A 140,583-nucleotide genomic window follows, 5' to 3' on the forward strand; every position below is an offset into this window, starting at 1 on the left:
TGTTAAGAGGATCTTTATTGACTTGGCTAAATGAGAAGATTTATTAAAATTTAGATAATTTATACTAAAAAGACTCTACATTAGATTGGTCATCTCTAAAATAATTTAAATTTCTACTGCAGTGATTAGTCAAATATAAATAAACACAACTGATTCACTAAACATTAAAATAATAATTTCTCACTCCAATTAAATTTAATCTCAATTTTTTTTATTAGCACTAAATGACATTTGAAAATATGATTTTTTAATATTAATTTAATTAGAATATAATTATTATTAATATTAAATTAGTAGAATTATAAAATATGATACAAATAAATTAAATAAAAAAAGTATTAATTTAATAATATTTTATTATTATATAGAGAGTGAATGGCTAATCCAATATGGAGATTAAATTTAAATGGAATAGATAAATATAAAAAAGTGTGATTTTGACTAAATTTTGAAGATGAATTTGACCAATCCAATAAGAATGCTCTAATTGGATTGAGCTTGTCTTTCCGTGAATTCTCTGCGTGATCTAATCAGCTCAATGGCATGACCTTTTTATCTCAAGACCTGCAAGGATTCTTCTCTTCTCGGCCTTTACATAAACCAAGCTGCACGATTTGCACAAAAGCAAAAATTTTAATCAACCATACAATCTTATATAAATTTGAAGCATTGTCACATAAATTTATAGTTTTCAATTTTTCATCGGTGCAAATGGAAGTTAATGATACAAGTATCACTTTCTGGGAATTTTTCGGTGGGAATGAGAGAGAGAAAAAAAAAATTCTAAAATTTTTCGGTGGGAAGCACTGCCTGTTCAGCTCACATTTGCTTTCTTGAAATACAAATTAAAAAAGTTTTTAGTTAGTGAATTGAAGAAGTAAAAGAGACAGAAAGAGTAGTGGGCTTTGATAGAATCAAGAGAAAGAGAGAGGATGGAGAAGGGGATGGGTTTCGACATAGCAGTAATCCATTTATTTTTCCTCTGCATCACATCTTACTAATGAGAAGATGTGTATCCCACATGTCCCACTATGATTGGTTTCCGTTATTTGAAGAACAACAAAAACATCTGTATGAAATTATTCTCATAAAATATACTATTTTTATAGACTATAGTACTGGCATTTCATTTTTATTCTATTACGGTAAACTAACATTATTAATTAATTTATATATATATTTTTTTAGAAGTAATAAAAATACTACATTTTAGATAGTAAAATTAAAGTGCGGTATTATAACATTACTCTTATTTATTTAATTGCACATACGAGACAAGATCGAGAGCCAGCGGGTGATGTCCAGCATGTTGCACTTGGTGGGCCAATGGTAATTAAAACTCATCTCAATTTATTTTACATTAATTATTGATGAAATTTATTATTTTAATTTTCAATTTTTTATAAAAAAAATTAAATTTATCTTAACTTATTTTATATATTTTAAACTAATTAAAAAATTAAATTCATTTTAATTTAAAAAATTAAACACATTTCAACAAAATTCATAAAATAATATTTTTATTAATTGCAATTCAATTTAATCCATCTCAATATCTAAAGTAAGTGGGTAGGTAATGCCACCTGACGAGGGACCCGACCCGATCATTTCTCATGCTGCCATGCATCTTGATTGGACAACTTATTTTCGATCGCCGGGCCCAGAATAGTGTAGTTCTCTTTTTCTTAACTTCCGACAGAAATTTCTAGGTTGCAAGCATTTATCAATATATAATAAACTAGATCAAGTCGAGATTAACGTAAAGGCGACCATGCATGAATTCGTTGCAAATTAAGTTACAAAACAGAATAATACTCCAGTAGTCCAGATCGAACATTAATATAAGAAATTAAATATCCCGGCTGGCCTGTCGCGTCTTTCAATAATTGAGTAGATCTATTTTATATATATATACTAGTAAAGGACAAGCACGTGTGTCCAATTGCATAAATATGAAAATATTTTTAAAAATAAGAATTTTCTGTAAAAATATGTAATAATAAAAAATAGATTATTATATACAATTATGAAATGTAATTGTTTTATTTATATTTTAATATTTTTTGATTGATCATAAAAAATATCACACATACTATTTGAAGAATATCTATGATTGCAGATTCAAAAGTGACTATTAGAGTTGATGTGTTATCATCATATGTTTCTAAATAAACTCGATATCTAATAATAGTAAATAAATTATTATTTATTGATATTAACAATTAACATATTCTAATTATAATGTAAAAATTTTACACTCCAGAATATGAGAAAAAATGTTTACCTTAATTGTGAAGTCTATATTTTTTTGCAACTATAGCATAAAACATTCTCATTTTTTTCATATTCAGTTGTTTTGTTACAATTTTTAAATGACATGTAATAAAATGATTGATGTAATAAAATTAAGTATATGCACAATCTAAAATCTAAAACACAAACACAAGATTTATCAAAATATTGTTCTTCAAAAAGTAAATTACGACAAAATATCTTAAGTTTTGGGCTTCACTCTTTTCTCTAGATTCTAATTTTTATCTCGATTGTGATGATGTTTGAAATCCTCTATATTGTCAAGTATCTCTGTGATAGCTTTGATCAATTATCTCAAGGCATTCCAAGATGGAGGACTTGGGCGAGCTAATAATCATTTTAGGCACAATCATTTTTAGAGGAGTTGCTCTCATTTTATAATTTTCCATCCAAATTTTCTAATCATGTTATAACTTTTACCATTCAGGACTGGGAATGGTAGTGAAAACCACCATAGTGAGATTTCGAAAAATCTTAATAAGTAAACAAACAACATACTACAGATATCATAAGCATATAAAAGTAAACACAAATAAATGTATGGACATGTATGCATGACATAAAACTTTGAGTGTATGTATCATAGACTTTTCTTATAAAAATAATATTTATCATCTTATTTTTAAACCACTTTTTTTTTCTTCTATTTTTCTTTTTGCAACTATAAATGGACAGATTTTTGTTTATATTTTTAGAATTTTTTTATTGTTTACAATACATATTGTACACATGATCTGCATAATATTTATAACTATAATACGATGACTTATAAGAACCAAGTCATAACTTTGAGATGTATGCGGCCGATTTTTATAATCGTCGAGCATCCTAACCTAACTATCAAAGTAGCTGAATGTGTTTTGTTCCTGGTCTTCGTTGTGCCTATTCACACCAGAGTTCGACATGTTGGTTGAATGAATAGCCACATACATTTTAGATGTAAAGTGTATTTTGAAGTGTATGATATGACTATATAGCTATTCATTCAATCAACCTGTTGAGCTTTGGTGTGAATAGGCTTAGTTCTTGTAAGTTATTATTATTATTTTTTTGATAATAAAGGGTCACATTCCATTCATAAAAAGGACATACAACTTTGACTTTAAAAGTCAGTTACAAACGTTAATAGCTCCTCAGCACACTTTCGTGACTGACATGGTCAAGCCCAGACGACAGAACTCTAAAGACCGAAGTCTAAGAGATTCGTCGTACACATCTCTGTCCCCGACAGAGTAAACCAATAACTTGATGACAAAACCCATACCCCGACTACGCGAGGTAGGGTGCACCAACCCCATACACCGCTAAAGCGGAGATGGGGACATACCACCAGTTCGGACCACTGTCCGTAGGGACTAAATTTTTTGATTTTTTTTTTTAATTAATAAACAGGACACAAGAAAATACAATGGAACACAACTAAAAACAACAGCAGAAGAAAAAGCTCCGAACGGCTGCGGAGGCGCGTGCAGAACACGCGCCACCCTGGGAGAAAACCATCGACCGATCTTGGAAGTTCCGGACTCACAGACCCCAGCGGCGCCGCGCGTGGCGATGGTAGAGGGCCTCTCGGCGTCGTGAGAAGGCCACTCGCCGAACGCCTCCGAGTTTTTTGGCCGCGCGTGCGAGCAACTCGCCACTCCGAATGGCATCGCCTTCGGTAGACTTGAAGATCGGCGGCTGGGCAACACCGTGGAGAGGCGCGTGCTGATCTATTGTCGCCGGAAAGACCAGAGCCGCTGTTCCCCCTTATTTAGCCTACAAAACAAAACAACACAAAAACGGAGCGGCTGTGTGCACAGAGCGGAAGGAGGTGGGGAGAAGGGGGAGGAGCCGAAGCTCCCACCCCCTCGAGCCCTCGAACCAAAGCTGTATCAAGCGCTGAGGGAGACGGGTTCGAGAGAGACGGGGTTATAAGACGCCGTTCTTGTAAGTTATTGTATTATAATTATAAACATTATGCAGATCATATGTATAATATGTATTGTAAACAATAAAAAAAATTCTAAAAATATAGAAATAAATCTGTCCATTTATGGTTAAAATTTCTATGTTATGGTTATCAAGTAGCCAATCTGAATCCTAAGTTAAATTCTGGGATGTTAATATGATTTCTTTCTGAGATGTGGAGATTTATTTGTTTGTGACATATATGTCTAATGTCTTAAACCTTTTGTGACATATTCAAATTCAATTTCTAAGATGTTTGAAGTCTGAAATGTTAATATTATTTCTATGTGAGATGTGGAGATTTATTTTTTTGTGACATATATGTTATGATCTTAAATTTGAAATCTTAGATGTTTTGAGATAATAACAAATGTAATAAGTAAAACAACAGATCTACAGATTTACAAAAATACAAGAAAAATCAAAATTGTTCCAAAAAAATCAAAACTGAATGTAACAAACAATCAACATTCTAAATTTAACAACATTTACTGTTCCAAAGCCACAACACAATTTAGAAATTCTTATCCTTCATCTCCATTTTATTCCAACCAACCTCCAATCTCCATATTTTAAGAGAAGATAAGAAAACGATAGTGTGAAAAAGATAATTATTTATAAAAAATAGGAAATATGATTTTAAACAATAAAATTGTACCGTCATTGTTATATAGATTTCAAGCCTTCGGCAATTTCAAATATTTTTATTAATGGATCAGCAGAATTGCCTAAAATTGACGCGCTTGGCCTATTAAAATTGTTTGCAATTATTTCTTCAACCAATGTATTTTCTATTGCCCTGAAAATCTGAATTAATAATTTAAACAAAACATTGAAATAAGAAGAAATACATGTTAGATATATATGGTAATACATCGAAAGATTTTAGAATTATTTGTAATAAGATGTAATGTTCAATTTTTTTTTAATCTTTAAATTGCATTTTCTTTTCTTACATGCAAACATACAAAGCACAAAAACAAGATTTTAAAAAATAAACAATATGGATTAAATCTAGAATATTCGGACTTCTGCTAATCTTTTGCTTTTGGGTCTTAACTGGAAGCTTCCCTTTGATACAAGCAACACAAATTTCAAAATCAGAAAAATTTAAATCAACTAGAATGTCATCTTTAATCAACCTCTTCATTCTTTCTCTAGAAATATGACTAAACCTTTTGTGCCATAACATGAAAGAGTTTTCATTGGATCTATTACGTTTAAAATCAATTACAATATTCACAATAGAGGCATTAGAAGAAGTAGGATCTAAAGCAGGAAGTAAGTCAATTTTATACAAACCATCATATAAAGTAGCAATACCAACCACAATTGAGTCATAAAAGATTATAGCATTTCCATTTCCAAAATGAAAAACATATCCACATTTGTCCAAAATAGAAATAGAGATAAGATTTCTTCTTATCGAAGGTATAAAAGTAGTATTAGACAAGTTCAAAACATACTTAGAAGCCAAAATAAGTATGATTGTACCAATATGCTCAACTTTAACCTTCACCCTATTGTCCATATTTACTACTAACTCTGTATCAATTGGTCTTCTACAGTTCCTTAATTCTTGCAAATGATTTATAGTATGAATGGTTGTACCAGTATCTAGCCACCAAGTATCAAAAGGCACATCGACTAGATTAGACTCAAAGCACACTCGTAGCAAACGTGTACCTTTCTTGTCTAATCAAGCCTTAAATTTCCTACAATCAACCTTCTTGTGCCCAATCAAATGACAAAAGTTGCACCTTTTCTTAAAACCTTCATTCTTAGGCCCATTTGGAACACTCACACTAGCTTGCTGAGGAGGTCTCCCATATTTCTTCATCTTGCGGGAGTTGCTACTATTACCCTTGAAGAGCTTCTTATTCTTTTCTTTATCAACAGTTACCATGAAAGCAGCATGAGACTTGACCCTTTTTATCATCTCCTCTTCTTGAGTTACAATAACAGTCATTTCACTCAGGCTCCATTCATCTTTCTGAGTATTATAAGTAGTCTTGAGTGCATCAAACTGAGGAGACAAAGATTCAAGCACTAGCCATACAAGAAAGCTATATGCTAATTCAACTTTCATTCCTTTGAGCTTGTTAAATAAATGAATAAGGTTCATGATGTGCTCTCGGACTCCACTAACCCCATCATAGGTTGTGGTAGTAAGAAGTTTCATTAGAGCTCAATTTTCTGCCTTATCAAACTTAATAAATTTCTTCCCAACCGCATCAAGATATTCTTTAGCACTATCTGTATCAGCTATGCTTTGCCTGATAGACTTGTCAATAGTATATTTCATAATCATGAGACAAATCCTATTAGAATACACCCACTGCTTATAACGAGTCTTTTCATCTATAGAATTTTCACTAGTTGGCTCAATAAGCGCATCGACCCTCAAGGCGAAATCCAAATTCATGATAGCCAAATTAATAGTGAGAGACAAATACCAATCCTCATAATTGGTTCCCATTAGACTCTTGATGGAAGACAGAAAGATAGGCAGAGCTGCATTGCCATAAGCTGAGCAAAATATAACAAAATTTATTATGCATGTGGAACAAGAAACATGCACCCATAAATGTTTCCATTAGGCAATCTTATATCCATACTAGAGTCTTATTCAAACTAGACTCTTACGCACTATACTAGAGTCCAAGATACATAAAAGGCTCTTACGCATGATAAATCAAAATAATTAAATATAAGGATCGAAAATGACCCACTATCGAGAGGATTTGACTAGGCCACCAAGTGCCAAGCACTTAACTATTATCTTTATCGTCCTAAGCATCCTACCAAATAATGGTTTGCTGATGGAAAAATTTACTATCCGTATGGATCTTAGTATAATGTCATTAAGTGGAAGCATGATCAATATGACAACTCCGATAATTTATAATGAGTAGTCCCATGAGAGGTGGGTACATAGCCACTCTAAACCATCGATATTACAACAAAAGGACATAACCCACATGAACAAAATATCTATTTATCTCAAAATGGATTATTTATTCCTTTTCTCCATTAACAAATATAGAGCAATATCACAAAATTCATAAACACATAAAAGGAGGAATTTTGCAATACAAGATTATATCAAAACAACCAATCATTAATGAAAACCACAAACTCTGGTCAATGCTCAAAGTTTAAACAATTACCCAATATGAAAAAGCGCCTCATGTGAAATAGAATAAGGACAAAATCGCCTCATGTGAAATAGAATAAGGACAAAATCTGAAATAGAATAAAGACAAAATCACCTCATAAGAAATAGAAAGCAGTGATTTACAAAATGACCTTAAGAAATCTCCACCCAAATGCCGACAAAGATCCAAATAGAAAAACGGAAGCTTTTCAATAACAGAGACAAGCATGGACTATTGAAAATTCACGCATTTCTCCTCAAAACAGCAAATCACAAATAGCAATAGCGAACAAAAAATAAAAAATAAAAGAACACAACTATGAAAAATAAAAAGGTAGCTCTGATACCAATTGTTAGAATCACAAGATGTGATAATCTCTTCTCATAATCAAAGCATGCGTTCAATAAAATTGAGAGTTCATACCTCTAATAGCTTGTGATGGATTTTCCATGGAGATTTAGGGTTCATGCAAAAGAGAGGAAAAATTTCTTGCTATGGAGAGAACTATTTTCTACTTCTTTTATTTTATTTTACTTCTTACCCTAAGAGAGATGAAAGAAAGAGTAAGATGACAATAGAACTCAATAGGCTAGTTCTATTTTAAGTGGGGTGATAGTAGGGGCCTCCATATGTGTCTATTAAAATGATACATCTCATCATGGGCTCAATGACTAAATTTTAATGCTAGTCCACCATTTACAAATAAATACAACATCGAGTCCATACAGAGGCCCTCCACTCGTCAACCCCCTTTGCGCCCCCTCCCTGGGCTGCCTAAAAGATAAGAGGCCTTGGGCCCAGGCAAGAAGAAGCCCAAGGCCTGAGCCTGGAGAGAGACATATCTAAGGTAAAGGGGCGATGACATTCCTAACGCCACCCTATACACGCGTGTAATGATAGGGTCATGATGTCAAAAGGCAAGCGCACACACTAGTAGAGGTTGCTGTAAGGCAACTTGTCCCCCAATAGTGTGCGTAACGCGACCCCTTGCCATTGACAGAAGCACACTGGAAGCAACCATGCCCACTAACTCGCCCCGAGAAAGTAACCCTTGTCTCTCTAACATGGGATATGAGAGGCCACCTCGACTAACAGTATAAAAGCCAACCATCAGGTCAGGACTACGATTATGCTCTCTTGTTTATTGAAATTCTCTAGAAAATTAGAAGAACACAATATTGACTTCGGCATCAAAGGTTATCCATAACCCCGAGTCACCACTCTATTTGTGTTGCTTGTTGTTGAGCCTAGTCCGAGAAATCAATATCATCTGTTTTCTATTTTTTTGGGTGAGTTCCATTAAACAAATTAGACAATAGTCCGAGAATATAATAAAGCTCCATGAGGCGGCCAAAAAGTGATATGATCATGTACCTACGTACATACTTTTGTTATGTGTAGCATATTATATATACTTCAACATAATTTTAAGAAAGTCCCATAGACGTTGAATTTCACACGGGTTAATTATTTTTACGTACACAAATTAATTAACACGACCGCACTTTGAGGAGATTAATTATGACATATTTATATGATATATAGACCAATGATCAGATGCAAGTCGAAAAATGATTTGTATAAACTAAATAAGGATGTACAAGCTGTCCCTTTTAAAAAATGTAGAACCTTACTAATAAAAAACTACTTTTACTTATATCTAACAGTACTAGTTTTGGTCCTACTTAAAAAGTATAATTAATTATATGTATGCAACCACAAGGCCGCCGTTGATTTAGACCGACCACCTTTGTACAACTCAAACGTACTCAATCAAAGGAGCCATGCATTGGATTCAAAATACGAACATGCACGCGCTGCCTATCTAATTCAGAAACCAAGAAGTTCTGACCGGATGTCCCGATCGATCAAAATCTTGATCTTTGTGACAGGTAGTTTTTTAGAGGATCCAAATATATATATAACGCATATGATTACCACGTACTCATGCATGTCACTAGCTAGCTAGCTAGCTATATGTAATACATATTATTAATACAATAATAATGCAGCAACACGTACAAAGACATGATTACACAAACAAGATTAACAGTACAGCTCTGAAGCACATCGATCTAGTAGTACTACAGCATCAAATTAACACCCTCATTTTCAAAACAGCATAGCTGAGAGAAATCCATGTTGAGAAAATCCGAAAGGAAGATTTCATCCATCTCAAAATCCATCATGAAGTTGGGCGGATTATTTTCCTCCAAAATGAATCTTGAAAACTCAACTGGTTCATGAAGACGGCCTAAAGATTCAACCACTGGCTTACTGTCAAGTTGATCCTCTTCATGAAGTTCTTCTTGCCCCGAGGTTGGGACAACTTTGGTGCACCTAGTTCCCTCGGTACAGATCACATGATCTGAGCCTGTATTTGCTTCAGTTGCTTTTCCAGCTGACCCTAATTCTGGACCCAGATTTGACTCTTCTTGTGCTTGTTTTGATGGCCGTGTCCGTTCAGAGGCAGGGTACTTAGGGTGATCTTGGACTTTCTTTCCATTATTGATGTACTTGGTGTTCCAGTAGTTCTTGATTTCATTGCCTGTTCGGCCTGGAAGTCGCCCTGCTATCAGACTCCATCTGCAATCAGCAACACATGATGATTCTCATCAACATCCTGCTGTAAAGATTTGTTGAACTTAAGTTGTACTGACGTGTGCTAATTGATCACGAATTTGCAATTCTCTGAAATATTGGATCAACTCGATCGGTAAAAAAAATAAATAAATAAACGAGGTAAGTAAAAGGACGGACCTATTCCCCAAGAGATTGTGAAGCCTAATAATGAGCTCCTCTTCGTCACTGGTTATGTTGCCTTTCTTAATATCAGGTCGAAGATAATTTATCCATCTTAGTCGGCAACTCTTCCCACATCTCTTAAGCCCTGAAAACCCCATTAAAAAAATATTTGGTTTTCTTTCTTGCATGAGTGTACCACTATAATGGAAAAGAAAAAGAAAACACTCATAATTTATATAATATATATATATATTTATATATATATATATATATATTGTTCTCATGACATATAATTCATAGAAATTAAGCTAGCTGTCTAAATAATAACCTGCTCTTTTGGGAAGATCTCTCCATTTTCCTTGACCATGCATTGTGATATATCCTGTGAGTATGTTGTCTTCCGTAGCTGTCCATGCTCCCCTATTCAAGCCCTCCTTTGAACAAGCAGCTGGATTCCTTCCCATCTGAGACTAGTCCCAGCCCCAAAAATCCCCGCCCTGATTTCTTTCTTAATTTATCTCCAGTGGTTTACTCTGGTCGGTGACTCAGTGAGCGAGAGAGTACTCATGAGCTCTATGCTTGAAGATGGGGATTCATGTTGATGTTCTTATTTATAATAGCGCTACGCAGAAGGCCGGTTGAGACGTTAGAGCATTAGCTCTGACCTAACCATTCTTTGGCAAATTTTAATTAGAAAATTCATTTTTATAAATTTAGTTAGCAATAACAATAAATAACAAACTCACTAAATCTATCTCTATTTTATTAAAATATTAATTTTTTTCTTTTTATTTATTTTAATTCTAACTATAATTATAATATTTATTCATTATAATTGAAGTACATATTAATTTTCTACGTTGATAGTATTTTTATATGATTCTCAAAACACACAATCATACCTATGAATCTATGATATTTGCGACATCAATGCATTGATCTCAACGGTGGCCAGTGAAAAAAAAGCATCTGGATTATGCTCCAGATCAGATGTACTGTTTAGTGTTTTGTGATTTGGTGTGCTTCTCGCGTTTCTGAAGAGACTATAAAAAAGGATAATAGGAAGCCAGATTTATAAGTCCATCGATGGCTGCACGTTAATTAGGGGACCATCCTTTTGGAGTTTTGCCTACGATTTGTACTTTATATTATCCTTAACACAAATCTCCAAAAAATAAGTGTGGGGGGTGTAGCTCTGCTTTCGTACTATATATTCATGTGTGATGATGATACCTCCAAATACCTTTTAACCTTTACCGAGCTAACTTTCTGATCACACAGTACTCTTGAAAGTTTGTTGAATTAAATCCAAGGAAAAAAGTACTAATGTAATGCCCCCACAAAAATGTTTGGATCGATCGATCGGCCGGCTATATATATTGATCCTAATAATTATAGCGTATATCTAAGTCACGTGGTGTGCCATTGAACTTTGAGGCAATTGATCATTTTAAATTAGACTAACGATATCTATTTCGTAACATATTTCACAATATATTTTACAGTGCATATTTAAAAGTAAGGATATTTTTATAAAATGATGTTATTTTTATAAAAATATTTTATTAAACTATCATTGATCATTTTAAAATATAATTGTTTAATGTATTGTGAAAAGTGACATTTTTTTATTATTATTTTTTTAAAATTAATATTCTGACTTGACTAAGGAGAAGATTCTTTAAAAATTTACGGTCCTTTTTCCAAGGATCCAGATCATAGATCTTAATTTGCCATTAACATGGGAGGACATGCATCACGCAAGCTAGCTAGGAGCAAGTTTCGTGGTCAGATCTCATCGATCAAAGAGATATATATATATATATATATATATATATATATATATATAAATGTGTGTGTGTGGGGCTGTGGGTTTATGTATTTTTTGTTCTCATTTTTCTTTTATGTACGTGGAAAATGTATATTTATAAATGGATTACATAAACATAAACTAATTAAATGATGTGACTTGATAATGTACGTTAGATTATAAAATTATTTTTATTATAAAGTAAATCTAATATATTATATAAAATCATGTTTGTTAATTTACTTTTACGAGTGTAACACTTCTCATATATGTGTGTATATATATATATATATACTCCCCATTGTTTTGTTGTTCACGGATTGATCTCTCTGCTCTAGGATTCAGTTGTCAAGAACACGTTTTAATTAATTGGGTTTTGTTAAACATTTTTGGATCGATTTTTGGAAAATTGATAAAAAGAAATCAAACTCCAAAACATTTTTGCATGCCCCAAGTTTTCTAGACTTGAAAGCCGACAGCTCTGAAAGCCAAAAGGGATCGATCAATAATATATATGACAGGTGCCTTCTGATGGTTAAAAGTTGTTCGAGTCAGTAAAAGAACCAAACGCAAACATTTATCCGTAAGAACACAAAAACCCATCTAACCACTGTCCTCTTTTCTTTCTTTTTTTTTTCTTTAGGAAAAACAAAAACAAAACAAAGCCCTTCTAACCACGACTCTGTTGCAACTTGCAAATTCAGCTACAAAATAGATTCGAGTCCAAAACATAAGAAAATCCCGTCTCTAATAATCAATCAATGGCGTAGAAGACGACCAAGCAAACCCAAGTCCCCCCTCCCATCTCTTTAATGCCGTTGGTAATCGAGCTTCATGGAGGAGGGCACTGCCCCATCGTATGGGCGATGATTTGTCATCTCAACACTATAATCGTAAATATAGAAGATGGTCACTGCTGCGATCCATCTCTTCCACCTAACGTTCATGTTTTTTTGTAGTTGCTAAGTAATTACAGTTATTTGCTATCGGCAATCTGTATTCTTCCAACCTGTGAGACAGCAGCAATTAAAATAGTAAATTTAGCTGGACAGGAATGGATTGTAAAATGCATACTAGAAAAATAAAAAAACCATCAAAGTTTCAAACACAAGATGGTAGTTTAACACTAATCAAGAAAAATACTCGCTCGGAAGCATTCTTGTGGCCATGTAGCACCATACCCCCATCCTGACTTCTCGACAATGCATCATCTTAACAAATAACATAAATCATGCAACAAATTACGATATGGGTCCCTTTAACGTACATGCACAACGTGCAACCTCAGGTCCTATATAAAAATGTCATGCAACCTTAGGCAATATGTTCAGTGTCTGAAGGCTGAGGAACACTTACCAACGGTGTTCATGAAGTCATCCTCAGCCAGCATGAAGATCAAATAAGAATTCAGAGTGCATGTGTTAAAACCGTGTCATCTGCTGTAGCATTTGGGGACCAGTAGATTGGGAAACCAACTGCTCTGGACTAATGGAAGGTCGTACCAAGTAGTTGGCACCAACTGGATTAGTCAGTCCCTGTCTTATCATCTCTTTAGCATTACTTGTATTTGTTTCAGGGTGCGGGGATTCCATTAATGTGCGAATCTGACAAAGTTGTTATCGTAAAAAGACAAGGGATTATTGCCAAATAGAAGAATAATTCAGATCCAACATAGGTACAGATACTAAGGAACTTACAACATCAAGACGCTTCTTGTGGAGATCAGTTGACAGCTGCAAGATTTAAGCTCAAGGAATCAAAAAATGTTTTTGAATTGTTAATTATTTCAAGAATAATGGAGCAGAATTAGATTGGGTGAAGATGGTATTCTAGTTAGATTGGATATGGAAAAGACATATGATCATGTCAACTGGAAGTTTCTATTATACTTGGGAGATATGGTTTTGGGGAGAAGTGGTGTTTGTGGATCAACCATTGTATTTCGACGGTTAGATTCTCTATTTTGGTGAATGGTATCCCGGCTGGTTTTTTTAATAGTTCCCATGGCTTGAGACAAGGGGATGCTTTGTCCCTTTTCTTTTTATTCTTGTTATGGATCCTTGAGTATAATGATATAAGCTGCGGTGGAAGGTAGATTCTTATCGGGATTTTCGGTGGGAGATGAGACTCGGGGCAGTATAAAAGTATCATTCCTTTTGCAGACGACACTTTAATTTTCAGCGAGACCGATCAAGATCATCCTTGGTCTTTGAGAGCCCTTCGGCTTTGTTTTCAAGCTGTTTCTGGCCTTAGAATTAATTTATCTAAGTCTGAAATTATTCTAGTGGGCTCTGTTCTATATATTTTGGATTTGGCTAACATCTTGGGTGTAAGGTATCTTCTTTACCTTTGAAATATCTAGGTCTTTCATTTGGTGCTCCTCACAAATCTTTAATGATTTGGGATGGTGTGATTGAGAAGATTGAGAGGTTAGCTGATTGGAAAAAGCTATATTTATCTAAAGATATGGAGTAAATTGTCTAGTCTTCATACATATTTCCTCTCTCTTTTTCCTATGCCAGCAGGGGTGGCAAATAGAATTGGGAGGATCTTTCGGAATTTTCTGTGGGGAAGTAATGGGGAGGAAAGAAAGTTTCACTTGGTTAGTTGGAAGAAGGTGTGTTCACCGGTTTCTTGTGTGGAGGAGGATTGGGGGGTGGAAATTTGATGTTCTTTAACAAAGCTCTTCTTGGAAAATGGCTTTGGAGGTATCATCTTGAGAGGCATGCGCTATGGAGAAATATTGATGATGTTAAATATGGTAGGATGTAGGGGGTTGGTGTTCTAACGAAGTTAGAGAAGCGTATGGGGTGGGGTTGTGGAAGTCTATCTACATGGGTTGGGGGGAATTTGTTAATCATGTTAAATATAAGGTAGGAGATGGGACAAGGATTAGTTTTTGGCATGATATATGGTGTGGGGATTCAGCTCTTAAGAATGTTTATCCCTCCCTATTTAGGATTGCTTGAGATCAAGACGCTGCAGTGGCTGATTCCTTTATTCTTTTTAAATATTAATTTTCAGTGGAATGTCAATTTTATTAGATCTGTGCATGATTGGGAAGTGAATGTAGTTTCTAATTTTTTTGGAAGATTACACGATAAGAAGATTGTTCAAGGAGGGGAGAATAGTCTGTGGTGGATTCATGCTGGAAATTCCAGATTTGCGGTTAGCTCCTTATATAAGGCATTAACCTGTCATTGTGTCAATAAATACCCCTGGAAATGCATTTGGAGATCTAAGGTACCTAGTAAGGTGGCATTTTTCTGCCGGTTGGTGTCTCTTTGAAAAATTTTGACCACGTATAATTTGAGAAAGCACGAATTATTTGTCGTGGATTGGAGCTACATGTGTAAGAAAGAGGGTGAATCTGTTGACCATTTATTTCTTCATTGTGAGGTGGCTAAGATTTTGGGGGATGAGATTTTTGGCAGGACGGTTATTTCTTTGGTGATGCCTAAGCAAGTAGTGGATCTTTTTGCATGTTGCAAGGTTTTAAGGGGAGACATCGTATTGTTGCCATGCGGAAGATGATCCCTTTGTGTTTGATGTGGTGCTTATGGTTGGAAAGGAATGGGCGGTGCTTTGAAGATAGAGAATACTCGATGGGTGAACTTAGGGAGTTTTTCTTTAGTACTTTGTGTGTTTGGGCTAAGGCTCTTGTATTGAATGGAGATAATCTTCATGATTTCCTTTTAGCCTTTTCTAGTTCCTAGCTTGTATTTAGGTACTTTCTCTTGTATACTTCATGTGTACTTGGGCTATGCCTATTTGCTTGGCAATAAAATTTTCTATTTACTTATTAAAAAAAAAAGAATAATGAAGACGTAAGTGTACAATGACATGCTTCTAAGGCGAATCTGCAATGAACATTCATTTTGGCAAGAGAGTTCTTATTAAAAGATCATGGGTTTTATCTTTAAATAGTTCTTTAATACAATTACACCCAATTTGTCACACCAAGTTGTGCATAACATCTTTTTTTGAGCAAGAAGACGCTATGCGAGTACACATGGTATATACAGTAGACACTTTTGTTTTTATATGTAAGTATATACAGTAGATACACCTAGTTAGAAAGAGCAAAAAGATCAATAAAGTCTTGAAAACTAAAGCTGGAAGAACATATGTATGCTGTCATCCAATGAGAAGAGAACTAAAAAAGGCATCCTTTAACTCCCCCATCATCTTATCACAATCTGACAAAAACAAAAACAAATGTAATATGCTTACAGGTTTGCTTTGGTACTTCCGCTCTTCACTTGAATATCCTGGTACGTTCAAATGCCAATTCTTCTCTGCACAATATTTCCGTCAGTTAAAGTTATTAAGGTCCTATTTTCTCCACTAAAAAGGATATAAAGAAAACAGTGAATCAATGCTATTTTGTTTTATAAGTATGAATCAGTGCAGTTTAAGTGCAAACCCGTAAAATCAATAATTAAGTCCCATGTGGATATGCTATACTTTCAATCCATGCATTTTGTGTTTGTTTGAAGTTTGCTCCCATAGATATTGCAAACATACCCCTGAGATCAATCTCAGAAGCCCCCCATTTAGTCTTTGTTAATCACACTATAGACCAGGTGAAAAAATAAAACTTATATAAGCCGCATCTCCCTTTGCACTATATGTTAACTCAACACAAATGAAAAGACAAACAGGTATACAGATGGTGCAAAAGGTGGAGAGAGTCATTCACCATCCATCTTCGTCTGCGGTGCTGACATACCAAAGGCTTTGAAAACTGAGAAATTGTTATCTGTTGTGTATTCAAGTAGGAGTTTTCTTTTGATAAGTAAGAAGGTATTTTCTATGTAATTTTTTTCAACAAAAGCAGTATTCAACAACAAAGTTTAAATCGGTTCAACCCAAAATCACAGTAGTAAACGAATGTGGAATTTGACAACAGTAGTAAAAAAAATCAATTTCCAGAATCAGGAACTTTCCAGACGAGCTTTTGCAAATCATATGAGGTTTTTATTTTTGCGAAAATTTAGCCAGTCAGAGAAACTAACAAAATCAGTGATGAAATTGTTGCGATACTCAACCATTATGTTATACGTATTATTATAAATCAGCTGATGACATATGTTGTAGTTCAGTACAAACCTAGGTGTAGTAATAAATCCTTGGACTCTAAAGTTGATGATTTCCGATGTTTTGCCAAACTGCACGCGAATGTAGTCACCTGCAAATAGATACAACTTGCTTTCTGTAAGACCACCATAATCTCACCTAAAGCACAAAAATAATTAACCACAACTGTCATTACAGAGTAAAGGATACAAGGTATATGGATGAGAGTGGCAAAACTTCAAACACAGTTCTATAGGTTAATCCCAACTCCAGATGATTTCCTTAAAGCAGAAAACAAAAAGATCTCAAATATCCTACTGTAATATTAAGACAATTAAATCAATCCAACCGGATAATTTCAAACTTGAGATACAAATGAAGGAGCTAGACTTATTTCTGTATTTTGTGGTTCATTGTGAGATGTTGGACGTTTTTTATACATCACAATTACCTTAATTCCAACTACATCCATGGTAAGTGGTAACCATTCAAACTCAAACATGAAGTTCAAACTAGGAATTTTAGGTTTGTAAGTACAGAATATGTGCTCTAACTTCTAAGATAAGTATTTCTTTTGATAAGGAGGTGATAAAAAAATTTTGATTACCAACTTATAAAAAAAATTATCTTAGAGCACAGAATCTGGCAGACATTTTTTTTATAAGTAGAATCTGGCAGAGACTTAAAGGGCGATCTGGCAGAAATTTGAAGAAAAATTAGTTTGAGAAGGGGGGGGGTCTGTTTGGACTTGTAGACAGACATGCACGTGCATCTTAAAAAATTATATTTGATAAATAGCAGCAGTAGAGAGCCTCACAGAATCAATGAAGTCATCAGCAATCTCTAAAAGAAGATCTTGAACTTCAGGATCCAGCTTTCCCTGTGAATCCACCTGAGCACAATCCCAGGCGAAAAATATATCATTAGTGATGAAAAGCAAGAAAGAAAAACTGACATCTTAGGATATGAACAGGATAAACAGAGTGGACATGCAGTAAGGACCTGTGAAACCAAATCCTGTATTTTTCTTTTCCCAAGAAGTTGATTGGTCGCTTCTGTTCCTTGGCTGGAACTCCCCCCTGGTGTTGTTGTACCAGATGCAGTAGCATCTGGTTGTGATCCTGTCAAACTAAGTGATTTCTGGCCTGTGGGTCCAGGCACCCTGGGAGAATACTGCTGCTGCTGATGCAAAGGCAGTTGTTGCAATTGTTGTTGTACAGGTGGTTGTAGTTGCTGTTGTTGTTGCTGCTGCTGCTGCTGCTGCTGCTGCTGATGTAGCTGCGAATGCCCCATTGGTTGCTGCTGCTGTACCAGCTGGGATAGTTGCTGTTGATTCAAGGCCATCGAGTTTTGCTGCAACTGCTGCTGAATGAGGACCTGCTGCCTCTGATGTTGAAGACGGAGTGAAGCTGAACCAGTGCCAGAGATTGGTGGCATTGACTTCAACCACTGTTGCTGTGATAAAGAGTTTTGTATCATGGCTGGCTGTCCATTCTGAGACAAACCAGATAACTGAGAGCTCATAAATGCCAGCGATGCCGTCCTGGGTAAGCTTTGAATCTGCAAGTTTGTAAAGTTAAAGTGAATGTCATGATCATGGATAAAATTTTATATGCAAAACATGCAAATAGAACCCAGCAAAACAGCATCGCATAAGATTGTGAAGCCTGAGAAATATTCTATACAGCTGTGTCCATCAATTATAACAATGACGTCAATGACAATTTAAAAAAAATAAAAAATGACTAACTGAAAAAGGTACATAATACAATGACTTGTCTGCAAGGGGCTTCCAAATCGAGTGGAGGATTGGGAGTGCGCAATTTGAGGACTTTCAATAAAGCGCTACTAGGAAAATGGCTATGGAGGTATCACGTGGAAGGAAGTTGTAAATTCTAGACATGGTGGTGCTTTTGGGGGGTGGGTTGTTGTATGGTGTGGGTTTGTGGAGATATATAAGGGGGGGATGGCAATGCTTTGAAAACAATATTCGATTTGTGGTTGGACAGGGTACTCGCATTAGGTTTTGGCATGATGTCTGATGTGGAGAGCGTTCTCTGGAGAGGGCCTTCCCAACTCTCTATAACATTGCGGCTAATAGGGAGGCTTCGGTGGCAGATCTGCTTGTGGTTGCCCAAGACTCTTATCAGTGGAATATTTTATTCACTCGGGATAACCATGATTGGGAATTGTCTACCGTTTCAGAATTGTTTAGTTTGATGTACTCATCAGGAAGACTAACGGCACATGGTGATAGGTTACAATGGAGGTGCAGGGGCAGCAAGAAGTTCTCAGTCAAGACATTATAAAATTCTGGCATCAATAGGTAATGTACATTTCCCATGGAAAAGCATATGGAGGTCTCGCGCACCTTCCAAAGTGGCTTTTTTTTCTGTGGACTACGGCACTTGAAAAAATTCTAACCATGGATAATGTAAGGAAGAGGGGCCTCATTGTGATGAATTGGTGTTGTTTGTGCAAAAAACATGGAGAATCAGTGGACCATCTATTATTGCATTGTGAGGTGACGAGAGAGCTGTGGAACAGGATATTTAGTAGAGTGGATGTCACGTGGGTTATGTCGGCAAAGGTGGCTGACCTGCTTGCTTGTTGAAAGGGTTTACAAGGTTGTTCTCAGGTAGCAGTAGCTTGGAAGATGATTCCGTTATGCATTATGTGGTGTACTTGGATGAAAATGAAAGCACGGTGTTTTGAAGATAGGAAGCGCACAATGGCGGAGCTTCAGAATTTTTTCATACACACTTTACTCCTATGGTTTTCAGCCATTGTTCTTAATGGAAATAGTGTACATGAGTTCTTGCCTCTAATTTAGCGTTTTGAGAATGTATTTAGGTGTTTTCTATTGTATACTCCCTGTGTACACGGGTTATGCCTATACTCATTCATATTAATGAAACTTACTTATTACTGATTAAAAAAAAAAGGGGACTTCCAAATACTGCCAAGGTGTTTACTCAATTAACATCGCTCATGAGATTATATTTAGGGAATGTTTGGAAATAATTTCCATCTCACCCCATCTAATCCCATCTCATTCCATCTTATTTCATTCCCAAATATCATTCAAACACAGACTTTCAAACTAATCATTACAACTTTTTCAAACTAATAATTACAATTTTTCCAAGCTTTCAAACAAAAAATAAAAAACAATTCAACTTTTCAAATCTTAAAATAAAAATAATATTAGAAAAATTATATTCTAACAATATTTTAACTTTATAATATTTTTTATTCAACTTTTTCTCTCTCCTTTCACAAAACTCAATAAATACTTAACTCAAACAATTTCACTACTATTCACAAACTACCTTACTACTATTCACAAAATTCTCATCCCATCTCATTCTCCAAGCATCCCCTTAGTATCAAGGGGACCAAAAGCAAATTTCCCAATTAAAGAGTTAGTGATTCAGAACTTATAAAAAAAAAAAGAGCTAGTGATTCAGTTCCCAATTCCACTCTTGGAAAATCTCCAGAATGTTGTTGAATTTGGAGCCACTAAGGAGAAAGTCAACCACAACATGATGCTTGACCCCAACTATTGCAGAAACCCTCAAAGTGTATCCAAGAAGTGTTGGATTGTGTTCTTTAGTTTAATTTTCAAACTATGATGCTGTCTCGCTTCTGAAGTTCAGATTACAAATAATTCCAAATATCTCTCAGGTTCAATAAAGTATGTGCCTTTAGAGTTAGAAAAAAACTATAACATCTATATCCCACAAAGGAAACTTAATTTTTTTTTCAGTAAAAATAAACTTTATTAATGAGAAGAGGCATAGCCCAAGTACACGAGACATATACAAGAGCAACACCCATGTGTGATTGTCTAAAGACATAGGAAACTTAAATTTATAACATGAGAAAAATGGACAACTACATATAACAACATATAGATGATGAGAAAAAAAATTGAAAGTGTATAACCATCACTAGTTAACCTAATTTGGCAACTGAATATACATTAGGCAACAGTATACCTGTGCAGAGTTGAGAGAACTTTGCTGCTGCAACTGTTGCCTCATCTGACCCTGGTTAATTCGCTGGGCATAACTGGGGGCCCCACTCGCTCTTATTTGCGAGCTCAAATTAAGTGGGCCCATCATCCCCATTGCTTGCATTCCTTGTAAAGCTTGACCAGCTGGGTTACCTTGATGAAATTGAGTCCCTTGGACCAGTCCAGCTTTCTGCCTTGGCTGCATCCAATATTCCACATTTTTTCTTAAACAGAAATGATTTTCAATTGAAAAATGCAAGGGGTTCAATTGCCATGTACCGTATGCTTGAAACTAACCAAGCAGGATATTAATACAAAGTTTAATATTGTAACATATATATTTTTAATTGTGTTCCTAACATAATTGAGTCTAATTCACTATACGATTAGGTTACATTTCGTCGGAAGTGCTTGGTGTCCAGGGAATTCCAATTCATTGGATAATCATAAACATTTCTAATAGTTCACTGTTAAGCGCAAGAATAACATAGTTGTGCAAAAAGGCGTTTTCCCCGCTTCGCTCAAATGGACTATTTGCTAAGGTGCCATCCATGATCAATTCCAAATCTCCTTTACCAGCTTCTAAAGACTAAAACCGATTCAAAGAAGTGCTTGGTGTCCAGGGAATTCCAATTCATTGGATAATCATAAACATTTCTAATAGTTCACTGTTAAGCGCAAGAATAACATAGCTGTGCAAAAAGGCATTTTCCCCGCTTCGCTCAAATGGACCATTTGCTAAGGTGCCATCCATGAACAATTCCAAATCTCCTTTACCAGCTTCTAAAGATTAAAACCGACTCAAATTTTTACCTTCCAAGACAAGCAAAAAGCACGTAAAAATGCTATGTAGACGACAATAGAGTTAAACGAGAATCCAATTTCTTACCGATGCTAGCAACTGGGATTGCAGATTGAACTGCGCAGCAGCCATGGCGGCGGCTGCGCCTGACAACATGGGCAGGTGACCGCTCTGCCCGATCAGCGCTGAACGGGATAAGTTCCCACCAGTACCCATTGGCTGCTGATTTTGCTGCTGAATCCCACCAGACCCACCAAAATTCACATTCCCATAAATCCCCTGCTGTTGCTGTTGCTGTTGCTGTTGTTGCTGCTGCTGCTGCTGCTGCCTCATAACCCCCAACTGTTGAATTTGATTCAACCGCGACATGGACGATGAGCGTTGCATGCTTTGCTGGATTTGATAATTCGACATGGCGGTGACATTCTGGGTCAAACTCTGCTGTTGCTGAGATTGCTGCTGTTGGAATTGTTGCTGCTGCTGCTGCTGCTGCTGTTGTTGCAGCTTCGGTTGTTGGTAATCTAATCCAACGGCTGGGGTGAGCTGCTGATGTTGTTGCGGTTGTGGTTGTGGTTGGGGGAGAGGGATTTGTGGAGGGGAGGAGATATGGTCAAGGGAAGGGGAGTGGGAGTGTGAAAGGGGAGAAGGTGAAGGGATTGGTGGTGGATTCGATGAAGAATTTGATGGATTTTGAGCAATTCCGGAATTTGTGGGCGTGGGCGTAGGCGCTTGTGTTGCTATTGTCGTTAGTGCTGGTGGTGTCGCTGTTGTTGGGTCGATGGGGATTGCGGGTTGGAGGGGTTTTGGAGACGATGCTGCTGCGGCCGCACTTTCTGCCATTTTTCTGAGAAATTGGGTTAATGGGTCTCTGTACTTTTCTTCTGCCTAATTCATATTTCAGGTTCTGAAATCTGATATCTGAGAGGGGCGGAGGGGAAAAGGATCGAAGCCGAAGAAAACTGAGAAGGACGGGAGAGGGGGTTGAATCTAGGCCGTACACGTCAGAACATGGAAGGCCGGAGGATGATTCACACGTGTACTTCTTGGCTACGAAAGCTGTAAACGTCAACATAAATTTGGGTGGACTGGATCGAGTAGTGATACGGTGAGAGCGGCCCGTTTTACTTTTCGTGAGCTTTTACTTTATCCATTTTATTGAATTTAATATTTTTCCTTTCCTCTTTTTCCATTTTATTTTTCTTTGTTCTTTTATTCGTTCCACTTGTATTAGAAAAAGAGATTATTATATATTTTATTTTCGAACCTTATTTTTAAAAAAAGGCCAAACATGTAAACAAATAAAATAAAAGTAATAACTAATAGAAATGTATAATATCAACAAAAAAATATACATAATATTTCATACTGATTGATAAGAGTAAATGGTGTATAAGATTCTATATTGTTTGAGAATGAAAAGTTTTTATTTTTTATAACAGTTTCAATTACTCCAATTATATAATTGACTAATTATTTTATAGTACATGCTAGATGTGCTAGGGCTAGGACATGACAAATAGTATCCCAACATTTTTCCAACTTTTTTTTTCTAAGCAAGCAAGTATATTTCAATAGAAAAGATGATATAAGAGAATGGGGTGGGATTCCCTAACAAACATCTTAGAATAATAACAACATTGCAAAGTGGTGGATAAAAAAGAAAAAAAAAAGGTTTTTAAGACCAATTTCTTGGTCTTCACCCATATTAATTGTTCGAAAAAAATTACGAACAATGGAACCACCACTGGAAACGGTGGAACGTTTGCTGAAAGCGTTGAGAGTGGCGGGTGCATTGTTGCTTGTTGTCTTGAGATGATTTTTGGAGAGATCAACAGTCCTTTATTCGAGATCACGGTTTAGGGAAAGCGATAATATAGTGAAAAATCTGGCATCGGGTGGACTGATTTGCAGCCAGTGATCATCTGCATTCCTATGCGCCTGTGATGGAGCATGGGAGCCACGCGCCAGTGGGATGGAGATAGGGTGACCTAGATCTGGAATATATTGGTGAGACGAAGCTACGCGTGAGGGCCACACGCCGAGCTTTTTGGCACGACTCTGCTCTGTCCCAGTAGATCGATGGTTGTAGGATGGGGTGGTGGGGTGCGTGTAGGTAGATGGTGACCGGAGAACAACATATCTGACCAAAACCGAACTGAATGAGGGAAAAAACACTACCTTGAAAGTGTATACACAATGTAGAAATGGAAATGAGAATGAGAGAAGGGTGAGAGTCTGCGAGGCACAACTTCACCTTCCTCTCCGACGGCGGCTCTCACGGAAATGGAGTTGTCTAGAGAGAAGGCATAGGTTCTCTCTTTAAGTTTTCAAACGGCACTCCCCTTCAAACTCTCCATTTCACTTTTAATGAAATTTCAATTGTACATAGTTCTAGTGAGATTTTAATTGTACCATTCACTAGTATGTTTTTGAGTACTGGCCCATAAGTGATTTATGTTGCGTTTGGATAGTGAGATGATCTAAGATATTTTATGAATAGTAGTAAAAAAGTAATGATAGATATTGAATAGTAGTTAATAGTAATAAATAGTAATGAAAGTAGGTGAAAAGTAATAATAAAATAATAAATAGTATTTGAATATTCTCATAATAGTCCACTACCTAAGCTAGCCCTTAGATTCTTTTGAGGGTTACAATATAGGTTATGTGAAAGAAATAATTGCTTACAAAAAAATATATATTATTTATTAGTCATTACGAATTTATCTATATTGATATTGACTTAAAAATCTTGTTTTTGTTCTAAACTTGTTATCTCTAATTGGGTTATTTATTTATTTATTTATCAAAATACATGAAAATGATCATTATATATTATTTGTTTGTAGTTAATCTCACATATTTGACACATTATACATAATCACCGTAAACATGCACGATGTGCACGAATAGATAAGTTTGTTAAATAAATAAATACAAGAAGTTAGCAAGAAAAAAAACAAAATCTTTAGAAGAGTGTTAATGTTGACATTTTTATCTTCAAAATTTTAGTTGAGTTTCCCATCTTTACTCTCTGTTTTTTTTTTTTTAAGATGAACGTATTTCTCATTGATAAAAAAACGCAGTTACATTTGTCATGCAACACTGCACTTAATACATGAATGAGACAATCCTCCATCCAAACATATTCTCCCTCGAGGGATAGTGCATGCCTAGCCAACAAGTGTGCTACAAAATTAGTTTCTCTGTAATTGAAATGTATCTGCCATCCGACCCAATTAGATAAGAACAGTTTGATATCGTAGATCACTGCATAGGCTTCTGAGTAGTCTGAATTATTAGTAGAGATTGCAGTAATTAAATCCAGACAATCTCCCTCAAAGATCACATAAGAAAAGCTCATGTCCATGCATAAAATCATTGCTCTCCTCAAAGATGTAGCTTCCACAATTAAAGTTTTGAGAGAAGCTTCCACTTTTGCACAAAGAGATACACGTACTTTCCCATTTAAATCTCTGATGATGATGCCTAATCCAGATGTCTTTGTTGTTGAGTCCACAGCTCCATCCCAATTCACTTTTAGCTTGTTCAAAGCAGGTCTCCTCCATCGAGCAAGACTTCTATGAGTTGCAGAAATAGGTAACAGCTAGCATTTTAATTGAGCTTCTTTGTAGTTTTCAACAGTTTTAAGAGCCTTATATAATACCTGATCTGGTTTATCGAACTTGCCCCCAAAGATAGAAGCATGTCTTCTAATCCAAATACCTCCTAAGATAACTGCTACATATTCAATCACTTCAATCTGTAACTTACTGGTCAGCTGCTTCCATAATTCCGAAAAATCATTAGAATGTGAAGGTCATTTTCTTAATGGACTCTGATTTTCCCCCCCATACATCAGAAGCTCCTGGACAAGCCCACAGTGCATGTATGGTTGTTTCTTGATCTCTTTAACATATAGGACACAATGGATTCTCAACTACCTTTCTAAGAAATAAGTTTGATTTAGTAGGTAGTGATTCATGACATGCTCTCCAAATGAAATGCTGCACATTACCAGGGATCTTGAGCTTCCATATCTGTTTCCAAATCTGCTCATCATCAACCATAATTGAGGTTTCACCATTCAGCTTGTAGTTTCTCTTCATTTCCAAGTGATAAGCAGATTTAACATTAAAATTCCCATCATTTGTGTCCTTCCAAGCCATTGAATCCTCAGCTCCATACTGACTAACAGGTATACTACAGATTATCCTAGTTTCTTGCTCATTAAAAATCTGATAAAGTAATCTTGGATTCCATGAGCCAGTAACTACATCCAGTAGTTGTTTTACAGTGGCTTCTTCCTCGAGTATAGAAATAGGAGATGTGACTAAGTTAGAAGCATTTGAAGGGATCTATCTATCTTTCCAAATTCTGATTAAAGAACCATAACCTACTCTCCATATTACACCTTCCCTTAATAATTCCGAAGTGGAAACCAGACTTCTCCAAATGTAAGATGGTCTGGGACCAACTTGAGCATCTTTTACTCTCTTTTGTTTTTTTGTTAGTGATAAGAAAACTCACAAACTTTGTTTTAGCGAAGAGATGCATAAAAACTATATATATATATATATATATATAAATTATCCCAAAATAAAAGGACATAATTTAAAGGAAAAAAACAGGGTAATAGAAAAACTAAAGGTTACTGATTTATATAAGAATTATTAATTTAATTGAAAATATTAGATTTTATTGCATAAATTAAATTAGTTAAATAAAGTATCCCAGATTTATTATTATATTTGTTTGTCTGGTTATAGTCAGGATATGGTTGGGGTGAAGGACTTTTAGCCTTTTAGGGAAGATGGCGGCAGCGGGGGTTCACTAATTTGTTTTATTGTTGTGGTTATATCATGTTATTGTGTTATTAATAAGGAGAGCAGTGTCGACATGATAAACTTCTTCGGCATGTTTTTTTAATAACTTCGATGCAACTTAACGAATAACGAAAACGGAAAACGTCTAAAAACAACCATTTAAAGTCGATGAACTTCGCTGCAACAGGTTGAATAAATATTCATTACTTTTCTCAAACTCTTATGAGTTATTGCAGTAGCCAGCTCTCCTTTTCAGCCTGTTGTAGCGACGTGACAGAGAGATATATCTTTCCTTTACATTGGTCCGAATTTTCTCACATTCTATAAAAATAGAAATCCCAGGAAACAGGAGCGCAAAATCGAAAAGCTATTATACATCCTAACAAAAAGAAAGCCGCATTTCATCTTCAATAGCTCTATTCTACAATCACACACTGTACAGGAAATCTACACTTTTTAAGTGCTACCCTTATCCCTAAATCAGGAAATCTACACTTCTAAGTGCACAAAAAACCAACTTTGGAATGCTGAAGTAGTTCCAAGCACCGTACCAAAGCGAGCCCAGCCGGAAACTTTCTGATTAATATCATATTAACAAGCTAAAGCTTCTCTATAGCAAGGATGTGCTCATGGGATTTGCGAAGAAATGTTCACGAAAATATAAGTTTGTGATGCCGAGGTTTCGTCCAAGAATGGCAGGAGGCGCATTGGATGCAGTTTGATGCATCTTCTTCACATAGAGGTGTTTATCCAGGATCATCAAATCCAATAATTTTCTACAGCTCTGTAAGGAATTTAGAGCTCTTGCATTAGCTTCTATTCACAAAGAATGTGCAAGTAGCAGTCCATAGATATGCATCATGGTCATGAAATGACAAGCATAATTGATAATCCCCACATGATGAGCGAAGAAAATTATTCAGAAAACAAAACTTATAATTTCGACTGATAAAAGGGACAAAGTTTCCCAAATAACATTTTTTTCAAGGCAGAATAACTCAAGATTTCTAGACTTCATACTTCCAATATAATGTCCAGAGGAGTTAAAAAGTCTACCTGGGGATTCAATATATCCATCTCACGGATAATGTCACCCTAACAAAAGATGGAAAAAGAAAAGTGAGAAAACATAAAAAACAATGTCTAATGCCTCCCAAACTGCCGACTCAAGCTGACAAGACTGATCAGCCCAAAAGCAGATTTCAAATTTCGCAATGGGAGAAGGAACTATAACGGATTTTTGTAAAACAAAAGCACAAATGAAAAAAGCACGTACCTCCAATATCCCGGGATTTTGCATTACAATTCCAAGAATACGGCGTTGAAGTCCCTTGTAAACAATCTTGTTAATGGTCCCGTCTCCATTTATCCATGGCAATATTGGCATACACACTTCATCAGAAGACATTGCAAAGATCCCATCCTCGTTATCTCCTCCTGGTAAAACAGCTTGACCCTGCATGTTGTTTGTTTGACTTTCGTTTGAGGGAGTGGCATCCTCTTCAGGAAGATTAAGAATAGTCACTTTATGCAAACTGTCAGCACTCAAGTTAACTTCTCTTTGTGAATTAGCATCACCAAAAACACTATTTTCTGGCAGGAGGATCGAATGGTCATTGCCAGTTCTTCCCGAGGACTTCATCGATAAGGGTGATTTAAGATCTTGACAAAAATCAGATATTGAGGTCAAAAAGTACTTGGATCGATACAGAGAATCAACAACACGAACAGAGTCATAAGCATTGACCTGTATAAAAAGCCAAAACACAACGAGTTACAATTGCATATAATTTTCACATCCAACTATGAGTGAACTTCCAATCCTAACAACATTAAACAGGATGATAGGAAAATATATAGCACATATGGGACAACATGACATTCAAGATGCTTTAGGAGTGATCTAACCTTTAAGGCTCGGTGGAATGCTTGTAGCACGTCAATGATTAATTCAGGCATTTTTTTTCCTAAAAAGGGACAACAGGAAATAATCAATCCACTGAAACATACACATTACCTATCCTTTTTCCTGAAATTGAAAGCAGATACATGCAAACTCATGAAAACAAAAAAGGTATAGCATTGACACCTGGTATATTTATGACTTGGGAAACTTCTTCAATGCTCAAACCTTGATCACCGGCCTTCTTAATGGCAGCATAAACAGTCCTAAAAACTTCAGGATAGATGGGACTTGCTTGTTCCTGATCAGAAGGCAATGGCATCAAATGTTCAGCAAAGCCTGCCATTGCTTCCCAAGGTGATTCATTATGACTCCCAGATACAGGGATAAAGGCATCTGAATTAAACACTTCCTTCATATGGTCAGCATGAGGTGAACTACTGCTCTGACCCAAAGTAATGTTCGACTGATGAATTGCATCAAGAAAAAGCTGCTCACAAGTACAGCTGTTCTCATCTCTGAACAATTCTACAGCATTGGCTATTGAAATTGTAGCACGGCGTATAGATACCATGATGCCAGGAAAACCTTTTTCTCGGCGAGAAACAATTTCACCCTCGCTTGCTACCGAGGTTTTCGGTTTCTTAGCCTTATCACCAACACAAGATTCATTGTTTTCGCTTTTACGTTTCAAGGTTCTCAAGTCTTCAGCCTCTCCAACACCTTCATCTGGCAAGTGTGGAGAAATGGACAGCTCACCTGAAGAAACTAGAGCAAACAAATGGAAAATTTCCCCGCACTGTAAATCTTCACCAAGATTTATCCCACCCTCCATAAGATCTTTTTCTTTTTCACGGAGCCAACTGGTAAATTTAGCAGCTCTCTTTCCAGTATTAACCGGAAATTTTGACTTAGAAACACCATGCAAGAACTGTAGTGAAAGTTCAAAAGGTTGAGTACCATTACCCCCGACCTGCCACAACGTCAAAGTTTCAGATAAGAAGGCAATGTAAGCAGAAACTTCATATTAGATTACTAGAAATGCAAACAGTATATAGCAGCTACTTATATATTAAAAACAATAAAACATTAAGAGAACCACTGATAAAGTCGAGGCATTTAAGAAAGAAAATTATTTTTTATGACTGGGAACTCCGGACACCGTACAAACGCAACATGTCTTTTATCCGGTTATACCCCAAACCCATGTAACATGCCCACATCACCTAGATAAAGTAAATCATCGACTTTTCACTGATGGGACATGGCCACTAGAATTTTTTTGCATCCAAGGTTCAAACCTTAGACCAAGGGGAACATACCCCCAAGACCAAGGCCCTTAGCTTGAAAGCCATCTTTTTTAGCTCCACACCAGACCCTGAAGGCATCAGAAATGGGCTTTCTCAGAAGCCAATCTTTTAAATATGAAAAAGATATATGAAAACTGGAACTGCAGATCTTGCAGATGGAAAGTCAGGAGAGTGTAAAGCATCAAACTATTTTGAGTCGAAAACATGGTCTCTGCTCTATTTCTTTTGCAAGCAAAAACCTTGTACAGGGAAGAAATGTGGAAAGAGGTTTGAGAATGCAGAATTTGTTGTCAATCCAAGAATGAGAAACTCCCTTGGACAGTTCAAGGTCCAATAGAGGTTTGGTAACCTTCTTTTATGACATGGAACCTCACCAAGGCAGGCCCTTTGGACCCACCCCTGGAGAAAAAACTCTGCATACGTGACCCCTGTCATAACTTTGTAAAAGGCCATCCAAGGCGGAACCAAACCCAGGATGTCTCAATCTACAGCTCATCCCAAGCCCACTGACCACTTGGCTGCACCCTAACAGGTGAGGTTTGATAAATATGCACGCTGCATGAAGCCTGATTAGAGAAACATGTAAGATATGAACACAGTGGCTCAGCTACAGTGCATATTTTGGCCATATAGATGACAATCAAATTAATCATCAAAAAAACCCAAACTAGGACCTGAATTCACTAGGATAGCCCATGCATGCTGCCCCTCGTCCTTTATCTCTCGGTTAAACATAGAATGTGTATAATCAAAGAAATAATAAACAGAACTAACCATGATTTTATTCTCTCTAAGGTAGTTAAAAGCTGCAAAAAGATCATGCTGTGAGTAACGCCTTAATATTTCTGCCAGCAGATTCGGTACTGCCGGTGCTGTTGAGGTACTCAAAAAGACAAGCTTAAATAGCTCTACAGCATTGGAAACAGCCAATGATTCATATACTCGTCTACTAACATTTGCCCCTTCATTCAAAAGATTAATAAACTTCTGTTGAAGGCGATGACGTGATTTGCGGACAACAGCTTTCTGTAGCATCCCACCGTGGTTCTGAACATCCTGACAAGGAGTATTTGATACATCTAATTCAGATTCTTGAGAATACTGCAATAAGAAAAGATATATTGTAGCCAGTTAGCTTCAAAAGTTACTCAAAAGCATGAATATGAAGATGAAGAAGATATTGGTATTTATACTCAGCAAGGGGTGCTGATGTAACTGGCAGATGACACAATAACAGTGCACATGGACATCAATGAGAGAGAGGTGGGGGGGGGGGGAGAGAGAGAGAGAGAGAGAAAAGGAAACCAGGATGGCATCTTCAAGACATTAAAGTTAACTAAATTAGTCTTCTTTCAGATAAACTTACCTTTTTCACAAATTAATACTAAAAAGAAGCTCCAAGGGCTCACAATCCAAGTAGATAGGCTGTACTTTCAAGCCTCAAATTAAATATTTTTGAAGTAATTGACACAGAAGATTAATAAAAGAGAACAAAGAACTTTTTTTGAAGTAATTGACACAGAAGATTAATAAAAGAGAATGAAGAACTTGGGGCATTACATATGTTTCAGAAATCTTGTTGAGATCCGACCACTCCTCATATGTAGAACCAACTCTTTTGGAGGCCTCCAGTTTAGCCATCCTCTTATACCGGATAACCTCATCAAGGGCTATCTTTATGTTTTTGTCATTGATATCATCCCATGATTTTTCCTCACAACCTGCCCCTCCAGCATGTTCATCACCATTGGCAAAAATTTGGTTAAGACCTTCCATTGGTGAACTTCGCAGTAGTAGTCTGCAATCATCTTTATTTAGGGAGCTGTTTTGAGTTTTTTCCAGGTGTTTAGCATACCGTTCACCGAGCATATTACAGAGCCTCATTATAGCTTTTCTAAAATTTTTGTTCCTGTTCAGTGATGCCATTCTTTTCTTACAGGTACTTGGAGGTGCTGGAAGGTCAGGAAGTGAAGCCCAATCTGTTCGATGATATTTTGCCCCATGAGCTGCACGGTGTCTTACATATTGGATCACCAATTGCCTGAAAAGGAAGATACTGATTTAGGAAAAAATCACAAAGGTAAAAACCTTAACACTTTTAAGTAGTGAATCTAATTCTCACTTTTATTGTTGAGGAATTAATTCTATCACCCGATAGATCAAATAGACAATTGGGTAGAAGTACATATATGGCATATATGCTTAATATGATGCCCCATATTGAATGTGTATAGGTGGTGAATGAAATTCTACATTGCTTGGGAGGTAGAAGTTCTTGCTCTTTATAACGATTTCAAGGGGCACCAATTGTACCACTAACTAGTTCTTTTGGAGTATAAGCCTAGATGTGGTTTGGGCCTCCCTTGGGATTTAGGTGCTTTTAAAAATCAATTCCTATAATTATCATGTTCTTTATCATCACAACAGCAATAATGATTGGCCAACTTGGCATGGAATTTTATACACAAATTCTTTATCGAATGATCCCTATGATTTCCATGCCTTTTTTATGTAATCGACTAATCCGCTATGCTTTGGGGAAATTGTTCTCATGGTCAGCCACGGTATTTTTTACATCTTTATTTCTTTACCTGTCATCTTCATCTGTCCATGAAAACCTTCTTTGACGGGTTGGATTATTCTTTGAGAAGGCACATCGACTGATAAAGGAATAACACTCGTTTTCGTTTGGTCCTGGATCCCCAGTTTCTAGGTGATCATCCTCCTTAATTGTTTGTAAATGAAAGTCATGTTCTTCTGAATGAGTGTCCAAAAGATTTTTTTCTTCCACAAATTGGTTATCAGCATCAGGTAATGTATTCAATCTCTGCTGGTCCAACTGTCCATTTTCTGTATCAACTCTGGTGCGCTTTCTTGACCTTGCTTCTGGAGATCTTTCCCTTCTCCGAGAAGAAGAACTGCGTTTCCTTCTTATTGGTTGGAACTCATTGCCTTTATCCTGAAATCTATTAAGCCGTTGTTGGCGCTTATCATAATAAACACGAAGCACCTGCAGTGACATTTAAAGAGACAAATAGACATCATGTCAAAAGGAGTGCAAATAATAATAATAATAAATAAATGAACAGAAAAATCCAGCTATGTTTTGTAAATGGATGATTAAGAAAGTGAAGTAACAATCCTGATACTAACAAGTAAATAGGACTTGAAAGAAAACTGAGAAAGAACATTTTCCAACATCAAAACTGAACTTGCTATATACATACATATATACATACTAGTAAAGATACCATGTGCAAGGCATGTATGCCCGGTTGAAGATGGCGTAATCGAGTAGTATGTCTGTCGGACTGGTCTTGCTCAGATGATTCCGAGCAAGAGTTATTTTCTTGCGATGCTCGGGATTTCCGAACAGTGTGTCCGTCGGACTTAATTTGCTCTGTGATTTCAAGCAAGGATTATTTTCTTGTGATGCTCGAAATTTTCAAGTAATGTGTCAATCAGACTTGCCTTGCTCATTGATCCCAAGCAATGGTTAAATTCTTGTGATGCTCGAAATTACTGAGCAATGTGTCTGTTGGAATGGTCTTGCTCGGTTATTCCGAGTAAGGTTTATTTCTTGTGACGCTTGAAATTACGAAGCAATATGTTCGTTGGACTAGACTTGCCTGGTGATTCCGAGCAAGGTTTATTTTCTTGCGATGCTCGGGATTTCTGAGCAATGTGTCAGTTGGACTAGCCTTGCTTGATGAGTGCAAACAAAGGCTAGATTCTTGCGCAATGTATTGGTCAGACTATTCAAGAAGTTGCTTGCTTCAAGTAAAATAGTTATTCAATTGCTTCCCCAAGGTTCCAATAGTGGGTCAGGGTGGTGGGAAAGGGAAAGAGGTGGGTGGGCAACCCAGGTCCTAAGTTGAGGCTGCTGGTGGCGGTAAAATAGGCAATAGGGTGATGGTGCATGGCAGTACGTGTCAGACGATGGCTTCACAAAATGGACAAAAGGACAAAGAGAGGCAGTTTGAAGAAGGCTATTGAAGCTCTTATAGGTAATGTGGACTTGGGCTTGGGTCATTCTAGGTCTGGGTCAAGGCTGAAAGCTAAGGTGGGCCTGGGCCTAGGCCGGACACGCCAAGCCCAACCCAAGATGAGGTGGCGCCTCAAAAGGGTTGGGCCTTCCTCTGAGAAGGGCTCCACAGCTGCTAGGATGAGTGAGTTGCTAGCCTAACAACGGCTACACAACAACAGCTTGTGAGGGACTATGCCGTCGCCGGCAAAGGTTCATCATCCAGCGGCAATAGCCCAACATCGATGGTTCGGCGGCGTCATCTTCAAGGGCTACTTCCAGTAACTTTTGTATCGGAAACCTTGCGACGAGAGAGTGTTTGCAATCTGAGGAGGCTAAGCAGCTGGAGGGTGTGTCATCGGGAGGGTCTATGACCAGTGGAAAGGCACAAAAGGGTGCGACGTACATTTCTGGGTTGCCTCCAACCATCACTCTTGCAACAACGACGTCGCCAGCGCCGAAGGTTGCTATGATACTGCAAGAGATTACAGAGGAGAGGATGGGTGAGCTGTTGGGTGGGTTGGATCACTGCGAGAAGCCACAAAACTTGCCAGCAGTGACTTTTGGGCCATCTATGCAGTCCTCAGCTGCACAGAAACCGTGTACGGCACTAGAATCATATTTAGCTGCTGTAAAACCCAATTTTGATGACCATGACAGTGCAAGAAGGCTAGGTAACTCAGAAGAAGGTGTAATGGAAGGGACTTTGGTAGTATGTGAGTCTACAAGTTGAGTGGAGATGATGGTCGGAGGGGGGGGGAGGAAGCAGTGAGGGGCAGGTGCCTTGTTGAGGGGACAAAACCTACTCAATTGAACTTTTTTCATCCGAGGGTGTCAGATTGGGTAATTCAAAAAGCCATGGAGATCAAACATTTTGTTGGGATTACATGCAAGGGTTTTGAAGATGAATTTTTGGCATTACTCACAACAATTGAAGCTGGACATGCACAAGCTAAAGTTGTCCCCTCACTTATCTTGGACAAAAAAAAAGAGAGAACTCAAGAGGCTTACGTGAGCTATAAACGACGAGAGAGGGAAGCGAAGCTCTTGCCGGGGGCGTGTTAAGTGAAGGGCAACGATGGTTCCAATATGAAGCCAAAAATTCTATCTTGGAATGTAAGGGGACTAAACGAGCTGGCCAAACGGCTCCAAGTCAGAAACTTACTCCGACAATAGCAGGGTGATATCATTTGTTTGCAAGAGACCAAGCTAGAATTAATCACAAGGCGAGTGCATCGTGTTGGGTGGTCGTATCTACCTTCTAAAGGTGCATCGGGTGATGTTCTTATCATGTTCGATAAAAAGGTGGTGGAAAGAGTAGAGGGATGTGTGGGCAAATTCACTGTGGCGTGCTCCTTTGTAAATATAGAAGATGGGTTCACTTCAATGTATCTCATTTCCCGAGTGAACGGTCAGGTACACCCCACATCACTTCTGCTATGAGGAATTCTCTAACTTTATTTCAGAATAGGCACTTATGGATATCCCACTAACGGGAGGCTCGTATACTTGGTCCAACACTCAAAAACTCCCATCTTGGTCGAGAATTAATAGATTGTTGTTAACTCCAGAATGGGAATTACATTTTCCTGATGTAACTCAAAGACAACTACCTAGAGTGTGTTCTGACCATTTCCCTATCCTTTTGGATAGTGGAGGCATCCAAGGAGGTAGAAGGTATTCTAAATTCGAAAATATGTGGCTTAAATCTATCGGTTTTGTAGACAGGGTCAGGTAATGGTGGTCCTCGTATGAGTTCCAAGGATCTCCAATCTTCATTTTGGCAGGAAAGATAAAAGCGTTGAAAGAAAACTTGAATTTATGGAATGAACAAGTGTTCGGCAACATACTACTACAACGACGTTCCCTTATGGAGGAGTTACAGGGTTTGGAGGGTGAGGAGGAGGCAAGAATTCTCACTGAATCTGAAAAAGCTCGCAAGAGTCAGGTAGTTACAGATTTTGAACGAGTATTATTGATGGAAGAGATCTCTTGGAGAGAAAAATCTAAAGCTTTATGGCTCAAGGAAGGAGATACATGCACAAAGTTTTTTCACAGGGTGGCTAGTTCGCGTCGGAGGAACAACGCTATAGAAACATTAATGGTTGATGGAGCAGTTTTTTCGGATCAACCAAGTATTAAGGATCACATTGTACAGTACTACGAACATCTCCTATCCGAACAACAACCATGGAGACTGTTAGTAGATGGGTTGACTTTATCAGCTTTAGATCAACAATGTCCAGGGTGGCTGGAAAGGCCCTTTGAAGAAGAAGAAGTATGCAAAGTCGTTCCTGGCATGGCAAATGATAAGGCCCCAGGTCCTGATGGTTTTAGCATGGGCTTCTTCCAAACCTATTGGGAAGTGATCAAGGGTGACCTTATGTGGGTATTTCAAGAGTTCCATTATTATGCTAGCTTTGAAAAAAGTCTTAATGCCACCTTTTTAGCACTCATACCAAAAAATGTGGGGTTAGTGGATGTTCGAGACTATCGCCCTATTAGCCTTGTGACTGAGGCCTATAAGATTCTTTCTAAAGTGCTAGCAAACCAACTAAGTGCAGTGATGGAGAAGTTAGTCTCAAAGCCACAAAGCGCATTTGTCAAAGGTAGACAAATCCTAGACTTGGTTCTAATTGCAAAAGAAGTGCTGGATGGACGTCTCAAATCTCGGGAACCTGGGTTAATTTGCAAACTAGACATGGAAAAAGCCTATGATAATGTTAATTGGAAATTTCTGCTTTATTTACTTGCAAGATGCGGTTTTGGAGAGAGATGGATGAAATGGATAGAGTTTTATATCTCAACAGTCCACTTCTCTATCTTGGTGAATGGTTCACCGGCTGGCTTTTTTTACTCCTCTCGTGGATTGAGACAGGGAGATCCGTTCTCTCCCTTACTCTACCTATTTGTCATGGAAGCCCTCATCAAGATGATTGTCGGCCTTGTAGAAGGAAGTTTTCTCTACGGTTTCTTGGTGGGGGATGGCAACTTCGATTCTCTTAATATTTCTCATTTGTTATTTGCTGATGACACTCTCATATTCTGTGGAGCAAATCTCGGGCATATCCAATCTTTGAGGGCCCAAATTCTTTGTTTTGAAGCCGTCTCGTGTTTGAAAGTTAATCTTTCAAAGTCTGAAATGGTGCCCATGGGGGGAATGTTCCCGAAGCGGCGGCTCTAGCCTTTCTCTTGGGATGTAAAGTATCTTCTTTACCTCTTCAGTATCTTGAATTACCATTGGGTGCTTCCTTCAAATCAAAGCAGATTTGGAATCCTGTGATTGAAAAGGTGGAGCGTAGGTTGGCATCTTGGAAGATGTTGTATTTATCGAAAGGTGGTAGGCTCACATTGATTAAAAGTACTTTTCTAACCTCCCCACCTATTTTTTGTCTCTGTTCCCGCTCCCAGCAAAGATTGTCAACCATATTGAGAAGCTACAAGGAGGTTTCTTGTGGAGTGGTTTGGGGGATGAGTTCAAGTTTCATCTGGTCAATTGGACCATGGTGTGCACTCCATTTTCTAGGGGTGGATTGGGTATTCGTAACTTGACGAAGTTTAACCAAGCCTTATTGGGTAAATGGTTGTGGCGGTACCAACAAGAAAGGGGGGCCTAGTGGAAGTCTGTCATTGATGCACAGGTTGGGGAAGCATGGGGTGGTTGGTGCTCAAATGAGGTATGCAGCTCACATGGGGTGAGTTTGTAGAAAAACATTAGAAAGGGTTGGGAGACTTTCAGGAGAAATACATATATCATTGTGGGCGATGGCTCTCGCGTCAGATTTTGGCATAATAAATGGTGTGGTGAACGTTGTCTCAAAAACACCTTCCCCGCCATATTTGAGTTAGCACGAGTAAAGGATGCATCGATAGCGAACCTTTTGACTCTTTCTAGTGGCTCCTCTCAATGGAATGTGGACTTCACTAGGGCAGCCCAAGATTGGGAGTTGGAGATTATTTCAGACTTCTATGCGGCACTGTATTCCGTACGTATGACCGAGGACACTATGGATAGGATGTTTTGGAGCCCTTCCAAGAAAGGTAAATTTATGGTCAAATCATTTCACAAAGTTTTATCGAACCCAAGTCGGCTCACATTCCCATGGAAGAGCACCTGGCAGGCCAAAGCTCCTTTAAAAGCAGTTTTTTTTGTTTCGACAACAACTTTGGACAAAATTCTCATCACAAATAATCTAAGGAGACGTCGATTAATGGTATTGGACTAGTGTTACATGTGTAAGAAATATGGTGAATCAGTTGATCATCTGTTTCTACATTGTGAGGTGGCCAGGACCATGTGGGCTGATTTTTTTACAAGGCTTGGTTTATCATAGGTTATGCCCGGCAGATTGGTGGACTTTCTAGTATGCTGGAGAGGCCTTCGAGGAATTTCACAAGTTGCAGCAATATGGAAAATGGTCCCCATATGTATGTGTTGGTGTATTTGGAGGGAGCGAAATGATAGAAGCTTCGAAAACCAAGAGAGAACAATGGAGGAGCTGAAAGTTTTTTTCTTTTAAACATTGTTTTCTTGGGTGGGGGCTATTGTTTGTAATGGACTTAATGTCCATGACTTTCTTCTTTAGTTCTTTCAATTGTAAATTATAGCTAGGTACTTCTCATGTATACTCCATGTGTACTTGAGCTTTGCCTATTATTATGAATAAAACTTCTTGATTACTTATAAAATAAAATAAAAAATAGTTATTCAACAGTCTGTTCAGGGAAAGCAAAGGGAGAAAAATTTAATGGGAAAAGACATTCCTTGTGTATGTACTGTTTGGATTCTTGCATGTGTGTCTAATAACTTTATGTTAAAGAGATTACATAAAGTTATAAAATGATAAAATGTAGGTTCTGATGGTGAAACCATGGGTGAAAAGCTTGTTTAAATTTGGTCAGATTCTGATTTGGACACAAAGCCAGAATAATTGAACAAAGATTCTAATGGAAGCATCGTGCCTCGTGGCCCTCTTGTGTAAAATGGAGTAGCAAAAAAGGAAAAGGGGAAAATCCTAGAACTTTGCATCTTAGATGTTTCTTCCCAAATCATTATAAATTTTGGGCTTACATATTTATTTTAAAAAACAATTGTATAATTTAAAGCTACAGCATTTGAGCTACATTAGCTAACACTATTTTATGCTTTTTCGTCTAAATCATAATTTCTACAACTACCCTTCACCCTTTTTTTGTTCTGTTTTCCTTTTAAAACAATAATTTTCAAGTCTTTACTGGGATGCCACAACTATAAGGGACAGATCAAGAGACTCCACTGCTTTGTGTGAAGACGAGGAAAAAATAGGAAGAAAATCTCGAGAGCAGGAGTGCTAATTTCCCGTAGTTACACTCAGCCTACTGGCCAAAATAAAATGGAGAAAAGAAAAATCCCCTCTTCCCCATGTAGTTAAAGTGCTGTCCAGACTCCAAAGTCCAAAGCCCACATCTCTCTCTCTCTCTCTCTCTCTCTCTCTCTCTCTCTCTCTCTCTCTCTCACACACACACACATATCAGTCTCTCTCTCTGAGCACGGTTCTCTTTTTGGAGGCCTAAATCACAAGTTTTTTAAGTACTCCAACAACAAAAGTCTTGGTAATGATGTAAAGCCTGAAGTACCACCACAACTTTCACTTCTGTCCAAACCCCTCATTCTGAAACTGCACTGCCAAGACTTTAGAAGAACCACGTAAACATGGGGAAACCCTGCTAGAGTTGGGAGTTGAGAAGAAAAAATCAAAAAAAGAGAAAAAGAAGTAAGGAAATGGTGGAACAAGGCTATGCATGGGCACCAATAGGGGCTCCTTTGAACAATGTGCAGAGAAAGGAGCATTGGAGGCACTTCAACAATTCGGTCAATGTTGTGTCGTTTGTCTTCGTTGCTACCACCATTCTCATCTCCATGTTCTTGGTCATGGCCATCTTTGAGAGATTCCTCAAACCCACCTCGATGGCTCTCTCTCTGTCTGGTGGCCACAGCTACCGCGACCTCGAGGCCTAAATGGGCTTCAACGCCAAGGTCGATCACTCATCTCCTAAAGTAAGCTCAACCCATACGCATTGGTCAATACACAGTGGGATTGTTGCCCCGCCACGGGAGTGGCGAGCTACGGTGGGCAAGCCCGGTGCTTGCCCACTGTCTTCCTTTGGTGGAGGGCTCGTTGCTCGCCATGGCGAGGCCTTCTCGGTTGGTGGGATCATTGCCCGCCACGGCGGTGGCAAGCTAAGGTGGGCCACGGAGCTTGCCCGCCATTTCCTTTTCATTTCCCACCACAATGAGTGGCGAGCTAAGCAGCGCTTGCCCACAGTCTTCTTTGGGTGGTGGTGGACCTACTGGCGGGGTCCTCTTGCCAGCTCTTGTCGCATGCAGAGATGAGGGAGGGACAGCGGGAAAGGTCCCGCCATCTCTACCACTACCTGGCCATCTGCCGGGGTGGCAAGCTTGCATGCCCGCCCCCGCAAGCCACCCAGTGCACATTGCCGTGCACCCTTTACGTACGTGCATAGTGCCATCAACACACCAACCAAAGGGAAAAGGGTGAGATGTAATTCTCTACGTCAAACGAAATTTACTGTTCATACTGTTCATTGAGAATAGGCACTTTTATTGTTAGAATAGATATAGTTATATACCCGACATGCACACATGGATGTACTATATGTATAAGTATAAATATGCATATACATATGTGTGTGTGTGTGTGTGTGTGTGTGTCATCTGAATAATTAAAGGTAGCAGAATATCATTAATGTCATATGAATACCTAGTATGTGCTCGAAATGTAAACCAAAAAAGATTATGGCCTCTCCATCTAACTTAAAGTTATCAGGCAGGTGTGACTGCATTAGATCCCCCTTGACAAATACCCATCATTGACCAAAACAGCATATCCTACGCTATCAAAAATCCAGATTAAAGAACAAATTTCATTGAATGATAACAGATGGAAGATAGAGCCACATTTTGCTTCAGTTAGCTAGCACAACAGAAAGGGAATTCAAATGGAGGGAGTAGGTCTCTGGTCAAAATCTTATAATCGATGGCATCAATCAACTCAAACTATGAAAAAAAATATATTATGCATTTTTTTACAAGTAAATGTGATCTTATCCAATTTACAAAGTTTTATGCATTGAAATCAAACAACTAAATCTTATGCTCTCCCTCTACCTTCTTTTTTTTAATTTTGGAAATGATATAGGGAAGAAAATGTTTGGAGTCATTCGAGCAAACTAGAAGATAAACTAACCTGCTCTAAGGTTAGATTAAGATCCTTTGCAATCTTCTCACACTCTTTATAAGAAAGTTTTTCACTTAGGTCATCCTGTACCACCCGCCTTATGAGCTCAGCACGCTGTTCAGCTGTCATAACCCGAACTGAGGCCCAAGACCGAAAAAGGAAAACCTGTGAAATAAAGTTTAAAACAATTAGAACCATCTTGACCCTGAACCGATATGACAGCAGTCCATTTGATAGGCAATATATACCATACCTTGCAAATTCCTAAAAACTACAAACACAAGCAGGCTGAACAAATTGAAAGATATAATCATATATTACTAAACCAGTCAGCGACATATTTTAGCTCAAAGATGATAGCATGCATTTCAAAGTTTACAGTAAAGAAAGTTTGAAATCACTCTATGTAGACAATTTATTTTTGATAGGTAAAACACACTACTCTATGTAGACAACTTTTTTTTTACAAGTAATATAAAATTTAATTGAAACAAGTAAATAAGCAGAGCCCAAGTACACGGGAAGTATACATCAGAGAACACCTAGTTACAAGTTAGGAGCTAGAAAGTGATACTACAGAGAAATGGCTAAAAACACTACCCTAGGTGCACAACGCATACCTCAGGAACAGCAGATCCAGGGAATGCAAGTAAAGCAGATCTAAGATCAGCAGCAGCATAGCAATACTCCAAAGTTTGCCAATACTCATCAACAGCTGCTCTACTCGACAGGATAAAGTCATGTCTCATTCGTGGGCGAAGATCAAGAGCTCTAAAACTTAAAGAAGTTGCATATTTTGAAAGTGGTTCCTCGATGTAAGGCTTAAGCTCCATTGCATGCGTAAAACTGGCTTGTGGAATCCCAACTCCCTTTAAATGTCCATCAGTTATCATCCGAATCAACTGCATCAAAAAAAATAAGCTGTTACACAAGATGGCATAATCGCCCTACAATACAGGAGCTTAAAAATATTGTTTTACAAAGGAAACTCTAATCCACAAGTGGGAATGTGGAAGAAGTTGTTCAAAACTACATCTATGGCAACTAGAGCTGAAAAATTGGAAATTATTTGGATTCAACCAGACTTTTTTTTTTATATAAGTAAAACAAGACTTTATTAAATCACCAAGTGTCAAGATACAAAGAAAAATGCCCTAATTATGTAGGCATATTAGAAACTTGGAATTCATGAAGGTCCATGCCATTTAAGTCTACAGCAATGGCCCAAGTACAAAGAGTCCTAAAAAATAACAATTTTAGCTCCTCCAAAGATCTCTCTTTGTCTTCAAAAGTCATCTCATTGCGTTCCTGCCATAAACACCACATAATACAGATAGGGATCATCTTCCACACTGCTTTGATCTGTCTCACCCCACGGATAGAAGCCCAGCACGCCAATACATCCAAAACTGTTTCCGGCATAACCCACGCCATATCCATTCTTTTAAACACCTCGTCCCAAATAGTCTTGGCTATCTCACAGTGTAAAAGTAAATGATTTACCAACTTACCCCCGCTTTTACACAATTATCTGGATTCAACCAGACTGAAAGTTTATTTTTGAATATTTAATTGAATCCAAATCCAGATACTCATTTAAATATTTGGATCTTGCTAAATCAGCATTCTACCTCTTTATAACCCTAAATAGTCACATAAACTGCAGAGATAATTACTACAATAGTCCTTATACGCCTAACTAAGATAACTACTGACCACAGACAAATGAATGATGCTATGTAAAAATTTCATAATGATCAGCTTGCAACATCATTCACCTAATATTTAAAAACAAATACAAATGGGTGAGAGTGTTTGCCAAACAGGAATCCCAATCAAACAAAGATTCCACACAACATGACACTAATATGTCAGTTGCAGGATTTGCAGGGAACATATCCCAACTTCTTAGTTTCTATAGCATTACCATAGCAAGAAATTCGAAATCAAGCATATAATGGTGGTTCAATTTAAAGGATAAATGCAGCAGACATTTTGAAAGGATGGGTATAAATTACATGAAGAAACTATATTAAAAACAGTCAAGATATATACCTTCAACCGTCGTAAAATGTCAATAATTAATGAAAGCCTTCCAGTAGCATGTGTATCCATTAGATTTTTATACTCCTGATTAGGAAGATCAGAGAGAAGCAATCCCCTCTTACACTTCTCAATCATATCATCAAACTTTTGAGTAGACCCCACAACTTGTAAGAACAGCTCAACTGGAATGTCCTTAATTGATGCTTCTAGTGAAAACAATTTGCTACTACTTTGAGGGCTAATCAGCTCATAGACACGTTTCTCATATGATAAAGCATCAGTAGAACCATCTGAACCATTCTGGTAATCCCACAGAAAGCAATGGAGTAGCTTTGCACGAACCATTTTTGCCAATATAAATCCATTAGCACGCATGGCTTCTGATCTAATAGCTTGGACATCAGAACCTACATGATTCTGAGTCCTCTGAACACCCTTCAATATGGGAACTGGTCCCTCGTGCTTTCCTCGAGAAGAACCCTGGCCACGACTTTGCATTTCAAAGGACCTATATCTATCATGAATTTCGCCAAGTAGTTCGGGAGATAAATTTTGAATAGATGGGTGCAGAACCACCTGAGTGATACGGCTACGGCCAAAATTTGTGACAACAGGGGCGTTAATGTGCATGCATTTGCAGTGCCCTTGTTGCTGAAGTTTGTTTAGAATTCGGTCAATGGTCTTCCTATCTGCTGTTGTGCACTTGTCCTTCTCAAGACTCACAAGCCACTTATACAGCTCACCTCTCAAAATGAACTTCTCATCCTGAACAAGAACAATGACACCTTGGTTATAGGTATTAAAATGTAGAAAGTAAATAACAAATAAAAATAAGTCACCCACTCCATCCCTCCCCTCAAAAAGAAAGCCTTAAGAAGTGGATGGTGATAAAAACCTGTAACCGCTCAAGTATTCTTTGCTCTCTTCGAGCGCCATCCACGGTCAAAGTCAGGCATGGATATCTCTGATATGATCCAGAATTAAGAGGCTTCCCGACAGAGGGAGGTGGTGTTTCTAATGAAGCAACACTCGTTTCCATCCCTGTGCTCACCATCTTAAGTTCTGCATTGGAAACTGTTCTTGGTTCATCAAGCGGGTTGCCAAGACAGAGAAGCATTTGGTCAACATCAACATCCCTCGGGGATTGCTGAGAGAGTTCGGTATCAACTTCTATATTTATCATTTTTCCAGGACAAGCAACATCACCTTCTGGACAAGCAACACTTTCTGAAGTTGATGGATCATACTCTGAAAAGGTATGAGCAGATCTCTTAGAAGCATCTAGATCACCAACATGGAGATTGGACACTTTATTTTCATCAAAAACATTTGTTGATTTATTCAAAAAAGCATTAGCAGGTCCAGAACTGAAATTCCCCGACGTCCAAACCCGATATACCACACATTTTTTGTGATTTTCTGCCTGTAGCTCCATTCCAAATCTAGAGAACATATTAACCAGCCGGTTGTAGTTCTTTTTGTTGTCAATCCCAAGCCTCTTGCATAGCTGAGTGAACAAATATGAATATGCAAGAGAATTAATAGTTGAAGTGCAACATTTATTTGTAAGAATGCATCGCATGCAACAAGCTCTATAAAAGCACCATTAAAAGAGGAGCTTTGAAAGCAAACCAAAAGAAGTATATATACTCCAACAGGATTAGTTTACAAAATTCACTCATGCCACTACTAATAGCAAACAGACATTAAAATTATGAATGCAGTTTTAAACTTGCAACTTAACATCGTGGGACAATGAGGTATAACTGGAATAACTGGAGTATGGGGTATGGTATATGTATCAAGCAAGTATCCACGGATTTGGGTGGTTGTTTATGTGTCATATTCATCGAATCCCAAAACTAGGAGACCTGTATCTAAAATATCACTAACCAACTTTTCTTGATCACCACAATAGAAGTAATTGTCTCTATGTACCCTAGCAAATAAGGAATAAGCATCTCATTCCAGTTATTCTCTACAAAACCTCTTAGCAAACAAGCAATCCGTACAAAAATCAAAGCAATACACGATTTTAACTGCAAGGCAGGATTAGAAAATTACAGCCTAGGAAAATGTCAAAAAAAAAAAAAATCGAAGAGATATTATGAAAAAGAAAGCTCATATAAACGTAGAAGCAACACCAACAGGAACCAAGTGAAGACAAGAAATTAATGCACACACCTCCATCACAGTCAGGCCCTCTGATCCAGCTGCATCGATCATATCATAAATTTGATGCTCAATTGGAAGCTCTACAAGTTGATCAGTGATTTGATGTTTCTTTCCAAAGTTCAGTTGTTCTTCCTCAAAATCATCATCTCCATGTCCAAGAGTTTTTGGCTCAAAATTCTTAGGAGAAAACCTTTTCAGCAAACGCAAGCAAGACTCAACCTGACAAACAAAAAAACATTGAGTATATTCAAACCAGAGCATAACAGTCTGAAGTCCAATAGTTAAATACGAAGATTTTGCACCTAAACACAACAATGACTGTTATAAAAAAGGGGAGAGAGAGAGAGAGAGAGACACCCAAATTAATTTTAATCAGCAAAGGATGCATAAACTACTTTCACAGATAGTTTAAAAGCAAGAAAAAAGGCCAAGGTAAATTCAAGGTAAGACTATTTGAACAGGAAATCAAGTAGGTACAATATTTGCAAAGAAAATTTTAAGCCTACCTTTCCATTCACTTTGGCGTCAAACTGCTCCACAATATGGGCATCTTTCAACCTGACACAAATCTGGTAGCACATTGTGCAGGATACAATATGGTAAAAACAATCACAGGTCCAAAATAAAATAGAAATAATACTTAGGTTTTATACTAGTTTAGTTCAACTTTACTTTTCTCCAATCTTTATGCCCTGAAGGAGATCCACAGTAGCCAAGATCCTTTTTTACATCTGAGACAACAAGAACCTTCAATAAAAGAATAGCATGAGACAAAATCAGCATTAAGTGGAATAACGTGAATGGAGAAGACAACCAAATTTGAATACAATTGACCTTGTCATTGGATTCTTCAAGTTTATCACAAACAGCTTTCATTGCTGGAAGATAATCCTTTACATACACATCCTCTTTTACACATTTTCCCGAAGAACCATCTCCATTTGCAGCACTTTCATCCACATTACCAAGACTCTCTATTGCCCGTTCTTCCTTAGTAATCTCAATTTTTTGTTCGGACCCCAATGTTTTTGCATAGCGATACAAGTACATTAAATTGGTAGTCACACTTGGACAGTTTTTTTGCTCCCCTTCATTGCAAGCCTCTTTCGTCCTCACAACTGCAGATTGCCTCACAATCAACCCTTGACATTCAAGGTTCCTCACTACATAAAACAAGTTCTTCCCTTCAATGCCAAATTCCTTGCCAAGTTGACTTTGGGTAATTCCATTTGTTCTGCAGGTACCCAAGTTGTTAATGTCCGTTCTTCAACCTAATTAACCAACCAACGTTTTCCTCCCTATCCTCCCTTTTAATAAAAACAAATGAAAAATCAACTACAACCACGGGTCTCAAAGTTTTTCATTTTAAGGAAAAAGGAACAGGCTAGCACACAGAGTCTTGGTTATACTTCAACTCGATCCTATGCAAAACTCTGATAATTGAAACGTGGTATTTTCAGGAAGATTCGCCACAAATTTGGCACCGGAACCACACCAGAAAAACTAATTTCCATTCAAGTCAATTAGCAAAGGGGAACAAAACAGCTGTTTCATTACAAACACGCATTGTCTAATATATCGACATCCAGAAAACTCACTTCATAGTACATACACAAGCATAAATACAACAAAGTGACCATCTTTACTCGTATACACACCCAAAGGTTTAGGGAACTAGACCTTACCTAGCGATGGCGAGACGTTCAAGGGCGCGTCTTTGGGGGGAAGACATGTTGGCATTGGCAGACTGGACATTGTAGAGCCCAACAAAGTTGTCCCTCAAAAGCTCTTTGGCAACTATTTTCAAGTTCAGATTCTGGGCATCCTCCAGAGACTGAATTGAAAGGTCAGAGGGACTGTATGAGGCATTCGGGGCTTGGAATTGGAGGGACGGGACGCTTAATAGTCCGGCCCAGATGGCCTTCTTGACGCCCGGGGAAAGGTCTAGGTTCGAGGACGAGAGGAGAGGTTGAAGGCGGGTCCAGAGGATCGGTAAAACGATGCCGTTTTGGCCCTGTGAACATATTTCCTCGAGCGCTGAGTTGATGATCGAGTCCATGGAAAAGCATAGTAAGAAGATGGATTTTATTCGAAAGTAGATTATGTATTCAAGATGCTTGTTTTTGTGTGCGCGCGCGAGTGTTTCTATATGGGACATATATGTTGAGAATTAAGGTTGATTCTTGGGTGTGGCCATGGCAGGACAGGGGCTTGTTCAGGCTGAGCAGAGGAAGAAGAGAGAGGAAGAGCGGGGGTGTTTGTGGGTGAGACGAGCTTGGGCTCGTCTTTTGGTGGGGATGGTTTCGGAATTGGGCCTTTCTTTGGCAAAGCTGTTTCAGAGTTTGTAGTCACGAAGTCACGTGGTTATGGTTGTGATTTCAACGAATTCGAGTCCTTTCTTCACTCTCCTTTATTTTTTGAACCGATAATTCAATCGAAAATTACAATTGATAAGTGTAAATATATTTTTTTTATTTTTTTAATATTTTTTTATATATCTTTAAATATTTTTAAAAAATAAAAAAAATCAATTCATTAATATTTACTTTCTTAACCATTAAAGGGTTGTTTGAATTTAAAATTCACATCAACTCATCACATCTTCATCATTATAATTTTTTTAAATTTTCACACAAATATAATAAAAAATTTAATTTTTTTAAATCTCAAAACAATAATAATATTAAAAAATAATATTCTAAAAATATTTTATTCTACCATTCACAAACCATCTCAACTCATATTTGAATCCAAATCACTCTGTAAAAAAAAATTAAAAATAAAAAATAGTAAAGTCAATTGATCATTTTTATCGATTATTTTTATAAGTTCAACTAGCATTTTTCTTATTTTTTTTAACAGTGTCACATATTCACAATATTATGTTTATAATTTTATTTATGCAATCGTCAATTATTGAAAATAATAAAAAAGATTGATAAAAAAAACTTTTAAAAAACTTCAATTTGAAAATAATAATAGAAAAAATTAAAAAATTGATAAAAAAAACTTTTAAAAAACTTCAATTTACTAAAAAAATACATATGATACTAAAAAACTTCAATTTACTAAAAAATACATATGATACAATTTATATAAATGCATTAAATACTTAAATTTATTTTGAAGCATCTACCTCTCTTTTCATCTAAATTATAAGATTCAAACAAGAATTCCCACGAATGTAGCACATTTTCTTTACAGATCAACTGATCAAGCAAAGTTTGTAGCCCACCTGACATAGCTATAATTTAAGTTCTAAATCTCTGGAAAATAAATACACTAGGGTTAATTTGGTAATACCATGTCCACTTACCAAGTACGGACTCCGGATCCAACGCTTCTAGTATGACAAATAACTGCACATGAACAGCCAGGATCATCTCCAAATACTTATAACTGGGCCCTCCCATGTATGTATGCATCATCATATACAGTACACAAGAAAACGTGTTCTGTTCTGCACAACATACAAATCTTCTCCTCATTCAGACAATGAATGAACCGCAAGTACTGCATCTGTGAAGCAAACGAGGACGTAGAAATATCTGATTATCTACTCCTCTAAGCTTGGGAGGGAGGGAGGGAGAGGGAGAGAGAGACGTTATTGGCGTGCAGTGCCTGCGTCGTGTACTGTCAATAAAATCTCGGCACAGACTCTCTTATGTTTCTTCCATGATTTCAGGACCTCCTTCGAGCGGCACCAGAACGGGATTTGATTCCTTTCCCATCTATACTTTTCTCGAGAGAAAAAGAGCCGTTTTCTTGAGAAAATCTTTTATCTGTCTCTCCCTCCTTAAACGTTACATGCTTTCAAGGTAAGAGGAAGAGAATGCTTATGATGTTGTTTTTTTCTTTTCAATGTGGAATTTTTTTTGATGTAGATTTATGCTTGCGCTTCTGTCTACCTGGGTTAAGAAAGACCTCCCTTTTTTCTTCTGTGAATTCCAAAGCTTTTGGTGTGTTTTTATTTTACAATTTAGATTTCTATGGAGATATCTTCCTTATCTGCCTCAAATCAAAACACTGGCTTTTTTGCCTCTTACCGAGAGAAAAGGACACGACTTTAAAAATCTCTCTATTTAAAAAAAATGCTTGTTTTGCAGTGTACGATTTGCAATTCTGGGTATCAATTTCGTCCCTTTTTAACGTTGTTTTCTGCAGAAAACAGGAAGTTTTTCTGCAACATTTTGTTTTTTCCGTAGTTTTGACATAATTTAATCCCTTTAAAAAATTCTTTGAGAGGACTTCTCTTCTAAGCTGTGTGGCATTGACTTGGTATTTGGGGTCGTTCAAATTCTTTTCCACTTTAAAATCATAGCATGGGAATTTTTTTCTGGAGAAACAAAAGAAAAGGCTGCTTTTTGTGGAAAAAGAGGTCTGCTTTTACTTACCAAACTAATGCCCATGTCTGATTTTCTACTTTTTACATGATCTCTTGTGCTTCACTTTTCTAAGCTACTGTTTGGTTGCGGAGAAAACGGAGGAAATTAAGTTTAGAAATAAATTTTGAATGTTATGGTTTCTGTAGGTTTCCCTGGTATTACATATTACACAGATGAGATAAAGCCACATTCTTCCTAGGCATAACTGGGTTTGGGATTTAATTTCAATGGGATTCTGAGTAGCGGAAATTTTATTTTATTTTTTTCCAACCAATGAGAGGCTAAACAATTATCCCACGTTTGCTTTTTACTTCTTTTCTCACCCCTTAAAATTATGCAGAAACCAAATACAAATATGGTAATCCATTAAATTTCAAAGTCGTTTAAGCTTGTCTCTTGCTTCATTCTTTTTCTGTTTTCACTTGGCTGTTGTTTCTGATGCAGGCCCGGGGCTGGTTTCGATTGAATTAAAGTGTAATTGAAATGGAAGGTGATATATCTTCAGGCATAGGAAATGGAACCCAAGTAGATAGCAAGGTTTTGCAGGCATTTCAGAAGAACTTTGTGCAAGTCCAGGACATTTTGGACCAGAACAGGTTGCTAATCAATGAAATCAACCAAAACCATGAGTCAAAGATCCCTGATAACTTGAGCCGAAACGTGGGCTTGATTAGAGAGCTAAATAACAATATCAGAAGGGTTGTGGATCTCTATGCCGATCTTTCGAGCTCTTTTACCAAGTCAGTTGATGCTTCATCAGAAGGAGAATCAGGTGGGAGTTTTAAATCCAATGGAAAAGCCAGTCAGAAGAGAATTAGGTCCGGATAATTGTTTTTGTTGAGCTTTTTGTGTCAGTGCTTCACGCTTTCATTGCGGAACAAGAATGAGTATTTCAGTACCAGAAGGAAAGGATATGATGAACCTATCAAAAAAAAAGGAAAAGGATATGATGAGATTGTCTTACTCTTCTATAGTTCTATGTGAGTTAAAATGTGTTTGAGACTTTATGCTTCAGTTTAATTCTCACAATTTTCTTTGAAATTACATTTTCTGTAGTTTTGATAGAAGGATCACTTCAATAAGAACGTGCCAAATTTGCAACTAATATTCTGTGTAACATCTTTAATTCATTGGATTAAACCAGTATTCTGTTATTAAATCTTCAAGTTTGATGCCTATACGGAATCACTGATTATTTGGGTATGATATGCTGGGTAGTTTTAATATTTCTTTCTTCACTAGCTCCATTTTTTAATTGTTTATTGTTAGGTTAATTGGATCTGTACCGTGTGACATCAATCATTGATCAGTAGAACCTAGTTTGATTGCTAAAAAGTGGCTAATTTTGGGGCATAAAGCTTCCACTTATCTTTTAGATTATCTGAATGAATGGCTGCCTTCTGATTTTGGTATTAGTAAATTGTTTTCATCATCATCTTCTGATCCATGATCTGCTTTTAATGGAGACTTTGAATGGCCCACTTTATTCTTTTCCCATGTTTGTCAAAAGGAACTCCTTTTAGTGCCCTTACCTGGTTGAGGATTGTGATGGAGGGTTGGTATATACTTTTACTTTTACCCCCCAAAATGGCAAGATCTCAGTAATTAGAACTAATAGCATGCAATTCTGCAGTGATGATGAGAATTTTTAGATTTTGGGTTGAAGAGGCAATTGAAGAAATAAATTTGGATGATATGTATTTGTTTGTATCCAAATGTCTTTAGTTTGGAATCTCATGTGGTGGATTGGTATTTTCTTGACTAATATTTTGTCCTACTTAATGGCATTTTCTTGGGATATTCTTAATGTGAAAACGATGGATTAAGGAATTGAAATATTACAAAGGAAAGTGGTAGCTTGGTTAGTTTAAAAGAAAGCAAGGCCCAGTGATTTTTTGAAGAGATTGAATTGGTAGAACTTGCTTGTCTTTTATTTAGATTCTTTGCTTCCTTCTTACACACTGATTTGATATCCTCCCAAGTTTTTAATGTTGTGAAAATGCCTTTAACATTGCATTTTCTCCCCCAACACGCTTATCTCCACACAGAATTTGATTCTGCTTTTTGTTGGTGGACCCAGAAACTTCAAATCACTCCCCTTCTTGTTTTTGTTTTTATTTTTATTTTTTTTTTTTTTTTTCTTTCTTTTAGAGAGATGCTTCGGGCCGGTCGGGTGTCCAAGGATATTTTATACCAACAAATGAAAAATTGACACGTTTGAATTTCAATAGAATTGAAAAATAAGCCGCATGTAGCAGATTCAATTTATCCTCATGTGCATATCACTCTGCTCCCACCCAAAACATTTGTGCCCCCCACCTTCGTTGGCCTCCACCCATCATTTTGAAAAAAATTGATCGTCGAAACAATGTCACCCACCCTTACCTCGGCAACTTGGATTCCTGGCTGTCGAAACACTCTCTCTCTCTCTCTCTCTCTCTCTCTCTCTCTCTCTCTCTCTCTCGCTTCTGTGTGCAAAAAGAATGAAGAACGTCACTGAAATATGAAGAAAATCGACTCGGCCTAGAAATATGAAGAATTTGATATTCACTTCATTGAAATATGAAGAAAATCAACCTAGCCTAAATAAATCATAAATCGACCCAACTGTAATCCAGATTGCTAAACCAAAAAACTTATGGGTTCGTTGCTTATTGCCGTTCCAAATCACTCGGTGGGAGGCGGGGAGAGAGAAAGAGAAAATGGGAGAGGGAGAATCACTGTGGGGGAAAGGAGAGGAGAGGAAAATGGGAAATTGGGGAGAGGGAAGGAAAAGGAAAAATCGGAGAGAGGATAAGGGCAGAAGGATAATCTGTTTAAGAAAAAACCTCAAAAACAGTCGGGTGAGTATCTCATTTTGACACTGGCCAATAGGACTTCAACATCTGTGAAATGTATTTGTCTTACAATACAATACAATGCATTGAATCAATTCCTAAAATGAGACCGATTCTCACACTCTTGATTTATCTAAAACATTTTTTAATAACTTATAGATAAACTTAAAATAATTATAGATAAAATCAAAGTATTTTACATTCATCCAAATTACAAAATCAAAAATAAGATGAAGTCTATCATCTTAATTAGCTAATCTTATCCAAACTTATCAACTTAGTTGCCTAATCATAGCCAAACTTTTGCATCTACAAAGTTAAAAATAAAATTAGTTCCCATAGTTTGTCTTAAAATCAAATTCGTGTGATTTTTAATGTTTGTGTCTTTACTCATTGTGATTCTAGGATCGATCAAATTGATCCATTTGTCAGACATTTGTTAATAAACTATTACATACACTAACATAACATGCCACATGCAAGAAAACTTTAGAAAAATATTTTGAAAGTTAAAAACACATTAAAACAATTAAAATAAAAGAAAAAGAAAAAAGAAAAAATGACATAAAAACTTATAACTTGAAAAATAAAAATAAATATAAACGATTTAAAAATATTAAATAAAAAACAGATTGGAAAGAGATAAAGGAAACCCTAGTGGGAGGTGATCGGGTAGAGAGAAAATGCTGTATTATTTGAGACTCGAGGACTATTGAACAAGATTTCCGTTTTAATTTCTAAAAGAAGTATTTGGATTTTTTATTAACCGAAATTGATTTTTGTTGACATACTTTTCAACAAATCCAACATTTAAGGACACATAAATCATTTTACTTCATTTCATCATTAGAAATTTATTAAATTTTTATACAAAATATAATAAATAATTTAACTTTTTAAAATCTCAAAATAATAATAATATTAATAAATAATATTCTAACAATATTTTATTCAATTCATTTAAAATCATTTCATCTCATATCATAATAATCCAAACGAGGTCTAGACCATGAAAATTATTTACAAAATTCGTTTTTAAAGCAAAACAGACAAAGCCTAACATTGAAATGCAGTTCAACTCGACAGATCGCATGCAGAAGCACGAAGGTTTGATGAATTGTTGGCTTAATGAGTATGCTTTGGTTAATGTAATCTCTGAAGTTTGAAAATTTGTTGGGGTGCTAGAGAATGGGGAAAAGAGATAAATCTTTTTAATTCGCCACTTGCTCTCCCAACAATAGTATATATAGATAGTATAGCAATAGCATCACATGTGCTTAAATCCGTTTTACTTTACAACTTTGCGACAAAATTAGTAAGGAAAGATCGTTTTATTTGGAAAGAATAAGATATTGGAAGTGACAGAAATCTGGGGAATCTCAACTCTTGTTGATAAGGATGGGAAAGAAGATGTAGTTTCATATTGTCACCACACGAAGTGCTGGAATCCGACAAGAAATGTAACTCTTGTTTCCGGACACATTTTTTCTTCCATGTTTCTTTTCCCTTCTACACTGTTGATTATTGGAAGAGCATGTGGGTGCCTCCATCCAAAGTTCCTCATCCACATTTCTGAGAAAATGCTGGAAATTCTGGGGACGTCAATCTTACCCACATTGGAGCTACTTCTTATCACTACTCAACGTTAGTTATTTACGATTAAAATTTTCAGAAACCAAGTATTGTATAAATCATCGCAAAAGAAGAAGAAGAAGAAGAAGCAGCAGCAGAAGAAAGAAAGAAAGAAGGCATCAGAATTCAGACATAATTATAGTTGCAACTTATATATACAACTTATAGTTGCAAGAGATTACCTCTCAAGTCTCGTGCTTTCGTTTTTAGGACTGTCATGTGATGATGATAAAGAACGTAAAGAAACTCGATAACAAGATCATGATTCATGATTTCTCAGATACAAGAGGGACGCATTTAAGTTTAAATAAGAAAAAGAAAAGGTTGACGTAGCCTGCTAGATCTTGTGCGGTGGGCTTTGACAGCTACTTGAAACCAGAAACTTAGCACAAGTCCTTGTGGTGTTTTCTGAATCGTCACTCTTACCTATCGTGAATGAATGGGTATGCAGCTCTGTTCAAAACAAACTCGCTTTTACACCCTTTTATTCTCATCACATGTATACCACTCCACGAGAGCATTACCAGAGAAGTCAAAATAAACGAGTGGCACCTCTTTGTACGTTGTTTGGGTGTGATTACTGAAGCTTCTGGTCTGCTTTCTCGATCAATTTAGCCAAACGATTTTGCCAATCTGAAACCTTCTCGTCTCCATTGACCACCTATTGCCACAAGAATCAGAGAACAGTACTTGTAAACTAATCACAGAGAAATGACCAAGAAAATGACATGCTTAAAATAAACTAATATGGGGTTGTTTACAAATGGGTCAATCTCGTATTCTGCAGTTTATATCTTGTTTTATATGCCAACTTGGTGGTGGTTTTTTTTTATTCCATGGCTATGACTCCATTTTTTTTGTTTCTCAGTGTACTTCTAAAGTCAGCGTGCGTTAGGCAGGAACCTAGGACGAAACTGTTGGTTCACTTCATGCAACATGGTAGGCAGGATTAATTCAACTAGTTCATATGCCAAAAGAAAATCGCCAACAAATCAACTTCGCTGAATGGAGTTGCAATGTGTATATGTTTACCAACCTCAAACATGAATCCTCTTTGTGGGACTGCCTCAACAGCTTCCACACAAATAAAGGCAGCATCCTCCTTGCTAAGATTTCCCCTTGCAGCACTACCCTGTCATGAAGAGTAGTAAATGAAGTTTGGTACTAAAGAAATCAAACAGACCTTATTATTGTTATCTTTGTAGGGTAATTTTGTTTCTATCCTTCAATGCTTGTCAATTCCGTAAAACTCTGTCAGAATTAAAACTTCGCGGGCCCATGAGATAATATTGAACAAACAGGCTTGATAAGAAGAATCATCGTTTAAGAATTTGTTTCCATGCATCAAAATGAGACTATATTCAAACCAGAAAAAGAAGAACACGCTGTATAATTCGTTATCTTTGCATCTAATATGAGAATGTTTTGCCCGCTTGCTTATGGACGAGCTAAAATACTTTTGGACGTTGATACTAAATTACTTTGACACATACAATCAATTTTTTGTTTAGAAACTAGACGCTCTCATGAATCTTAACATTCATCATTTGAGCACAAAAAGTAAATATAATGCCGTCCTAAAACAAGAAACAGCATGGTAAGAAGTATTAAGTTTGCATGAGACTGGAAATGTGCAGCCCCATCCTGCCTACAATATGCAAGCTTTCCTCCTGAATCAGTCATATTATTTATTTTCCAATCAATTGGTCAGTTTAAGTACTCTGAAGCTGAGTACCACAGGTTTGATTCTATCTTGTAAATTGAGAAAGGAGAGGCGTAATAATACCTCTTCAAAGCTAAAACCTTGCTGTCCACCTGGAGTGCTTTGTAAGGACCCGGCCCTAATGATGGTGTAAGGGATTCCTGAGGTCCTCAGCATCGATTCATCTTGCTCAGCCAATTTCCGTGCATTGCTTTTCATGAGAGCTTGAACGCCACCAACACCTCCATAAGCAGACAACTGCAACCTTGTGAAACCACGATAATAAACAAGCATTTACTTGAATGGTGACCCTTTCTTATTTACACAAGCACACCTGAGACATAGAGAGATACCTGAGATAAGAGAATTACATGTTGAACCCCTTTCAAGCCCCCAACATTTGATAAGAAACCTTCCTGAAAAAACATGGAAAAATAATACTTGAGAAGATGTAGATAGGCAATATCACCTTAGATAACTAGGAATGCCCCAAAACAAATTAATTTAGAAGCAAATAGCTATGCATAATCAAACTGTTGAAGATACAATCGAGATATGCATACATTCGGGCATATTATTGCTCGAACTCCTCTTAGAGCTCTCTTTAGAAATGGTCTGTCACTTGCATCTCCAGACATTGACTGCACACAACACCAAAAACGAGAACCGGTATTCTTCATAGGAAAAATAAAAGAAAGATTAAGAAAAGTGACTGCCAAATTACCAAAAAAGAATCCACCCACCTCAACATAAGTTCCAAAGGCTTCAAGGGCAGCCCGCTTATCCTTCACTAGTGCTTTAACCCGAGTTCTTTTGACAATCAAGGACAATATTACCATCTATAGAAGCTAGATAGCACAAGGCTCAGAATTCATTTACTGTAAGCCTATCAAGAGCTCTGTACACTACCAAGCAAGAAACTACTCCTATGATGGCATTTCCTAAAAACGAAAATTAAAATGCAGATAAGATGGCATTTTTCAAGTGGTATTTTGAACCTCCTAAATTCTTCCAAATAGATAACGTTCTTTATACCATTCATAGCAAAACACACCTGGCCTATTTCGCTATCTCCATCAGTAACCAAAACCGCATCTCTAACTTCTTCTTCTTCTTCTGTCTTTCAAATAAATAATTGAGTTTTCTTTCAAATCACAGAGACAAAAACTCAAAAACTACTATTTATAGACTACCTGATTGATCATCGTCTTCAACAATGGATGCATCTTTTGGGAGAATCTCGGGTGCTCCATACCATTTCCTTAACTTGGGACCCCCTATACAAACACACAGGCAGGCATCACAAAGGTGAGTGTTAACCATGTTTTTTGATTCGTAAGATAGATAGGAGCTCATAGAAAGAGTACCTTCGATGTAATCAAGAATTTGATCCATAAAACCGAGTTTCTTCTTGGCCGAGCAACGACCGAGAGCACGCTTTTCGATGTCGAATTTGAAAGAAGAACATGAGCTTTGATAATGGTGAAATAGAGACCTGGTTTTGAGAAAGAGAGAGGAAGGAATAATGACAGTAGTAGTAGTCGTGCTCGCCATTGATAGACCCTTCCGTTGATCTCATCCAACCACCTCGTTCCCGCAATAACCAGAATAACTACAAGATAACTTTTAGCTCATTTCCTTTTTCGCACTAAAAAGACTAGATATTTACATATAATGCCATTTAAAGCGGCAAAAATCACGCTTTTAATAACTTTTAATCGAAACCGTTAAAAAAACTAACCCTCGGCCATTGACCGTAGGATCAATGCTCTCCTTGATTACTAATTACTCTCTTCCTCTCTCACTTTCTTCCTAGGGTTTTTCAGACCGAAGAAAACCGCAGAGGAAAGAGAAGGCGCGGCAGTTCAGTACTTTTTTCGACCCGATTCGCTTGAAAACAAAATGGCGACTCAAATCAGCAAAAAGCGAAAGGTAGCTCCGTTATTTTTCTTTCCCCGCTATTTCTCGGCAACCATACAGACTATTATTTATTTTGACGTTTTCTCGGGATTGAATTATGTTGTTATTTTTGGTTTTCCATAGTTTGTCGCTGACGGAGTGTTCTATGCGGAGTTGAATGAGGTCTTGACGAGAGAGCTCGCGGAGGATGGGTACTCCGGCGTCGAAGTTAGGGTTACACCGATGCGAACCGAGATTATTATTAGGGCCACTCGGACTCAGAACGTTCTTGGTAATGCAATGTTTTTACTCTGTATATGTTTGGCTTCCGAGAAGGTGTCGGAAAATAACACAACTTATTTTTTGAAGTTTGGTTATATTGTACTTGAGGTTATAAGACAGCGCATCGTTAGATTGTCATGGTTCTGTATGGGCTAGAAAAGGTACTACTTTTTTCTTTGGTTTAGTTAAAGATTCTGGGAATGTTGAAGGAGTGTGATTGATCGAGCTTCATGTTTGGCCAAAATTTTTCCCGCAACTCTTTTGAGGGGCTGTATTTGTTGACATATCAGAAAAAACCGTAGATCCATATCCCACTCTGTTGGTTGATAAGTCATTGTGTTGATAGCACTTATCAGAAAAAATGTCTTGATAGCGAAGTAATCAAACGTTTGTGTAACAAACCAATGAATTTTATGTGATTGAGGGAGCTGATCTGTTTTAGTTGGCGATAAGCTACATTTTTGGAAATGTAAAAATGTGTGCGCTGATAAGCTGCATGTGGTTGCTGAAAATAGTTGAGAGGAAAAGATTGTACTTCGTCTAGTTTGCTACATAGGGTTAATTTCAATTTAGAGGTTAAGCTCTCTGATTATGCTTTTAATTGGTGGTTTAGGTAAGAAGGAACGAATAATTAGGGAACTCACATCTATCGTTCAGAAGCGTTTCAAGTTTCCCGAGAACAGTGTTGAGCTTTAAGCTGAGAAAGTGAACAACAGAGGGCTCTGTGCCATTGCTCAGGCAGAGTCTCTGCGTTACAAGCTTCTTGGAGGGCCTGCTGTTCAGAGGTATATCTTAAACATACCGAAGTTGTGTCTTCATTTTTCAGAGTGTTTTGTCTCCAAACTATGGATGAGTTCCAGTGTCATATTTGTGCAGATAGATTTTGTGTTGAAAATAACTTGAAATTTGAATTGAACAATAAACATCTGTTTTTCTGGTCTGTTGTTGATCCCGGTTGTGTATTTCTGGAACTGTGGCAATATTTTTATCTCCTTTCTGTAATTGATGAAGTGTGGTTGGGCAGTTAATCTGTGTACCACAAAGTTGAACTTTTCTTTTACAAGTACAAAGTTGAAGTTTTATCACCTTTAGGAATTCAGACTTGACGAAATCACCACTTTTTGATAAACTAATTTAGTGCATATATGAACTATTATGGTTGGAGTTTGCATGCTCCATTCTCTCATAATATTCAAGGTGTGATCTGTGGAACCTTGTACGTCCGTTGCTTCACGATTTGCAGAAAAAATGTTACATGGAATGTTACCCATAAAAAATAACAATGTTTCATGGAATGTATATCTTGTGGTTAGCATTGATTCTATTCCTCCCTTTCCCAACAAAGAATGGGTTGAGAGATTGCTCAACAATGCTGACATTAAATATTTGGAGTTTGATAGTTTCTTTGAACTGTTATATAGTTCTTGGAGTTCGGGAACTCCTAAACTTCATGGTATTAATGTTATTCTCTCTGAAACTGGGGCAATGTTTTAATTTTCTTTCTGTAATTGATGGAGTGTGGTTGGGCAATTAATCTGTGTACCACAAAGTTGAACATTTTTACAAGTACAAAGTTGTAGTTTTATCACCTTTAGGAATTAAGACTTGACGAAATCACCTCTTTTTGATAAACTAATTTAGTGCATATATGACATAATTGTCATGTTAAGCCCTGAAAGTCCTGCTGATGTCTGTTTTGTGGCTGACAATCTTGAAAATCTTGAGAAGAAAGATTGGTTACCTTATATCATGTTCTTGGTCGAATTGAGAGGACCATCAACAATGCTTGCATTGGATTTTTGGAGTTTGTAAGATCATTGAACTGTTAGTGGTTGGAGTTTGCATGCTCCATTCTTTCATAATATTGGAGGTGTTATCTGTGGAACCTTGTACGTCAGTTGCTTCACGATTTGCAGAAAAATGTTACATGGAGTGTTACCCTTAAAAAAAAAACAATGTTTCATGGAATGTATATCTTGTGGTTAGCATTGATTCTATTTCTCCCTTTCCCAACAAAGATGGTTAAGAGATTCCTCAACAATGCTTACATTAAATATTTGGAGTTTGTTAGTCTCTTTGAATTGTTATATAGTTCTTGGAGTTCGGGAACTCCGAAATTTCATGGTATTAAGTTATTCTCTCTGAAACTGGGGCAATGTTTTTATTTTCTTTCTGTAATTGATGAAATGTGGTTGGGCAGTTAATCTGTTTACCACAAAGTTGAACTTTTCTTTTACAAGTACAAAGTCGAGGTTTTATCAACTTTAGGAATTCAGACTCGACGAAATCACCTCTTTTTTATAAACTAATTTAGTGCATATATGAACTATTAGTGGTTGGAGTTTGCATGTTCCATTCTTTCATAATATTCAAGGTGTGATCTTTGGAACCTTGTACGTCCGTTGCTTCACAATTTGCAGAAAAAATGTTACATGGAATGTTACCCATAAAAAAAAAACAATGTTTCATGGAATGTATATCTTGTGGTTAGCATTGATTCTATTTCTCCCTTTCCCAACAAAGATGGTTAAGAGATTCCTCAACAATGCTTACATTAAATATTTGGAGTTTGTTAGTTTCTTTGAACTGTTATATAGTTCTTGGAGTTCGGGAACTCCTAAATTTCATGGTATTAATGTTATTCTCTCTGAAACTGGGGCAATGTTTTTATTTTCTTTCTGTAATTGATGAAGTGTGGTTGGGCAGTTAATCTATGTACCACAAAGTTGAACATTTTAGTACAAAGTTGAAGTTTTATCACCTTTAGGAATTCAGACTTGAGGAAATAACCTCTTTTTGATAAATTAATTTAGTGCATATACGACATAAATTGTCATGTTATTCCCTGAAAGTCCTGCTGATGTCCTTTTTGTGGTTGACAATCTTGAAAATCTTGAGAAGAAAGATTGGTTACCTTATATCATGTTCTTGGTCGAATTGAGAGGACCATCAACAATGCTTGCATTGGATTTTTGGAGTTTGTAAGATCATTGAACTGTTAGTGGTTGGAGTTTGCATGCTCCATTCTTTCATAATATTGGAGGTGTTATCTGTGGAACCTTGTACGTCAGTTGCTTCACGATTTGCAGAAAAATGTTACATGGAGTGTTACCCTTAAAAAAAAAACAATGTTTCATGGAATGTATATCTTGTGGTTAGCATTGATTCTATTTCTCCCTTTCCCAACAAAGATGGTTAAGAGATTCCTCAACAATGCTTACATTAAATATTTGGAGTTTGTTAGTCTCTTTGAATTGTTATATAGTTCTTGGAGTTCGGGAACTCCAAAATTTCATGGTATTAATGTTATTCTCTCTGAAACTGGGGCAATGTTTTTATTTTCTTTCTGTAATTGATGAAATGTGGTTGGGCAGTTAATCTGTTTACCACAAAGTTGAACTTTTCTTTTACAAGTACAAAGTCGAGGTTTTATCAACTTTAGGAATTCAGACTCGACGAAATCACCTCTTTTTTATAAACTAATTTAGTGCATATATGAACTATTAGTGGTTGGAGTTTGCATGTTCCATTCTTTCATAATATTCAAGGTGTGATCTTTGGAACCTTGTACGTCCGTTGCTTCACGATTTGCAGAAAAAATGTTACATAAAATGTTACCCATAAAAAAAAAAACAATGTTTCATGGAATGTATATCTTGTGGTTAGCGTTGATTCTATTCCTCCCTTTCCCAACAAAGAATGGGTTAAGAGATTCCTCAACAATGCTTACATTAAATATTTGGAGTTTGTTAGTTTCTTTGAACTGTTATATAGTTCTTGGAGTTCGGGAACTCCTAAATTTCATGGTATTAATGTTATTCTCTCTGAAACTGGGGCAATGTTTTTATTTTCTTTCTGTAATTGATGAAGTGTGGTTGGGCAGTTAATCTATGTACCACAAAGTTGAACATTTTAGTACAAAGTTGAAGTTTTATCACCTTTAGGAATTCAGACTTGAGGAAATAACCTCTTTTTGATAAATTAATTTAGTGCATATACGACATAAATTGTCATGTTATTCCCTGAAAGTCCTGCTGATGTCCTTTTTGTGGTTGACAATCTTGAAAATCTTGAGAAGAAAGATTGGTTACCTTATATCATGTTCTTGGTCGAATTGAGAGGACCATCAACAATGCTTGCATTGGATTTTTGGAGTTTGTAAGATCATTGAACTGTTAGTGGTTGGAGTTTGCATGCTCCATTCTTTCATAATATTGGAGGTGTTATCTGTGGAACCTTGTACGTCAGTTGCTTCACGATTTGCAGAAAAATGTTACATGGAGTGTTACCCTTAAAAAAAAAACAATGTTTCATGGAATGTATATCTTGTGGTTAGCATTGATTCTATTTCTCCCTTTCCCAACAAAGATGGTTAAGAGATTCCTCAACAATGCTTACATTAAATATTTGGAGTTTGTTAGTCTCTTTGAATTGTTATATAGTTCTTGGAGTTCGGGAACTCCGAAATTTCATGGTATTAATGTTATTCTCTCTGAAACTGGGGCAATGTTTTTATTTTCTTTCTGTAATTGATGAAGTGTGGTTGGGTAGTTAATCTGTGTACCACAAAGTTGAACTTTTCTTTTACAAGTACAAAGTCGAAGTTTTATCACCTTTAGGAATTCAGACTTGACGAAATCACCTCTTTTTGATAAACTAATTTAGTGCATATATGAACTATTAGTGGTTGGAGTTTGCATTCTCCATTCTTTCATAATATTCAAGGTGTGATCTTTGGAACCTTGTACGGCCGTTGCTTCACGATTTGCAGAAAAAATGTTACATGGAATGTTACCCATAAAAAAAAAAAAACAATGTTTCATGGAATGTATATCTTGTTGTTAGCATTGATTCTATTCCTCCCTTTCCCAACAAAGAATGGGTTAAGAGATTCCTCAACAATGCTTACATTAAATATTTGGAGTTTGTTAGTTTCTTTGAACTGTTATATAGTTCTTGGAGTTCGGGAACTCCTAAATTTCATGGTATTAATGTTATTCTCTCTGAAACTGGGGCAATGTTTTTTTTTTCTTTCTGTAATTGATGCAGTTTGGTTGGGCAGTTAATCTGTGTACCACAAAGTTGAACTTTTCTTTTACAAGTACAAAGTTGAAGTTTTATCACCTTTAGGAATTCAGACTTGAGGAAATAACCTCTTTTTGATAAACTAATTTAGTGCATATACTACATAAATTGTCATGTTATTCCCTGAAAGTCTTGCTGATGTCCGTTTTGTGGCTGAAAATCTTGAAAATCTTGAGAAGGAAGATTGGTTAACTTATATCATGTTCCTTGGTTGAATTGAGAGGACCATCAACAATGGTTGCATTGGATTTTTGGAGTTTGTAAGATCATTGAACTGTTAGTAGTTGGAGTTTGCGTGCTCCATTCTTTCATAATATTGGAGGTGTTATCTGTGGAACCTTTTATGTCAGTTGCTTCACGATTTGCAGAAAAATGTTACATGGAGTGTTACCCATATAAAAAAAAAAAGTTTCATGGAATGTATATCTTGTGGTTAGCATTGATTCTATTTCTCTTTTTCCCAACAAAGATGGGTTAAGAGATTCCTCAACAATGCTTACATTAAATATTTGGAGTTTGTTAGTTTCTTTGAACTGTTATATAGTTCTTGGAGTTCGGGAACTCCTAAATTTCATGGTATTAATGTTATTCTCTCTGAAACTGGGGCAATGTTTTTTTTCTTTCTTTCTGTAATTGATGCAGTTTAGTTGGGCAGTTAATCTGTGTACCACAAAGTTGAACTTTTCTTTTACAAGTACAAAGTCGAAGTTTTATCACCTTTAGGAATTCAGACTTGACAAAATCACCTCTTTTTGATAAACTAATTTAGTGCATATATGAACTATTAGTGGTTGGAGTTTGCATGCTCCATTCTTTCATAATATTCAAGGTGTGATCTGTGGAACCTTGTACGGCCGTTGCTTCACGATTTGCAGAAAAAATGTTACATGGAATGTTACCCATAAAAAAAAAAAAAAAACAATGTTTCATGGAATGTATATCTTGTTGTTAGCATTGATTCTATTCCTCCCTTTCCCAACAAAGAATGGGTTAAGAGATTCCTCAACAATGCTTACATTAAATATTTGGAGTTTGTTAGTTTCTTTGAACTGTTATATAGTTCTTGGAGTTCGGGAACTCCTAAATTTCATGGTATTAATGTTATTCTCTCTCAAACTGGGGCAATGTTTTTTTTCTTTCTTTCTGTAATTGATGCAGTTTGGTTGGGCAGTTAATCTGTGTACCACAAAGTTGAACTTTTCTTTTACAAGTACAAAGTCGAAGTTTTATCACCTTTAGGAATTAAGACTTGACGAAATCACCTCTTTTTGATAAACTAATTTAGTGCATATATGAACTATTAGTGGTTGGAGATTGCATTCTCCATTCTTTCATAATATTCAAGTTGTGATCTGTGGAACCTTGTACGTCAGTTGCTTCACGATTTGCAGAAAAAATGTTACATGGAAAGTTTCCCCTGAAAAAAAAAACAATGTTTCCTGGAATGTATATCTTGTGGTTAGCATTGATTCTATTCCTCCCTTTCCCAACAAAGAATGGGTTAAGAGATTCCTCAACAATGCTTACATTAAATATTTGGAGTTTGTTAGTTTCTTTGAACTGTTATATAGTTCTTGGAGTTCGGGAACTCCTAAATTTCATGGTATTAATGTTATTCTCTCTGAAACTGGGGCAATATTTTTATTTTCTTTCTGTAATTGATGAAGTGTGGTTGGGCAGTTAATCTGTGTACCACAAAGTTGAACATTTTTACAAGTACAAAGTTGAAGTTTTATCACCTTTAGGAATTCAGACTTGACGAGATCACCTCTTTTTGATAAACTAATTTAGTGCATATACGACATAAATTGTCATGTTATTCCCTGAAAGTCCTGCTGATTTCCGTTTTGTGGCTGACAATCTTGAAAATCTTGAGAAGAAAGATTGGTTAACTCATATCATTTTCCTTGGTTGAATTGAGAGGACCATCAACAATGCTTGCATTGGATTTTTGGAGTTTGTAAGATCATTGAACTCTTAGTGGTTGGAGTTTGCGTGCTCCATTTTTTCATAATATTTGAGGTGTTATCTGTGGAACCTTGTACGTCAGTTGCTTCACGGTTTGCAGAAAAATGTACATGGAATGTTACCCATAAAAAAAAAAACAATGTTTCATGGAATGTAAATCTTGTGGTTAGCATTGATTCTATTCCTCCCCTTCCCAACAAAGAATGGGTTAAGAGATTCCTCAACAATGCTTACATTAAATATTTGGAGTTTGTTAGTCTCTTTGAACTGTTATATAGTTCTTGGAGTTCGGGAACTCCTAAATTTCTTGGTATTAATGTTATTCTCTGTGAAATTCAGAGTATCTATTGCCTCATCAATCATTAAGATTTGTTCTTCTCTCTCTCTCTCTTCCTCCTCTCCTTCAAGCTCACATGCATCTTTGCCTGTGCCTTGACATATTGTAGGCTTGGAATTTATAAGCAAAGTATTGGAAAAGATTAAAATGGATCAGAAGTATTTAAACCTTAAATTATTAGTGAGATAACTAGCTGGCAAGTCTTCTTTACGGCTTGAACCAGAACAGTTGGGAGATTGGGGAAAAGTGACTTTTGTTTGCAGTTTTTATTTAGTATTCAACATGGTCTAGGGGAAATAGGGTCGGGCTTGTAGCTCAGAGGATTAGAGAATGTGGTTTTAAACCCTAGCGTCTTGGTTTTAATCCCTTCTCTTCCACAATCAACCGAAAAGGTAAGGGCGTTTCACCCTAGGGGTAGGCAAATCATGATCTGGGGGATAGGGGACCCAAGGCTAAGAAACTTTTCTGTGGGTCTTTTGTTGAAGTGTAACGGCCTTATTTTTCTTCATATTTATCATATGTTTAAATGGTGGATAAATGATATCTTAGTACAGTATGTCAACCTGAATAAAGGGTCAAGGGGATCCTCAACAATGCTCACATTAAATGTGGAGTTTGTTAGTCTCTTTGAACTGTTATTTAGTTCTTGGAGTTCGGGAACTCCTAAATTTCATGGTATTCCTGTCACTCTGAAATTCAGGGAATCTATTGCCTCGTGAATCAGCTAGACTTGTTCTTGTTATTTTTCCCTCAGCCTCAGCCCCATACACAAGCATACATGTTCCTTGACATATTGTGGGCATGGAATTTGTTTAGCCAAGTGTTGGGAAAGGCCAAAATATATCAAAGTATTTGAACCTTAAATCTTCAGTTTGAACTGGCTGGGAAGTCTTCTTCACAGCCTGAACCAGAACAGTTGGGATGGGTGAAAATTTATTTTTGTACGACGGTTTTGCATCTAGTATTCATGTATAGTTTAGAAAACCACGAACACTGGCACATATTATTGAGCTACCATAATCTTAGTTCTTGAAGATGTCTTGGGACCATATCTATGCTTCATCACGGTTTTTGTACTTATTAGGAATTGCTTTTCATCTTCTTGTGTTTAGGGCCTGCTTTGGTGTTCTTAGATTTGTCATGGAGAATAGAGCAAAAGGATGTGAGGTATGTGAAGAAAAAAGTTGTTGGCCCTTGACACTGTATTCAGGTTATAATAAGCAGTAAACTCAGGGCTCAACGTGCCAAATCTATGAAGTTCAAGGATGGATACATGAATATCCTCTGGTCAGCTTGTCAAGGAATATATCGACTCCGCTGTGAGGCATGTGCTTCTTAGACAGGTCAGCTTATTTGCCCTTGCCATTGATTCAAAAACTGAAAAATGCGATTTGCATGCCAGCAACATGCTTAGGTATGGAAGTTTTCTGCCAGTTGATGCTTTTGTGCTCACAATTTGTTGCAGGGTGTTATTGGCATCAAGGTGAAGATAATGCTTGATTGGGATCCTAAGGGCAAGGTAGGCCCCACAACACCCTTTCCTGATCTGGTTACCATCCACATACCGAAGGAGGAAGAGGGCTACAGCATCAGGGCTTCATTGGCGACAACTGATGTAGAGGTTGCAGCAGCTTAAATTAGGACCTCCCATTTTGGTAGTCTTTTTTTAACTTTGTAGTGTTTAGAACAAGAGAGAGGCATTTTGAGATGCCCGCGGCCTAATTTTACTCGATATGGTTTTTTCTTTGGAAGTAACGCATCCGCTTTTACTACGAGTTGGTGACTGTCTGTGGACTGTTTTGCCTTTGTTTGGAGCTTGGTATCTTTTTTTTGAACTTTGGAGCTTGGTATCTTAATTGCAGTTTTGCCTTGAGAAGTAGGATTCTAATATTCTATCTTTTTTGTTTCCTTAGCTCTTTCTTAGTAAGGGTAGGGCTCCCCTAGCTTGAAAGCCTATTGGTCAAGGTCGAAGGATGGGTAAGCCGAAGCAAAGTGGGGGAGACAGATGGGCCTGAGAGCTGACTGTTGTGTTTTTGGGCCACGAAGTGATAACATTCAGGGTCGCTGTGCCTTTTCTTGTCGTCATTCAAACTGAATATGCTAAGAAGCATCATTCAAAAATGAAAAGCTGGAAGATATAATTCACCTTCCGGCAGAATCTGACCAAGCATTTGGAGAATAGAAACTGAGCAAAAGTGGAAGGCTGAAAGCTAATGACTTGGGGGCATTTGTTGTGCCGAGACACGTGTAATGAGTGCAGGGGAGGAGATTGGTGCCCAGCCTGTGTGCTAGTACCCAGTTTGCTTGGTGACTGGGCAGAGCTTTTTGTACAAGTTTTTATTTAGCTTTTTTATTTTTTTTTTGAGGTCCGGATCTTTTATGCACTTGAAAAACGACAATCCAGCAATTAACTTGGCTAGCTCTTATGTAAAATCATGGGGTAGATCATTTTTAACTTGACGTATCTTGCATTTCATAACATTTCTTAACAAAAAAGTAGAAAATTGGATAAACTTAGCAAAAAATAAATTAAAGAGGATGAACTTAAATATAATTGTAAATCATCTTATTACATAAAAATTAACATGACGTGGCAGTCGTAGTCAGAACTCGCGAGCCTCAGCAATCACTGTCCGGACTCCAAACCCACCCCTGAATTTCAGATCAGAATATGTTTTTATTTGATTCCGAACCAGTATACGTATGGGGGAGGAAACACAGCGTACTGGAAAAGCGAGGTCTAAAGAGGCTCTTCTCTCCCTCTCTCTCTCTCGGATTATCTGGCTCATCCATTCATTCTCGAGTTCCTTTTCGTATTTAAGTAGTTTCTCTCTCGCTCTATTCGACAACTCGTTTTCTCAACTGGACGCTCTTTTCTGACTTGCTCGCAATCGGTACGTTTCAGCGTGGCGTTTCAGTTGAACTGACAGAGTCACCACTTAGTCCTATGGTAAGCCCAAACCACCATGTTCCTCTTGTTTATTTAAATTGTCAATTCAAATTATGCTTCGAAATGCAACATTTTCGAGTAATTCTCAGCTTCTTTTTTTTTTGGTACTATTTCATTGAATTTTTTGTTCAAATTTTTTATAATTTGAAGTGTTTTTTGTGGACTTATGCACTGAGATTCAGTAGCATCTAAAGCAAAGCTTAGTAGTAGTTTTCAGTAACGTTGGATATATATATATATATAGAAAATTGAAATTGATAGTATTATTGTGTTTTTTTTATTGTTATAAATTCTTGTATGCTTGAGTTGCACGTGGATAAAGTTTTAATTAAGAAAAAAAATTCACTTCGAATCATTTGTTTATTTTTACTGTTCATTTGTTTTGTATGTTCAGTTTGTGTATTTGAGTTGCATGTGGTGGGTTTTCCATGGAAACAGTGGTTGGAGTCGAGTGGAATGATGAAGGAAAGGATGAAGAGAACGGGGTTGAGAAAAGTAGCTCTGCTCTGTCTTCACCAAAGCAGATTGCCGATCCGGTTATCTACAAGCTTGTCCGGGTACATTTTTTTCCTTGAATAAGTTGTATTCCACGTGTAAATATATTTATAATCATCTTGTCGATGCTGTTGCTTTTGTTTAGATATAAATTAAAATGAGAAACCGGTTTCTCTTTTCTGGCATGAAAAATGTTGAACTGCTGTTGGTTGAGATGTAGATATTGAAGAGCACTTTGTTTATTGTTTTATATGAGAAACTTTTGTCTGATATTAAAGGCTTGTATTTATGTGGTGTTCTGATGAATGCAACTAGACGCAGCTTAAGGGCAAAGCAAAAAAAAAAAAAAAAGACCTGATGTCTTAATTGATATCCAGGTTGAAGGAGATGGGAGATTAGTGCCTGCAACCGATGATGAATTAATGGAGGTTGGGGATTTTCTTGAAGATGACAAGAGTGAAATGCATGATGTTGCTGACACTGTGCAGACATTGGGCTGCATGTGCAACGAAGGGTTGTCCTCTGAGAAGACTCTGATAGAAAGCTCAGAAGGTCTGCTCATGTTATCATTTTACTAATTCTTCCAATTTTACTTTATTAATACCCGTCATTTGTAAAGACAACTTAAAGCAGATAGATACAGATTATGTGCACTTTGTAAACTGTTTGGATCAATTGCATCTTAATGTTACAACATTCTGGATTTAATTTCGCCGATTAAAGTTTTTTGGTATTAGAATGCCATGCTCACTACATTTAAGAAAATAATAATTTGAGTTTTTAGATAATGTTTAGGCTGGCACAAGGGGGTTGGGTATATAGGGGCTAAATTTTTGGAAGTTCATCTATAGTTTTTTTTTCTTATAAATATTTTAAGTTGATTAGAGTATTATTCTCCCTACATATAACAAAAATAGGAATTTGAGCTCTTAGATGTTCTGTTAATTAATTACATCATCGAATGGATTTTTCCAACTTACTGGAAGCTCGGTACTGGATTTCCTGATTAGCAACTTGGTTTGATAAGTCATTGGACACGTGTTTTTGATATCATGTTTCTAGTTCCATGTAACTTTCATATCTGAATAATCAATATATGCCAGGTTTATTGAAGTCGAAGAACTCAAAAGTTGATGCTTGTAAGCTAAATGCACGGCTTGAGGTATTGGTTGCCTTTTTTAAAAGTTATATAGCTTCCTCCTCTGTTTGAGAACTGATTGGGTTATTGATTAGCTGTCATTACTTACATGATTTTTTGCATAACCACTTGTTGAATATTCCTGCATTAATGCTGCTATGTCACACATATCTTTTTTTCTTGTTTGAATTTTATTTTTAATATTTTAATGTAGTAAAATAGCGATGATTGAATTAATTTATGTGCAAGCTTGTGTTATCATCCAACAATGACATATAAAAAACAAATTATGCTACAAGGATATGCTTAAGCATTCTGCGTTGTCAATTCTTTTCTTCATGTGTGTTATTGCATTCATTGCACCAACTCATGTGTTACCCTTAAGGTAAAAAATCAACATATTGGAGTGCTTGTTTTGAGTAAAAACATACCACGTGTTTTCAATGGAATTTGATGAGATGAAAAAATAATGTTATAGTGAATGCATAGGAAAATATCTAACATTTTGGAGTGTAGTAGATGGACATGCTTGGCTAGGAACTATGCGCATTTTGTTCATTTTTTTAGCACCAAAGGTTGTTGAAGAAATTAACTCTGCTTTGTAAGTTACTTCCTCTTGTTGTTATTCCCAATCAGCATTTTAATTTGCTTGGTACTGATGAGAAGCTTCAATTTGGAATTTCCTTGCAGGAATGCTTTCCTTCATCAACTTTAAGTTTGAAGGACAACCATATCAATCAATTTGGAGACACAGGGGGGGTGCCAAAGCCTCCTGATAAAATGATGGAAAGTGGATCATCTGCTGCTGCTGTCTGTGCTGGTTTGAACTTTGATTTTTCCAAGTTAAAGGGGGAGATTTGCTTGGATAAACTATCAATTAGAGAACTTCATGAAGTGTTTAAAGCAACATTTGGGCGAGAAACTACTGTCAAAGACAAGCTTTGGCTTAAGAGGAGGATATCCATGGGATTGACTAACTCTTGTGACATATCAACCACAATGTTCATGATTAAAGATAACAACTTGGTGAAGAAAGGTGATGATGAAGGTAGCAAGGATGTGGATGGTTCATTCACCCATGATCCATCAGTTGGAACAATTGATGTAAACTGTAAAGGTTCACCAAGTAGCATTGGCAGCCAATCTGAAGACCATCAAATTGGTTCTGGCAAGAAATTAAGAAATCATGGTGTGGATCTTGATAGTGGAAGTGAGCAGCTTCATACAGAACAGAGGACAGCAAAAAGAATGCGGAAGCCCACCAAACGATATATAGAAGAACTATCCGAAGTAGATTCCAGAGATTATAGCCAAAGGTTGATGAGCTCACCTAAGAATGCTGGACTTGGCCAGATCGCCCCAAGATCTTTTGCTAGGCCCGTTAGAAATGTGCTGTCAGATGGGAGAACTGTTGTCACTCGGTTGGACTCTCTTGGGGGACTCGGTGTTCACGTTCCATACGTTTCTCGGGTTCGAAGAAGCCGTCCAAGGAAAAATGTCATGGCTCTTATGGTATGTGGTACCTTTTACACCAGAGCTATACATATGTGGCTTTGTTTATCTGGATTTTATATTTTTGGGTTTTTGTTTATTAAGCATATTGTAATCCTTTCATAGCACTCCTTCCCTGCTAGATGTCAAATGAGTCAGGTATTGCTTCACTGTGTGCACGGTGCAGTTGTAATTTAAAATTCCAGGTGCAGTATTGTATGCTTACTTTGGTCTCTCTCTCTCTCTCCCCACTGACACTTTTTTTATTTGTTCTGTTTTATTTTCATTATTGTTCTCATGATCTATTCCTTTGAAAAACTGCAATTTTTGTGTTAGTTTGTTCCATTACCTGATCTATAATGCCTCCCACTTGATTATTGAAGGAACTTAAAGCATGTGCATGTAACATGGGCTAATGATCGCGGATTCCATTCTGTAGTTTCTGACTCTTTGCCCGTATCAACTTTAGTGTGTTCTCTTTGAAGGAGCGTGTTGTATATTCTGATTAGAAGATTTATGCTATAGTACTGTTGGCATGTTTATCACACTTTCGTGCATTTTTGGCTTATAGATGTTTTTTTAACAAAAACAAAATGTACTGCACTTAATTCTGTAAAAATGGTATTCATTTAATAGTTTCCCTATACTTCAATGATCAATATTTTTATTCATTTTGGAGCTACGTTGACGACAAAGGGCTTTTTTCTTTCTCTCGAATAACTTTTAAGTTGTGTAATTCCACTGGGGCATTGTGCTGTATGATGCCATTACCATGAACAAAGAAATACTATGGGAGCTTCTGTACAAGAAATAGGACTACAAGAATGATTGGACTGACTTACAGAACAGGGAAAGCAAAAATCTAAATAATAACAAGAGCAACCAATGCAAATTGGAAATAGAAACTAGTTTGGAGGTGAACTAGTAGCTCTGTGTTAGCCAATTCATGTATCCGCAGCACACCCCGAGATTGGTGTCACTAATTCCATCTAAATATGCTTAGCACGGACATAACCTTCAAGGCATGTCAGTACCAATGATCATATTGGTAAATTCCCATACAATGAATAACATTGAATAAATTTGCTGGTAATTGGACGCCAACTAGAAGGATCTCATTTCAGTTTCATGGCCAGCACATTAGCATACTTGAAACAAGATTACTATCATGCTCAGGCATAGAATGCTCATAGATTACTCACCAAAATTCCATTTAAGACAACCCATTGGATGAGTTCCCTAATGGATTTGTTGGATGTCAACTTTAGGGTTTGTTTTCAACTAGCAGGTGCAATTATATTTGAAGTATATAACGAGCAGGTGAGCTTGTATTTAAATTATCATAAAAGAATATGAAATATTTTGTAGCATTGCAAGGAAAGCAATCAGAACATAGCATGTCGCATTAACTGCTGATGTGCTCAAGTTTTACCTCGTTTGGCAATCTTGTGCTATATTAAATTTTTTTTTATTTACTATGGGTTTTCTTTATTTTTTGGCTATTGGGTCTTAAATTTTTTCGCTGATATTTAAATTCTGTGCTTGCTTAACCATGAACTTTTTGAGGAATTGAGCTACATGCAAACCTTCTAGCTAATATGAAGTCATACTTTTGCCTTGATAACAAACAAGCGATGATTAAACAACACATTGCTTTCCTTAATTAGCCTAGGAATAATTGTAAGTGATGTAACAGAATCGATTTGGAAACTTATCAGTATCTGTGACTGGTGCTTCGTTGTGTTGGAACAAGAAACATTTCAACAGCAATTGAATATCATATAAATGGGATGTGATAGAACTGCACAAAACCTTGGGGTGTGTGTTGTAGTTTGTTTACTTGCATAAGGAAATTTAAACATTTAGATTCCGATACTAAACCGAAACATGGGTTAGATTTGGCTAAGCTGAGTCCTGACTGGAGAACTAACAGCATGCAACTATGTTTAATCCAATTTGTTGGTATATTTGGATTTTATTTTTTCACACTAAAATATTCTTACTACAAAACAAATTCGATTTAACTTTCAATTGGTAGAAGTTCAATCCAAGTGTCATGGACATGGCAACTAAACTGGTAAAGAAAGCCCTTAGTGTACGCAGTTCTCAAACAGATGAGGATATTGGGAGCAAAATTTTGAAAAGGAAATCTTTTGTGGATCAGATTCGGCAGCCGGTAAGATCACATTTGAGTTTATCACATCGTGATGTTTTCATCTTTGATTGGATAATAAGTACTTACTGATGGAGTTGTGAGAATTTCTGTCTAGAAGAAAGTCTCATGTCCGTGGTCTTCTGCTTCTCATGTTGAGATAGAAGTACGGTATAGTGCTCTGGTGTCTGTGACTCTGGATGATGTTACAGGCCTATTTCATGAATCATGTTTCCAGGCAAGTTAAAATAGTCTGTAGTAATGGCAGCAGTCTCTGTGGATAATGAGATAAAGCAGCTGATATGGTTTCTTTAACCTCCCCCAACTATCAGCTGCATTAAGGGGGATATATATCTTGTATCTGCTAAAGGATTTGATATGTAGGTGAGATTAATTGAGATGGTCTAACTATATCTATTAAGTTTGGTGCAGCATTTTTTAAAATGATTATTTTGCCATGATCTCCTGGTATGACATTTCTTTTGAGCAATTGAGTGCTATGTTATCTTTTGTTCTTGCAAGCAGTTGCATTTTTATTTTTATGGTTAACAATAATTATTTTTCCAATGTAGTTCTTTGCTGAACTAGAGAAAGATAGGCAGCATTCTGTAATGAGCAGAAGTGAACTGGAAGAGAATTTGAGGAGGACACAAGCAGATTCTTCCGGAGATAATTCAGATGATAATGTAGTAACTGTTCCCACTGCAAAAGGTGGAATGAGAAGGAAGCATCATCGAGCTTGGACTCTTGTTGAGGTTATGAAATTGGTTGAGGGTGTATCCAAGTGTGGAGCTGGAAGGTGGTCTGACATCAAACGACTTGCTTTTGCATCCTATTCATACCGCACATCCGTTGATCTTAAAGTACAATTTGTCTTTTTAATTTTGTTCTACCCAATTAACACTTATTTGACATTGTTATCTTTGATATGATCGGCAATTAATGTTACCCTTTACAAATACTTTCAAGGCTTACTGCAGATTTTAACGTGTAGGACAAGTGGAGGAACCTGCTAAAAGCTAGCTTCGCACAGGCACCTCCAGATGATGTGGTAAGCATTCACACATATTTTTTTCACATGCTTTCTTTCATTCAAGTGGCTTGTGGCTGTGAGTCGGTGGGTGGGTGGGTGTTGAACCGAGTAATGCTACATACAGTCGTGAAATGCGCAAGTGCCGTACAGTCGCTTTGAGAAAGAGTGGGGTCCACTATTAAAAAATTAATTTCTTTTCATGTGGGTTCCATATTTATTCACTTATTTTAAAGTAACTGCACGTCGTTTGCACACTCACGACTGTAAATATCGTTTCTTATATATATTACTGTCTTGTATGATAGAATGCGCTTGACCATTATACAATGCACTGCAATTAACTATCTGAAATTACTTCATTGAAGGAAAACATGATACCAAAATTATTTCGACATATAATTTGGATGTCTGGGTTGAAGTTCTCGAATCATTGCAGTTGTTATTCTTGTTTCTCTGTGGCTAGTTTAGCTGATGTAGTTTGTGTGGTTGAATAATAGATGAACTCGCGGAAGCCCACTTCAATGCCGATTCCTGAGCCGATTTTGGAACGGGTGAGAGAGCTTGCTGAGACGAATGCACGGGTTCCTCCAAATCTTGGCACAAGCAAACCGACTGTGGGTAGTAGAAATTCGCAGGATACAATGTCTGGATACTTGTAACATTTGTAAATAATACCGTTTTTGTATTCCAAAATGAAAATAAAGTTACTTTTTTATCTTTAGGCATTCTAAAATTGGTTCCTTGATACATATTTTCATGATGCTTTGCATGGATGGTTGGTTGTAGGCATTAAAGAAGTTCAATTGAAGAGCTATGAAGACGGGAAAAAAAAAAACATTTTATATATATAACGAACATAACATTTTCAAAAGAGAAATAATTTTGTTTTATTATGATTTTAATTATAAAAGCTTGCTTAGTAACACATTAATCACATTGTTCATATGGAAGTCTATCTCATCAATGCCGAGCTTCATTTTCATGTTTCAATTAACATGAAAACGTATTTGTACTTTGACTTTCTTTTGTAGGACTGTAATGAATCCGCTAATAAATTACATTTAATATTTATACATGGATTTACATAAAAAATATTTTTTAATTAAGAAATAAAAGAAAATAAAAGAAATAAAAAAAAAATCCCAATGGGAGCTCCAAGCGAGAGCTTCGAATGGGAAGACTAGTATTATCCTTTATAAAATAGTATAACTGTTGCCTGTTGGACTGCATATTCCCCAGAAGAATTGGGCCGGACTATAAGAACCAGAGTCCCGTGGACCTGAGAATCATGAGCTTGACGAGCGAAAGCTAAGATTAGGGGTGTAACCGGTCCGGTCCGGTTTTGGATAAAATCTAGGACCGAACCGGTACGTACCGGTTTTGTATTTTTCAAAACCGATTACGCACCGGTTACCCTCCTAAACTGGTACTTTCGGTTTTACCAGTTTTCGGTCCGGTCCAGTCCGGTTTTCCAGTTTTTTTAAAATGTAAATTTCACAATTTGTCATTAAAAACTTGTTTATAAAAAAAAAAAAAAAATTGATTTAAAAAAAACTGTTTATACTTTTATTAATATATTAGACTATATAATAGTATTAATATTAGACTATTGGTATAGTTATAAGTTATATATTAGTATTAGTTATAAAATTTTAGTGATTTAATATTAACATTTTATGTAATAATTTATAAATTATAATAAGAAATTATTTCATATATGAATATATATATGTTATATATAAAAATTCACATAAAAATTTATAATTATACATTATATATAAAACTTATATATATATATATATATTAATATTTAATATATATAAAATATTTTGTATAAAACTTATATATAAAAATATTATTTTTTTATTTTTTTTAATCAACCGGTCCGGTCCGGTTCGGTCTAGTCCAAAAAATCCTGGAACCGGCCTGTTTTTACATTTTAAAAACCGGTTCCGGACCGGACTGGTTCAAAACAGGTAAAACCGGTCCAGTTCGGTCCGGTCCGGTCAGGTTTTCCGGTTTAGATTTACACCCCTAGCTAAGATCATGGAATTCTATTCGCAAGGGTAAGAAACCCATAAATAGCCGTGTTAGGATGCCAAACTCATCTCAACTAATTTCAATTCATCATTATAATTTTTTCAAATTTCAACACAAAATATATTAAATAATTTAACTTTTTCAAATTCTAAAATAATAATAATATTAAAAAATAATATTTTATTATTTCAACTCAACTCACTTCAACATCCAAACACACCCTTAATGAAAATTTAACGACGTAACGAACAACGAGGTCAATGATCTTTAGCATTGATTCCTAATAAACTACATCCCAGGAAAGATGGCAAGGAATCGTGCCGGAAATCTAATTCCCACAAAACGGAGACATTTATCTTGTATAATTTTTTTTATATATAAATAAACGATTTTATTAAATATTGATATAAGTATACAAGAAGATATAAAAGTACGTTCTATCTATGTGAAATCAACAGAGACAATGAAGTCATGCAAATCGAGGCCATTAAAGTCTATAGCTATGGCCCATATACATAAGGTTCTAATAAAAAAAGCTCTTAGTTCCTCTATTGAGGGCTTATTGTCTTCGAACGTCCGTGCATTGCGCTCCCATCACAGACATCACAGAATACAGACAATGACCATTTTTCACACCACTTTGATTTGTCTAATGCCTCTTAAATTTGTCCAGCTGGCCAAAAGTGCATCTACCGTAGCGGGCATAACCCAAACTAAGTCTAATCTGTTGAACACTTCATTCATAATACTCTAGCAATCTCGCAGTGTAGTAAGAGATGATCCACAGTTTCACTAGAGTTCTTACACATGCAGCACCAATTCGCTATGATCACCCTACATTTTCTCAAGTTATCTGTTGTCAGGATCTTACCCAAGGAAGTTGTCCACGTGAAAAATGCCGCTTTGAGAGGTGCTTTATGTCGTCAAATCCTTCTCCATGAAAACTGATTATTCAGCAAGTGTGTGAGAGCCTTATAGAAGGAGCGAACCGAGAATGTACTTTTGCCTGCGGGTATCCACTACAACATATCAGCTCGATGGTTGCTCAGTTTTGTGGAATACAATAGACTAAAAAAAAACCTCAAAGTTGTCCACTTCCCAATCTTAACCCGCCCTATTGAAATTGATGTTTCATTGAACTTGCTTCCCTGATGTTACCATGAGATCAGTAACTAAATCTTCTTTTTAGCATGCAACTCGATAAATAGAGGGAATAGGTCCTTTAGAGCATCGTTTCCGCACCATAAGTCGCTCTAGAATATAATCCTATAGCCCTCTCACAAAACAAATTTTGTGTTTTGAGTAAAAACCCCCATTTGCGCATGATATGCTTCCATACTCACACTCGAGCCCCACTCACCTTTATAGTGCACCAAACCCCCCAACAAACTTCCATATTTGCATTCAATCACCAACTTCCATAGGGATTCTGGTTCCAGATTATATATCCACATCTATTTTTCAAGTAACGCTTGATTTAAAATTATCAGATTTCTAATATCCAACCCATCAGAGGAGATTGGGGAGCATACATTGTCCTAACCAACTAAATGGAATTTGAATTTATCTCTCACACCACTCCACATGAAATCACGCTGAAGTTTCTAAATTTGGTATGACACACCTGTTGGAATAGGGAATAGAGACAAGAAATAAGTTGGCAAATTAGACAGCGTACTCTTAATTAAGGTGATCTTGCAACTTTTCGACAGATACAATCTCTTCCATCTTGCCAATCTCCTTTCTATCCTCTCAATCACCATGTCCCATATTAGAATAGCTCTTGAGGCAGCCCCCAACGGAAGGCCAAGGTAGTTCATGGGAAGAGAAGAAACCTTACATCCTAGTGTGCTAGCCAATTGGCTTATGTTGTTGACCTTTCCAACTGGTACCATCTCTGATTTGTCAAAATTCACTTTCAAACTGGACATTGCTTCAAAATAGAGTATAAGAGCCTTCAATGCCCGAACTTGATTTTGGTTTGCCTCGCAAAAGATTAATGTATCATCTATAGACAACAAATGAGAAATATTAATAATACCCATATTGGGGTCACCAATCGAGAAGCCAGCCATAAAATCATTATTAACTAATGCCGAGATCATTCTACTAAGCGCCTCCATTACAATGAGAAAGAGAAGTGGGGACAATGGATCCCCTTGCCTTAAACCTCGGGTGCTTTTGAAAAAGCCAACTTGGTTGCCATTGATCTAAATTGAAAATTTTGATTTTGATATACACCATATGATCCACAACCTCCATCTCTCTCCAAATCCACACCTCCCAAGTAGGTACAGTAAGAAGTCTCAGTTAAGATGGCCGTATGTCTTTTCCATATCTAACTTGCAAAGGATCCTTATAGTGTCATCTCTTAATTTGTTGTCCAGGCATTCATTGGCAATGAGCACCACATCTAAGATTTGTCTACCCTTTACAAATTCATTTTGGGGGTTTTGTAATAATCTTCCCGAAAACCTCCCCAAGGCAATTTGCAAGCACCTTGGAAAATATCTTATATTCACAAGGCTAATAGGTTGAAACTCCTTTACCTCTAAAGCCCCAACCTTCTTAGGTATCAATGCAATAAAAGTATCATTAAGGATTTTCTCAAATTTTCCAGCCAAGAATAGTTTGTGGAACACATTCATTAGATCCTCTTTCACTACTTCCCAGCATGTTTGAAGAAGTCCATAGAAAAGCCGTCAGGACCAGATGCCTTGTCTTTGACAATTCTCCTCACCACATCATGAACTTTCACCTCCTCAAAAGGCCTCTCCAACCAAGATACATCATGTGGCTCAATAGATTCAAAACTGAGGCCATCAAGCTTCGGTCTCCACCCCTCTTGTTCAGTAAACAACTGTTCAAAAAAATCCACAGCATGCTCTCGAATCACCTCACCCTCCCTACATTCCACTCCATCAATTTTCAACATCTCAATGGAATTGGTTTGCCTATGAGAGTTAGCAATTATATGGAAGAACTTCGTGCTTCGATCCCCTTCTTTCAACCACAATGCTCTTAATTTTTTAAGCCATGAAATCTCTTCTAATAGGATAACCCTTTCTAAATATGCAACCAACTTTGTCTTCCAAGATAACTCTCTCGAGGAAAGGACCTGATCCTCTTGTATCCTCTTTAACTCCTGAATCTCCTCCAACTTGATCTTCTTACGTTCTCTTATGTCACCGAAAGATTGAGTATTCTAAAGTTTTAAGTCTATTTTTAGAGCTTTCAGCTTGCCTATAAAAATGAAGCTAGGGGTACCGTTTATTTTTAGAGCTTTCAGCTTGCTTGACTCTATCAATGAAGCTTTCAATTTTCAGCCACATATCCTCAAACTTAAAGTATCAACGCCATCGTTGAATACCTCTACAATCTAGCAAAATAAGGAAATGATCCGAATAGAGATGGGGTAGTCTCTTTTGACCTACATCCTAATAATGACTTTCTCATTCTGGTGAGATAAAAAATCTATCCAGTTGAGACCATGTACGGTTATTAGACCATGTGAAAATACCCCCCATGAGAGGAAGGTCCACTAGGCTCAAGTCAAATATACACTCAAAGAAGTCCATCATTACTGGTCATAGTCTACTATCTCCCGAACATTCACTTGGAAATCTTATGACATTAAAGTCACCACCTATTCACCATGGAAGGTCCTACCAACTGTGTATTCTAGCTAATTCTTCCCACAATGCTCTTTGGGTACTATCTAAATTTGACCCATAAATACTTGCAAAAGCCCACAAGGAGACAAAGTAACATGCCACTGTAAACTCTCCTATGAATTCCTTCATTTTCTCTACCACCCTTTTATCTCACATCACCAATACACCTCCTAACGCCCCATTCGATGCCAAGTACACCAAATCCATATGCTCGAAGATCCAAATACTTCGCACAATTCTTTTAGAAATAAATCTCAGTTTTGTCTCCTGCAAGAATATTATGTACGCCTTTCACTCACAAAGTAAGTTTTTTATTTGGAGACGCTTATTGGCTTCATTAAGCCCGCAGATATTCCACGACACAACTTTAGGCTTCATCAGGGGAAAACCTGCCTCTTCCCTTTGGATCTATCTCGGCTAGAACTGCCCTCATAATTTAGTGACCATGTTAGCCTCTTCAACTCCCTCTATTTTTTTTATCCGACTTTCTTGAGCTAAATATGCCTCACTTCTATGGCTGTAAGTAAAGCCATAAATTATTCCTCAAAGCCTTCACATTCCATTCCCACACAATGTTAAATTTCCTTCACCTTGTGTAGAACCCAGTCCGAAACATTATACTTGTCTAGTAACATGTAATTCAGAGGTATAGGCTCCCTCGCCTCCTCCTTAAAAAGATTTTTACCCTTCCAGACAGACTCATTGTTCACCGGAACGTAGGGGTGGGCAGAGGGGGCCCTCGCCCCACTACCCCACCCCCGTCCTCCCCGCCCCTGCATGGGTGGGCGGGCTACCCCGCACCGTGGGGTGGGGCCCCGCATGGGAGATCCCTAGAGGGGCAGGGTGCAGGCTGACCCCAGCAGCGCCCCACCCCCACTTCGCACCCCTTTATTTAATATAAAAAATAATATTTTTAATATTTATATAAATATATTGTATATAGATAGAAACAATTTGTTAAAAACTTGAAGTTGAATTCAAGTTAATGATGTATAAGTCTCACATTGCTTAAGTATGACTATTGTATTGCCTTTACCTCCTATATAAAGGTTGACTTAGGAGGCCAAGGCAATCCATTAACTTGAATTCAACTTTTTAACAAATTGTATATATTTATATGAATTATTTATATAAATATAAAAAATAATTTTTTTTTGGGACTGTGTGAAGCGGAGTGTGGGGCGGGGCCTCGCTGGGGTCAGCCCACCCCCCGCCCCTACTATGGGTCCTCCATGCGGGGCAGGGGACCCCACCCCAGCATGGGCGGTGAGGGGTAGCCTGCCCACCCATGCGGGGCAGGGCGGACGGGGGAGGGGTAGTGGGGGGCGGGCCCCCACTGTCCACCCCTAACCTAGATCCCTTACGAAGGGCCCCTACGGTTTGCTTATCCACCATCGTCGTCGACTTCTGTGCCACCGTCAATAGTTCCTCCATTGTCCGCAAGGGTCGCGCACTGTTTGCCAGTAGAGGTACGAAGCTCTTGCCATTAGGGGCCGCGGGTCTCTCCCTTTATGCGTTCTCCACACAGGCTGGGTCGCCGGCCTCTAAGTTTATTTCTGCCCCATGAACTAAGGCCTTGATGAGCGGCCTAGTTTACGTGGGCTTCCATTAGTTCGAGTTTCTCCTATTTTGTTGGGCCCAACTACATTCAGGCCCACCTCTATTTTGTTCTACCCATTTGTAGCCAAAATAGATACCGTTCGAGTATTGGGCCTTCTTTCCTCCACTCCTAAGTCCCCCACCAACTCCCTTCTTTCCAGGCCCATAACGATCAGAAGTGACTCTTACCACCCAAGCCACCTTTATCTTCAGGTTGTAGGTTTTCGAAGATGATAGGAGTACGAAACATATTCCAACAATAACTATTACTTGTAAGCTAATATATAAACTCATCACTTGTGGTAAGATCTGAATAATTATAAAAAAAAATTAAAGTATAAGTTTTATTTATAAATTGATAGGATAAAGTTTTCATATTAGATAAGTGTTATATCTATAAAAAGATTCTATAAAAATAAATATACAAGCTGACACAACTTTATATGGTATGTTAAATGTACTTTATAATAAAATTAGTTTTACAATCAAATATATTATATCAAGACACTCAATTTATTAATTTATTTTTATAAAATTTATATATAATTAAAGCATTTATCTTCGTGTTAATAACTTAGTGTGTGAATTCTGTGAGTGGATTTTTATTTTAATTAATTGGGTAGGTTTAAAAAATGTTCCTAGTAGAAATTGGTTATTGAGCCACAAAGATTGGGCCTCTAATAGAGCCACATGCAATTCCTTTCCCTTCCATATAATCCAAGACCTACTCTTCCACTTCTCCCCCGTGTCACTGCAATTTTGCAAATATCTCCTCTCCGATCCACTCCTGAGATTGCCGGCAACTGAGTCACGGTGAGTCATCCACCAAACGTGATAATTTATTCACTCTCTATCTGCGATTCATTTGTGCTCCAGACGATGCAACTAACATAAGCTGCTTAGGAAAACCAATCAGCCCCCTTTTTATCCATAGGATTTACGGTTCCTTTGGTTGCTGAGAAATCGCAAGAAAAGAACAAGAGGATCGAATTGAATTGGCTTCTTCTATTGTTTCTAACGCTGCCTTTTTCTTTTTCTTTTTTTGTTCCTTCCGATGATTTCTCAGCACTACTTTATGTGAACTTATACTTGACTGGTTATCGAAAGTACTACTAGAATATTTGTAATTTTGTACCCCTAAAAGTTAAACCATTTTTTTTTTATATTGATTTTTGTGGTTACAGCTGAAGTGATCAGGAAAAATGGGTATCATTGAAAAGATCCGAGAAATCGAAGCCGAGATGGCTCGGACCCAAAAAAACAAAGCAACGGGTACTATTAATTGAATGCTTAGTGACTAATGAGTCTGAGATTTTTATTCTGGCATGCTTTAATGTTATGTTTGTCTGTCTTTCCCAGTTTCGTTTTGTTTAATTACTATTGTCCAAATCTCAGTCTTTGATATAATTTTTTTCTTTAATTATGCCTACCCTTATTGAGATTCTTAGTAAGATGTTTTTATTTAGTGGGTAAAATGTACTTTGGTCAATTCAATATGCAGAATATCATCTTGGTCAGCTCAAAGCGAAGATAGCAAAGCTAAGGACGCAATTGTTGGAGCCTCCAAAGGTATGCTAGTGGTTGGTTCCTGTTTCTAAATTCTCAAAAAAAGAAAGAAAAGAAAAGGAAACAGAAATATTTCCAAAATGCGGTATACGTATGCTTTTCTGAAACTGTTTATGAGAATAATTCTTGAAAAGAAAACGCTTTTGAAGAAAAAAATTGTTTTTTATTTAACAAAACCAGTGAAAACATCATAATTGTAAGTTTTTTTTCCCTTTTAAAACAGCTTTTAATATTTTTTTTTAAATACACTCAAACAAGCCCATAGTTTCCTATGTTAACGGTTGAATCCAGATTAATTATCACATAATTCTATATTTTTGTGCTCGTTCAAGGAAGAAATGCTAGCATGTGTGGCATCTTGTAATTTTAAGATTTAGTGTTTGCTAGCCTTATTTCTTTTGTTTCTTTCATATTTTAAATTTCATGTACTTTTTATGGCCTTCCCATCAGTGTAGGCTTGTTAACAAGTTCAAGGTGCAGTTTTTATTGTTAGTTTGAACTATGAAACAGGGTTCTAGTGGTGGTGGAGAGGGTTTTGAAGTTACCAAGTTTGGACATGGACGTGTTGCACTAATAGGATTTCCAAGGTTTGCCATCTCATGAACTGGGCATGCATATAATCTTTTAATAAATGTCGAAAAAGTAATGTAGGACCAACTTTTTTCTTTGTGATTTTTGGCCAAAAGCTAAGTCACCCCCTTCCCCCTTTCTCTCATGTACATGTATGCAGAACTTTCTATAAGTCACCAAATGCATGTGTGCAGAAGATAGCGAACTTTTTGCTATGTTTTTGTTGTGATTTTTGGCCAAAAGCTAAGTCGCCCCCCCTCCCCCTTTCTCTCACGTACATGTATGCAGAACTTTCTATAAGCCACCAAATGCATGTATGCAGAAGATAGCGAACTTTTTGCTATGTTTTTTTCACCAAATGCTTCTGGTGGATCTGACAACATGCAACAGACATTTCTTTCTGAACTTATCAAAAAACAATATGTATGTCTGAAGAACTTTCTGTTCCTAATATGTTTGCAGTGTGGGGAAGTCGACACTTTTAACCATGTTAACGGGCACTCATTCAGAAGCTGCTTCTTATGAGTTCACAACACTTACTTGCATTCCTGGGATTATACACTACAATGACACTAAAATTCAGTTGCTCGATCTTCCTGGTATCATTGAAGGTGCATCTGAAGGCAAGGGACGTGGGAGGCAGGTAAAATCCTTCAACTGCTTTTTATCCTGGATAATTATGAATCATTTGTATATGAAAGTAATCTTAAAAGCTACTAGAAAAGGATGTTTGATAAGCTTTGTGTGATTGTCTTTTTGTCTTAAATCAAATATAGATGACATTTTTAATGGTCACTTGATTCTTTCATTTACAATCTTCTTAATATATCTTGGTGTCATGAAGATTAAATAATTTGATGACTGTTTCTCTCAGGTTATTGCTGTTTCCAAGTCTTCAGACATTGTGTTGATGGTTCTTGATGCCTCAAAGGTAAGTATCTTTCTAGCACTAGTGATTAGGTCACCTAGCAGACCGACCTATATGGTTCAGTCGTGAAAGTTTGTCCCCAGTTGGGATATTCAAAACCATCTATTATGAACGTGGGAGGAATCCATAGATATAGTGCCAGAATTTGGGGATCTACTGGTTACCCATGGGTATTCTACTGGGTCCAATATACTTTTTTTTTGTGTGTTACCTGTTCACATATATGACTCAGCTATTTGGTACTTCTTCCTGTACTGTTGCACTTTCCCAGCCTTTAGTTTTACTGTCTAAATTCAACCTTTTCCCATTAATTTTCTCCATTTAAATTCGTTTCTTTTCTCTACCTTGTGCTGCTATTAGTTATACTATTTTGCACTTTTGAATTTTGGATTATGTTATTTTGATTTTCTGTAAAAAAAAATGTTTCAGAGTGAGGGACATCGGCAGATATTGACAAAGGAACTGGAAGCTGTGGGCTTGCGTCTTAACAAGAGACCTCCTCAAGTACGTTATTTTCAAGAATGTTTATGGAATATCTCACTCTTATGGATAAAAAAAGGATGTTTATGGAATATCAACATTCTCAAGAGTTTTTGTTTGAAGCTTTTCACCTGCATTGATTCTTCTCTTCGATTTGTTTGTCCATCTACTGGAACCTTGGCTGGCTTTATAATTTTGTTTTATTGGCAGATATACTTCAAAAAGAAAAAAACTGGAGGCATTTCATTCAACAGCACTCTTCCTTTAACTCATGTGGATGAAAAGCTTTGTTATCAAATTTTGCACGAATACAAAATCCACAATGCAGAGGTACTCATTTTGAACTTGGATCAATTATGTTCATGCTTTTGCACCATCAATGGTGTTAAAAATGATTTATAGGAGAATTTTATTGCTTAATTGAGTAACTGTGTGGAGTATCTCTTATAGCATCTTCATGTCTTGAGAAAAAGTTATCGTTGATGGCAACTTCTAATTTCACCTTCGCATATAACTTCCTCTTCTGATTTTCTGCTTGCATCTTTTACTTTTATCTCAGCATGTTTAATTTACCCTTAAAAATTGTCTGATTCACACTTGTCAGGTTTTGTCTAAAGACCCGTTTTGAACTATCCATCCTTGGATCCCACATAACTCATATGCAAATATGTAAGTAGAAATAAGTAAACAAAGAAGGAAAAATTGAAAAAATGTAGAAAGCAGATAAGGGTTGTGATTCTAAACCTCACAGAGGAAGACTGGATTGTACTAATCAAACAAAAAAAATGAGGAAGACTGGATTGTGAACTAGTTAGCAGGTGCGGGTTACCAGATACAAAGTTGTTTACATGTCTAGCTTAGTCTGATCTTCTTGTGTTTAGAATGATTGTTTCTCTTGCATATTACTTTTTATCCACTAAGTGTCCACACCTTAAAGTTGTAAGTTCTTCACTGATTTTGTTGCAGCTGCTATTTCGTGAGGATGCCACAGTGGATGATCTTATAGATGTCATTGAGGGAAACCGTAAATACATGAAGTGTATATATGTTTACAACAAGATAGACGTTATCGGTATCGATGATGTTGACAAATTAGCCCGGCAACCTAATTCTGTTGTCATTAGTTGCAATCTGAAGGTAGGTTTTATGCTTCTAATATATGCTAAGTTTTGAGTGGTTTAAGTATGGAACTTTGGAGCAAACATATCAATTCCTAATACCAGCAGCGATGATATTGAGTGGATTAGTGGATTTTCTCCTTGCAAAATGTGTTTTTGTTCCCATTTTGTTCAATACCAGCAAAACACATGTTACCCCTCATCTAATGCACGCCCAAACAAATGATATAAGGCCTAGTTAGTTTTTGCATTATATTACATATTGGTTTTCATTTTATGTGAATGGTTTAATAACCGATACAGCTCATCTAATTGCTTATGCAGCTCAACTTCGACAGACTACTTGCAAAAATGTGGGATGAAATGGGGCTTGTAAGAGTTTACACGAAGCCACAAGGCCAGCAACCTGATTTTGCAGATCCTGTTGTTCTTTCTGCTGTATGTTGCACCCGCCTCTGTTCAGATCTCTCTTAATTGGTGGATTTATCTATGTATTGGAGTTTCTTGTTTTTCATCCTTTTTTTTAATTCATCACTCTTGGTATGTGATTTCAGGATCGAGGTGGCTGCACTGTTGAAGACTTTTGTAACCACATACACAGAAGTTTGGTTAAGGATGTGAAGTATGTGCTAGCTTGGGGTACAAGTGCGAGGCACTACCCACAGCATTGTGGCCTTAGTCATGTTCTTCAAGATGAGGATGTAGTTCAGATTGTTAAGAAAAAGGTATATGTAAAGCTATTTCTTTTGGTTAGCAGTCTGATGGGGAGGCATATTTACTTGCAAACTCTTCATGGCTGCTTCATCATTGAACTTGGACCCGAGATTCTTTAATAAATACTGCTCCCACAGTTTTCACGATTTTTCTTATTTACACCATTATCTCACTATGACAAGCTTAGTATATAGCATTACTCGTGTGGTTTAAATAAAGAAACTAATCATTTGTGATTTGCATTAACCAGGAAACGGAAGAGGGAGGAAGAGGTCGGTTTAAGTCGCATTCTACAGCGCCTGCTCGGATATCTGATAGGGAGAAAAAAGCTCCATTGAAGACATAATTACATTGACGGCATGGAAGATATATTTTTGAGGTGTTCATGATGAAGTTCTCAAATCTGTACGTCAGACCATTCTCAGCTGGTTATAATGACAAGCTTAGTTTAGCAGATTTTGTATTCATAAGTTTTTTATTGGATCTTCAAAACGAGGGAAAGGAAACGAGAATCTTGGGTTGAAAAAAACAATCATTTTATTTTAGAATTAGATTTTTTCAGATCCTATGGGTGAAAAACCGGCTGCATTCACCCTCGCGGTGAGAATCTGAATAGATTTATAAGTTTATACCTGTGCCAGCGACTGCGATGAAATTATTGTGTTGGGTGAAAATCTGGGCCGTCTGGATTAATCGGATCTGGATTCAAAAAATTGGGCCGTCTGTATTAATTCGGGAGGATAACCGGATTGAAGATAACCGGATTTAATCTGGATATCCAGATTGTAACTGGATTTATTAATATTTGAAAAAAAAAATTGCTTAAACTTTAAAAAATATTTTTATAGCACTTTTTTTAAAAAAAATTATGATATCACGTTTAAATTGCTCTGATTTAAAAATTAATAATAATTTAAACACTTTTTCAAAAATTTTTTAAAAAATAAAATAAATAACAATGAAAAATAAATAATATTATTATTACATCACAATGCAAAATATTAATTTACAAAGAACAAAATAAATAATAATATATCATAACTAATTAGACTAATACAATGTTACTATTCTTCACATCATAACTAATTGGAAGCATATTTAAAAAAAAAAAAAAAAAAAAAGAGATCCGGTTATGGATAAGCAGGTCATAAAACCGGATCCGGGTTTCTCTTAACGGCCGGATACACCCGAATTCTGGGTTTTAGACCATACACCCGAATTTTGGGTTTCAGACCAGATTGAGAAAAAATGGGCCCCGGTTCTACACCCCGGCTTTTTATCAGTTAATTGTAATGAAAATGGATATATAACTCCATTTAATTATCTGTCGTCATTGAGGAGCTGATCTCAACTAAAATACGTGTTACATTAGAACACGATTTAGTTGTTTCGAATTGTTCAGGTCAGTGTAATTTGTAAGAGCTCCTAATTATATTCTTTTATCATCTGTTGGGGTTTTGCCGTTTTGAGTTTTTCTAATCCCCACGCCCCTTGTCACAGCATCGATTATAAGGAGGTCCAACATATGGGCAACAAAGGGAGACGAGTTTTGAAAATGACTTGCCGTTTTTTTCATGAATGAATCAATGATAGAATGTGCAGTGCTTGACAAATTCTGATGGGCTCTCATATAATTTCGTTATCTCAATGACATGTTTTCAGTTTAAAGACAAGCTATCACTACAGTGTGCCCTAGTAACTTCTATGATTTATGCAGAAGGAAATCAAAGAGGCAAATCGCTTGGTAAAGACACTTCACATGTTCCATTATATTGATACCATAAGTTTGCAGGAAGTTTCTAAATCCAGCTACACCCAGGAATTTTTCTCATATCTTTTTCCCTCATCATCTGCCTCAGTCTCTCTGCATCATCCCATTTATTCATTGATGCATAAGTATTTGCCAAAAGCACATAATTTCCCGTATTGTCGCGCTCTATTTCAAACAGATGCCTGGCTGCAATCTCACCCAATTCAGCATTACCATGAACCTTACAAGCTGATAATAATGCACCCCAAATCGTTGCATCCGCATTACCTACATTGCCCACTATAAGATTATATGCCTTTTCAAGCTGCCCGGCCCTTCCAAGGAGGTCAACCATGCAAGCATAGTGCTCATTTAATGGCTCAATGGAATACACTTCAGTCATCAGCTTAAAATACTTGCACCCTTCTTCAATTAGTCCTGCATGGCTACATGTATTGAGGACACTAATAAATGTGACCTGATTTGGCTTTATTCCTTCTTTCTGCATCTCTGAAAAAACATCCAAAGCTTCTTGGGTCTTCCCATGGTCAGCAAGGGCTGTGAGCAATGCACTGTAAGATATCACATCTCTGTCGCTCATTCTGTTAAATTCATCCCTTGCTTTGTCTATCCTTCCAAATTTTGAATACATGTGGATGAATGCATTGGATACAAAGTGTGTCCGATCTGCGATTATTCAACAGATGAGGAAAATAGAAAACAATCGTTCACAAACAAATAACAATATGTAAAATTGAAACTCATAACGACAGCAGAATCATCACAATAACTTACTGCAGCACCCTTCCTCCATATGCTTGGCTAATATGTTCGCCATTTCAATGTCGCTTAATTGCGTACATGCTGAGATAGCCCCCACCATCGCCACCTCATTGATTTTTACATTCTCTTCCTTCATTTTCTTATACATTTCAATGGCTTCTGTAGCATATCCATTCTGTGCATAACAAGCCACCATTGCTGCCCAACATGACACACCTGGCACCGTTATCTCATCAAACATTTTTTGGGACTCGACTACATTGCCGCATTTCCCATAGCCAGCTATCATTGCAACCGATGCTACCGGATTTTTCTCTTGCATGCCATCATACAGTTTCCTGGCTGCTTTCATGTCACCATAATTTGCGTACCCAGCCACCATTGTGGTCCAAGAAACCTCATTGCGTTGCCCCATATTATCAAACAACAACCGAGCCTCATCCATCATACCCACCTTCGTATACCCACATATCATGGCCGTCCAAGTCACAACATCTTTATCATCCATTCTATCGAACAAATCCCGCGCACACGATACGAACCCACTTTTCGCATACACATCAAGAAGCGCAGTTTGTACGAACTTGTTTCCCAAGAAACCCGATCGCAAAACTTTAGCATGGATCTGTTTTCCTGCAGAGATTGCCGGGATGCGAGCGGAAGCATTGAGCACCGAAGAGAAGGTGAACCCAGTTGGCGAGACACCCACCCAGTGCATTCTAGCGTAAATAGAGAGGGATCGGCTAAAATGATCGTGGAAGACATGGGAGCGAATTAGGGAGGTCCAAAGGAACTGGCTTTTACAGTGGGGTATTTGGTCGAACAGGAGGCATGCGTAGCAGAGGTTGTCACCGGGAAACTGGAGGAGCTGGATGAGAAACCTAGTTAAGAGGTGGTTGTAATGGTGGGTCTTAATTAGGGTTTTGAGTAAGACGGTGTGGGTTTGTTTCAGTTGGCTAACGGTTTTGCTCGCGCGGATGAAGTGGGTGATGAATCCTGGACTGTCGTAATATGAGCGGAGGTTTGCAGTACGAGTGGGTAACATGAACTTCAATCAATGTCTCTCAGGAGTCCGACCGGACATGACAACGTATTCAGGGGGTTTTGTTTCTGTTTCTTCCCGCCGGTCGTCGTCTTCTCTCATGACCGTACGTGTTTAGGTTGACGCATGTCTTTTAACTTTCTCAACCCATGCCTTTTTAAAATTTTAAACTAATTAGTTTAAAAATACAATGAATAAATCTTCTTCACACACTACTGTGTGAAGAAGCCCCAGCACACCTAAAGTGTTGGGTGAAAAAAATAATAATAAATAAATAAATAATTTATGAAGGGTGTGCTGCGGCTTCCGGCTGATGCGCAGCACAGCCCAAATACAATTAGCTTAAATTTATAGACAATCAGGGGTAGGCAGCGGGTGGTGGCTGCCCCGTTCCCCCATCCCTGTCCCCGCCTAGGTGGGGTGGGAGATTTGCTCTGCACTGACAAGGGGCGGGACCCTCTGCCCCGCTCCGTAAGTCCCCTGCCCCGGCCAACCAAAACCCCCCCCAAAACTCAGTTTCCCGATCTCTCTCATCCCGAACTGTCTCGAACTCTCTCAATCTCTCTCATCCTAAATTCTCTCGATCTCGTTTGTCATGAAAATAACAGACGTCGATTGAGAGGACTCGATTGAGTTTGTTGTAACAGACACCATTGAGAGGAATCAATTCCATTTGCCATGAAAGTAACAGACGTCGAGATAGATGAATCTCTCTTAATCTGGGTTTGTTTATTGTTGTAAAAGACACCGAGATAGATAAATCTCCATTGATCTGAGTTTGTAACTTGTTCTGATGTTTGGGTTTGTTGTAATCGATTGGAGGAGCCGAAAAGGGGAGGGGAGGGTAGGAGAAGGGGCGGACGGATGGAGGTCCACCCCTGCACCCTGTGCAACGGACGGGGTACCCCGCCCCTGCATGGACGAAGGCGGATTATGGGGGAAAATTCTCCACCCCTACCCATGCGGGGGACGAGGACTGGGAAGGGAAGGGGTGGCCCGGCCCCGTAAGGGGCGGGTAGCACCCCTATAGACAATGACTCTCGGCTTCTTTTGGATAATAAGAGTGTGTAATTTCAGAATTATAATTTTTTTAAATTTTTCTATAAAATATAATAAATAATTAAAATTTTTCAATTTTTAAAATAATAATAATATTAAAAAATAATATTATAATAATATTTTATTTAATTTTTAACTATTATCTAAACTCACTATCCAAACGGTACTTTAATGATGTGTGCTAGAGTCACTTTAATATGTTATATACGAGTATATTTTCTAGTGAGTGTGTAAGACATAATCCACACTGATTTAACAAAATTTTATTTACAATATATAAAGTTTTAATTTTTTCTTTACAAAATAACTTATTTCATACAAATTAAGTTCATTCAAATGATACCCGTACTGAGATGACGACTGCTTGCACAAATGCTTCAAGGCAAGTACAAAGGAACGTAGATGAGGACCAACGTTTCAGAAACATTACAGAGTAATTATCATGAGCGTGAGATCCAAGATCCAAGTAGGAGGTTTTACAAAGGAATGCTATTATTGCGAGTGGATCTCCTCTTCATAAGGCTCATTCTTCTGATGCTTTTGTTCTTCACATTCATCAACAAACTGGTAAATATCTCCCCGCTTTTGCTTGTCAAGTGGAAGGCTTTTCCTGCATATATCCATAACCTTGTTAAAAAAAAAAATGGAACTGAGTTTAAAGTTTCAGAATATATGATAGCAAATGAAATATACCACCTTTGGAGTTCAATCTTGGAATAATCAATCTCAGCAACTATCACATTCTCTTCATGCCCCGAGGTAGCAATTATCTCACCAGACTGCTTTTGAACAGGAAAACAAAAACAATTTCTACACAGTAAACCTTTCGTGCATGTGATTGATTTACCTTACCATCCTCGTTATTCATAAAAAGTAAGTAATTTGAGTCTAAAAACTTTGATACCAGTCCAACAAGGGTAGAGTACTGGCCCCATATTGCATAGCCACTACAAGAATCTCTGGAGGGTGAAATTGCATGCAATCAATCTATAAAGAGAATTTTGATGAGATATGAATTTTTTAGTACCTACCTGGCTATCTGCTGCCCTGAGATTTGGATATAATTTGATTGTAAAGAGAGATAAGTAATTCTGGTTGTTAGATACCCAATTCATAGAGCAAAACAAAAACTAAACTTGAGCAGAATGCGGCTATATATTCTTAACTGCTTCTTTTCATCAGTTCCCACAACAATTCACCAGTGCTAATGTTAAAAGCCCCAGGATAGCATATAATATGAGCACCTGCATACATGCCATTTATACCAACCACGACTTTATTGTATATATCACACGCTGCATATAATTCAATAGAAGGATTTAACCTTTTGCTGCATATAGCCTAGCAAGTTCGGGGAAGCGTATATCATGACAAATTCCTACTCCAACACAACCAGCATCTGCCTTGATCATCATCTGGCTGAACTTAATGATAGATGGTAAGCTTTTACAGTATTCTTGTCAAATCTTGTTTGTTACATCACAAACTGATCTCACACCATGTACAACTTGAAGAACTCTTAGTGTGGCACCTAATGTCTACTTACCGAGCCACATCCACTTGGGGTGGATAGGCAGGAAAGTAGAGAGTCAATCCTCCTCTCCCAGAAGTGGGGATGATATGCATCTGTGGTGTATGAATTGTTATTTGAGGTTTGAGTCCAGATGCCTACCTCTGTCCACGATGGTAGGCTTATCTCCTGCAGTGAATATGTCAGATTCCTTCAATGTTATATCTCCCGGAATGTCAACATCAAACAGATGCATCTGCAAAGAGCATATACTTTCTCCGTCAAGAATTCTGAATGTGATTGAAGAATTTCAATGTAGGAAACACGTGCTCCTCTTTATTATCTCAATTCAATTAGATGTCTAAAGTGCTCACTTTCCTATGCTTTGCCCATCAGGTCCAAACACACAACTAGTATTATACAAGCGACCATTACTCCATTCAGGCACAGACCCACCAACAATCGTGATTCCATGGCAAGAAGCAGCTTCGATTTGCATCATCATTGTCAAAGTCCTCAGCGAATTTGGCAAAGAAATCTTTGGACAATTCCACATTTCCTTTATTGCGAAGAAGCAAATCGATATTATATTAATCATGCTTCCAAGAATATCAACAAATACATTTTTCAAACTACATTTCTATTGGCACAACCACATGAATATTCAGTCAACTCACAGGTAAAACAACAATCCTGCGCCACTTTCTGCAGCAATTTTAATCATATTGCGAGCACGAACCAGATTCTGGTTCTTGATGTTGAAAAATATGGGGAACCAAACCTTTGCACTTCTGGGTAGCTCCAATTGTTCTGAAGCAGAAAGCATGGTGTGCTCTGGGAGTTTTGATGCAGAAGCCATCTCACACTACTAAGCTTGGTGAAAGCAAAATTAATGCCCATGTTTCTCAAAGTTTTGTGTTTGTCACTATTGTCAACGAGCCTATATATGGAATTTCCCACCGGTACGCATGAATGTGTTCCGTAAGTCTAGAGTTATCCACCCACTTGTCGTTTTACACGTGTCTTCTGTAGTTGCATGACTCAGAAGTGAGGCATTTAACTTGAATGGGAAGATTTGGGCATTCAAAACGATGAGACCAAGTAGAGAGAATCTCCTACTTAAACCATACATACATATTATATCATTCTCTCACTGTGTCAGTTTCAACTCGTGAATGGATCCTCTATCAATTTACAGAAGATGAAAATTCTTAAGAATGATTTTCGTACATAATAACCCGAATTCCCAAAGCTCACAGACCAATACATTTTTTCCCTTAAAAAGCTATTCAAATCATGTCACCATCTCACCATATCCTCGCACAAACTAATAAAAAGAATGCTTGACTGGTCTTCAACATGTCTCAACTTCCAGTCACTGCAACTCTGGGCGCCGCTGACCATTTCCACACTGTCAACAAACCAGTCCGATCCCCGGTGAAAAAGAGGCCCCCAGGACCGATTTGAACTGTTCCAACTTCTTCTTTTGCAAAGAGTCTGCCCCTGTCAACGAATCTAAAGCAACAGATATTAGTTGAAGCCAGGAGGGTAGGGAGGACATTGTTGCAAGGGAAAAGCGTACTCACGATGGTAGTTCATATAGGTGCACAGAATTGTCAGCACAAGAGCAATACATTATCGGTTTGTCATCTGTATCAGTCATCCCATTAAGTGCAAGAACGCCCTGTAATACACAAAGTCATGTCAACCAATTTGGTCTATGAAGTTACCCTAAAAACAGTGTATCCATACAGGTACTGCAACATAAGGCTTCAAACTCGATATTTTATTGAACTTTTGACGTAATAAAACAATCATCATTACTGGATCCATTAATGGAATCTCAAATATTCAACTACATACTATGTTTTGCTAATAACAATGTTAATTCAGATATACTTATTGGGGGCAATGAGGCCCATAGAGTTTTCTTCTCTGTATTTTCTTTCTGGAAAATTTGGAGGCGCAAAATGGTCTCAAACCTTATCCTTAGAGCATAAAAGAGGTTAAGGGCTAAGGTGGCTATCTCATAGGATACTAAAAGTTAAATTTCCCCCCCTTTCCATAATGCCATCAGAGAGCAGGGGAGTAATAAAGTTTTTTTTTAACCGAAGAATTTTAATGATGAGATAAGTAGGCATTGTCCAAGTACACGGGACATATACAAGTGCAATACCTAAGAGTAATAAAGTTATTCAAAGGATGTGACATATTAAAAGCAAAATTCTGGAAAAATTAATCAGAGCCAACAAAGGTTCACTCTCTACATAAATAAATAAATAAAATTGACTTCTAAAGTAACAGCTAGGTAAGGCATTGAAGGTAAAAAACCTTTTTTTTAAGTAATCGAAGTAATGCCTAAATAAATTAGAAGACGAGGAACACCTAACTAGAAATATAAAAAGAGAAACGAATCATGCAACTCAGCCCATTAAAATCTATAGAAGCTGCCCAATGGAGCAGAATTATTGAAGGTAAAACAGAATTATGAGAAACAGAATTTAGGCCACCAATATAATCCTTCATAATAGAAAAGTTGGCAGTTACTCAATGAAGGTGCATGTGAGAGAGCATGAGTGTTCTTAGATTAATGAATGAGAGAGCCGAATATGTATCCATATCATAGAGCAGAGAGCCGAAAAAGTGAAGCACACAAAGAACTAAAATAATAGTGATTATAGAGCATACATGTTCTTCATTGTGTGTGTAGACAACTTCCAAGCTGCCTTCTTCAGTAGCAGCCCAAACCTTTACTGTGCAGTCCAATGAAGAAGAAAACAAATATTGGTCCCAGCAAAGAAACGAAGTTATAACATCATTATGGCCATTCAGTGTCATGATACACTGCAAAGTCTCATGATCCCAAACCTGCAATAAAAAAGAACAAAGAAAAGAACTAATGACTTTTTTTTTTTTTTAATCTTCATTAAAAAAACATCATATATGACCCTTGCGCACACAGAAGAAAAGAAGTTATAGAACGCTTAGTCAAGCAATTATAACTGTATCAGCATCACGGCAATACATTCTGGCTTGCAAAGGACTCTTTTATATACTAAAACTTAATTGATCAAATAACCTTAAAAAAAAGTTACAGAATCATGCAGTCAATCATGTCTAAAAAACAAAATGGCAGGGCTGCTTGCAAAAGAAAATGGGGGAGAACATAACATATTGGTTCTATGCAAGACTTTTTTTTTTTTTAAAATAAAAAACAGTTTACACCACCAGATAAGGATCCAACCAAGTGTTTCCAACACATAGGCCTCATCATACTTGTACAGTTTGCAATCCACGCAATAGAAGTGAATATAACAGAAAATATCAATGAATCTTAACCAATAATGGCTTGTCTTCTCAAATCACTACTTACAACAAAGGAGATTTAACAGATAGAATAGGTTGTAAGCCACACACTTACCCTTATTGTATGGTCCAGAGAACCAGAGTACAGGCTCTTGCCTCCAACAACTAAAGATGTTACGCCAAGTGTGTGGCCTTTAAGGGTAGCAGCCAATTGAAGAGTAAGATTAGCTTCATAACTACCTTTCCATGCGTAAATAACACCGTCCTTCAGATAAGCATTGTAAGACTATGAGCATCATGCAGAACAATAATGCAAAAAGGAAGTAGACATAAACATTGATGAAATAGCACATGGATCTCACTTAAAACATCAAATTATTTTCAATTTCACAAGAGATAAGTTCATTCTCAAACAGCTAAAAAAATTTATTAGAAAAACCCTAAATAGAATTGCCCACGTTAGACCACTTGAAAGAACAAAGCTAGTTATGGAACCCAAGAATTTTAAACTGTTAGCAAAGTAGTTTACCTCTGCTCCTGCAAAAAGCAAATCCTTAACAACTTCCAAGGCATTGACTTGTCCAGTAGGTTCATTGAGACAGTATCCAGCAGCTGAATCAGTATTCCAGACCTACAACACCCCAAGATGCCAAATCAGCTCACATCTCAAGCCAAGCAAACCAATATTAAATGACAGCAATAAGAAAATGAGAAAATAGAAACATAATTCAGAATAACACTTACCTTTACAACATTTAACATGCCGACAAAGACCCATGGACCCTCACAAATAATAGACCGAACTTCGCCACCAAGGTTAATCACACTAGCACATTGACCAGAATGGCAGTCCCAAAGCCGAACAGTTCCATCACTACTACCTGAATAAAGCTTGTTGCTTCTTTCAGGAAGCACAATCCCAGTGACAGCCTGTCAAAAAAAAACCCATATAAAAGGATTCGTAAGATCATAAATATATATAAAACAAAATATACGCATATCACACAACTTATTGTAAAATAAAGTAAAACTTGCATGACTTGACTTTCCTACTCCTGACAGAATCTCTACTGGTTTGTTGTCTGAGTTGGTCAATATCAAAGGAAGACGCAAACCTTCAAGAGTTTAGATTGGGACAGGGAAAGAGTTTCACAGTGCAAAAAACTTGCTTTTTCTAAGATGTATTTTCCATAAACCATCATTCTCTAAACTGAAAATTTCATAGAATATATCACACAATGAATATATAACCCTCAACTTTCTAGTGGGGAAAGACCTTGCAACATGTCTAGTTTATTTTATCCAAACAATGAAACAATTAAACAAAGCCAAGCCTCACATAGGCATAAATAAGTTAAGTTCACATTCAATCAAATTCCAGATTCCGAAAATTTATCCTACCACAAAGGACGAGTCAAAGTCAGCTAACACGTACCTTCTCATGCCCTTGGAGCTTTGCCAACATCATAAATCCATCGCCACGAAACCAAGAATGCAGGTTATGGCACTGATCACCATACATACAGTTACCCCGTACCCAAAACTGACAGACCCTTTCCAAGGACTTCTTTGGATCATTTTGCGCAGACTTTTCAACAACAGTTTTTGATGAGGACTTCTCAACGACATTTCCCAAGGACTTCTCTGAATCATCTTTAGGAGGCTCTTTATGAACATTTTCTGAAGACTTTTTAATAACCTTCTCCGGGGATTTCCTAGGAACACTTTTAGGGGATTTCTTATGAAGATTTTCTGGTAACATCTCAGCAACATTACTGCCTAAGACCTTTCCTCCATTCCTCAAAACCAGGGTATAATTGGATGTCTGGTAGTAAGACCTCTTCCTGGGATGATCTGCAGGTAATGCATGGGATTGCTTTGCAAAACTGGGAATGGTGGTTTCGTGCGGCATTTCACCATGAGCAAACCGACATGGGTTTCTGTGGCATCTACCTTTAAGCCAAAAGATGCACATACTGTTGCTGTTTGAAGGATCTCCGTGGAGTTTGAAAAAACCGGATCTTTCCATTGTCTCTAAATCTCTCCTAGCAGTCTTAATCACCATACTATAAACAAAAATAGGAAAAAAATGAAACAAGCAATCCATGGGAAGCAGCCAAAATCAAATGACTCTACCTTCAACCAAGATCCAAATCAGAAACCCCAAATCTTTAAAATCCCAGATAAGTGCATACTCTGTTCTAGCAATTCCAAAAAAACCGGAATTTCTTGAATAGCATGAACACGAGCATCGACTAAAATCACAAATAAAGCCAAAAAAACCCATGACTAAGATTATAAAACCTTGATCACTGATTCCCTGAATTTACAATCCCACCGATGCCACCGATGCTTGAGCAAAAGCACATAAAATCGGATAATTCTTAACAATTCTTAACCCTGAGGGGTAACTCAGCTGGTCCGGCCTTGGGGATGCTCCCCAATGGTCACCAATTCGAGTCCCTTTAGGGCCACTGGAGGTTTACCTGATCGTTAACTTCAGGCCCAATGGGATTAGTCGAGGTGCGTGCAAGCTGGATCGGATACCCACAGTTATCAAAAACAGATTCTTAACAAAGATTAACCATCGATCCCATGAATTTATAAATCCAAATAATCCACTAATTCTTGAGTAAATCCTAGATATGTCCTTGAAAAATTGAAAAAGAAAACCCCAGGAATCTGGAATTCTATTAATGGCCGAGCATCCAATCATGATCGGATTTGGATAATCGCGATCATTGAAAGCTTCAAGAATAACGGTAGTGAAATTCCCCACAAAATTCCGATCCTCAAATCCCTGATCAAATAGACGCGAAATTCTAGAACCTAATCGCCGATCCATCGGCCAACCCAGCACACAATGTCGAAATTGAACCGAAAAGATAAGCCCTAGAAATCCACCCCCAGCAACAACCAATGATCTTGGATTCAATCACCGTCATGGTCATACCACTCTCGGTGCGACAATAGCTTGTTGAAGACGACGGCTAAAAGGTCTAACAGCTAAAAGAAACTCGAGGAAGAAACAAACCTGAAAGAGCGAAACAATCTCGAAAGGATCTCCGGAGTGGTGTGGCCGCCGGTAGTGGCGACTTGATATGCAGGTCGTCCTCCAAGTCCACCAAGAAGAAGAATGAATAGAAAAGTCGCCGAGTTGCAATACGGCGTCGGTGAGTTATATAGTGGTGCTAAAAGGTCGGTTTTGATTCTTTGAACGCCCGCCCGATCGTTTTGTAACCCGAGAGACGTTCCGACCCTTAGAAGTAGAACTATGGGCTTTTCTTGAACTAGTCCGCGTGCGGCGTAAGATATAATCATTTCACTTTTTTGATATAATATCAAATTATTGAAACATTATTTTTATTTTTTATTTATCTTTCAATAATTTAATATCATTTAAACATATTAAAAATAATAATAGTTATAGGAACTTGAATAATATAGTTATAGGACAATGGTAATGAAAATGTACTAAATGGCCTAATTAGCATTTTCATTGGATTAGTTAAAATTAAATGACATTTTTTTATGAATGTAAGAGAAATTTAACTTTTAGCTATTCCATTCAAATAAATCTCCACATTGGAATATCTATTTTTTTATTAAATAATAATAAAATAATATAAGATGAATTTGATTTTAATTATTTACATCAAATCTCTACATTAGATTATACATTTATTTATTATATAGTAATGAATAACTAATAATTTCAAAAATATTTAATTTTCTTAATTATTAATGTATTTAATTTTATCATATTTTACTATTCTACCTATTATATATTAATTAATAATCATATTCTTATTAAATTAATATATCAATTTCAAAAATATTTTAATTTTTTTAATTATGAAATTATTTTATTTTATCATATTTTACTATTCATAATATTATATATTAATTAGTAATCATATTCTAATTAAATTATGGATTAAAAATAGAAATTAGAAAGACATTGATGGAGATCTTGGGAGAGAGAAACAAATAATATAAAATAGATTTAATGAATAAACAATGTCTTTCAAATTTGGAAATAACATTAGAAATTATTGGAGCTATATTCCAAATATGAATATAGCTATTCCAATGTGATATATTTTATGGTTCAATAGCTAAATTCTCATTGGATTTAGTTTTTAGCTAATCCAATGAGAGTGCTCAAAATCCATTAACCAGCTACAACTACAGTCTAAAGTCTAAATTAATATAAACTCAACCCAACATTAATGAAAATAATCCAATAACATAGTGGCCTATGGCCATACAATCGGATCTCCCTTTATACTATCGAACTATGACAAATTCTCTCCCTTTAAAACATCTTGCCAACAAGGTGTGGATATACTTCAACCCGTTCTTTTTAGCTGAGGCACACTTCTTGCCTTCAATTTCTTTGAGCTGACCCACATCAGCATCTACCATATAAAAAATACCTAGTAACCCAAACAAGAGAATAGTAATGATAGATGTTTCCAAAGATAAAATCAGTAGCTTCTTCTTAATTGTTTTCAAACTACTGTTTTGTTGAAGCATTTCACGTGATACGTTGGGTGGCAAGCTGTCAGAAGCAACAAGACCCTTTAAAAAGTTTAGATACCTCAACAAAGGCTCATCAACTTCATTTGGGATGAAGATGCGCCTATCAATTATATTCAAGTTGGATTTGTTGGCTTTATAATAATTCTCGTATAGATCATGAGGCACCTTGGGTGGCATGAACCATACTGCTTTGAACTCAACATTGCCTTCAGAAGTAAAGTGACTCCATGCTAAAGGTCTCTCGGTTGCTTCACGAAGCCTCTGCAAAGCAAGCTTGTCTTTGGAAAAATCAATCCCCTCGGTTCTTTAGAGTTCACTCACGAACTTCCCAAACATAAAAACCACATAACCCCTAACTAACATTTCCATGAACAACTAAGGGGTAATTTCTGCCCATTTCCTGTGAGGCACCAAGAGCCTTTTGGCCGTAAGGAAAAAGCTTATGACAAAACCAGATTCTCCATATTTTACAATGGACCAAAAGTGACTTGAACTACAACATTTAGCCTTCATTGAAATTTTCACAAACAACTGAGGCGCAAGGTGAAATGCTTCTTCCACGTAGAGCATGAAGGCAAGATCAAATCCTTCATACAATTCTCTCAAAATTCACGGGGAGCCTCCCATGAAAACATGTCCTAGAAGAACAACACAATCAATGTCAAAGAAAATTTCAAAGGAAAATAAAAGAAACACAATCAATGTTTTGATTAGAACTGTGGCCCTGGTTCTCCCTCTTTCTTAATATGTATCTATCCCAATTGTTTCACTTCCACAATATGGCGTCGTGAATGTATAATCATAGTCCAGTATCACCTTCTGGAGGGTTTTGCTTCTGAATTTCCATTTCACTGCCGCAGGGACTTCAATTGGTGGCAACGCCTCCTGCTTCCAGCCATTTAGAGCATCAAATGCATTAAAATGGATTTTGATGCCACTATTCACATGTTTAAGAACCAATGAACTCTCTCCAAAAACCATCTCTTGCAAGTGAGAAGTTTGAAGCTTTTGTTCTTGTCTGGATTGAGCTCCAACTAGAATTGCAACCACAGAGCACCAATCACAAGCATTTACTCTATTAAAAAATGATTTCGAGAACCCAAGACCAAAGTTGTTGCTGCAGATTTTTGGGTCTTCTACACAGCAGATTTTGGGTCTTCTGTTACAGCCGTTGAAGACCTGGGTCTTTTGTGCAGAAGCTGAAGCCGCTGCTGCTACTCCTTTCCCCATGGGCAGGGCTCTGTAACTCCCTGATTTGCCCAGCAGCGCGGTCGACGACATGAATGAAGGTGACTGAGTGGCCGACGGGATTGCCTTGTCCACAATGAATGAATGGGACTGGTGTGGATGTGGAAGCATAGCATGGGTTAATAGATATATGGGTTGGAGTATAGTATAGCTGGATCTACGGGGTGAGGACAGATATTGGCACTCATGAGAAAGAAAGAAGGAGGGTGAGGAATGGAGACACTGAAAATCGATACCACCAGGGTGAAACTACTGAATCTAAAAATCTGAGCGTGAAACTTGAGGCTGAAGCAGTAGTGATGCTCTATTCCAGTTTTGAGAAATTCCCAAAACTGCACCACATCTCATTTTTCTCTTTCGCCATTCTCTAGCTCTGTCCCTTTTGGAAATGCCAGCTTGGAAATCGTGCTTAGAAATGTCGAGGTCATCTTTCATAATTTCCTCTTCATGAATTTTGGTTTTCTGATATGAGAGAGGCTATTTTGTTCTCAAGGGAGATCTGAGAATGACAGAAATGGTTTTTGGTTTCTAACGAGATTTATGGAAATTGTGTATTTTTCCTCTTCTTGCAAAACATAAAGTTGGCTTTCCAGATTTGAGAATTCTTCGTTGAAGTTGTTCTGAAAAATTTCAAGGTTGTTTTTGACAAATTTAAATGTCTGCAAAATAACATTGAAACGTTGCTGTGAATGTTTGACTTACTCTCTAATGTTGAGTATGGATGAAAGAATTTTTTCTATTTTCATGGTTTGAGGAAGTCGATGCCAAGAAAAGTCTGTCTCTAGATACCACTTTAACACATCCTTGAGGGTTGAATGAACAATCTCACTTTGATGGTGAAAAACCTCCAAGAAGAAGAAGAGTAAACTTGAAAAATGAGAATTCTATTAATTTTCTACATACCCCGTAAAGTCTCTTGACTTAGTACATACTAGTTATCCCTCACATGGGCATTGGGCTAAAGAAAAATATTAGAACAATGGTAATGAAAATGTACTAAATGGCCTAAGCCCATTAGCCAACTACAACTACAGTCTAAAGTCTAAATTAATATAAACTCAACTCAACAGTAATGAAAATAACCCAATAACATAGTGGCCCATGGCCATACGGTCAGATCTCCCTTTATACTACTGAACTGTGACAGTCGCCCATCTGGTAGGACCCCATGTTTTGTGGCCCATGACCAAGCCACTAGCTATGTCATGACAAGACTGGACAGCCCCACAACAACCTCATGGGCATGCTATGGGGCCTACCAAGACATGCCCAGGATGCCCAGTGAGGCTTGTGACCAGGCCAGCCCGCGCAGCACGCCCTTGCCTGGGCCATGCCAGCCCGCCCAGGCAGCAGCCCCAACATGTAGCCCCAACACCTAGGACCCTGCTTGGGCCATGCCAACCATGCCAGCGCCCAGGCCATGCCAGGGCCATGTCAGCCACATGCCAACAACCATGCCAACCATGTCAGCCATGCCCATAGCCCATGCCATGGGTCAGCCTAGCCCACCCATAGACTCATGCATGCCAACTATGTTATTTTTTATTATTTATTTTTATTCAATTATTTATTTTCCAAGGTCCATGTTGGGGGTTTCCAAGTTGTAATCCTTATAAATAGGATCCTTAGTCTTTGGATTTACATCTTTTGGCAAATTCCCTAGTGGGTAGACTATTTTGTTCTTGAGATCACCATTCGATGCTAAGGCACTTGGACTCTTTGGAGTGCAATACGTGAATCCCCTAAGAGATGATCACACCTTGCAATTCGTGAATAGGTGTGATTCAATCTATCTATCTTGTTCTTTTTATCTTTAGGATGCAATTCATAAATCCCTAAGGATTCATTAATCTTATGAGTATTTTCTATTTCATCTCTTATCTTCTATTTTCTATCATTTGATCTTATTATTTTATGTGCATTGTTCTTGAGTTGTTAGTGAGAATTCATAGTGTTCATCCATTATCATTGCCTTGATCCACACTTTGCTCATTTGATCCATTTCATACCACATACTCGACCACCATCTTGTTTGTCATCTTTTCCATAGGTTTGTCACTTTCCATGATTGGTTTGCCTCATCAAACTATGCCATAGCCGAAACACATGATCCTTGTTAATTCAAATTCAAATTTCGACAATGCCTTATTTGAATTTGCCCTAGCTGCCCATTCTACTTTCCATATCCAACCACATCAAAGTTGCCCATCCATAAAACCCTAGCCATATACAACACTTACAATATTCGGCCACATCATAAACCTTCCTTCCACAAAACCCTAGCCGCCCACCTCAAGCCCCATAAAGAAACTCATTCCTTTTAGGAGTCTTGACTCCCTCACATTCAATTTCAAATCTCATTTCAAATCCTTTAATTTAAAGAATTGACCATCACATTCGATCCCTTAAATTACTCTTCCTACAATCTTTCTAGCCAACTATTGACTTGTCATCTTAATTCAAATTCAAATTCCCTTCTTCCCTCAAAGATTCCCTCCAACTTACAAACTTCCATATCCATTCCTAAACCAACCAAATCTAACCAATCTTCCAAAAACCAAGTCAATCCCAATCCGTCCACCTTAGCCACCCAACATCCCAAAACCCTAATTCCACCTTAACCATTTTGGCAACCCTAGCCAACCAAACCCTAGTCTCACTCTTCCACCTCATTCACAAACCCTAAGCCAACTCTTCCAAATCTCGAAATCCACCCTAGCCACCTCACAAAATCCTAACTACACTTCACCATACCTACCCTAATCACCATCCAAGTGGCCCAAACATCAAGGGCAACCCTTAAGTCATAATCATTGCATCAAACACCCATAATCCTAAGCCAATCTTCCAAGACCACGCCAACCCTAATACTACCATAGTCCACGACAACCCTAGTTGTCTCCAACCTGTAACCCTAGCCTCATCTCATCCATTTAACCCTAGCCTTCATCATCTTGGCACCTCACTCAAGAACAAGTCTAGCCGCCCACATTGATTTGCCTTAGGCTAAACACTTAGCCTACCCAAGTGCATCATCTTCATCATTCCATTACTCAAACACCATTCCTTTGTTGAAGACCAAGCAAGTTGGCAAGATCACTCGGTCATCATCTTCACCAAGGCAAGCTTGTGGACCATAGTGTTGGGGACAAGACCGGGGTCCCTAACACCATCTCTCTCCTCACCGTCACTTTTCACTCCCATGACTTCTCTCTCCTCACCCCCAACGTCGATTTCCTCTCGTTGTGCAAGTCGGACCGGCTAAATATTATAAATTGAGGCCTAAGGTAATATTTATATGAATCATTCGTAATTATAATACAATAAAATATAAATTATTAAATGGAATATTTTTAAAATTTAAATAATTTTTTTTTGAATTTATATTTACTACAACAATTTAAAATGAGGTCTCAATGTAAATTTTATACCTCAATTTATCAAGATATTTAAAAAGTTATTTAAAAATATAAATAATTCATTGTATTAAATATTAAATTTAGTATTATAGGGTTTGCACACATTAAAAAAAAATTTATTTAAAATTTTATTTAATGAAATAGTTTTTATTTTTAAAAAAATTAAAATATACCTCATTTTTATTTTTAGTGGCTTTACGTAAGGTGGAGCCTTAGGCAATGGTCTAAACGGCGTTACCATTTAGCTAGCTCTGTGTGCAAGCTTTCCCAACTCCTCTCTTGGTTGCAAGCTGTGAACCACTACTTGCTCAGTTTGATCAACGCCACCATAAAGCTACGATGCCACCGCCAACAACAACAAAACATGCTAGATAGCAGCCCTCATGTTGCCATACATTTCATGGAGACCTAAAATGCAACAACAAACCGTGAAGACCAACCACAAGTACAACCAATTTTTCAGCCATCAACTCCTCCGTATGCCACCATTTGTTTCACTCTAGCCCATGCCGAAACCATCATATGACGTGAAACCGTAGTGCGACACCTCTTCAACTCCTCCCAAGTTCACTCATTGTGTTAACAACCGTAGGACCACCTCCCTAAGCCATTGTAGCCGTAGGATCCCTCCACTGTGACCCAACCGAAGTGCATCACGAAATCAACATCCACAAATAGCCACTGCAAGCCACAAACGCCTCTGTTTTAAGAATCCGAAACAGAGTACTATCAAGAATATGGGTGTAAACTCAAACCGAAAAACTGGAAAATCGGACCGGACTGGTTTTGAACCGGTTTCTAAAATGTAAAAACCGGCCGGTTCCGGTTCCGGGATTTTTTGGACCGGACCGGATCGGTTGATTAAAAAAAATAAAAAATAATATTTTTATATATAAGTTTTATACAAAATATTTTATATATATTAAATATTAATATATATATATAAGTTTTATATATAATGTATAATTATACATTTTTATGTGAAATTTTATATATAACATATATATTCATATATGAAATAATTTCTTATTATAATTTATAAATTATTACATAAAATGTTAATACTAAATCACTAAAAGTTTATAACTAATACTAATATATAACTTATAACTATACCAATAGTCTAATATTAATATTATTATATAGTTTAATATATTAATAAAAGTATAAAATAATTTTTTTTTAAATCAATTTTTTTTTATAAATAAATTTTTAATGACAAATTGTGAAATTTACATTTTAAAAAAATCAAAAAACCGGACCAGACCAGATCGGAAACCGGTAAAACCGGAAGTACCGGTTTAGGAGGGTAACCGGTGCGTAATCGGTTTTGAAAAATACAAAACCGGTACATACCGGTTCGGTCCTAAATTTTATCCAAAACAAGACCGGACCAGACCGGTTACACTCCTAATCAAGAATGTTAAGACCTCTAATTTTTAGAAAGATGTATTTCATTCATAAGAAGATTGTTTTCAAAATGTGTAAAAAGTTGCTTTATATACAAATCCTTACTTAACTCTAATTGGCTAATACATTAATAGAAATAATGTAACTAACTTTCTATACACATGTGCAAAATATAAAGCACTAAGTCTTAATACACCCTAATCGTTCTCTCCCACACTGTGAAGCTCCACCCTGCATGGCCGTCCACCACTAGTAAAACCACCGTATGTCAACTCTATAATAGATCCAAGTCGACGAAACCAAGACCACCTCATAGAGGGAACCAACCATTGAGGTCATCTCCATGCACGACAACCACCTACCAAACTCGGCCATGTGCATTGTGAAACACTAAGCAGCTGTCCGCCAGCTGAATGTCTTCTCCACCACGGAAGCCCAGCCCCATCGCACTGCCACCCAAGCGAGCCAATCCAAACCACTTCCAAAGTGCCATGAGAGATGATTGGCGGGGGGAACATGTAAAGCACCAGAAGCTAAAGGAAAAACAGTGGTGGGATGCTTGGATGGAGATGGTGGGGCTAACCATTGCCCACTTGAATCTGATCTATGCTATGGTACTCCTCTGACTGGAGTGAGAGATTGTTGAATTCTGGAGTGAGGTTGTTGGTTGCCCTTGTGTCAGGATACCAAGTGGGATCAAAATGTGTGGAATGCAAGGCAATGTAGGCTTGAGCAAGAGCATCTGAAGTGGAGGATCCATGGTATGAGGGATCATACCGATTGTAGCATTTGGCAGCAACATGGCCTACTTTTCAGCATACTTGACAGATGGAATGAGGAGCTCCATTGGTGGAGTTGCATTGCTTAGGTCTAAAGAACTTTGTTGATGAGCAAGTCGGAGCTCATGTGTAAGGAGATGACCATAGACAATATCAAGAGACAAAGGTTCTAATTTAGTTGAGATAGAGGTAATGATGGAATCATATTCAGGGCCTAGACCAGCGACAATATAGGGGTTTCGGATTGAAACCCCCTCAATTTTAGGGGTTCAATCCCTAAAATTGCAGGGGCGGGGCGAACGGGGCGGGTCAGCGGGGAACGGGGCCCCTCTGCCCACCCCTAATGATCACATGAGGGGGTTTCAATTGAAACCCCTAAAATTGAGGGGGTTTCAATCCGAAACCCCAATTTCAGTTTGGGGTTTCAATTGAAACCCCTAACTCAATTTAGGGGTTTGAATTGAAACCCCCTCAAGTTGAGGGGTTTCGGATTGAACCCCTAAAATTGAGGGGGTTTCAATCTGAAACCCCAATTTCAGTTTGGGGTTTCAATTGAAACCCCTGACTCAATTGAAACCCCTAACTCAATTTAGGGGTTTATGTTTGGAATTATGTCGTATGTTGTTTGATTTTTTTATTTTTTGTTGTGTTGTGGAATCAGGAATGTCTTCTCAAAGAGAGTTCACTGATAGCTCTCCCACCCCTACCAGTACCCCTACCCCTACCCCTACCAGTACCCCTGACCCAGAACCTAACCCTACTCCAACCCCTGGGAGTAGGAATACACCCTGCCCCGCCCCTAAGCCCACACAAAGTAAGAAACCTGTTTTCGTAGTTTGGTCTCATTTTACCAAACTAGAGGGTGGTGACCCCAATAACCCACAAGGTAAATGTAATTATTGTGGGAAAATATATGGATGTCACTATAGGAAACATGGTACATCCCAGTTAAAGGCCCATTTAGAGGAACAATGCAAGAAGAGTCCAATATTAAGATCCTTAGTGGAGAATAGTCAATCAAGACTATAAATTGGACTGAAAAAAATAGCGGATGGGAGTAGTGGGGGTTCAACATTGAAGGGGTTCACAAAGTATAATGTTGATGAGTGTAGAAGGAAGTTAGCTCGTATGGTTGTCATAGACGAGCTACCTTTTCAGTTTGTGGATGGGAGAGGGTTCCAAGAATTTGTCCAAGAATTGGAACCTAGATTTATGCTTCCTTCTCGCCACACTGTGGCAAAGGATATTAAAAAGATGTACTGGAAAGATAAAGATGTTTTGAGGGGCCAATTGGCGGGTTTGGTAGTTTGTCTCACTACCGATACTTGGACTTCAGTCCAAAATTTTAATTATATGTCTTTGACTGTCCATTTCATTGATTCTGACTGGATTCTCCATAAAAAGATTATCAAGTTTTGTCAAATAACTGATCACAAGGGTGAGACAATTGGGAAGGCCTTAGAGGCCTCAATCAAGGAGTGGGGGTTGAGTAGGGTTTTGACAGTTTCGGTTGACAATGCCTCGTCTAATGATGTCGCCTTGGGATATCTGAAGACTTATCTTAAAGAGGCAAATAAGACATTCTTAGGTGGTGAATATTTGCATGTTAGATGTTCTGCATATATCTTGAATCTAATTGTGACTGAGGGGTTAAAAGATGTTGATAACTCGGTTGCACGAGTTAGATTGGCTGTGAAATTTGTGAGGTCTTCTCCTTCTAGATTGGAGAAATTCAAAATTGCTGCGAAGAGTGTGGGCATAACATCAAATAGGGGTCTTTGTACTGATGTTCCCACCAGATGGAACTCAACCTTCTTGATGTTGGAGGCGGCCCAAGAATATAAAAAGGCCTTTCAATTATTGGGTGATGAAGACATTCAATATGTCAAATACTTTGATGAGCACGGGAGTTTAGGATTGCCTAATGATGATGATTGGGAGGTAGTTGCTACATTTGTTGATTTTCTCGGGCTGTTTTATGAAGTCACGTTGAAGTTATCTGTTTCTTTGCACCCTACATGCTATAAATTTTGTCAACAAATATGTAGGGTGAAAGAAGAATTAGACGACATGTGTAGGGGTTCCAATCTAAGGATGAGGGGGATGGCATTGACCATGAGGGTCAAATTTGACAAGTATTGGGGAGATTTGACTAGACTTAATATTTTGTTATATGTGGCTACTATTCTTGATCCCCGTCTAAAAATTTCTGGCATGTTATATGGTTTGGGACTTGCGTATAATCAGGCTTGGACTGATCTTATTGGTGAGATGGCCCGCGATACCCTTCATAGATTTTATGATGAGTTTAATGCAATTAAGGGTGGTACTACATCTACTACACCTACACATATCCCAACACCTCCTCCAGACACCGGGGCAACAAAGAAGCGTAGATTGGCATGGACGAAAACCCTCGCACATAATCCCACACTAGTCCATCAATCTACGGAGGTGGTTTCAGAGTTAGACAGTTATTTGTCAACGGATCTTATTCAAGATGATGATGATTTTGACATTTTAGGATGGTGGAAGGTAGCATCAAAGAAATATCTCATCCTTTCTGAGATTGCCCGTTGTATATTGGCCATCCCTATTAGCACCGTTGCCTCGGAGTCTGCCTTTAGTACCGGAGGACGCATATTAGATCTTTTCCGTAGTTCATTGTCTCCTACAACTGTGGAGGCATTGATATGCACACAGAGTTGGACGATGGGAAAGGATATTTATGTTCCGAATGTGTTAGATTTTAAAGAGACCAACGAAGAGGGTGGTGATCAGTCTGGATCTGAACCATCTGGTAATTATTGTTTTTATTTTATTATTTTGATTTATTTATATTCATTTCAATTTCATCAGTATTTATTTATATTCATTTCAATTTCATCAGTATTAATTTTAGTATTGATTGTTGTAGCAACACATGAGACGACTCAGACGATGTCTACCTCCACTGCTATATGAACATGTGCTCAAGGCTTAAGCCTCAAGACTACCCATCCGGCCGCCCCAAATGTCACAGTCAAAGACCCAAACCGCTCGCATATTTTTTTTTATTATTAATTTCGTAGATTTTTAAATTTTGAATTAGTCTATCAGATGTATGTATTATATATTTTATTTGTAATTTTATAATGTTGATACAATGTCCCTTGGACACTTTTATTTGTAATTGTTTAGACAGTTAGACTTTCCATTTTATTTTTGTAATAGCTTATTTATTATTATTATTTATTAGTTTATTAGGTAGTAAACTTTTAGTCTATACACTATAGTAGTATTTCATTAGTCTTAATTATATAAAATTGTGTTTTTTTTTTTTTAACTCTTCTTTTTTAAAAAATGCAAAATATATTTTTATGGGCCTAAAATGGCCCAGAAGCTGCTTCTGGGCCATTTTCGGCCCATTACAGCGTTTTCTGGGCCAAAAAAAGGCCCAGAAACCGCTTCTGGGCCTTAGGCCCAGTAGTGGGGCGGGGGTGCGGACGGAGGACCCCCTCCACCCGCACCCCGTCAATCGGGACTGGGTCCCCCGCCCCCGCACTCCTGGGGCGGGGGGCGGATGAATATATTCACCCCCCGCCCCGTATGGGGCGGGTAGCACCCCTAGTGATCATCACTTAGTGGTTCACCACAGGCAGCAAGAATATTAGCAAGATTTTTAATTTGCTGAAAATAGTCCGCAATAGAGAGATTTGCCTCTTTAAGGGAGGCAAGTTGGATGCAGATATGAGTGATACGAGCACGAGAGGTAACAGAATATAGTGTTTCAAGTTAGAGCCAGACATCACGGGAGGTTTCTTTGCCAATTACTTGGGCGAGAACAGTTTCAGAAAGGGAAGATGTAAGAGCATATAGGATGATTTGATCTTGCTGGCACCAGTGACTATAGGCATGATTGGATATAACATCAGTTTGAGAGTTGTTGCCCTTTGAGGTAGGGGCAACTTGAGCTCTCCCTAGGAGATAGTTTTCACGTGTGAACTTGAGTGTGAGAAGATGCTGAAGATTGGTAAGGGAAGAGGGTTGAGTGTTGGGAGAGGAAGAAGACGTGGTTGAGGAAGGGGAGGCCATTAGGATTTGTGGACAAATGTCGAGTAGCTCTGGAACCATATAAGAAAAATATTGCACACTGGTTTCAGTGTAATTGTCTCACTCAATCTGGTGGACGTTGGACTTCTATTTATAGAGTAAACTTGTACATAATTTGTTATTTACATGATAAGATATATACACTAACTTTTCAAATATTCAAATGAGATAAGACGTTATCTCTTGCTGCTTTGATTTGTTTTATCTTCATCTGATTGTTGCTGAGCATTATCTTCACATGGTTGTTGAACTTTATCTTTATCTAATTGTGTAGCTGACTTTGAATTGGTTTCTCGTTGATAATGTGTCCCAATAAGGACAGACCTTAGCCTACTTGTGATGTGGTTTGTTGTTGTTGTTGTTGATACTTAGTAAATACTTCAAAGGGAGCTGCTACGGCCACAGAAAATAGCCACAGAAATTTTTTACCGAATGACATGTATAGTTGACTTGGCAGGCCACGTTTCATAAAAGAAAAGTAAAAAATAAAACAGAAATAAAAAGCTGCGTCCGACGTGATTTTAACAAAAAAAAAAAAGTCAAAATAAAAAAAAAATCAAACCTGCCATTCAGCCCACGTGATTTTAATAATAAAAAAAAGAGTCAAAAAGCAAAAAGAACCCAGGACCAGCCCGTCCCTACCATTCATCCCTGCCTCTCTGTATCGTTACAGCGTACACCGTCTCGGCGCCTTCTCCATTTAGTTTCAGCATAGATCTCTACTTACAGTCCAGCCGGCATCGTTTTTCCCTTCTTCCAAGCGGTAATCTTTCTTTCATTTTTTTCTTTATTTTTATTCAAATATTAGGATTTTTATCTACAAATATTAAAAAAAATCAGTGCTCAAAATCATAAAATATGTTTGAAAATACAAACCCACTATGACTTAAATAATAAAAAGAAGCTGTTTTTAATGGCGTGTCCTGCTAAGCCTTTTGTCTTGGAGAGTTTTAGACCTTAGATTTTTGTGTGTTCAAACTTCATGTATACAGTTTCGGACGTATTAAGTTTTTTTTTTTTTTAATCAGAACGTATTGAATAATGGACCTTAGATTTTGAACCTTAAAATTTTGGATTATTGTATTATTTTGGACCTTGTATGAAAATGTTTGTTTCTCCACTTTTTGTGCATACCAAGTGGTCCAACTTTTTGTTTGTTTCTCCACTTTTTGTACATACAAAGTGGTCCAACTTAAAGTACTCTAATTGATTAGTAAAATGTCCCCTTGAGTGTATTGTTTTTAATGTAAAATCCATTGTCAATAATTACAACAAAAACAAATCATACACGTTTATGTCAAATCCCTTTGATTGTATATGATTTCTTTCAGTATTCAAGTTAATATCTTGATTTGAATGTGGTTGGATATTCTTAGGTAATTCAAACACTAGAGTTGCAATGGATTTTGATATGGAACATGTAGATAATGAGTATGACGAGGTAGAAGTTGATGATGAGCAAGAATGTGCTGAAATAGTCGATGAACCTAAGGTCGGAATGACATTTTCATCTGCAGAAGAAATTTTGTCTTACTATATGAAATATGGTAAGCAGGAAGGATTTGGAGTGTGTAAACGAAATTCTAAACAAGATGATGATGGTAATGTCAGATGGTTTACCTTAGTATGTGTGAGAGAAGGCACATCAAAGAGTAAGGCTGCTAATGTTCTGAAGCCAAGACAAACGAAGAAAATAGGGTGTATGGCCAGGATTAATGTGACGATGAATAATGAAAGTGTATATACCCTGACTAAAGTAAACTTGGAGCACACACACATTTGTAGTCTAGGAAAGATAAGACATTTCAAATATTTTAAGAAGGTTGATGCTCGTGTAGCTAAAAGACTTGAAATAAATGACGAGGCAGGAATACGAATGTCAAAGAATTTCAAGTCTCTAGTTGTTGAGGCGGGGGGTTACGATAAACTATCATTTGGGGAAAAGGAGTGTCGAAATTATATTGACAAAGCAAGACAACTTCGTCTTAGGGTTGGAGGCGTTGAAGCTCTATGTAACTACTTCCAAGAAATGCAAAAAAAAAATCCAGATTTTTATTTTTCCATAGACGTGGACCATGATATGAGATTAAAGAATGTGTTTTGGGAAGACGCTAGAAGTAGAGCTATGTATGAATCATTTGGAGATGTGATTACATTTGACACAACATACCTGACTAATGCCTACAAGATGCCCTTTGCACCGTTTGTGGGTGTGAATCACCATGGTCAGTCAATTCTATTCGGGTGCGGATTGATATCTAATGAGGATGCACATACCTTTGAGTGGTTGTTTAAGTCATGGTTGAAGTGTATGAAGGACCAACCACCAAGTGCAATCATCACAGACCAAGACAAGGCAATGCAAATTGCAATTGCTAGAGTGTTTCTAGCGTCTAGGCATCGCTTCTGCTTGTGGCACATAATGAAAAAACTTCCTGAGAAGTTTGGGTCACATGCTCGATATGATGAGATTAAGAGTGCATTACAGAAATGCGTGTATGACTCTTTAAGTGAGCATGAATTTGAAGAACGTTGGTCTGATTTCCTCGACATGTATGATTTGCATGAGAATGCATGGTTGGGATCACTATATAGTGACCGACATTTTTAGGTGCCGGCCTACGTTAGAGACACATTTTGGGCTGGAATGTCAACTACACAACGGAGTAAAGGCATGAATGCATTTTTCGATGACTTCGTTAACTCAAAGACCACTCTAAAGCAATTTGTTGATCAGTACAATTCAGCTCTTAGGAGGAAAGTGGAGAATGAAGCCATTGCCGATTTCAATTCATTTAATACTGTGATTCCTTACATCAGTCACTATCCTCTTGAGGAGTAGTTTCAAAAAGTATACACAATTGCCAAGTTCAAAGAAGTACAAGATGAATTTCGAGGATTTATATATTTGACTACCTCGTATTTGGGATGCATGGATGGAAGATACACATATGTAGTAGCCGATGAGGTTCAAGTGAGTCATAACTTAATAAAACATGCAAAGTACAGTGTTTTGGTCGATCAAGATCATCTGGATGTTAAATGCAGTTGCAAGTTTAGGGGCATATTATGCAGACACGCTCTTCGTATCTTGGCTCTGCTAGGCAAAAGTACAGTACCATCAAAATACATCTTGGATCGGTGGAAGAAAGATATAAAGCGAAAATACACCTTTGTAAAAAATAATTATGAGTCGAGTAGCAACCACGATGGAGAAAGGTACGACAAGATCCAAAATTCCTTCTATGAACTGTGTTCGAATGCTTCAAAGGCCAAGAGCAGTTGTGTGAAATTAATCAACCAAATAGAGCAGTTGAAGCTAGAGTACCCTGGCACCAATTCTCAGTGTGGTAGCGAACCAGTTGATCCACATACTTCCATGGAGGGCAGGAAAAGTGCAGTTCTTAGTCCATTGGTAGTTCGAAGTAAGGGAAGACCACCGTCAAAGAGAAAAGCCCACCCTGTTGAGAAGGTTCTTAAAAAGCGAGTACAAAAAGAAGATTGCGATGCGACCCTGTTGAAGTTCTTGGAGAGCAGAGTAGTCAAATAGCAAATCAATGCAATGTGAGCGGCACACAATATGTATCTCCTCAAACCCAGGTATTTCATTCCTTTCGTGGTTTTTTGTTGTGAGATCAATATGTATATTTTCGCCATATTTTTTTGTTGTGTACGTGAATAATGCTATTATATATTGTTACGGGATATAACAAATCAAGTTTGGACACATGCACCGAAATTTTTTTCTACTCCTTTGACTGCTCCTCCTTCGCAAGTAAACCTTCACATGATATAAAAAATAAAGTTTGTACCACTATTACATTTTGTTAGTTTTAACACAATATTTTTTTATGCCTATAGTATACACACGGACAAGTATACACAACGGATTATTTAGGAATTGGAGCGACTACTGCTCATTCTCAGGTAAACCTTCGCAAAAATATAAAAAATAAAGTTTGCTTGGACACATTATGATATTACATTTTGATACATTTGACACAACATTTTTTTTATGACTATAGTATACACACGGGCAGATATATACAACAGATTATTTGGGTATTGGAGCGACTGCTCCTCCAATGCAGGTAATGTCAACGTAAGATAGTAATGTTGTTTTTTAATTTTTTATTGTTGTTCTTACTAAGTTTTGTTTCTTTAGGTCCAACCATCTCAATTACATCTATCGGATCAGGATGATTATCAGGACAAGTATAAATGGTGGTGATATCCAAGAATGTTTTGGTGGAAATGACTATGTACGGACACAATTATTGGAGTATATTTTGATAGAAATTATTGGAGTATATTTTGGTGGAAATCATTGGCGTGTGATTTTGGTGAAAATTATTGGAGTACGTGGTGGTGTTTTGGTCCATTAAGTAATTGTAATGTAATATTCAAACATACTTCCTATAATAGGCTTAGTGCAATTTCATGTAAAACAATTTGTATTAATGGAATTAATGCAATATCCTGTAATGCACGATTTTGTGATGGAATGCGATTACATGGAATGCTATATCTTGTAAAAACTGAAGTTGAAATTGTCATGTGGAGATATACACAGATCTGAAAGTGTCCATTCATTCTCAAAAGTCAAATATTTACAAATTTACAACAAGAACCCAAATACACAGATCTGAAAATGCCCATCCATTACATGTCAATATTAGAGGACATCTCAAAACTGTCCAAACCCCAAAAATACCAAACCAAAGTTGGGTAGAACCCAGCAACAACAACTGCAACTCCTACCCAAGCACCAAATTCATGCCCATCCAGCAACTGCAACTTCTTGGTATCATCTACACATTAATCCATTAATCCATAACTTCCATTACAATTACATTAATCCAGCAACTGCAACTGCAAATCCATAACTTCCATTACAATTAAATTAATCCATAACAGAGGCATTTTACATCAACATTATATGGGTACTTATATGGGTACTTCTAATAAAAATAAATGAAAAATAAGAACACAATCAGCATTGCCACACTCAGTCCAAACTCCTGTAACAAGATTAACAAATTTTGATTCATAAATCCAAAACGTCCATTACAATTATATTAATTCTATATCAAAAGTAAGCATCATTCAATAAGTTAACAATCATACCAAACCAAAGAGAACTTTGTACTATCCTTAAAGTGTCATGGGCATTTCCCTGAAATTTAAGGAAGAAAAATCTCCACCTTTTTCCTTCCACTTGCTAGGTTAAGAGAGGACATTATCAATGGCAAATATCATTTGATATTTTCAAGCACAATACCAAACTTGAAGGCATAGAAGTTGCCTTGGAATTACAAATGAAAACACAAGACTTAGGTAACTTCTAGTTGTAATTGGGAACAAAATATAAGATATACATGAAAAATAAAGTAGATGAATTTCAGGGTAACCTTTAACTGAAAACCATCTATAACCTATATAATTTTCGAAGTCTGTTAAGCCACAACATCCAAACTGCAACTTTCCTTCCTTTAAATTTTTTTTTCCAATTAAGCATATTAATTGTTACAATAATGCTAAATCAATAACCATAAATCAGTACAGAAAACATTTACAACAATTGTTTTTTTTTTATCGGTAAAACATTTATAACAATTGTAATTCAAACAATTAATAATTACAATATATAACCCATCAATAATGGCAAAAACTTAGAGGGGCTAAACATAAATCATGCCAGAAAACATAAAATAGAGAAGTGAAAATAAGGGACAAGCAGCAAACTGTGCCAATCGGAGGCTCTGTTGTAATTCTAACCATGAACTTAGAGGCTCTGTTGTTGTAAATGGAGCTCTGCCAATCGGGATGGAGGCAAGCGACAGGCTCAGGGAGATGGAGGGTTCGAGCTCTGCCAATCGGGATGGAGGCATGCGACGGGCTGAGGGAGATGGAGGGTTCGGGGGGTTCGGGGGGTTTAAAAATAAAGGGGTGAGAGGGATTGAGGCAAGCGTGCATGGGTTCAGGGTGGGGGTTCGTTCAGGGTGAGGGGCGACGGGCGACGGGCGACGGAAGCGGAGGGTTCTGGCAAGGGTTTCGCGCGAGGATGCCGAGAGGGAGATGAGATGGCTCGGGGAGATGGAGGCCACGGGCGTGGGTTCGTATTTTCGGGAGATGAGGGATCGTTTGGTTCTGTGACGGATGGGGGGAGACGAGAGAGATGAGGGCTCGTAAGCCGTAGCTGCCGATGAGGGAGATGAGGGCTCGTAGGAGAGGAGGGAGATGAGGGCTCGTAGGAGAGGAGGGAGATGAGGCCTGGAACCAGACGAGTTGGACGAGGGAGATTAATGAGGTCGATGAGATTAATGAGGAGGGAGATGAGGCCTGGAACCAGACGAGTTCGGGGGGTTTATTTTTATTTTTTGGAAAATTTTCCACCTAGCAGCAGCCAGGTCATTCGGTGGGATGGTTTCGGTAAAGACTTTCTGTGGACCTAGCATTTTCCATACTTCAAATTCAATTGGACCACTGTTTCTTGGGAGTTGTTTGAATAATACCCAGGTTCTTATCCAAGGAAAAGCAATGTTATTGTACCACATCAACAATGACAAAAGTGAAAAGACAACTAAATACGCGCTCCTATGTCGTTTTGCCGTGTTAGAACTTGTCTGTGCGGCTTGGAGATTCTTTTTAGCTAAATTTAGATAAAGCAACACCAAAAAATAGCGCATGACTTTCACGGAACAATCATTGTTGACGTTAACCCTTTTCTAGCCTGAATAAAAGATTGCAATTTCCTAAGCTCCTTCACTTTCAAAACTCCGTCTGAACCGGCATCAAACCCTAGTCTTCTCCCAATTACAACATCGTGGTAACCGTTTCGAGGGTCATTGAACTCGTATTTATGGCTGTGAACCTCGACCAATACCTAGCCTTGCATGTTAAGAGTTCTCCAAGTTCTTTCAGCTCTTCCAACTTGGTATCAACAATACAAATCATGAACTCGATCTACCACGAAATTATTCCCATGGTATCTATAGTCGTCGCGCTCGTAATTTACGGTCTTGCTCTGTATAGATGGTGTGCTTACAATCGCTAACTACATCCTGCAACGACAAGCGGGCATGACAAGGAGAAAGGCTTTGGTTCCAAGAGACTGAACCCCTTTTTGGCCTCTACGTTCAAGTACAAGAAAGGGACTGGAAATACTTCTGAAACTGACTCAGCTGTGTGCTTGACTGACTTCGAAGATGATGAACAGAACCCCTTTTTGGCCTCCACATTCAAGTGCAAGAAAGGGACTGGAAATACTTCTGAAACTGACTGTGCTGTGTGCTTGACTGACTTCGAAGATGATGAACATGTTCGGCAGCTTCCAAGATGCAAGCACTCCTTCCATGCACCGTGTATTGACATGTGGCTCTATTCTCACTCCGACTGCCCACTCTGCCACACTACCGTCGACAGACTAAGTAAACAACCAGAGGAGAACTCCTCCCGGTAAGTCCTAGTTAGCATTGGCACTTAAGTCTGTGTTTAGTCCTCCATGTTTCAACTCTTCTCATTTTCATTTGGGAAAGGGTGAGATAGATTGGGTTGAGGATTTTGAAAGACTCAATTGTTTTTTCTCTCTATAAATTAGGAGAAAAGGAAATTTCCCCGTGATTCCCACGCACTGATGGATTAAACGTAAGAAGAGGTTCAGAATGTCACTCTTTGATAAGCCGAAAATGCCCATTCACAGAGGCTTAACAATGTAGATACTAATAATTCTTCCAAGGCACTTCAACACCTAAGATTTATTACAAGCACCAAACATATATTTACACCAAAAAAAGAAAAATAAAAAGGCTGAGCGTAAATTCAAAAGCCAACAACATGACGTGACTATGTGCTTTAAACGCACAATCAAATATTAAAAAGCTGATTATTATCATCTTTCGACTGTGATGCTTCTCATCTTCACAAATTTACATCTTTCTTAAATTATCCAACCTTGCCTGTAAATCATTGTCTATTCCACCATCTTCATTCTCTGCTTGGGCTACCCTGTTTGTTGCAGCTGGTGCACTGACAGAAGCTGAGGGTGCATTCAAAAGCTGCAGATAAATGAAATAAAAAGCATTATTATTGTTATCAACTTAATTCGACTCTCCCTGGCTGAAAACGTAATTAAACCAGGGAAAATCTTCATCTTCATTTTGAAAACCAATATTTTGATTCACACGGAAAGAAAGATACAGAGCAATGGATGTACCTCAGAATTGATATTGATTCCAATCTCATCAAGCACCTGATTCACAAGCTCATCGGTTTCTTGCTCTTCTTCATCCCCTTCCAGAGCATCATCAATGGCATCTCCCATTACCTCAGTCACCATTTCCATCTTTTCATTCTGCCTCTCAAACTCTTGCATAATCTTCTGCAATGACGGCAGGTTCATCTGCCTATTCATCTGACCCATCGCCTTGGTAACACCTTTCATGGCCTCTCCCATTGCTTGAGTTGATTTAAGAGTCTGCAAGGAAACTCAACAAAACATTACCATTATTGCAAAAGCTCCATTATAAAGAATAGCCTACTGCGAGGGCCAAAATAACTAATTTTAGCCCCAATATTAGAAGATTATAACCAGAAACTATAAAGCAGATCAAAGACATCAAAACAAATCCCTAACCCCCAAATCTATTTTAGTTCCCCATCAAGTTGAAGGGAACAAAAAAAGGCATTCATCAATTCTTTAAACAAAGCTCACCTACCAAAATGCTAGTTTTCTTTTTTGTATCCTGAGATAACTCAACTATACAATTAAATCTATGACAAAGTATATACTATGCTTGAAACAATGCTGCTTTTTTATTTTGTATCTATTCAATATAGATACATCCCATCAAACCAAAAATATGCAAATGCGGGAACAATATAGGAATGCAGACTTTACAATAGAAGAGATATATGAATCATCCAATAACTGATGCATTTCCTAAATGTTTTCCGTTAGAGAAAGATGGATTGAAAAGCACGTGCTATACACAGACAAGCACGACAAACATACTTAGAAAATGTACTTCACATATGAAATGAAATCATGTCAGAACATAGATAAGAAACTTTACAGTAATGCAGAAGATGCACAAAGAAGAGGGTAAAAATTTAAGATATACCTGGATTCTCAAAGATACACCCTGGAGTTGTGATTTAAGCTTATAAAACTTTTCAACCTGATGCCGAGTTCTAATAAGATCTTTAGCCATCACTCTAACTGCCCCCTGAAACAAAGACAATCAATCTCAGGATGCCGAGTTACAGACCTCATCCCAACCACCCAATCTATTCACAGAACCCTATAAGATCATGTCCCAACATGCGTATGTCTTTTTATACCGTGAGATTGTGAATAAAACTTAATACAGAAAAGCAACAGCATCATTGCCACTCCTTACAGATTACACGATTGGACATAAAAAAATCATTCCCATAAGATTTTGATCAATAAAAATTTATTTACCGATCAAAAATAAAATCATTCCCAAAAGGCATCGAGTGCACATGGGTTCCATGGAAATAACAAATGTAAAGCTCTTAACGCAGCCAAATTTCATCAGTTAAAGTTTGGGTTCAGGTTGTTTCTTCATCAATATCGTACAGTACGTATAAACAAAGTAACAAATAAATTGCCAAAACAAACAGGATACCATTTACCATCTGTCCTTGTTTAGCATTCTTCTTTATCTCCACAATCAGCTTCTTTTCTTGGGCTTGTAGACCTTGTCTTTCCCTTTCTATTTCTCTAATGGATTTGTCTAGCATCCTCTTATTCTCCCGCAGAAGCTCTGCACACAAAATCAAACATTTTTTTGGTGGTTTACTTCACAACTCTAACTGGACCGAATGCTATTGAAATCTCAATCGTAAATTAGATGCTACCAAGACTAGTCTACTGCACAATAAACTCCTTGAAATCACTACTAAAGTCAGCATTTGGTCAAAATTTAGGGATCCAGTTTCAAGATTTATGCAGTTTCATTCAAATAACGTAAAACAAGTCCTTAATTCTCGAATTCAGAACTAAGATTGCACCAATAAATCTGAAGTTTAAAACAATCCCGAAGCAAGAAATTTTCAACTGAGATGAAATTAACATGTTGTAAGAGATAATAATTGATGGATCCTATGTACCTGCGGGAGTTTTTCTGTGACCGAAGAGAAAGCTCATGTCGCTGGTGCAAGCTAAAATGCGCCGGGGTTGTACTGTACCCGATCCCCCTCTCTTGAGTCTTTATTCGGCTCTCGCTTCAGCGTCGTCGTCGGCTGTCGTCTTCTTTCTCCTTGTGTCGGGGGATTCATTTCATTAGTTGGGTAATAAGGCCGTGTAGCGTAGAAATGCAACTAAGGCCCAATAAAATTCAGGACAACGAATAATATTTTCGAACTGTCCACGAGTCCCAAATGTTACTAAGATTGAATTGGGCTAACACCATAAAATAACTAAAGGTTCAGGCCCAATATTCATGGGCTTAGCTTTTAGCCCCAGCATCACCTTATGACCGTAAAGTTGTAACTTGTGAACTGAGCTGTCCGTCGCAAGTTCGCAACCCTTTCTTCGCCTGTTGTCCATTAAGGTGAAGCTTTTACTCGAAACTAAAGTTAGGCCTCCTTGTTTTCATGACTACTCTCAATTCATCTCATCTAATCATTATAATTTTTTTAAATTTTTACATAAAATAAAATAAACAATTCAACTATTTTAAATTTCAAAATAAAAATAATATTAAAAAAATATATTCTAATAATATTTTATTCAATTTTTAATTTTAATCTCATTCTATTTCATCTGTAAAACTAAACGAGGCCTTAATTAACCTACAACTGCAACAGAAGCCACAAGGTACAAACACCGACCACAAACACCAACCATTGAGAAATGATATATACAAGTTTCGAATATACAAATTTTGCATAAATATTTTATAAAAAAAATGGATGTCATCATTAAAAAAATGTAAAAAATTTATTTATTTTTATTGATAAAACTCACATTTTTATAAAAGACATGTATATATATTTAAAATCTGTACCTAACATTCTTTTCCGACCATTAATTAGTCTACAAGCTTCGAATAAAGCCGAAAGATATCATGTCATTTCGATCGCCACACACAAGATTCTGCCGAATTCCTTGCCCACCATATTTTCAACTCCACCGCACATTACAGGACCATGATATTGAAAGCCGCAAAACTTTCCCCATGGAATCACATTTCTGCATAATCTCCATTTTGTCGTTAGTAGAAATTAGTCTAAGAAGAATTTAGGCACTTGCAATGATCTGAATTCAAATCAGTCACATCTATTATCGCTACGACAAATCCTTTGCTTTTATTTCAACTGTCATTAAGTTTGTGGCAGTCATATCTTGCATGATGATCATCTGATGGGTATATTAATTTGAGAAATGACACGTACCTTACAAATTTTTTTAAAAAAATTTATTAAATATAATAAAATTCATTTTTTTAATAAAACATCTCATTTTTCTTTTAAAGGAATGTAGAATGTATGCATTACTCACTTAAGGTCGAGGGTTTTTACAGCTCATCACCGGCCGGTTACACTGTATGCAATGCCTTGACGTATACGAGACTGAACCATGCATAAGGTCGAGGGTTTTGCTGTTAAAAACCAGTTGGTGCCAAATTTTCCACGTTAGGCACAAGGCGTCTGAACTGAAGTGATGCGTGCGTAGTGGCTGGGAGACACTGGGCACTGCTCATGAGTGCTCACATTCAATTTCGCTACCCACCGAACAAGTTTTCAGGTTGGAGGAATTGATATGCCTTTCCCACTAGGGACTTCGTCCTAGCTAGTCAACTAAAATTTAATGAAGCTTACGATTCATGATATTTGATATGTACTGCTGTATGGATCTCATGTGGTGGTAAGCGATCGAGGTAGAGAGCAAGTGGCCGCTGGGATATTGGTAGCTGTTGGTGCCTGGCTTTTTCCTAAATATCACTAGCTAATTATACAAAGTGCGTAAGAATATTGGAGCCACATGAAACGAAAGATTTCTACCAAACCCGTGGAAAATATAAATACAGAGCACTGCATGCATATGCAATCGCTTTCTCTATAATTATGGTGGTCAAAGATTAGCCTGCATGCTTTAATAGCTAACCCCATCCTACCATGATATTGAAAGCTGCTGTACTTCATGATGTGTTAACTCGAGTGAACTCGTTTGAAAGCAGCCTAGCTCACTCGGCAGATTTGTGAGGTACCTATAATTATCCTCAGGATTTGGCAAGCTTGAGATAATGCACAGTTAAAAGGAAATCTAACGCGTTAAATTCAAGGAATGGAAGTGCTGCAGCCAGCTGAGCCAGCCTTTGTTTTCTGGTCTGGACCCTGTTCATGATGCTTAATTTGGTCATTGCCACTAGCTACTAGTATTTGTTTCTTTTAGCTAGGAAAGAAGCTAGCTAGCTAGAGCTATGCTACTCATTTTATGTGTATGTTAACAAGTTTTACCTAAAAAGTGCGACTCTTTCTCTTATTTTTGAAAGCCCATCGCATGCTTTCTCTTTGTTTGTTTGTTTTTCTTTTTTCTATTTCAAAGTTAAAGCGAGTGTGTACGAAGTTGAAAGCTCAATTTGTTGAGATGCATATATATATATATAGAGAGAGAGAGAGAGAGAGAGAGAGCATGAGTATGAGATACCATCATACCCCTAGTCGAAAGGCATGAATAGAGTTTCATTACATTAATCCGGGCAATCATTATTCTTGGATGCAGGACGGTGATGCTAGCTCATTTCAACCATATAAAAAGATAGAAAATGAATTTTCTCTATATTCTTGTTAGAACTGGAGAGTTTCATAGTTTCGAGTGTGAGAAATATATATATATTTTTTTTAAAGAAGAAGACGATATCTCAATTTTATTAATAGCCTTCACATATAGCAGAAGAAAACTATGGTTACACTCCGACACTTAGGGGTTACAAATAAACAATACGATCAAAACCCAGATATCAAGAAAACTAAAATACCAAAGAATTACAAACTCAGTAAAAAAACCCACTAGTACAAGAATTTAAATTCTGACATATGATAGTCCAATCTTATCTAGCCAAAGCACTCCATTTAGCTTGGTGGGAAGAGGAGTATTTCTTGAGTAACTGAGAGTGATTCCATTTCCCCCTTGTTTTGCTAGAAAATCCAATGCCTGATTAATCTCCCTAAATTGATGCGAAATGATAAAATTTATACTTGTGAGTGATTCTTGCAATGCCTCCCAAAAATTCCACAAATACTAGACAGTACAACACCTTTGCATAACCCAATTAACAACCATAGAAGAGTCGCTTTCTATCTCAACATTATGGAGACCTAGCGATTTACATATATAATCTCATGCCTATAGACAAAACTCGTAACTCAGATTCATTGTTGGTTCCAAAACCATAGAATTTTGAGAAAGCAGGTATCAAACTACCATTAGCATCTCAGATGACCCCACCCCCACCACAATTACCAGGGTTCCCTCGGCAGCTCCTATCAATACTCAATTTAACCCAACCTGCGGCTGGCTTCGCCCACTTGATCAACCTTGGTGGTCTCTTTTTTATTGAAACAATGGGCACATCTAACTCAATGAGCAATTTTCGGTCTGTAGATGACAACCTGGTTATCTTTGAAATTTTTTGCAAGACATGGCGTAGCCAGAATTTAATCTCCCTCTATACTGAATCAATCGAATATGAACACCCTCCATACGGGCTTTGCACCGCTGCGCCCATAACCTCCACATGATGAGGCTCCAAACTATCCCGATTAAAACTCCCTTATGTGATGACCACTTCGCACAACTAAACCACGTTGTTACCCGAGTCCACCTAGAACTGCACTCCATGCATCAAACCCCCAACGCCACAACAGCTTTCTTCCAAATTGCTTGCACAAAATCACATGTGCACGTGAGAAATACACACGTGAATTAAACTCTATAATAATAATTATTAAGTATTTAATATTGTTAAAAAAAATCATATATACAGACAATATACATGTTGTCTAACCTACTTTATTTGTCTATCTATTTCTCACATGCATGAAATCCTCAAATAGCGACAACAAGATATTAAAAAAGTATCTGCCATTTTACAAGTAGATCTATATTTAGGTCTCGTTTGTTTCGCAAATAAAATGAGATAAGATTAGTTGAGATAAAAGTTGAAAGTTGAATAAAATATTGTTAGAATATATTTTTTAATATTATTTTTGTTTTAAAATTTGAAAAAGTTGAATTGTTTATTTTATTTTGTGTAGGAATTTAAAAAAGTTATAATCTTGATTAGATGAAATGAGATGAAAAGTTTTGTAAAAGTGAATGAGGCTTAATTCATGGTTATTGAAAGAAATAGATAGTGTTAACATCATGTTTCGTATGCTTTTGGGCTAGGTTCCAACAATTCAGATATTCAGAACTGGGCCTGTGAACGTAAAGAAGGAAGAAGTTGGGAGAATGTGGCCTTGGGGCTAAGGAATCTTCGATTTCAGAGTTAGTAAAGTATTTTGAAAATTTGTAAATAATGAAATAGTCTAAGGATCAAAGAGCTTTTCTCGTATACCAGGAATATAGGGGGACAGATCGTGTCTGCTCTCTTGGACTCCATGTCCTTTGTAGTGTTCTTTTTGTCAGAGTATTTTAATGTGATGTGCCTCTACAACGATGTCATTAATGTGGCGGGAAACTTAGGTAGTAGTGTCATTAATTCAGCGTGATTCCTTGATTTGCTTTACTTTGCTGTTATCTTTAGTGGTCCGTCGATGTTCCCATGTCAGAAGATCAAAAGTTCTCTATTTTTTCCGTTCTGCCCTGTACAAGTCCCCATGAGCGGAGTGTGACCGAGCGACATCAGGTCTATCCGTTCCATCAACCATCATTATTTACTTTTTCTTGTAGGTGACTTACTTCATTAATAAGTTTGGACCCTGAGATCGAGTATCAGGTCGAACCCCAATGAATTTGTGAAGTGAGAAAAATCCCCTTGCAGATAGATCATGCAAAGACTAGTACTTTTTGTTGTGCAATTTATAGTCGCGCATATTAATAAACGTTCAAGATGCACACGTTAATAAATTTTAATTTGTTCTCAAAGAATAAAACGGCCGACTCTATATGGGAAATATCCCATGCAGCTTGTTATGAGATAAAGGACAAAAGTGATTGATTATTTCAATTTAAAAGCAGAAAGAAAAAGGGGATCCAGATCAAGAAAATCTTGCTACTGGCAGTGGCAGTGGCAGTGGCAGTGGCAGTGGCAGCAGCCATTAATTATCAACCAGCTTCCAAAATCAGCTATATTCAAAGTTCATGCTTCGTTGTGTTTACACTGCACAAATAGGTTGTAAGATTCTTCAAAGCTAGTTCCCATGTCCACATGATGAACAAAGAAAGGATCTTAAAATAAATCAACTCAAAGCTAAAAGTACTATATATATATATATATATGCTAAAGGGCACATGATAAGAACATGATCATTAATTATAAAAATTAGAAAAAAAAAAAAAAAAAAGCTTTTGTCCCAATATATAATAACATTAAAGGAGCTGCATGGACAGACTCACTGCACCAGATAACTAAGAAAAAATTAGAGTCAATATATTAAATAAAAAATCATTTGGGAAATAATTAAATAAAAACCAGATCATGAAACCTTATAAATTCCCTTAACTTAATGAAACAATTAGTGCCTAATTACTTGGAAGTTGGAACCATTTCATCCCCCAGGAAAAAAATAAAATAAAATAAAAAATCCTTAAGATTCTTTATCTCAAACACTAAAGTCTAAACAATTGGCAAAGAGGATCAAAGGTCACCATCTCATCATGCAACTCGATTCTCCTCTCTCTTTCTTTCCAAGAGAAAAGAAGAGCTGCTGTTACTGAGATCAGTTTCACAAATAAGCGATCTTCTTGGGATCACCAAAATTCTCCTCGCTTTCTCTTTTCACTCCTCCAAAACACACACACACACAAACACACAAGCAAACCTTCTTTTTTCTTTTACTAAAGCTGCCCTGTCTCCCTCTTTCTCTTCTCCCCATTCTCTCCTATAATGCTATTCTCAACACTACCCATCCCAAAAGACAATCCCTATCAAAACTAAATGGGCATTATGGTAATGTAGGAGCAACAATTTTGACCACCACACACACGTGGCCTGGCAATACAGGTGTCAGAGCATGAGTGGCGGTGATTTTGTTGCTAGGCAATAGGGGGGCAAAGCTAATGAAAGAGGGTGGTCCCTCCCCCCCCTCCCCTCCCCTCCCCCAAAACCCCGTTGGTGATATTTTTCTCAGTGGCCCGGATCTCACGGGGATCTGTGTGAGGAGCACACGTGTGCATGCGCGACAGGTTTCGACATGCTGGCCCAGCCCATCACGTGCGGTTAAAAAAAAGGAGAAAAAGCAGGTACGGTGGGCTGGCTTCCAAATCTAACGTTTGTGTCGTCAGTTCGCAGTGGCACGCTTGGGGTGATGGTGCATGTGTGGTCCATCCTCTTACCGGGCCTAAAATCCTCCACTTCATCTATCTATATGTTTTTGTATATCCCATCGCCCACCCTTTTTTATTCTCCTTTTTCGTTCAACCATGAATATTCTTTAATTTCCTTTTTCCTTTCCATGCACATGAAGGAGACCCAATTAGTTTTGAATTTTCAAATTTAAACCAGTCTTGAGAAAAATTTTAAGTTTATCAAGCTCATAAAAATTGTATTTTTTTCCCGATGTTGTTTATGGTCGAATGAAGTTACGGCCATCTGTATAATTAATTAAAAAAAATTATTTTTATCAATTACTATTTATTACCTCACACTCCACATTATATAAAAAAAATTATAAGTATGAAATATAAGAATGAATAGTAATTGATGCATAATATTTCTCATTAATTAATGATCCAAAAATAGGGTTCACATTTCGAGAAAAAAATAACTTGACGTTGTTTAAAACGGGTCATGACATGATCATTATGAGTTAATTATATACATATTTGTGAGTCTAATAATTATTATAGTTGAGACTTATTATTCTTTCAATCATGCATGCCCGTTTGGTGGATCTCCATGCATGCATGCATGATGCTGCACATATCGACAAATTGAATTTATAATGTTGCAGAGAAAGAACAAATTGGACAACCTAGAGATAAACCCAGAAACTTTCTAAGCTGTTATTCATGTTTCCCTGATCAAATAATAGAGTGGGTAAAATTATTGATGATCAACAGTACGTAAGAACATTAATTATCAAGGACAAATGGATGGATACAACCAAATTTGAGGCTCTCTAGCTGTAGGGACTGACAACCTTCCTTTTGGGACAACACCAAACATAAACATAGACTGTTGCTATGTACGTGACCCATCATGCACCCTTTTGCATGGACATGCAGAGGCCGAGTCACCGATCTACCAAATTTGTGGTTTAGAACAGCACGCGGAGGTCGGACGACCTGGCCTGACTGCAGTTGGACCAAGGTCGAGTACTCGTACGTATTACTTAGCCACATAAAATGGTTGCATTAATGATCTTTTGTTAATTAATTTGTTCATTTTTTTTAGTGACTATTGCATGCATGGTTGTTAAGTGACATGCACAGCCAAAGGCTAGCTCACCCCCCACCAATATTAATTACGTGTTATACAGGGATATAGCAACAACTGATCTTTTATGTGATAGAGACGTACGGCACCCGCCACAACAGCTAGATCACTAAAATCTGATCAATTATTTTCTAGTTCGAGCGATATATATATATATATATATATATATAATATAATTATAAAACTGAAGATCGATCATGATTAAGGGGACGATTATATTAATGATTAGGGCATGCAATGTCTACGCGTAATTAGAATAGTCAACGCTAAGATCATGGGTTGTTGGTCTCACCCCCACTATGATCTATTACTATAACCCCATCATTAATGTTTCACCAACCAAGTAACGTATAATATATATATATATATATATATATATATATATGTCAGCTTAAAAAATCTTGATTATTTGCTTATTATTTAATTATCGTGGAGAATCTTAATTTTTAAAAAATGTATCTAATCCGACGGTATGATCCTTGTTTGCATGGAAGATTGCATTAACTAAAGTCTAAACCACTTGATCTTCATGATTTATATATATCATTTCTCGTCTTCATGAAGGCATCTTATATATATCCCAGGTCTTGATTTTCCAACTCGCGATCCCGGCCCGTTATATATATAAATATCACTATAAGAAAACTATTTATTTGTGGTCATTTAATTCTAGTGAAATGACTATTTACAATCAAAATGAATCTATTTTAATCACAAATAATCTTTTCGTCGCAATTAAATGGTCACAAAAATTCATTTTTCTTATAGTGTATATATATATATAAATTATATATATATATCTTTGCGTGTGTGTGTGTGTGCCATTTTTCGAATGATCTATAGCCATTTAATTCAAGCCTATGCACTTTCGACCGTAGAATAGAGCTAGCCTTTTCCTTTTCCTACTGTTGAAGCTAACTACTTCATTATTTTAGCTTAATTAAGTATATGTTATGATAACTTAATTAGAATATCCAACTGTTAAGATTCAGTGGTCCTCCCCAGTCTTGCACAACTTCTTCCAAAATCCTTCTCGGGAGAAGGGAGAGATCTCATAATAATACAACTCGTCATTAGTACTAATGAGAATTATGCTGGCTGAGAATATTATTGATCGGATTGATCAGGACCAGCATGCACATCATCATGTATATATTAATAAATCGGGCATGCATGCAGGATATATAAATATATATATATATATTATAATTAATATTATGAGAAGCTATATATAAATATTTGCATGCAATAATATATATTTGATTATTATATATGCAAGTATATATATATTATGATGTGATGTGATGCATGCATGCATGGTGGTTTTTCCGACTGTTTTAATCTTAATTAATTATAATTTGTGAACTATAAGCGATATTTAATTAATTTGTTGATCAAGAAAGTAATATTAATAATTAACTAATAAGTTAATTATAACCCCCCAACTCCCCACCCCCTAATTAATGATCAGAGTAATATCAGGCTTTTAAACTTTACGTTTTTCTTTTTTTTATTCGCATTTTGTTCTTGGAAACCAAACAATAATTGCATATATATATATATATATATATATATATAACAAAGCTATATATATGGATTTGAAGACTGATCATTGTGCTTAGATCTGCCTCATTATACGTGCTTGAATTGGCCGTACGTTTTGTGTTTTTCTAACTATTATTTTTTCTGGGCACTGTATATAAAGTTCTATAAAACAATATTAAGATTTTGAAAACGTTAGTGATGTCTAATTAATACTTATTGACGAATGTGATAATGTATCTATAGATAGATATATATATATATCTTTAGCTTTTTTTTTTTTTTTTAAAAAAAGTTATTTATCTGTTTAATATATAATTGTCGTTTTTTTTTTTTTTTTTTTTACTTTTTGCTTTTTTCTTCATTATAATTTTGATACTATTAATTCTCTAATTCACTACATTGCGAGATCTTCACAATTTTAATATATGATTAATATTGAATCTTTATAATGGCTTGAAAAGGCAACTCCGAAAGTATCGTCACTGAGTCTGGGCATTTCACATGAGTTACTTGCTCCACAATATATATACATATATATAGAAAAACACTTATTGCAAGCACCTGGTGCAAACGAGGCTGACGTGGAAACCACTTATTCCAAATCTTCCGAATTTGAAATATTATTAGAATGTGAGATAGAGTTGATGAGAGAGAAAGACCGAATTGATGTGTGTGTGAGAGTGAGAGAGAGAGAGAGAGAGAGAGAGACGACCTGAATGACTCAAGGAGCGAGAGATAGAGAGAGTTGATGAGAGAGTGTGCTGATGAGAGAGAACATGTGCGTTTAGAGAAAAAAAATAATAATAATAATATGCGTCTGACGTGATATGGACGACTACACGCCAGTTGTATCTAACGATTATATATAGAAGAATTGATATATTATATATATATATACACTACCTCCGGCTCCAAACCCTTTTACTTTTCAAATGGGATGCGATGAAAAGACTCGAACTCCTTAATTAGTCCTTGCAATTGACGACAATGCATTATATATGTTAATGAGTACTCTTTGGAAGAGAAAGGGAAGGAAAAAAAAAAAAAAAAAAGGAGAGAATTCATGCCCAACACTTGATGCATGTGTGTGAAGTTGGAATTGACCAGATCTTTGACTGCAATTAATCTCAATGGGATGGATTTTAGCCTAAAGGATCAAAGTCCAGTAGCAAAGATTTATCACTGAATACTGTTTATATATATTGATCACTTAGCTTGCAGGCGACGTACATCTCAGGACGTTCGTAGCGTAAATAATAATGACTTGTTTGTGAATAATAATTAAGTAGTTGAGAAAATCTTAGAACTGTTATATTTCTAAACACACCCTTTATTCCTTTACGCAAGACTTTCAATATATCAAGACTTTTAAATTAATATAAGGGTCTGCTAGGTACAATTGGTTTAACGTGTCAAATTACGTATCAATATTCATATAATTTTTTTTATTAAAATATTTATGTTTTATGAAAATAATTTTTATCTTTAATTAATAAATAAATATCTTATATTTAACATTAATATACGATTTAATATACGAAATCATTTATAAGAAGACTTTTTCATAATTATAATGAGTTTTAAAATTGAGCTTTGCTACACAACTTTCACCACACTCCACACTCCACACTTTTTTAAATTTTTTAAATTTTTAATATTTTTTAAAATTTTTTTTTGAGTTTATTCTTTTTAAATTATTTTAAATTTTTTATTCATTATTTATATAATAAATATTTAATAAAAGAAAAAAATAATAAAAATTAAAAATAATGTGGAGTGTGGAGGTTGTATGAATAGTAGGAAGTTGAGTAGATTTTTTTTGTTTAAAATTACTCGACCAATACCTTTTGGTTTGAAAATTGGAAGTTGAGGATCAGGGCGGGCGCGCATTAATGTTTTTGCAAATTCGAGAAATCTTACAAACACATTCAAAGAAATAATTTTCTAGGTCTTGGCTTACCAGCCAACCAAGTTTTTAATCTATAATATTTTTCCTTTTATCAAGAAGAAGCAAGCTAGCCAACCATGTTTGACATCAAGGGCTTTGAGAGAATCAAAGATTAGATCCTTCTGTCCACAGCTTTTGAGACCATACATCTACCCCTCTCCTTTCTTTATCCCTAAACTCCATCAATTCACCTCCTTTTACTGCCTGTAAAACACTGTCACGACCGGAGTATGATCAAAAATCATTCTCCGGCCAGTAACTTTAATCAAAATCTAATTTAATAAAGAGATCAGTTTTGGGGGCAAAAAAAAAAAGGCCCAACGAGTTAAACAGGGCCACTTTTTTGACTAACACTGCCTCGCGCGTAACATGTAGTAGTAGTACTACTGTGTAAATAAATAAATGGAGATGGTGTCATCTTCAAGCAAAGGGAGGCCCCACTCTCACTCTCTCTTTCTTGCATGGTTGGAAGAGTAGAAAATCTGCCTTTGCTTTTAACCTCATCTTCTTCACCGGCCTCTTTACCTTTTTTTTCCATTTTCGCGTGTGAACACGATCTGCGAATCTTCAATAACTTCTTCCTTACTTTCTTTATCTTTACAAAATGATGAGGGTCTAGCTCCCATTTATGCTTAGATCTCCTACTTCTTCTGATCTTTTAAGATATATGTACATGTCTATCTATATATCTTTATGTTCGATATTCTGATCTCTTTACGTTGTTATATATACCCAGAAATGATAATATATATATAATAGCTAGGAAGAAAAAAACATGATTAATATATATCCATTTTATATACAGACAGACAAGAAGGAAATAGAGGAAATTAAAGAAGTCATGACACAATAAGATCATAAATATTATTTTCTGAAGTAAACCCCCAAACCATTGATTCAAAAGCCTAAAAAAAAAAGAAAAAAGGAAAAATTCCCCAAGTTCTTTGGAAAATTACATAATTAAGCCACTAGCAATGGCTCGATTCGTATCGAAGTGTGTAGTTTCATAAACGGGCAATTCTTCCCGGTACCTCTCGATCCCAATAGCCGAAAGATTATCCAGTTCGAACAGATCAGAGCTTGAATAACTGGCTGCATCATCATCATCATCATCCACTTCAGAATCTTCAATGTCATGTTGAAGAATATCTCTCATATTCAAGTCTTCCTTGTCTTTTTTATAATTCTTGAACAAATCTTTGGCAACTTCTTCAACACGATAATTGCCACCCATTACATAACATTTGATCTCTGCATCACCCGCAGTTCTTATGGTGGACACAGTCATGAGCCCCGGCTTGTCCTCTGACAGAATTTTTTGCCCGCACGGCCTACAGTCCTGGTCCACGATCACGCTGATCGGGCCAAACCTCACCGACCTTTTCACCCCAGCTCCAGTACCATTGCTGAATTTCCCCCTCGAAGAAGGCGTACTTTTGCTCAGACAAGACCGCGAAAACGAAGACGCGGAAGAACATGTTGATGTTGTGGCGGTGGAGTACTTGGAGTTTCTCTCCAAACTGGTTTCATCGTTCCTGCCTCCGACTGAGGGCGACATCTTTGCCTTCTTTGCATTTCCTGCAGTGAAAAGAGAGTTAAGAAAGCTAGCGAGGCGTCCACCCGGTGATATCGGCTGCTTAACCTTCTTCAAGTCTCCGTAGATTTTCAAGGCCTTGGATTTGGTCTTCACGAAACCGTTCTCGTGCTTTGGCTTTTGTGTTGAGGCAGAATGACTTCGTTCGCCAGAACCACCACCAAACTTCTCCAGTTGAGGCTTCTGGGAAACGCTGGTCCGAATAGGCTTCGGCCTCTGCATAGAATAACATGAAGACCTTGATTTCGGCGCATAAACGGACTCCGACTCCGACGACGAGAAGCCGCCTCCGGAGCTCGACTCCGAAGAGCTCGAACTCGAATTCTGCAGGATAAAACGGCGGTCATCTCGCGATTTCCTTTCGAAATCCGCCGTGGAGTTTCGGCGTACTGAGACCTTTTCGTTCACTTTCTTGTCCATCCACTTCTCGATCATGCATGCTTGTCGAAAGCTCGCCATTTCCTGTTCTTGTTCTTTTAGGCCATGGCTCTGTTTCTTTCTCATGGTTTCTCCGTATAGAATGAGTTTCTCTTCTCGTTTTTCGCCCGGGCCTTCGTCGATGGACCGATAAATTGAGTCGAGAAGAGTGGAAGAAAAAGATGGGTTCTCTCTCCGGTGTCGGTTGCGATCCTCTCGCAGCGATTTATCCCACCTCTCCATGTCCTTTTATATAGAAGTACAACAAGGAGAAGTAGATAGAGATTGAAGGGAAACAAAGAATGGCAGAACAGTGGTATCTTAACGATATCAATTATTTCTCTTTGTTGTCTGCTTCAGAGAGAGAGAGAGAGAGGTCACTGGAGACAAGCATGATTGTATGAGAAAGAAGTAAGACATTTGCAAGACAAGTAGTACTCGTCGTGTTCTGTTTGCTCTGTCACAGTGTGAAAGAGCAAATGAAGAGGAGAGAAAGCAAGCATGGGCATTGATGGGTGCTTGATAGCTCAGAGAGCGAGAGAGCAATGAAAGCCAAAAGCCACGCCTGTGGAGAGAGAGAGAGAGATTGTGTGTGTTCCTTTTAGATGTTCCTATTACTCCCACTTTATAAGTCAGGAAGGTTTATCGTGTATTTCACACACACCTAGGAATCTATGCTAAAGCTAACACAGACCGTTGGATCGCTGATCAACCCTCTACATTATTAAGATAATTACTTCTCTTGATCTGCTGAATGAATTACAAACTGAGAGCGGGTTGCATATAAGTCCAAGCCCGAACTAATGCCAGGTTGGCAATGATGATCATGCTCAACCAATTATTAAATTGCTTTCTTTTTTTTTCTTTTTTTTTTTTCCCACCCCCATTATTTAGTGAAATTACTTCTACGCTTTGCCTCCTCCACATGAAGTGACATTAGATCCTTAGTTGCTTTTCCTCCAAAAAGAAAAGCAAGCAAAGTTATTAAGGTGTGGGATCATATATACACACAGAAATCATCAAGATGGTTATCCTACAACATCACGATTCACAACCTCTATTTCTCTGGGTCCATATGGTAATTTCATACCTTCTTTCTTTCTTTCTTTTTTCTCTCTGTTTTTTTTTTCAAAAAAAATATACATTTTTTTCTTACCCAAAATAATTTCTTACATTTCCCACAATTAATTATCACATGGCATGCATCATGCGTCACGCACAAATAGAAGATGATGAGATATATACACTATACGAAAATTGTTTATTTGTGGTCAATTATTTCTTACGAAAATAACTATTTTGATCTATTAAAATGAATCTGTTTTCATCACAAATAGTTATTCTCGTCGTAAATAATCTTTTATAAATATTTATTTTTCTTGTAGTGATAATCGATTATAATCTTGTGATCTACTAGTGACATTTGTCTCATTTTCTCACGAAAGATATTTTGTATCAAGTTCCTGTAGCCTCAATATTTATTGTTAAATGGAAAAACAAATAATAAGATAATGATACATAATTCCAAGTTTGCCAATTTGCATTGATCATCGGGGTACAATGATATAAAATGCACAAAAGATGTTGGAACATGTGTATATATAATATTACATGGTTTCTTTGACTTTTAATACTAGCAGATGTTAATATAAGTGTCGGCTGTACTATATATATGCATTGTTGTGATGATCACCATGTGAATAACCCGTAATTAATACCATTAAAGTGCATGGAGATCAGTTTTTTTTACCCCCTCGAGTAGGGTTTCCTCAGAAAAATAAAGCATTTCTAACTTATGTATAAGAAGATCAGGCAGAATGCCTCTAAAGTTTGGTATGGACTGTATTATGAGGCATTATTATTGCTAATAAGTCCAAGCTGCTCATGTTCATGAGCCTGCTTCTACATACAGTCAACTAATGCGGCTATTATTCTTAAATTTTGCACTCCCAAAGAACTTTTCTTTTGGTGAATCTAATAGTATAAAAATTGATAATTAATTTCAGAAATACTTTTTAGAAATACAAGTTGGTCGTATTGAAATTCCTAGGTAACAAGATAATGATAATTTTGTTTATATATATATATATATATATATCTCAACAAGATAATGATAAGTTATAGTAACATAATTAAGCCAGCCATATCTATGAGAAACGATAAGAGAAAAAGTAAAATAAAAAATAGAATCAACTACATCCGACACAAGTTTTATGTATTTTGACAATATGTTTACATTCACAAAACTGTAAATGATTTTATCAAGATGATAAATAAATATAGTACTGCGGCGGTCGTACAAGAGAATAATTCAATATATAGTAAATTCTAGCCAACGGGTCAGATTGGATCAAGAGCCAAAATTGGTCAACAAATATCGACTCAAGCCTTCGCTTCATGGCTCAAGTCTCATTAAAAATCTATTAAAAGACTACAACAGATCATTGTCTGTCCAATCATTAAATCGGACTGCGCGCCACAAACACAACCAGACTCTACATAAATATTAGGGGTGGGCAGCGGGGCCCCATTCCCCGCTGACCCGCCCCGTTCGCCCCGCCCCCGCACATGCGGGGCGGGGGATCCGGCCCGCTAAAGCGGGGTGCGGGGGGCCCCGCCCGCACCCCATGGAAGATGCGGAGGCGGGGGGCAGATGGGGCGAGGCCCCGCCCCGCTTTTCCCCCGCCCTGCTTGAGTTATATATATATATATATATATATATATATATAAAATATAATTAAAACTATATATATATAAAAAATAAATAAATAAGTAGAGTGAAACGGCGCCGTTTTGTTATAGACAAAACGGTGCCGTTTCACTTAGGTCCGTCTGCTAAGTGCCGCCCCTCAACTAATAGTGAAACGGCGCCGTTTCACTAGAAGTGAAACTCCCCCCCCCTTCCCCGCGTCTGCTTCCCATTTCTCATTTCTGCATTCTCCAGTTCTCCTTCTCGAACTCTCTCCTCTCTCACTCTCCGTTCTCACTCTCTGTCTCTGAGTCTCTCGCCGATCACTCACACTCACTCTCTCTGACTCAGTCTCGCACTCGCATCCACAAGCCTCTCTCTCTCTCAGTCGAATCTCCGTCTCGCACGAGCAGCACCACCGCTGCCACTTCTCCGTCTCCGTCTCTCACTGGGATTTCGCCGCCACTCAAAGGTAAGAAATCCGAAACCCATTCTTTTTTTTTTGTTTTGGATTGGAGATTGGAGGAAGGTTGGGTTGAATCGGAGATGGAGGATGGGAAATTTGTGAATTTGTGTGCTGTGGAGAATTTTGTTTGTGTGTTTGATTCGTCTGTTTCTTTGTCCTTGTGTGTTTGTTTTTGTTTGTAGATTGGAACCCTAAATCAATTTAGGGTTCCAATCCGAAATTTGTGCTTCAAATTTAGGGGTTTCAATCGAAACCCCTAAATTTTAGGGTTTCGGATTGAACCCCTAAATTGATTTAGGGGTTCAATCCGAAACCCTAAATTGAGTTAGGGGTTTCAATTGAAACCCCTAACTCAATTTAGGGGTTTCAATTGAAACCCCCCTCAAGTTTAGGCCTTAGGGGTTTCGGATTGAACCCCTAAAATTGAGGGGGTTTCAATTGAAACCCCTAACTCAATTTAGGGGTTTCAATTGAAACCCCTAAAATTGAGGGGGTTTGAAACCCCTAACTCAATTTAGGGGTTTGAATTGAAACCCCCTCAAGTTGAGGGGTTTCGGATTGAACCCCTAAAATTGAGGGGGTTTCAATCCGAAACCCCAAATCAGTTTGGGGTTTCAAACCCCCCCAATTTTAGGGGTTTCAATTGAAACCCCTAACTCAATTTAGGGGTTTCAATTGAAACCCCTAAAATTGAGGGGGTTTGAAACCCCTAACTCAATTTAGGGGTTTGAATTGAAACCCCCTCAAGTTGAGGGATTTCGGATTGAACCCCTAAAATTGAGGGGGTTTCAATCCGAAACCCCAAATCAGTTTGGGGTTTCAATTGAAACCCCTAACTCAATTTGGGGTTTCAATTGAAACCCCTAACTCAATTGAAACCCCTAACTCAATTTAGGGGTTTATGTTTGGAATTATGTCGTACGTGATTGATAAGTGCATGTTTGGAATTATGTCGTATGTTTATTGATTTTTTTATTTTTTGTTGTGTTGTGGAATCAGGAATGTCTTCTCAAAGAGAGTTCACTGATAGCTCTCCCACCCCTACCAGTACCCCTGCCCCTACCAGTACCCTTGACCCACGATGGGAAAGGATATTTATGTTCCGGATGTGTTCGATTTTAAAGAGACTGACGAAGAGGGTGGTGATCAGTCTGGATCTGGACCATCTGGTAATTATTGTTTTTATTTTATTATTTTGATTTATTTATATTCATTTCAATTTCATCAGTATTTATTTATATTCATTTCAATTTCATCAGTATTAATTTTAGTATTGATTGTTGTAGCAACACATGAGACGACTCAGACGATGTCTACCTCCACTGCTATATGAACATGTACTCAAGCCTCAAGCCTCAAGCCTCAAGACTACCCATCCGGCCGCCCCAAATGTCACAGTCAAAGACCCAAACTGCTCGCATCTTTTTTTTTATTATTAATTTCGTAGATTTTTGAATTTTGAATTAGTCTATCAGATGTATGTATTATATATTTTATTTGTAATTTTATAATGTTGATACAATGTCCCTTGGACACTTTTATTTGTAATTGTTTAGACAGTTAGACTTTTCATTTTATTTTTGTAATAGCTTAGTTATTATTATTATTTATTAGTTTATTAGGTAGTAAACTTGTAGTCTATACTCTATAGTAGTATTTCATTAGTCTTAATTATATAAAATTGTGTTTTTTTTTTTTTTTAACTCTTCTTTTTTTAAAAATGTAAAATATATTTTTATGGGCCAAAAATGGCCCAGAAGCTGTCATTACAGCGTTTTCTGGGCAAAAAAAGGCCCAGAAACCGCTTCTGGGCCTTAGGCCCAGTACTGCTGCGGGGGTGCGGACGGAGGACCCCCTCCACCCGCACCCCGTCAAC

The 140,583-nt window shown here is 37.2% G+C and overlaps 16 protein-coding genes and 1 pseudogene across 26 annotated transcripts; 6 read left to right on the forward strand and 11 right to left on the reverse strand.

The window, feature by feature from the left end:
• Nucleotides 1–9,355: 9,355 nt before the first annotated feature.
• LOC109001946 (transcription factor MYB1-like) lies at nt 9,356–10,765 on the reverse strand. The gene is made up of 3 exons (XM_018979458.2): nt 10,495–10,765; nt 10,182–10,311; nt 9,356–10,007 (listed from the first exon to the last, which is right to left on the reverse strand). The coding sequence occupies exons 1-3, from the start codon at nt 10,628–10,630 to the stop codon at nt 9,506–9,508; spliced, it is 768 nt and encodes a 255-aa protein (XP_018835003.1). The 5' UTR covers nt 10,631–10,765; the 3' UTR covers nt 9,356–9,505.
• Nucleotides 10,766–12,458: 1,693 nt separating this feature from the next.
• LOC109001987 (transcription initiation factor TFIID subunit 12b-like) lies at nt 12,459–22,807 on the reverse strand. Its single transcript, XM_018979526.2, has 9 exons — nt 21,963–22,807; nt 21,057–21,272; nt 18,058–18,615; nt 17,873–17,947; nt 17,089–17,167; nt 16,210–16,274; nt 13,674–13,709; nt 13,333–13,580; nt 12,459–12,985 (listed from the first exon to the last, which is right to left on the reverse strand). Exons 1-8 carry the CDS (start codon nt 22,713–22,715, stop codon nt 13,398–13,400), a joined length of 1,965 nt encoding a protein of 654 aa, XP_018835071.2. The 5' UTR covers nt 22,716–22,807; the 3' UTR covers nt 12,459–12,985; nt 13,333–13,397.
• A 4,101-nt stretch (nt 22,808–26,908) lies between these two features.
• LOC109001988 lies at nt 26,909–47,698 on the reverse strand. Of its 2 annotated transcripts, none has more exons than XM_018979528.2 (17): nt 47,083–47,698; nt 46,232–46,631; nt 46,070–46,144; nt 45,904–45,966; nt 45,407–45,616; nt 44,118–44,729; nt 43,232–43,987; nt 41,797–42,078; nt 41,186–41,341; nt 32,506–32,924; nt 31,475–31,955; nt 30,689–30,970; nt 28,791–29,577; nt 28,610–28,668; nt 27,978–28,448; nt 27,758–27,796; nt 26,909–27,485 (listed from the first exon to the last, which is right to left on the reverse strand). In XM_018979528.2, exons 1-17 carry the CDS (start codon nt 47,553–47,555, stop codon nt 27,312–27,314), a joined length of 5,739 nt encoding a protein of 1,912 aa, XP_018835073.2. In that variant the 5' UTR covers nt 47,556–47,698; the 3' UTR covers nt 26,909–27,311. The 2 variants fall into 2 exon arrangements, with proteins under 2 accessions (XP_018835073.2, XP_018835072.2); XM_018979527.2 differs by having other exon boundaries at nt 30,689–31,015.
• Nucleotides 47,699–48,854: 1,156 nt separating this feature from the next.
• LOC109001989 (protein ELF4-LIKE 4) lies at nt 48,855–50,958 on the forward strand. Its single transcript, XM_018979530.2, has 2 exons — nt 48,855–49,215; nt 50,227–50,958. The coding sequence occupies exon 2, from the start codon at nt 50,266–50,268 to the stop codon at nt 50,608–50,610; it is 345 nt and encodes a 114-aa protein (XP_018835075.1). The 5' UTR covers nt 48,855–49,215; nt 50,227–50,265; the 3' UTR covers nt 50,611–50,958.
• A 3,392-nt stretch (nt 50,959–54,350) lies between these two features.
• Nucleotides 54,351–57,562, reverse strand: LOC109001990. Of its 4 annotated transcripts, XM_018979531.2 has the most exons (10): nt 57,321–57,562; nt 57,147–57,230; nt 57,008–57,069; nt 56,697–56,792; nt 56,517–56,594; nt 56,307–56,369; nt 56,038–56,211; nt 55,288–55,383; nt 54,804–54,912; nt 54,351–54,704 (listed from the first exon to the last, which is right to left on the reverse strand). In XM_018979531.2, the coding sequence occupies exons 1-9, from the start codon at nt 57,505–57,507 to the stop codon at nt 54,829–54,831; spliced, it is 924 nt and encodes a 307-aa protein (XP_018835076.2). In that variant the 5' UTR covers nt 57,508–57,562; the 3' UTR covers nt 54,351–54,704; nt 54,804–54,828. The 4 variants fall into 4 exon arrangements, with proteins under 4 accessions (XP_018835076.2, XP_018835077.2, XP_035547571.1 ...); XM_018979532.2 differs by having other exon boundaries at nt 54,351–54,912; nt 56,325–56,369; nt 57,321–57,561; XM_035691678.1 differs by having other exon boundaries at nt 54,351–54,912; nt 57,321–57,561.
• Nucleotides 57,563–57,786: 224 nt separating this feature from the next.
• On the forward strand, nt 57,787–68,000 carry LOC109001991 (annotated as a pseudogene).
• A 137-nt stretch (nt 68,001–68,137) lies between these two features.
• On the forward strand, nt 68,138–75,528 carry LOC109001935. Of its 6 annotated transcripts, none has more exons than XR_004802008.1 (9): nt 68,138–68,474; nt 68,869–69,031; nt 69,347–69,521; nt 70,073–70,131; nt 70,798–71,619; nt 71,742–71,804; nt 74,323–74,613; nt 74,720–74,801; nt 75,281–75,297. XR_004802008.1 is itself a non-coding variant. In XM_035692287.1 (9 exons), the coding sequence occupies exons 2-8, from the start codon at nt 68,903–68,905 to the stop codon at nt 74,764–74,766; spliced, it is 1,575 nt and encodes a 524-aa protein (XP_035548180.1). In that variant the 5' UTR covers nt 68,139–68,474; nt 68,869–68,902; the 3' UTR covers nt 74,767–74,801; nt 75,281–75,396. The 6 variants fall into 6 exon arrangements, 5 of the variants coding, with proteins under 5 accessions (XP_035548180.1, XP_035548176.1, XP_035548175.1 ...); XM_035692287.1 differs by having other exon boundaries at nt 68,139–68,474; nt 74,731–74,801; nt 75,281–75,396; XM_035692283.1 differs by having other exon boundaries at nt 68,145–68,474; nt 71,725–71,757; nt 74,745–74,801; nt 75,281–75,528.
• Nucleotides 75,529–78,427: 2,899 nt separating this feature from the next.
• On the reverse strand, nt 78,428–78,946 carry LOC109001936. The gene has a single exon (XM_018979448.1). The coding sequence runs from the start codon at nt 78,944–78,946 to the stop codon at nt 78,428–78,430; it is 519 nt and encodes a 172-aa protein (XP_018834993.1).
• A 3,825-nt stretch (nt 78,947–82,771) lies between these two features.
• Nucleotides 82,772–88,038, forward strand: LOC109001992 (developmentally-regulated G-protein 2). The gene is made up of 12 exons (XM_018979534.2): nt 82,772–82,909; nt 83,281–83,368; nt 83,598–83,665; nt 84,173–84,249; nt 84,695–84,875; nt 85,107–85,163; nt 85,590–85,664; nt 85,851–85,970; nt 86,607–86,777; nt 87,083–87,196; nt 87,313–87,483; nt 87,723–88,038. The coding sequence occupies exons 2-12, from the start codon at nt 83,299–83,301 to the stop codon at nt 87,816–87,818; spliced, it is 1,200 nt and encodes a 399-aa protein (XP_018835079.1). The 5' UTR covers nt 82,772–82,909; nt 83,281–83,298; the 3' UTR covers nt 87,819–88,038.
• A 1,068-nt stretch (nt 88,039–89,106) lies between these two features.
• Nucleotides 89,107–91,183, reverse strand: LOC109001993 (putative pentatricopeptide repeat-containing protein At5g37570). Its single transcript, XM_018979535.2, has 2 exons — nt 90,018–91,183; nt 89,107–89,909 (listed from the first exon to the last, which is right to left on the reverse strand). Exons 1-2 carry the CDS (start codon nt 91,048–91,050, stop codon nt 89,272–89,274), a joined length of 1,671 nt encoding a protein of 556 aa, XP_018835080.2. The 5' UTR covers nt 91,051–91,183; the 3' UTR covers nt 89,107–89,271.
• A 1,415-nt stretch (nt 91,184–92,598) lies between these two features.
• LOC109001937 (omega-amidase, chloroplastic-like) lies at nt 92,599–94,475 on the reverse strand. The gene is made up of 7 exons (XM_035691556.1): nt 94,356–94,475; nt 93,991–94,256; nt 93,779–93,906; nt 93,138–93,153; nt 93,011–93,065; nt 92,803–92,885; nt 92,599–92,716 (listed from the first exon to the last, which is right to left on the reverse strand). Exons 1-7 carry the CDS (start codon nt 94,473–94,475, stop codon nt 92,599–92,601), a joined length of 786 nt encoding a protein of 261 aa, XP_035547449.1.
• A 196-nt stretch (nt 94,476–94,671) lies between these two features.
• LOC109001994 (zinc finger CCCH domain-containing protein 48-like) lies at nt 94,672–100,126 on the reverse strand. 2 transcript variants are annotated; one of them, XM_018979538.2, is made up of 8 exons: nt 99,957–100,126; nt 98,358–98,988; nt 97,667–97,852; nt 97,452–97,553; nt 97,038–97,187; nt 96,305–96,484; nt 95,203–95,300; nt 94,672–95,131 (listed from the first exon to the last, which is right to left on the reverse strand). In XM_018979538.2, exons 2-8 carry the CDS (start codon nt 98,985–98,987, stop codon nt 94,981–94,983), a joined length of 1,497 nt encoding a protein of 498 aa, XP_018835083.2. In that variant the 5' UTR covers nt 98,988; nt 99,957–100,126; the 3' UTR covers nt 94,672–94,980. The 2 variants fall into 2 exon arrangements, with proteins under 2 accessions (XP_018835083.2, XP_018835081.2); XM_018979536.2 differs by having other exon boundaries at nt 98,358–100,075.
• A 932-nt stretch (nt 100,127–101,058) lies between these two features.
• LOC109001995 lies at nt 101,059–103,420 on the reverse strand. Its single transcript, XM_018979539.2, has one exon. The coding sequence runs from the start codon at nt 102,824–102,826 to the stop codon at nt 102,209–102,211; it is 618 nt and encodes a 205-aa protein (XP_018835084.1). The 5' UTR covers nt 102,827–103,420; the 3' UTR covers nt 101,059–102,208.
• Nucleotides 103,421–113,814: 10,394 nt separating this feature from the next.
• Nucleotides 113,815–115,965, forward strand: LOC109001938 (protein FAR-RED IMPAIRED RESPONSE 1-like). The gene is made up of 2 exons (XM_018979450.2): nt 113,815–114,710; nt 115,425–115,965. The coding sequence occupies exons 1-2, from the start codon at nt 113,815–113,817 to the stop codon at nt 115,963–115,965; spliced, it is 1,437 nt and encodes a 478-aa protein (XP_018834995.2).
• A 2,276-nt stretch (nt 115,966–118,241) lies between these two features.
• On the forward strand, nt 118,242–119,877 carry LOC109000237 (RING-H2 finger protein ATL38-like). The gene is made up of 2 exons (XM_018977066.1): nt 118,242–118,417; nt 119,493–119,877. Exons 1-2 carry the CDS (start codon nt 118,242–118,244, stop codon nt 119,875–119,877), a joined length of 561 nt encoding a protein of 186 aa, XP_018832611.1.
• Nucleotides 119,878–120,073: 196 nt separating this feature from the next.
• Nucleotides 120,074–122,721, reverse strand: LOC109001997 (vacuolar protein sorting-associated protein 2 homolog 1-like). The gene is made up of 5 exons (XM_035691476.1): nt 122,553–122,721; nt 122,076–122,206; nt 121,538–121,642; nt 120,631–120,891; nt 120,074–120,472 (listed from the first exon to the last, which is right to left on the reverse strand). The coding sequence occupies exons 1-5, from the start codon at nt 122,587–122,589 to the stop codon at nt 120,344–120,346; spliced, it is 663 nt and encodes a 220-aa protein (XP_035547369.1). The 5' UTR covers nt 122,590–122,721; the 3' UTR covers nt 120,074–120,343.
• Nucleotides 122,722–134,308: 11,587 nt separating this feature from the next.
• LOC109001996 (protein BIG GRAIN 1-like A) lies at nt 134,309–136,158 on the reverse strand. Its single transcript, XM_018979540.2, has one exon. The coding sequence runs from the start codon at nt 135,793–135,795 to the stop codon at nt 134,494–134,496; it is 1,302 nt and encodes a 433-aa protein (XP_018835085.1). The 5' UTR covers nt 135,796–136,158; the 3' UTR covers nt 134,309–134,493.
• Nucleotides 136,159–140,583: the final 4,425 nt, after the last annotated feature.

This window comes from Juglans regia, chromosome 7, assembly GCF_001411555.2.
Source record: "Juglans regia cultivar Chandler chromosome 7, Walnut 2.0, whole genome shotgun sequence".
Classification (NCBI taxonomy): Eukaryota; Viridiplantae; Streptophyta; class Magnoliopsida; order Fagales; family Juglandaceae; genus Juglans; species Juglans regia.

Excerpts from the sequence above, each read along its gene's own strand:
- LOC109001946 (XM_018979458.2), bottom strand. The coding sequence starts at position 10,630 with ATGGGAAGGAATCCAGCTGCTTGTTCAAAGGAGGGCTTGAATAGGGGA. Across the intron at positions 10,312-10,494 it reads AGATCTTCCCAAAAGAGCAG|GGCTTAAGAGATGTGGGAAG; the intron begins GTTATTATTTAG and ends TGGGGTTTTCAG. Across the intron at positions 10,008-10,181 it reads CACAATCTCTTGGGGAATAG|ATGGAGTCTGATAGCAGGGC; the intron begins GTCCGTCCTTTT and ends TGCTGATTGCAG.
- LOC109001987 (XM_018979526.2), bottom strand. The coding sequence starts at position 22,715 with ATGGCAGAAAGTGCGGCCGCAGCAGCATCGTCTCCAAAACCCCTCCAA. Across the intron at positions 17,948-18,057 it reads TACAGGATTTGGTTTCACAG|GTGGATTCACAGGGAAAGCT; the intron begins GTCCTTACTGCA and ends GATTGTGCTCAG. Across the intron at positions 17,168-17,872 it reads CTGATGACTTCATTGATTCT|GTGACTACATTCGCGTGCAG; the intron begins GTGAGGCTCTCT and ends ATCTATTTGCAG.
- LOC109001988 (XM_018979527.2), bottom strand. The coding sequence starts at position 47,555 with ATGTCCCATATAGAAACACTCGCGCGCGCACACAAAAACAAGCATCTT. Across the intron at positions 29,578-30,688 it reads TTAGAGAGAATAAAATCATG|GTCGGGGGTAATGGTACTCA; the intron begins GTTAGTTCTGTT and ends ACGTTGTGGCAG. Across the intron at positions 28,449-28,609 it reads CATTCCACCGAGCCTTAAAG|GTCAATGCTTATGACTCTGT; the intron begins GTTAGATCACTC and ends CTTTTTATACAG.
- LOC109001989 (XM_018979530.2), top strand. The coding sequence starts at position 50,266 with ATGGAAGGTGATATATCTTCAGGCATAGGAAATGGAACCCAAGTAGAT.
- LOC109001990 (XM_018979531.2), bottom strand. The coding sequence starts at position 57,507 with ATGGCGAGCACGACTACTACTACTGTCATTATTCCTTCCTCTCTCTTT. Across the intron at positions 57,070-57,146 it reads TGAAGACGATGATCAATCAG|AAGAAGAAGAAGAAGTTAGA; the intron begins GTAGTCTATAAA and ends TTTGAAAGACAG. Across the intron at positions 55,384-56,037 it reads AAGGTTTTAGCTTTGAAGAG|GGTAGTGCTGCAAGGGGAAA; the intron begins GTATTATTACGC and ends TCTTCATGACAG.
- LOC109001935 (XM_035692282.1), top strand. The coding sequence starts at position 68,903 with ATGGAAACAGTGGTTGGAGTCGAGTGGAATGATGAAGGAAAGGATGAA. Across the intron at positions 69,032-69,346 it reads TTATCTACAAGCTTGTCCGG|GTTGAAGGAGATGGGAGATT; the intron begins GTACATTTTTTT and ends ATTGATATCCAG. Across the intron at positions 74,802-75,280 it reads AGGCACCTCCAGATGATGTG|ATGAACTCGCGGAAGCCCAC; the intron begins GTAAGCATTCAC and ends GTTGAATAATAG.
- LOC109001936 (XM_018979448.1), bottom strand. The coding sequence starts at position 78,946 with ATGGAGGCGCTTAGTAGAATGATCTCGGCATTAGTTAATAATGATTTT.
- LOC109001992 (XM_018979534.2), top strand. The coding sequence starts at position 83,299 with ATGGGTATCATTGAAAAGATCCGAGAAATCGAAGCCGAGATGGCTCGG. Across the intron at positions 83,666-84,172 it reads AATTGTTGGAGCCTCCAAAG|GGTTCTAGTGGTGGTGGAGA; the intron begins GTATGCTAGTGG and ends ACTATGAAACAG. Across the intron at positions 85,164-85,589 it reads TGGTTCTTGATGCCTCAAAG|AGTGAGGGACATCGGCAGAT; the intron begins GTAAGTATCTTT and ends AAAATGTTTCAG.
- LOC109001993 (XM_018979535.2), bottom strand. The coding sequence starts at position 91,050 with ATGTTACCCACTCGTACTGCAAACCTCCGCTCATATTACGACAGTCCA. Across the intron at positions 89,910-90,017 it reads TATGGAGGAAGGGTGCTGCA|ATCGGACACACTTTGTATCC; the intron begins GTAAGTTATTGT and ends GAATAATCGCAG.
- LOC109001937 (XM_035691556.1), bottom strand. The coding sequence starts at position 94,475 with ATGGCTTCTGCATCAAAACTCCCAGAGCACACCATGCTTTCTGCTTCA. Across the intron at positions 92,886-93,010 it reads ACTCTACCCTTGTTGGACTG|TCTGGTGAGATAATTGCTAC; the intron begins GTATCAAAGTTT and ends GTTCAAAAGCAG. Across the intron at positions 92,717-92,802 it reads TCCAAGATTGAACTCCAAAG|GAAAAGCCTTCCACTTGACA; the intron begins GTGGTATATTTC and ends GGATATATGCAG.
- LOC109001994 (XM_018979536.2), bottom strand. The coding sequence starts at position 99,029 with ATGGATTGCTTGTTTCATTTTTTTCCTATTTTTGTTTATAGTATGGTG. Across the intron at positions 97,853-98,357 it reads AGCTCCAAGGGCATGAGAAG|GCTGTCACTGGGATTGTGCT; the intron begins GTACGTGTTAGC and ends TTTTTTTGACAG. Across the intron at positions 95,301-96,304 it reads ACACACACAATGAAGAACAT|GGCGTTCTTGCACTTAATGG; the intron begins GTATGCTCTATA and ends TGTGTATTACAG.
- LOC109001995 (XM_018979539.2), bottom strand. The coding sequence starts at position 102,826 with ATGCTTCCACATCCACACCAGTCCCATTCATTCATTGTGGACAAGGCA.
- LOC109001938 (XM_018979450.2), top strand. The coding sequence starts at position 113,815 with ATGGATTTTGATATGGAACATGTAGATAATGAGTATGACGAGGTAGAA. Across the intron at positions 114,711-115,424 it reads ACCTTTGAGTGGTTGTTTAA|TGTTTTGGTCGATCAAGATC; the intron begins GTCATGGTTGAA and ends TGCAAAGTACAG.
- LOC109000237 (XM_018977066.1), top strand. The coding sequence starts at position 118,242 with ATGGAGGCAAGCGACAGGCTCAGGGAGATGGAGGGTTCGAGCTCTGCC. Across the intron at positions 118,418-119,492 it reads AGGGTGGGGGTTCGTTCAGG|CGGGCATGACAAGGAGAAAG; the intron begins GTGAGGGGCGAC and ends TGCAACGACAAG.
- LOC109001997 (XM_035691476.1), bottom strand. The coding sequence starts at position 122,589 with ATGAGCTTTCTCTTCGGTCACAGAAAAACTCCCGCAG. Across the intron at positions 122,207-122,552 it reads TCACAGAAAAACTCCCGCAG|AGCTTCTGCGGGAGAATAAG; the intron begins GTACATAGGATC and ends TTTTGTGTGCAG. Across the intron at positions 120,892-121,537 it reads GTGTATCTTTGAGAATCCAG|ACTCTTAAATCAACTCAAGC; the intron begins GTATATCTTAAA and ends GTTTCCTTGCAG.
- LOC109001996 (XM_018979540.2), bottom strand. The coding sequence starts at position 135,795 with ATGGAGAGGTGGGATAAATCGCTGCGAGAGGATCGCAACCGACACCGG.